The 144,179-nt window shown below is 41.4% G+C and overlaps 6 protein-coding genes and 4 non-coding genes across 14 annotated transcripts in view; 6 read left to right on the top strand and 4 right to left on the bottom strand.

Moving 5' to 3' along the window:
• Nucleotides 1-7,041: 7,041 nt before the first annotated feature.
• On the bottom strand, nucleotides 7,042-17,505 carry LOC126405844 (alpha-2,8-sialyltransferase 8F-like). The gene is made up of 7 exons (XM_050069820.1): nucleotides 16,797-17,505; nucleotides 13,505-13,579; nucleotides 13,300-13,374; nucleotides 12,301-12,445; nucleotides 9,959-10,071; nucleotides 9,750-9,842; nucleotides 7,042-9,669 (listed from the first exon to the last, which is right to left on the bottom strand). The coding sequence occupies exons 1-7, from the start codon at nucleotides 16,895-16,897 to the stop codon at nucleotides 9,192-9,194; spliced, it is 1,080 nt and encodes a 359-aa protein (XP_049925777.1). The 5' UTR covers nucleotides 16,898-17,505; the 3' UTR covers nucleotides 7,042-9,191.
• Nucleotides 10,438-10,509, top strand: trnac-gca (transfer RNA cysteine (anticodon GCA)). The gene has a single exon. It is a non-coding gene; the product is annotated as a tRNA-Cys (tRNA).
• Nucleotides 17,506-29,711: 12,206 nt separating the features above from the next.
• rpl19 (ribosomal protein L19) lies at nucleotides 29,712-33,784 on the bottom strand. The gene is made up of 6 exons (XM_050069597.1): nucleotides 33,757-33,784; nucleotides 33,274-33,380; nucleotides 32,259-32,381; nucleotides 31,869-31,989; nucleotides 30,972-31,082; nucleotides 29,712-29,905 (listed from the first exon to the last, which is right to left on the bottom strand). Exons 1-6 carry the CDS (start codon nucleotides 33,759-33,761, stop codon nucleotides 29,782-29,784), a joined length of 591 nt encoding a protein of 196 aa, XP_049925554.1. The 5' UTR covers nucleotides 33,762-33,784; the 3' UTR covers nucleotides 29,712-29,781.
• Nucleotides 33,785-42,376: 8,592 nt separating this feature from the next.
• On the top strand, nucleotides 42,377-82,031 carry cacnb1 (calcium channel, voltage-dependent, beta 1 subunit). 4 transcript variants are annotated; one of them, XM_050069590.1, is made up of 14 exons: nucleotides 42,377-42,600; nucleotides 48,994-49,080; nucleotides 63,229-63,348; nucleotides 63,541-63,663; nucleotides 64,762-64,898; nucleotides 65,568-65,635; nucleotides 68,441-68,469; nucleotides 71,629-71,709; nucleotides 71,793-71,851; nucleotides 71,942-72,051; nucleotides 75,599-75,750; nucleotides 77,078-77,173; nucleotides 77,284-77,469; nucleotides 79,886-82,031. In XM_050069590.1, exons 1-14 carry the CDS (start codon nucleotides 42,511-42,513, stop codon nucleotides 80,423-80,425), a joined length of 1,878 nt encoding a protein of 625 aa, XP_049925547.1. In that variant the 5' UTR covers nucleotides 42,377-42,510; the 3' UTR covers nucleotides 80,426-82,031. The 4 variants fall into 4 exon arrangements, with proteins under 4 accessions (XP_049925547.1, XP_049925546.1, XP_049925550.1 ...); XM_050069589.1 differs by lacking the exon at nucleotides 68,441-68,469 and adding an exon at nucleotides 67,811-67,971; XM_050069593.1 differs by having other exon boundaries at nucleotides 77,284-80,027.
• trnac-gca (transfer RNA cysteine (anticodon GCA)) lies at nucleotides 48,281-48,352 on the bottom strand. The gene has a single exon. It is a non-coding gene; the product is annotated as a tRNA-Cys (tRNA).
• A 2,935-nt stretch (nucleotides 82,032-84,966) lies between the features above and the next one.
• arl5c (ADP-ribosylation factor-like 5C) lies at nucleotides 84,967-89,030 on the top strand. The gene is made up of 6 exons (XM_050069598.1): nucleotides 84,967-85,126; nucleotides 85,558-85,618; nucleotides 85,713-85,860; nucleotides 86,314-86,397; nucleotides 87,569-87,720; nucleotides 87,872-89,030. Exons 1-6 carry the CDS (start codon nucleotides 85,081-85,083, stop codon nucleotides 87,918-87,920), a joined length of 540 nt encoding a protein of 179 aa, XP_049925555.1. The 5' UTR covers nucleotides 84,967-85,080; the 3' UTR covers nucleotides 87,921-89,030.
• A 1,189-nt stretch (nucleotides 89,031-90,219) lies between these two features.
• Nucleotides 90,220-90,291, bottom strand: trnac-gca (transfer RNA cysteine (anticodon GCA)). The gene has a single exon. It is a non-coding gene; the product is annotated as a tRNA-Cys (tRNA).
• Nucleotides 90,292-103,167: 12,876 nt separating this feature from the next.
• On the top strand, nucleotides 103,168-119,532 carry LOC126405711 (plexin domain-containing protein 1-like). The gene is made up of 14 exons (XM_050069594.1): nucleotides 103,168-103,392; nucleotides 112,410-112,576; nucleotides 112,832-112,975; nucleotides 116,902-116,971; nucleotides 117,092-117,214; nucleotides 117,291-117,409; nucleotides 117,499-117,598; nucleotides 117,688-117,783; nucleotides 117,901-117,982; nucleotides 118,274-118,334; nucleotides 118,417-118,537; nucleotides 118,681-118,716; nucleotides 118,796-118,953; nucleotides 119,050-119,532. Exons 1-14 carry the CDS (start codon nucleotides 103,314-103,316, stop codon nucleotides 119,161-119,163), a joined length of 1,470 nt encoding a protein of 489 aa, XP_049925551.1. The 5' UTR covers nucleotides 103,168-103,313; the 3' UTR covers nucleotides 119,164-119,532.
• On the top strand, nucleotides 116,120-116,191 carry trnac-gca (transfer RNA cysteine (anticodon GCA)). The gene has a single exon. It is a non-coding gene; the product is annotated as a tRNA-Cys (tRNA).
• Nucleotides 119,533-120,645: 1,113 nt separating the features above from the next.
• Nucleotides 120,646-144,179, top strand: part of lasp1 (LIM and SH3 protein 1) — a 36,971-nt gene continuing 13,437 nt past the window's right edge. The window contains exons 1-4 of one of the 2 annotated variants that reach the window (XM_050069595.1): nucleotides 120,646-120,977; nucleotides 129,941-130,035; nucleotides 136,381-136,465; nucleotides 143,098-143,211. In XM_050069595.1, the coding sequence (XP_049925552.1) occupies nucleotides 120,909-120,977; nucleotides 129,941-130,035; nucleotides 136,381-136,465; nucleotides 143,098-143,211 (363 nt within the window). In that variant the 5' untranslated portion in view covers nucleotides 120,646-120,908. The remainder of the gene's footprint in view (nucleotides 120,978-129,940; nucleotides 130,036-136,380; nucleotides 136,466-143,097; nucleotides 143,212-144,179) is intronic. The other variant, XM_050069596.1, reaches the window with a different exon arrangement.

Here is a 144,179-nt window from a genome sequence, read left to right as displayed (position 1 = left end):
CATATGATTATTGTCACATATGTATACTATCAGATATTAATATATACTTTCAACATATTGTATCACAGTAGCCAGAATTATAATCATAATATTATTACTTTCATTACTGCTGTTGTAAGCTATTACCGTCTTTCCTGCATCTCTCTCTGTCTCTGTCTCTCTCTCTGTCTCATTGTGTCATACGGATTACTGTTAATTTATTATGTTGATCTGTTCTATACAACATCTATTGCATGTCTGTCCGTTCTGGAAGAGGGATCCCTCCTCAGTTGCTCTTCCTGAGGTTTCTACCGTTTTTCCCCCTGTTAAAGGGGTTTTTTTGGGGGGAGTTTTTCCTTATCCGCTGTGAGGGTCCTAAGGACAGAGGGATGTCGTATGCTGTAAAGCCCTGTGAGGCAAATTGTGATTTGTGATATTGGGCTTTATAAATAAAATTGATTGAACTGATTGATTGACACCATGTGGAACTGTACGTGGACAACTGTGCACTCAATGGGTATGGACTAGTAATGATAAAAGAAAGGAAAAGAGGAAAAAGAGTACAACCTTAGACTAGACACAATCAAAAGAACAACTAGAGCACTCGGAGAGCGCAGACCTCCGCCAAGCAGCTCGGATTTCCCACCATTTTATTATTTTATCCACTTCGCTTCAACCCATCACCACCAAAATTTTATCATTTGTTCCTTGTCCCATTATCAACCTTTCCTGAAAATTTCATCAAAATCTGTTCAGCTTTTCGAGTTATTTTGCAGACAAACAGACAAATGCCGGCGAAAACATAACCTCCTTGGCGGAGGTAATAATCACTCTCTAAATATAGAGAGGAACAGTATTGGCATTACTGAAAACATTAGCAATCTGTTTTAAGATAAGAACACACAACATTTTTATATAAGTGAAATGATGACAAAGAAGTGATAGCTGAAGGTAATTATTCCAACCAGAAGGAGCTGGAAACATAAAAGCTTTTTTACCAGCTTCTTTAGACACAAAGGGCACCACAAAGAGAAACTGATCAGAGCTTCTTAGTGGATACGTATTAGGGACAAAAAATGTTTTAGGCCATAAGGATAGTTAAAGTTAATGCATTTAAAAATGAATTGAAGCCAGCGAAACTGACGTCTTGTATCAAGAGGGCACCATTTAAGTGTCTAACATTGTGCAATGGTGTGTTAAAAAGAACAACCAGTATAAATCTGCAGAGTCTGGTTCATATAACATCAAGGAGACCAAGATCATTTTTAGAGGCGTTTAGAGGTAAAAAAAAAAAAAAAAAAAAAATGTCGGCACAGTCCATTATTGGTTGTACAAGCTGTGAGGCAAGTTTCCTTGTATGTGTTTTTGCGTGTCTGTCTGTCCCCTCAAGGCCAACTGATTAATTGTCACTGAAGTGTGTGTACCAACTGCCAGGTAAAACAACACATTTGGTGTTTGCAGACAGGAACAACGTACATGTTTGTTTAAATCGAGAACCATTGAGACACGCTCTAATACCGTGTGCAAACAGACGTACTCAAAGCTATCTTCTTATGATCACATTACCCAAGAAGCAGGTCTGAAAAGGAGCCAGTGGTTCTCTCCCTCCTTAGAAGAAAGAGAGCATGTATCCACAGTTATTAGCCTGTCTTTGACCTCTTGTTCTGGCAAATTCTCAACACACAACATTTCTTTCCACCACAGTCCCAAAAATAGAGCTAGAGCTCCACCAGAGAAGAGTGACTCCTAAGGTCATGCAAGACTTAACCTGCTTTTTATCTCAAACACACATTCATGTTATGATTTCTTGACTGAATAGCAGAACTTGTGACTCCAGTAAACAGCGTGCCTGTTGAAGGTGTGATGTGTTTGTGATAGTACAGGTGACGCTGCGGTATGCAAACCTCACATGCTCAATGATTGTATCATATGGGTTTGGCAAATATCCTGAAAGAAGCTCCTCCTTGAGCCGCATTTGTGAAAACAAATGTCTCTATCAGTTGGACCGGATATTTAACAGATTTAAAGTAGAGCTGATCACTGTCTGGAGAATTGCGGCACTGTCCAACTCCCTGGAGGACCCCAGCTATACGGTGAAGCAGGTGAACATACAGGGTACACCAACAGTGACAAGCTGGAGAGCAGTGGCAACTTGCATTCTTATAGCCCCAGCCCTAACTAACTAAAGAAGGCAGCATCTTGTATCCGTCTTTGGTGCTGGCAACCCTAATCAGCTGCAGGAGCGTCTTCAGCAGCAGGCTGTTACCACCATGATGCACCACAGGAAATCCTTGCTTCCTGTGTAAATCAGGCTTTACAACTACATTTGTCTCATGCTGAGAGACAGACTGCAGAGGTATGAGGTGCTGAGGTGGCTCCAGACTCCATTTCATCTCTGTTTGTGTTGTCTCTCTCTTTCCCTCAGGATTACTGTCTCTCCTAGGATTACATCGTAACAATTTGGTGATTTATGTCACAAAATGTAAAACAATAGGACACCCCCTGCAACATCATGGACATAATAGTTGAACATTTTTAATCAACCATACACTTACCTGTATATATGATTCTTACTGTTAACCTTGTATTAATTTTCGGCATTGTGTATATTAGACTAGCACTGATTGACACTGGCACCACAGAAGCTGCTCCCTCCCAGTCACCCACTGGTGATTTACTGAGAGTTTCCCAGTCTGTCTTCTCCCCCGGAGGCCAATCAGCCCTCATTTAATCCTTCCCTTGTGATACTTCCTCTAACGTCTTTACTGTGTTTTGCTGAGGACAAGAAAACAAACTGTAAATGCATAAAGGGCAGCTGGTGATGCTTTGTTGTCAGAGCCAGCTGGACCCACTAGAACAACTTCTTGTCAAAGGAGGGAGCACTTCAGAAAGTGAAGGATGAGCATTTTGTGGAGGTGCCATGATGATACAACTGCACACAGCCTACACAGCTAACAGCGTGGCCTTACATCTCAAAGTATTCTAGGTTATGTGGCTTAGACTTATCTGTTTTACGGGAAAGAAAGGAGTTTGAGCAGCTATCCAGGTCAAAAGATTTACCCTGTGGTACAAATACGTATTTGTGTCACCCTGTTCTCTTTTTGTCTGTTGAGTAATTGAGGGAAAAAAAACATAGAAAGAAATTGTGCTCATTGCACAGAAACAGCTTTTACAATTATTTGTATTAGGGTTTATCCTCCTGAGAAAACCATCTCTCTCCAAAATGTCACCAGGCCTTTTGAAAGACACACTAAAAGCAAACACAGGACAAACCAAGGGCAAAGTTGCCCTGTCTGATTAGGCACTGATAGTTTCAAATAGGTTCCTGAGAGTGTGTTTTGAGCTAAATGATAATAATTATGCAGGGTGTTGGCCTGTTAGGTAGGATTTTTTTCTCTCAACCCACAATTAGCATCAAAGTTTTCAGGTTTACCAGTTTACGGTATGTCCAAACATTACACACCACGCACACCTGATGATGGGCACATATGCTTGAAGTGACAGCCATTTAACCTTTGTGCCTCAAAAGGGTTGTTTTTGGCTTTTTCATTTTCGATCATTTTGCCCTTTCTATTTCAGTCCAGGAATGCAAATGTGTGGTCTTCAGCGTCGGTTGCTTGTTTCACATTGTCTCTCCTTTTTTTTTTTTATCTGCATCTTCATGAGTGGCACTATTGCAAAAACTGCATCACTGTGTCTGTTCTCTCTGCTCGCCAGTGCATTCCCAGGCCTTATGCTCTTTCTAGCTGCCGTTGTTGCAGGTTGGCATCATCTCTCAGCTCTCTTTATCACTCCCCTTCACTCGGCCACTTTCTTTATCATGTTGTCTTCTGTTGAATTGGCGTTAAACTCTTCTCTGCTCTCGCACCTCCTTGCCATGGATTGGCAAACGGTATTCGGGCACACCTTTTAGAATTATTGCAATCAACAGCCCATCAGTCTCTTCGGCATTCCTCAGTGCTGTAATAGCCATCTCTGCACAACTAATATAGTCCCCACAGTCCCTCTTGTTGGTGGCTTTCTGCAGAGACGTTAGCTCTGTGTAGAGGCTCATCAATTGTGGTTCCCCTTTAGTCCGGCAATGCTCCCTCAGTATCTTCAACACTTTTCTCCCATCATCCACTGCTTCTTTCATAATCAGGGAAAGACTTTTGTCATCTAAAACTCTAACAGTTAAGCATAGTCTTCTTCATTTTTATTAGCATCCTCGTCCACTTCATCCTCATCAGGCGCTGGCTCTTTCCATACAGTTGCCTGTAGCCCTCGCAAACACAGTTGCCCCAATAACTTTTCTCCCATAACTCGTAGTTTTGTGTTGTGTTTTTGCTAATCATTGGTGTACAGAGAGCTTCCTTTTTATTTTCGCACATGTGCATTTGTACATCTCTCACAGGCCATGATGTCAGTGTAAGAACACACCTTGACGGCATCCCAGGCAATAAGTTAACAGATTACGTTTTCTATTAACATAATGAGGGAATGTTGTCAATGAATGTGACTGGCAAGTGGCAAAAATGTTGACACTGATCATATCGGCAAAATATTCACTGACAACGTATTTTATTTGTTTTCCAAGTGACTCAGCATCTAATTGAAGTTTTACTGCACATACTGTTCCCCTTGAAAACACTGACATTTATCTGAAGCCCTCATTTAATTTAGTTACTCAAGGGACATTCAATTTTCATATCTAGACCACTTTTGACTTTAAAAATAATGGACATAGCTTCTGTGACATCATCCATTGGTTTGTGAACTCCCGTGTTGAAGCCTCGAGTTTGGCATTTCGGCCGTTGCCATCTTGTTTTTTTGGAGCCAGAACAGGTGAGTTATTAAAAACAAATTCACCCCTGTGCAGTTGTTATGAAGGGGAAAGTAGCTATAGAGACTAAAATAATTTTTTTGTACCAGGCTGTAAATATGTAATGTTGGGCATTTTAATATGGGGGGGCCTGTGGGGATTGACTGGCTTCTGGAGCTAGCCTCAAGTGGCCAGAAACTGCAGTTTTTGGCACTTTGTGTTGGCTTCATTTTTCAGCCGTGAAGACTGCCAATTGATCTAGACTAAGAATTTGAATTTTGTTTCTGTTGATTTAAGGGCCATTTTGTGTAAGAGACTTTTTAGAGTATATGTAGAGTTGTTTGATTATTATCTGGGCTAATTACAACTAGATTTAATTGATGAAAATGAATTGGTGATTTGTGTTTTGTTATCTTGTGCATTTTTGTAGTTCGAGTTACAAGCTATCCAAGGCTATTAAATAGGGCTGGGACACAGTCTTTGACCTATGGGAGCTATGGGGTATCACACATGCCCAGTGTAAGTGGCGTTGCGATGTTGTAGGGTAACAATAGACGGTGCTTGAGATAAAGGGATGGTGTCAGGTAGTGATGACCAAATGAGGCCTCATGAACCACTGTCTTTATTTTCTGAAGCCACCAGATGGTGCTGTCTGTTCAACAAAGGTATGAAAGCGCACTTCATTGCCAGTCGTTCAGCCTTTATCTTTAAACCAAGAGTGCCATCTGGTGGGGTCAGAAAAGAAAGAAAGTGGCTCATGAGGCTTCATTTGGCCATCACTAGTGTCAGGGGCTCCTTGGGCGTGCCGTGGGGTGCACTCGCCCTGACAGAACTTTCTGGCATGGATAGCGACTGATATCTGATGGAGTGTTTTCAAATAGAAAGCATCTAATTATGGTCTTGTAGGAAAAATATTTTCAATAATTGCAGAATTTTAATTCTCACCCATATTCTTATTTTTTGTATAAAATATGTTCAGACCCAAGGCTGGCTGCAGACGCCTCAGTGAAACTTATCCCATGTTAAATGATAATGCACCAGCTATTGAGCCCTTAGACAAGAGCAGACCAGATTTTACTGCCCATGTGTTGTACCACAATGATATGATGACTGTGCCCCAGCCTTCATTTAATAGCCTTGATTCTATCTGGTCTATCTCTCCAACTGGTTTGGATTATTCATTTTCTTAAAGTAACAGGCTAGGATTGTGATTATTCTCCTGTCTGACGCCCAACTCTTAGACTGGATACTTGCGGGTAAATCTCTGCTTCCAGGAGAAGGAGTCTCTCTGATTGGTTTATTCACCACTTGGCTCCACATGTCTGTTCAACAAGCCGACCAGCAGGGGACAGCCATAAATCACCAGCAGTACTTCAGTCAGCTGCTCTCCAGAGCACTGATTGACCCTGGCTCCAGTGATGCCTCTCCATCTCAATAAGCCACCAGTGATTTACTGAGAGTTTCCCAGTCAGTGTCAGTCTCCTTCCCTGGAGGCCCTCATTCAATTCTTCCCCAGTGAGCAAAGTTTCTCAACTAAAGCATTTACTGCGTTTGTGGAAGAGAAGAGGCACACTGAAGTAAGAATGGATAACAGGCAGCTGGTTTGCTGTCAGAGCCAGCTGAAGCCACTAGAGGGCAACTTCCTATCAAAGGACAGAGAACTTCAGAGAGTGAGGAAGGAGTGACTTGAGGAGGTGCCATGAAGGTGCTGAAAGACCCCAACTGCTCAGAGTCTGCATGCTGAGCAGCTTGGCCGTACATCTCCAAAACTATTCTAGATTATGTGGCTCAGACTTGTCTGTTTGAAGGGTAAAAAAATCAGAGATCAGACCTGCTACATAATTAGCATCTTTTAAATCTCTTTCTTAAAACTTTCTCTTTTTTCAGAAAGCATTTATGAATATTATATTGATGGGTTTTATCATTCCTTCTTGGCCATTTCATTCTTCTTTTTTAACTTTACTTTATTCCCCAGTGTTTTGTATTTTTTTATGATTATTCTATTGTTGTTTTATAGTTGTGTCAGTTTTTATCTGCAGTTTTTTTTTATGAAAATCACTTTATAGCCTTGTTAAGAAAAGTGCTACATAAATTAAGTCTATTATTCTTATTTTTATATTTACTTTCATTTTTATTCATTTTGTAAGGAATTCAGGCAGCTTTCCAGGTCACAGTAAGGTATGCTGAACCAAAATTTAAACACAACACTTTTATTTTTTGCTCCCACTTTTCAGAGGTTTAAGATCTAAGACTTTTTATGTACACAATAGAAAGTCAAGTCACTCAAGTTTTGGTTGAAATTTTGTTAAAATTCTTTTCCAAGATAATCTTGGCATATCAAGGTACTGATAAACAGCATGATTACTACACAGATGTGCCTCGGGATATTCACAACAAAGAAATTGAGAGACAAAAGTCTTAGATCTTTAACTTAAACCTGTCAAAATGGGAGCAAAAGCAAAAGTATTGTGTCTAATCTTTGGTTCAGTGTTACTGTCTTCCGTTTTGTCTATTGAGTGGCTGAGAGAGAAACAGAGTAAGGTAAGAAATAATGTGATCCAGCACTTTCCAAGGCTTCTCTGGTTAGTTTGTTCACAGAGTCTGTGAAAGCATCATCCAGAAGTTTGCATATTTGGTCAGCTCAGTCACTGTGTGATGCCACGCAGCAAAACATGCAGGAGGAACGTTGTGAAGTGGAGGGTGCAGTGATATAAAAAATATTTGGTCAAATAATGAAAAGAAATATTACCATGGATTCATGCATTTGTAAATTCACAACACTGGCATATGGCTTACATCTGGTTTAAAAGATGTTCGTTAAATGTAAAGAAAGAAAAAAAATAGAAGAATGCATATAAAAGCTCTTTGCAAAACTATGCTAATAAATCACTGCATCATATGGTGTTACAGCCAAATGTGCAGTTTGTAAGAAGAAATACGGCTTTCTAATGACAAATCTTGGCAGCTTAATGGCTCAAAGACACTCAATCATGCAAGCTGAGACGTCTGGGAAAAAGCTTTGGTTGCTTTGTTAGACAAGCGAATGCAGCTCCAGCCACCGGATCCATACAAATAACCTTTTTGTGATAAATATTTATTCACTGATTCACTTTATCTTCATTTTCCCTCTTGCCTCACACTGTTAAAAAATACAACAACACAAGATTCTAAAACTGGCTCATAAGAGTTCTCAAGTTTGGTCATCTACAGCTTGTACATTATTTTTCTGGATGACAATAATCACTGTTAAGACTTTATAAGTATCAACATGAAAGGCAATACTTGCACAAGTTTTGACGCAAATGCTACTTTTACCCAAATTTTACAATTCTCATCCAAAGTGCACAATTTACAATCATCATATCACCTTACATTGGAGTCAGTCATTGATTTAGCATAAACATCAACTTAAATATTCACTTCCACACTAACATTGTACCAAAATGTGACTGTTGCCACTTTGTGACAGCACATATCCACGTCTGGTCACTGTGGTGACGAGGGGTAGCACATTGTAACACAGGCTCACCATGGCAACCTTTGTGAGCTAGGACCTCCTGGTTTTAATAGTGTTATTATTCCTGTTTCTTTCTGTGGTGTCTCTGTTTAGTCCTTGGCTCTGAGCCTCACTTTTTAGGGTCCTCACAGTCCCCCCAGAGGGCAGCAGCCATGGAGGCTTGTAGTTGAGGCGACTGGGACACCACCCCGGCAGGCACTCTGTGATTAGAGGTTTACCTCGTGTCTGTATCACATCCAGCAGTGTCAGTGACGTGGAGTGAGAACAAGAGTGCAGAAATTATCTTCTTCAGCCAGCACCAGCTTTTTCTAACAATTGTGTGTGAGTACCATACATCTCCTCTTGACAGTTCCCAGGATATTTTTTCCAAAGTGGTTGAATGTGTGATGCGTTTTTAATGAAAATGTCAAAAGATTCTTTACATTCAGTGCGCAGCTGTTTGTCATTAAATGTTAAGATATTCAGCCAGACAATCTTCATGTAAAGGAGGTATTTGATTTTCTTCAAAATACATTCATCTTGATCCAAAAGAAGGCACTATCATGTCAACCCCCGCAAAGGATTCCCATATTAATCAAAATAACTCCTTCCAGACTAAAGCTGGAACATTTTTGGTAATAAATACGATTTTAGATACACTACAAGACTGTTTACACAATGTCTCCAGCCTTATGGTTGTTGCATCTTGATTTCAGTGCAAATGTCCTGGCTGCTAATAGGCCAACTCAAACTTTACTGTAAGTTCAAGCGTCCATCTTGCTTGGACACACTTCTTCCATGTCACCAGCCAAAACAAATCTGTCCATTCATTCAAAAGTGTATGAAAGACTCATGAGTAACTGGGCTACAACGAAGGCACTTTCCTGTCCAGTCAGCTGCCGCTGGGTCTGTGAACTACCTTTCACCTGATGGACAATCTCCCAGGTGAAGCCTGAGCACCCCCTGACTGTGCAGCCTCAACAAGAGGTCAAACTCAGCTGGCATGGCGTGGAATTTTTTTTTTGTTTGTCTGTCATCATAGTAGTGGTTCGTCAGGGCATGGAGTCCATGTGGGTGATTACTGAAAGGCCAGAACCCGTACAGATGCACGTTGGCACAGTGTTCCAGCGCCATACTAGCCATGATAATGCCGGTGCTGAGCCGCACTGCTCGTAGGCCTTGCGAGCGCCAGAAGAGGGCCAGACTCTGGAGGTAGCTGGGGTTGAAGAAGATGGGCCGTGTGGGGCTTTCAAAGTCCTCAATGCTGTAGACAGCACGCAAGCACACAGGAGTGTTGTGGCCATAGGAGAAGGCGGGAAGGAGCAGCAAGGAGTTGCCGTAGCTACGCAGACTCTCCACAAATGGCCGGCGACGCCCCATTAGAGCCCCATACCTGAAAATAAACAGCAGATGTAAAGCAACAACACAAAAGGAACATTTTTAAGATGCAGTGCAAATCATCTTCCTGCTCACTTCTCTAGGAGGATGCTTGGGTTTGCTGTCACAAGGTCAGTCTTGATGCCCACGTGTTTCTCAAAACCGTTTTCCAAAGGAGGTAGGTTGCACCTGAACAAGCAACAGAGAAGGCATAGAGATTTATATACAGAATTACAGCAGAGATGAATTGGATTCTGTTGAATAAGATTATCAGTGCAGCAGCTCACACTGGAAATCGTTCTCACCTGATAACAAACTGAGCTGAATCGATCATCTTTCCACAGCTGCTGTTGGTCAGGATCCCTCCGTTCCCAACAACAGCACACGTGTCCCATGTTTTATTTGAGAACGGATGATCCTGAAATAAACACAAATATAACAAAACAATAACATTTATCCTGATGACAATAAACTGTGTGAAAGAGCCATTTAAGGGGGGAAATCAGAACTTGAGGGAACACACTCTGAAAATGGGATTTTACAACAGCATTTGTTCTTGGATAAAAATGTTTAGTGTTGCCACGGGTTGCACGGTGATCATGAAAATAGGAATTGAGGTTTTAGCCACACTTAATTATGGCCTAAAAATTGTATTTAGCCCAGCTGTTTATGGCAGCCATCCAGGACACAAGTGAAGTAAAGACAACCGCTCTCAATACACCAAAAGGGTATTAAGTAAAGCTCAGTGGTTACACCTCTGTTTGCTAATAACATTTCACCAGTAGGGGGTATAGCTCAGTGGTAGAGCATTTGACTGCAGATCAAGAGGTCCCCAGTTCAAGTCTGGGTGCCCCCTGGAAAAATTTAGATATCTGCAACATTAGATTATAATTACCTGTACATGTCATCAGAAATGCTTGTTGAGTACACAGAGTATTGTGTATATCTCTATACAGTTAAACATAACCTGTTGTGGGAGTACATCTCAGATTGTTTGCAGATTAACAGATCCCCAATTTAAACTAGAATGTTCTATGTGTTTCTTTACTCCTCATAATTACGTTTTTTAAATTTTCATCACAACTAATTGAAATTTAGCAGATTAATGTTCTCTCTGTGTGAAATAACAGAGTTGTGGAGTTGTAAACTTATAAAGTTGATCAAATCTGATTGCCCATTCACATTTAAAGACACTGCCTTTACTTAAAGTGTGTCGCATGGTTCAGGCTGTTCTCATGCACTTTTTGGACGTATACAAACAAAAAGTAATGCACCACAGTTCGTATATATCAATCATGAGCCAGTGATTCATGTATAACCCACATTAAAGGAAAGGCTGTGATCATGTGACCAATGCACTGACGGGAGTAAAGAGGGAAGGTGGTGGATGGGTCAAAGAAAAACAAGATTTTCCAAAACAGGACACCAGGAAACTGGTGTTGGGAGCCGTGTGAAACCAAGTGAACTTTGAGACATATCAAGGTATGTCATCACCATGGTTCTTTTTTCTAAACCTAACCTACGTAGCCTGACTTCACTTGCCTAAAGGTAAAGACACCCAACCATGTTTCTTTTTTGTAAACCTAACCTACATAACTTTGCTTGCCTAAACCTTACCAACGCAAGTTTACATTAAGTATGCAACGTCAGTCGTCAGATGCTAATTCGTATATCATATTGTTGTATGTGCATTTTTTTGTATAATAGGAACCATTGTATGTGGATATGTTGCATGTTTAAATCAAAATGTGTTTTCTGGTCTGGGCTCACAGTGAAAAGTGTGCATATATAGAGATAACATAAGAGTACGGACATCTTCATTCAAAACAATAGCAGGATGGTAAGAATGGCGACCATTTCTATGTAAACCGTTGCCATTGCAGCCATTGTTGGGGACTAACTTCCACTTCGCAAACTGACTTGCTGCAAGCCACAAACTCACCGAGGTGAGGTTTTGCAGTTACGACCAAATGAGCAGTGTATGAAGCATAGAGAGGCGTCTTTTGTGTAGCAAAAGAGGAATTGAAGTTTGCTGGAGTTACGTTGTAGCGGTATGTGTTGTTAACATTTATGACATACAAGAATGTGCTCTCGCTTATGGAAATGAGCTTTTATTTTGTAATGTCACACAGCAAGGTGTTAATAAAGTTTTCCCCTGGTGACTGTTGAGCAGAACTGATGCCCCACTACGCAAATATTTTGGTTTAGCATTTGGTACGCACGCAAGAATCACAGAACAACTAACCTCTACTAACACCTACAGAGAAAAGTAACTTGTTAGAGTACTGTTGCGTTACCCCACCACCATCACCACCACCGTTTTCTGCGTAGCTCATCAAATGACCATGGCAAACACTTCACTGTCCTTTCTATTCGCTCTGTTTCTATGTATGTACAGCTTAGAAGTTGATAGCAGCTCAGGAGAGTCTTCTGTCTGAGTTTGTGAGCACCGTACCAAAAATAAAACCATGCTATGTAAAGAGCCAACATGTGAGTAGACACATGACCTTTGGCAAAACATGCAGGAGCAAAGCAGTGAAATAATCTCCGTGGTGAAACATTTCCGCAACAATCAAGACACCAAACAAGCAGCTGATGTTAATGAATTAATGATGCTGAATGTTAATTCCCTGAACTGGAAGTATACCTTTGCAAAGGTGCTGAAAATCTCCTGGGTCACCTGGAGGCTCCTCCTCTTTTCCCCGTCATACACAATCTTGGTTCCCACTGGAGTGTTGGCCTGAGTAATGATGGCCTTCTCTAAACCATGGCACCTGCTGCTCAGCTGAGATCTGCGAAACCACAAGGGCTTTGTTAAATAACATACAAGCAGTCAGAGTGTTGCTGAACACAAAGCTTTATAATTTAGTAAATTCAGTTAGAGTTCATTGAATAGGCAGTTTGTTTAGGTTATAAATAAAAGGTTTATTCTTCCATCTCAGGATTTTAACTAAAAAAAGATCACCCACATGGACTCCATTAAAAAAACCCAGATGAATAAAAGCGGTCTGGTGTGTTTCAGGTGAAGTCCCTCTATTTTACCATAACTCACATGACCTTAAAATGTGTTATATTTAGACATTTATGCAGGCAACATTTGCGCGTAACTTCCTCTGTTACAGTCCAAATTTCTATTTCCGCTTCTCCTTCCATGTTGTTCCTCTTTTTAACCATATAAAAAGCAAACACATCATAGATAGATTTTGGGAAGTTTCCTAAAGCTGCCATGAGACCCAACAAACATTTTGTGTGGTAATAGCTGAAAGGGTTATCTAGACAGAGCAGAAATCTACCTCCTTGTAAGAAGTGGTCCAGTGATATGGTGTTCTGTCTTTATTTGGATGAGATTTGATTTCTTTTTTGATTATATCAGAAAGCAAATGGACTCGTCTGCAGCAAAGTAGTAATTGTAAATCCATGTGCCCCTCTTGAGCATGGCATAATGTACAGTTAATGTGAACTACCTTTTAAACCATACTCATCCCTGGACTGTGACAATGTACAGACACTTCCTGCAGCTATGGCAACTGGAGGTATAGCATGTTCTGGGATCGTGGTTGTTTGTTTTAGTTGTTTTAAAAGTAAAGAAAATGTAATAAAGTAAAGAAATTAAAAAAAACTTTGAACAGGGTGACGTCTTTTTTACCTGAATTTTTGGTAATTGTCCTCCTGCTTCTTCCAGGTTTGAGAGTAACGCTCTATTACTTTGTCGATGACCTCCCTGTGACACACACACACACACACACACACGCACACACACACAGAGTTAAGCAGGTAATCCCTGTAATGCTGACATGGCTTGATATGATGACGCCATAAACAAAAATAGCAGTGATGGTGTTTGCTCTCACCTGCAGCCTTTACAGGGGTCAGTGGGCTGAGGGGCACTTTTCTTTTGAGGAGGCGGCCTCTGAGGTTCCACATTGCTGCAGAGCAAGCACAACGGGAACAGGACAGGTGAGTAAAATGCTGATGCCAGAGATAGAACTGATATACTGCTGTAGTGTTTGGTTCTGTACACATATTCATTACATGCACCACTGAATGTTTTTGTGCAATCAACTACGAGACAAAACAAGAAGCTCTGTTTACACAGATTTCCAATTTCAATAAACACTAAAGCAAATACGAGTAATCATACAAGTTCACATGGGGCAGAGTCGTGGTAAATCTGTCAGCTTCATACACCATAAATGAACAACCAGTGAGAGACCTTTGCTTCTTAGCTACATTTCAGCAGGAGACTTGAGCCTCTGCATGTCTTTGTTTTGTAATGTCTGTGGTCTGTGGTACGTGCTGCTTGAACAGTTACGTATCCTCTTCTCTTCTGGTTACTGAGTTTAAAAAAGGCTAAGATGAGGACAGGAAATCTGTGATAGAGTCCACTTTAAAGGGATAATCCAGGTTTTTTTTAAGGGGGTTGTTATCCATAGACAGTATATTACATACAGTAGATATCAATCAGCACAGAAAAGCAGACTGGAGTCCGACACCGAAGTTAAGCAATGTACTGCCTGTAGACGGGTCAGCAACGAAATGTATTTTAGCCACCTAAAAAAGTTTACGTTTTATTTGGAAATTTTTTTTACTGCTTTATCTTGTTTTCAGACAGCACCTCCAGCTGGAAAACAAAGCATGTTTATCACTCTCTTCAAAGGCAGCCCTTTGTTTGATAGCTAATGTCTGCAAAAAATGTTGTTGCACATTTCCGATCCATTGTTAGTATCGTTAGCTTGTTTAGGCTACTATATTGTAGGAATACTGATGTCACACTGAACGTCCCGCTGAGCCCTGTTCAAACTTTAAAACTTTACAAGTAATATGAAAATGAATTGTCAAATATTCATATCAAACAGCAGAAGACATGCAGTCTGATTTCAATGCTCTCGATACAGCATTGTATCGCGAAATTGTATCGATACACAGATGCCAAGTATCAATCTTTTATTATATACAGAATTAATTTTTGCAAATATACATTTTAATACAACTTTTGTGACTAGAATAATAAAATCCATTGCTTTTTTTGGTCCACTAGACCAGTGGTTCCCAACCTTTTTCTTCAGGGACCCATGTTTTTACCATTGTAGACTTTGGTGTCTTATCCCTTCTGTATTTCTCCCCCTCACGGACAAACTGAATTGCTAAATTCCTATTCTAAAAACCTTCTGAATTTACCTGTCTTCATTTCCCTTCGATGCCTGCAGCTAAACTTTTCAACACCTGGTTATGTCGCCATGTATATCGGCCTTATGACAAGCTAACTTTACAGCCTGACAAAATATGCTTTAAGGTTGCAGTACCTGAACATAATGGGCATGATGGGTCCCCATTTACCCACAGTTTTAGGTTCTGGGGGGTTGGTTACACATCGTATGTAGCCCCTACTAGGAATCTAATACGATTCTCCTCCATACTCCAAAGGTCCCTCCAACTAAGCTTCCACTACCTTTGCACCCCTTAATATCTACCACGTCCTTACACCCAGATAACAAGAGCTCTGTCCTGACCTTGGTACATTTAAATTCCTCTGTTAAACTAGATACTGGCAGCTGAAGTATCCCTTTTCCATACAATGCAACACTACTTAGGCACCTAGGAGCACCCAACCACTTCCTAATATAGGAGCTAACAGAACCTAAGCTATTCTCTCCACAACGGATACTGGAATTTCATAAATTGATAATGGCCACATTAACCTAGGATATAGCCCAATTTGCAAACACCACAACTTCAACTTTCCTGGAAGTTCTGATTTATCTATTCTATCCAATCCTTCAGCCACATCTTTTCTAAATTTCACCACCTGTTCCTCATCATTCAACTCCACATTGTACCACCTACCTAAGCTCTTTACTGACTTTTCCCTAATTGTTGGGATTTCCTCATCATCTATGTCAAACTTCAGAGAGCATTAAGTCTGCCATCAGTTCAGTTTGTGAGGTGTATGCAGCTTTTCTGACAGGTTTTATGATGTTTACTATGTTGGTCAGTCTGTCTGCTTTGCATCATATTTTGCTGCAGTAAAAATGATTAAAGTCAGATGAACAGACTAAAAACTATCTCATGAGGTAAAACTGATGTTGACAAAGTTTTCCTTGATTGAAATAATTTACAGTTGGAAAAAAGGTTATAAATCACAATATATCGCAATATATTGGATCGCAATCTTAAGCATATCGCAATAATACCGTATTGTGACCTAAGTATTGTGACAATATCGGATCGTGAGTCCTCTGGCGATTCCCACCCCTGACAGCTTCCCCACCAGAATGCACTGCCTGACGAAAATACAAAGCAGTGAAATAACTCTTAATACAGCATACACTTAACTGATATTTACTTTTTTAGTTCACTAAAATACATTTTGTTGCTGACCACCATCCACAGCAGTACACTGCTCAGCTTCCATGTCAGACTCCAGCCTGCTTCTCCAAACTGGGAGTATGCCAATGGACATGTACTGTAAGTAAAACCCTGCCTATGGATAAGTAACCCATACAACCCCACTTCAAAAAATCTGAACTGTCCCTTTAATTTCAGGTGGGAATTGGTGTCATTTCCTCTCATGTGTCAGGTTCAATGACTCTTTAGGTTTCAGTGTGAGGTTTGCAAAAATTTCTCTGCTGCTTTTCATTTTCCTCCGATGGAAACTTCTAACTAAACTTCTAATAATTTTAACACCACTGAAAAACAAATTACCCTGTCAATTATTTAGTATTGAAAAAGATATGTTTCTTAATCTATTTAAGTTTCACTACTATTATCTTCACTCCTATTTTTCTTAGTATTGTGAGATGAATCATGGCTTTGAAACACAGATGGTGCCTCATGACGTGTATTCACACATACCTGGGCAAAAAACTACCGACACATAACCACAAGACTTAAGTGGAAGTCGGCAAAGACTGTCAAAGTGTGAAGAAAAAGGGAGACCTAAAAATGCTTTTATTTTTGCCCGATGTTATCACCTGCTTCACCCTTGTCTTGTATTCTTGTCAAGCCCCAGCATGCCTCTTTATCTTGTGCTCTCACTAACACACTTTCGAGACCCAAAATCCCCAAATCTTCCCGGCTGGATTGTTGTATGTATGTGCGTGTGTGTGTCCTGTACGAGGTTGGGAGAAGTAGCTACACACTTACTTGTTGTCGACCATGTACCAGAGGAGAGTGGTCAGCAGGCTCCCCAGAAAGAAGACAGTGATCACCAAAGAGAAGAGTGACTTCAAGAACTGTGCCCTCATACCTCTCCCCTCCTGCTAACTTAACCCACTGTCCCCCTCACCTTCTGTCTCTCTTGCTTCCTCTCTGTTTCACCTTGCTCAACACTCACCCGTTATCTGCTCTCTGTCACCCTCTGTTTTCAGCTTTTCTCCCCCCTCATCAGCTCGTTCTCCCCAGCTCAACCCCACTCTGTCTCTCTTTCTCTCTCGAAAGTGTTAATCTTTCGCTTCTCTGCTTTCTTATGTTTTCTTTTACCTCACTCCCCCCTCCTCCTCCTCCTCCTCCTCCTTTTGCTCTTCCTGTCTGTCTGTCTGCTTTGACTCAGTGTTTCTCCCCCTCCTTGAGTGAGTGAGAGCACGCCTTCTCAGTAATTTGCCTGGCTTCTTTTTCTGCCTCTTGTTCAGGCAAGTTCTGTGTCTTCTAGGCACCTCGACTTGGGTCTTCCCTCTCTTCCTGTTTGTGTGCAGGTCAGCTGAGACGAAACAGATCTTTTGTTGCTCCACATCCTATTTCAGTCCTTGAAGTCATGTCTTTTTGATCCACCCATCTTCTGCCCTCTTTTTCTCATGTGTCCACACAGGCAGACTTACAATCCTACTTTCCACCGTTGTCCCAAAGCTCCTTCTGTTCTCCGCCCCCACCACAGAGCCCCAGCCTTCCCTCTCTGCTTTCTCCTCCCTCCCCCAGCCATCCTCCGCCCACACCCCTTAAGCCCCTCTCCCCTTTGCACAAAAAGAAGGCAGTAACATGAGTGCCCAGTACTGAATTAGCCCACAGTTTGCCTCATGACTAGTGTGTGTGTGTGTGTGTGTCAGGAAACACGTTCAAAACCAATGTGGGTCAAAGCAGACGAGGGGCAGAGGCTTCCCATCCATTACCCCCCAAACTCCCCCCATTGACTCCTAACACCCCCAGACCTCTTACCTACACACACAAGATTCTTTAATTCCAATGTCAAATGTTGCCAGCTGTATCGACTCATATTCTCTTCCAAAAAAGTGAGCGTCACTCAGTGTGCGAGGTGGGAGGGAGTTGGAGGCTGGGGGGCCAAGGAAGGAAAGTCTCCTCTCAGCTGAGATTGGAACTTGCTTCTAACATCGCAGCAATGCTGGCTGTATCAACAGGGTAACTAGCTATTGCAACAGCTGATGGAAATGAGAGGAGCAGAAAGTCCAAGGGAGTCAGACAACAAGACAAAAAAGCAGAAAGAGGTGGGGAGCTGATGCCCAGAGGAGCCATAACTCATCCGTTGTTTGGCTTTCATGTGGGAGCTCTGCGTTGCCAGCTGTGTAATGGAAGGGAGAATAAAATCAAGGAGGTAAAGCTCAAGTTGGATCATGGGAAATATGTCGAGCATATGGGATGCATTTTACAATAAACACCCACAAACAGATGACCACGCCCAGTTCTCCTGAATACATCCCTCCTGATTTGAGCTCGTAGTGGAAAACTCCACCATGAGCTCCAAGCAATAAAGCAATAATTTGTTGTAACTACATGCTGACTAAGCCGAGCTATGCCACAGCAACACCCACTCCCTCCGCACACACAGAAATCCAAAACAAAAGAGCTCTCGGAAAGTTTTCATTTTGGCAGACGTCATGGTTTTGCCTAAAACCTGATGGGGTTATATGAGGCCGCTCTGCTGTGACCAGACGGAAGGAATGATCAATAAAGAAGGTTGTGCAACTAATAAAATCAGGCTAATAGCAGCAATAGAGACAGAAGGTTGTTAAGGAAAGTAAAAGCTACACTGAACCTGCTTTTTACCTCAAAAACACATTCATGTAATGGTTCCTCGACTGATGAGCAGATCTGGTGACTCCAGCGAGCAGCTGGGCCTGTCATGGTGAATGTGTGATGTGTTTGTGTTGCTTGTCGTAGTATGTAAAACTCATGTCCTAAATGATGGTACCATATGGCTTTTGCAAATTTTCTGATGTTAAAGATGACTTTAAATGTTTGATGTCAAATTCAGTCTTTCAATCTGTCCACATATCTTCTCTAGATCTAAAAGGAACTCTTTAGGAAGTGGAAAGACAAATCGCTTATCCCCGCTTCGCCAGAATTTCCTGGATGTATCCTGATCAGACAAGAGATAACAAACTCACCCCAGAGAGGGAGGCCTCTTGGAGAAACTACATACATGCATGACCTTTAGTGCATCATGAGACACGAGCAGGAATGTAGAGAAATGTGGGAAAAAATGTTTTTTTCTTCAGCATGGAAACTCTGTCATAATAACAAGGCTGTAGGCAAGAAAAAGGGAGCCACTGCCCCAGAATGGGTAGAATAGGTACAGCAACAAACACCTTGCTTCTCTGGCGGTCTGTAAAATCAAATATCCAGACCTCTCATCTGGTTTGCCCTCATTACAGGCCATCCTGCTGCCTCCTGCGCACAACAGTCAGTCATTAGCTTATTACAGACAATGCAATTTCCATCCAAAGACTCCATAAGCTATTTAACCACATTAAAGTCAAAGAAGTGATTTTTCAAGCTGACATTCATAATCTTGTAACACAGGAGATTTCTCAGCGTTGCGCCGCTCTTGTGTGCCTGTAGGAAATCCTCGATCTCTTGGAGCAGGGATGAATCATGCTGGAATTATCATCTCGATGATAGATGGTTGTGTAATTAGGAGATAACTTTTGAGATTACTTTTTTTTGTGATTAATCAGTTATGTAGCAGAGAGGAGAATCAGGGCAAAGTTGAAATTTCTGAACATTCTGCAAAAATCTGCAATGTTGTTAAAAATAATTGGAAAATGATAAGCTAAACAATAAACGGTAAGGTCGACAGTAACCATGTTCCATTGGCCCGGGGTCACAAAAAGTTACCCTGCCGCTGGTAAGCGAATGATGATGGACCTGCACTTGTATAGTGCCTGTCTGATTTGCTAACCATTCAGAGTGCTTTCATTCACACTGGTGGTTGAGGCTGATGAAACAGCCACCGGTAGCAAGCTGGGATGCAGTATCTTTGACATGCAGACTGGAGGAGCCAGGGATCAAGCTCTTCCTCTGAGCCACAGCCGCCCCCTATGCCCACCAACTTTTATCAAGCCTATTTTGAGAATGAGATCATGCCTCATTGAGCTTACCTGTCTAAATAAAGGTTAAATAAATACAAATCCACACACTGAAATCCAACATTACAGTTCCACAAACATCCTGATTCATTTTCTGCTTTTAGTCCAACCATTTATAAAAAACAGCAAACAGTGCTCGTCGCTGGCTAGCCAGGGCTCAAGACGCACCATCTCGTCGTCCCAGTGATGAGAGAAAATGTGTTTGGGGTGAACAGAAATTTTTCCCAAGACAAAAGGGATTTTGTTTGTATGTTTAACTACAGTTTAGCAACTGACAAACTGAACTGAGCTTCTGAATCTTCGTGATGTCATCACTGGGAGGAGAGTTAGTTAACTGTTAGCTGTCAGAAGCCAGTGGGCGGCGTGTTGGCTGATGGAGCCAACAGCTAACCAAGCTAATAGAGCTGACAGCTAACAGAGCTAAACACAGCAGGATTGAGAGTCTCTCTTCAGATGAACATGACCTGCAGTTTATTGTGACAAAACAACAAGTTTACAGTAAATAAACACAATGTTACTCAGCTGAGCAAAGTTTGGAGGTAACGTTAAAAGTTCCCTGAGTTTGGAGTGACACGACACTTTACATCAGTGTTTACATTTTACCAAATTTCCGTGAGAGATTCAAGTAGCTACATAACCAGATACATTTACCCCATTCTTTGCTGAAGTACCCTGGCAAAGTACTTGTACTTTGATAACAAAATGTGCATGTGGCTGTAGCTAAACAATAGGAAACAGCTGTTAACTCAAATATAACCTGTATTATTAAAAAAAAAATTACTATCCTGTGTCTTTTAGTGTGACATTTTCTATAGAACTAACAAAAGTAATTTAATTATTTATTTCCACAACATTTTAATGATGATTACATTATGCCACTAACAACCAGGCTATAAATGATAATGATAATAATAAAGTAAAGAAATGACAAAACTGTGAACTAAGAGACTGTGAGAGAATATACAACATGTTTACAAAGATATTTTCATTATTTTAATGTCTTTTATTGATTGCAGTGCACAGTTAAGAAAGGCTGTGTTAAGTGGAATTGCCTCCTCTATAGGCTACTGTTTTCAGATTTTCCATTTGCCAGTCAAATATGTACTTTGGTAATCAAATTTAGGTGCTCGGTGGCCGACAACAGTCAAAGTGTGTGAGGTGGCATATTCAAATCGCTGGCAGTTGACAAAAGTGTGCATAGTTCTGGGCTAGTGTGTGTGTGTGTGTGTGTGTGCGTGTGTGTGAGCTGCTCTTGACAGGAAGTCTGGTAAGCATGCTTCGGGGTGGCAGGCAATAATGGAGGAGGGGAAGGCAATAAGCTGCAGGGGGAAGTAAAATAGATGCACTTCCTCTTACGAGCCCATGTGACATCATCACAAGACAGATGAACAAAAAGTCATGCCTCTATCTCTGCTCAACATTTCTAAATGATGGGGGTTCCCCTGAAAGTACGGCAAACTTCCTGTCAGGCGTTGTGTTAGTTTTGCAGTAGTTGTTTTTTATATATTTGTAAGGAAGGACACACACAGAATAACAACAGATAAAATGTAAGTGACTCTTCCTGTCATTGTCAACTGTACTTTACTTCTCCTACTCTAACAAGACCCTCAGAACAGGATAAACACTTGTTTCCACACACACTCTGACTCAGACCTGTTGCCTGTAAGTAACACTAAATAACAGTGTTGCATATGACCTGGCAGAAGTACCCGAGTGTTAAGAGCTGTCATTGGCAGACCACACAGACCTTAAGTGAGGCGGACTTTTTGTCCACTGTACTATTAGAAGAATGACTCAGAGCCGGCAAAGTGTTTGTGAAACATGTATTTGCTCCTTCTCTTTAAGCACGAGTGTGGCTGCGTGTAAACGACCAGTGAAAACACATGATGCAAGAGGATCCAAAGTGTATAATGTTTTTGAGCTGGTGAGAGGCTGAGGAATAAAAATAACTCAGTGTCTGGAAATAGATTATCATAAGGTGACAGCTTTGTGCACTTCAAGCCCGGCGTGTTGTTTTCCTAAACAAGAGGGGTCAACCAAAAACACGTTTTGTTAGGAAGGGCCAAAAGTGCAGCGTCACTTTAAAAATACACGTGTAAATTAGTGCCACTGTCCACTGAAATTTATTCAGATCTTTTCCTTATTCACCATCAGATATGCCCCATACCTGTTACACATCTTGTACAGAACGGCTTTGATGGGTGTCCACAGTGCATGCATCAGAGCACGTTGTTCCCAACCTGAGAGTCAAGATAAATCAGGGGTCACCAGATGATTAAAGGGATAAAGACAAAAATCTCTCACAGAATATTGTTGTTGTTTTTTATTTCTTGTAAAAGACTTTCAGCTCTTCAGGCCTTTAAAACTCCTAAAAAGAAGCAAAATAACACATTAACCTGAAGCTGAAATGATTTGCCAATAAATCAGCAAGTTGATGTGCTGAAAACAGTGGCGACCCCGAGGAACGACCAGGGGGGGCCATGACCCCGTTGATACATTTTCTTGAGGTGGTGCACAGTTAGTGGTCCCTTGAAACTAGGCAACCTAAGGCGTCCATTAGTACTAACCATCTCAGCATAGCTTGTCAGGAAGGGGGGTAGACAATGCTGCAGGGAACAACTGGTATGGTCAATTTTAAAGGAGTCCCTTAAACTCTCACCTCAAGATATCTGAATGAAAATGGTTCTTTGGGTACCCACCAGTCTCCCATAAACCTGAGAAGGCTTGTTTCCAGTAAATGAAGAACGAAGAACAAGTACAGATACATAACACATTGAAACAGGATTGTTGTGGAGCTCAAAATGTTAACTGTATTGTTAACTATATTTTTTGGTTTTAAAGTGTCACTCCAAGATTTCCAGTGACCCCACTGGCTGAAAATGAATCATCAACTCTTTTGATAAACAAAAGATGCCAAATATCGTCTGGTTTCAGCTTCTCACACATGAGTATTTGCAGTGTGTCTCTGTTCAGTGGCGTTGTAAAACAAATTACCTTTGTGTTGGACTGCTTTGGGTCATAACATTGGGCTTTTTTTAGTGTTTGCTGACGTTCTTTAGACTGTCTCATGATCTCTATGTGGCTTAACTTTAAATCTTTTTACGTTATATGTGATAGTTTTATGCATTTTCAACAGCATTTTCCTCTCATTAGCTCATCTGATGAGGCTTGACTGAAAAGCCTCTGTTTCCAGGAGCTCTGGGACCTCTTAACCACCTGATGGAATAATTTTGTAGGCTTTCTCCAGCTGTGGGCCCTTAAATTGTCATCACCTTCCACCTCGCTTGCGATGGATGTGACTGGCGAATGGCTTCACGGGGAGGTGTGATGGAAGAGGCAGGCCTGAGGGGGGCAGTAAAGGGGGTCACGTGGTTGAGGAACAGCTGATCCTGGTGCATTCCACGGCTGCTTAGCATTAGTGCCTGGTGCCCTCGTGCCTGTTTGAACTATTACCGACCTGCATGTCTTATAAGCACTCACACAACCAAAACACCAAACTGACAAATGATGTCAGAGCAAAAAACACTGACCACAAACCCGCACAGCTCACTTAGAGGGGCACATGCATAATTTACACATCCTGCCATGGCTGTAATGGACACGAGAGACCCTCCATCCCAACATATTACCAATGAATGCCTTAATAGCCCGAATGAAGTGGATTGCTGTTGATTGTGTGTAATATACTGAAGCAAATAAACACATTTTTATGTTTTTCATCTGTGTGTGTGTGTTTGCATCAGGACATGTCGAGAAACCTCAGAGTATTTTCCGAGCACTCAGGTAGTGAGACGTAATTTCCTGCATATCTGTCACAAAGATTTCTTCGCGGTCGAAAGCGATACAAGGTCTTTGCACATGCCACTATCTATTTAGCAGTTGCACGAACAAGATTTGATCTGTGGGAGAGAGTCACTTGAAAGGTATGTGCACAAACCAGCAACACAAAAATACAATGACCTTAAAACAGGAAGAACTTCTTTTTTTTTTAATGTGAAAAATTGACTGTTCATTTGACTGCAACATCACAACACCACAGGTTCCCAACGTACCTTTTTTTAACACTAATGTACAATAGGGGGCGGCACGGTGGTGTGGTGGTTAGCACTCTCGCCTCACAGCAGTTTGCATGTTCTCCCCGTGTCAGCGTGGGTTCTCTCCGGGCACTCCGGCTTCCTCCCACAGTCCAAAGACATGCAGGTTGGGGACTAGGTTAATTGATAACTCTAAATTGTCCGTAGGTGTGAATGTGAGCGTGAATGGTTGTCTGTCTCTATGTGTCAGCCCTGCGATAGTCTGGTGAACTGTCCAGGGTGTACCCTGCCTCTCGCCCGATGTCAGCTGGGATAGGCTCCAGCCCCCCCGCGACCCTCAAGAGAATGAATGAATGTACAATAGGGAATGGGTGCAGTGACGTCACTATGGACGTCGCCGCCATGTTGATGGCTACGGGCAGCTTCACGAACGTAAACAAACGCAGTAGCTGAGTCGCATCGAGTGGAGAAAGCGAGGAGAAAGATGTTAAAATGCCGTGAGGTAAAAGGTACGTGAGCTCTACCTAGTCATCAGAGAAGGATAACACTTCATTATGTATCAATCCATAAAGGAAGGAAACCAAACATTAACCTTAACCCTTGAGTAATGTGTATATGTGACATATAAATGACATTTATATATACAGAAAAGTATAATATCTGAACACAGTTAAAAGCACGCATGTGTACATGCTACAACCTATGCACTAACAGTTACTAAGCTAGGTAGAGCTCACGTACCTTTGACCGAATGACGGTGTTCACATTGTTTGCCGGCTTAAAAATCTGAAGCTCCTGCACCCATCCATTTGTGAACTGCACATGAGACTCTAATGATTTATAACTTAGGAACTGCTCCGAAGTGTAGGCACTCACACCGCACACAAGGTAGGCGAAGATGTCTGTTGTACAGAACTGCGGCAGTAGCTCCTTGTCACTGCTCCACTCTTTATTTGGAATTTCGTATGGGTCCAAACCATTTATAGCGTTCATTTTCTCCATATACACCGGTCCCTGGCTTCGTGGTTCAATGTATCCCGGTAAATTCCCTTTCCTTTCTGGCATTTTAACATCTTTCTCCTCGCTTTCTCCACTCGATGCGACTCAACTACTGCGTTTGTTTACGTTCACGAAGCTGCCCGTAGCCATCAACATGGCGGCGACGTCCATGGTGACGTCACTGCGCCCATTCCCTATACTCTGGATGTCCCCAGATGATATTTAAAGGAATACTCCACCCACAAAATGACCATTTGTATATCATTTAGTTATGCCGTGTTGATTTACTGATCTACTGGAGACCATGTTTAACAGCAGCAAAACTATATCAAAACATCCATTTACAAACTCTCACACAACTCGTGCATTACAATCCAAGTCACATTTATCTAGCCATATGTTCAGTACTTCCCAAACACGTGCATTTTTGCTAAAACTAAAGTCAGACTCCAACACTGGCTGATAAAACATACCACCACAGCCCCCATGTAAGGTCCACAGTAAAGACAATGACCAACAGGAAGAGTACATTACAAACAGGCAGACACCCCGGTAGTGTTAGTATCAGATAGAGACCACAGTGTGCCCTGATGCTTCAGCGTCAGGTGAGGGGGAGCCCAGTGTGCCTCTAGCACTGACAGCTGTAGTCACACTTTCATTTATTCATTTTCCATAACCGCTTATCCTGTTAGGAGGTCGACTGGAGCCTATCCCAGCTGGCACTGGGTGAGAAGCATTCACACCTACGGCCAATTTAGAGTCACCAGTTAACCTAACCTGCATATCTTTGGACACTTTTGGAGTGTTGGATGAAGCTGCAGTACCTTCCCCACCTCAGGGTTTGAAACCCTCCATCCAGGGTTCAAACCAGCAACCCTGACACTTTATAGTTTGTAATTAAAAACCTCAGTTACTCAATAATCTTTGTTCAGCATCAATTTTGTTGTGTGTTTAAAATGCTAAGTGTCCTCACTATGAGAGATGCTGAAATTCACCTGCTCTGTGCTGCAGGATGTGGGTCCACTCATGGTTAGCTGTGGGGGTGGGGACTCACATGTTTGTGTTATGGTGCAGCTCCATTGCTAAGGTTATTAGTAAAATGCATGTGTTTGGGAAGTACTGAGCACATGGCTGAATAAATGAGACTTGCACAAGTGTTGTGGGAGTTCGTAAAGAGATGTTTTGATATTGTTTCTGCTGTTAAATGTACCCCACAATCAGTCAGTAAGTCAATATGTTAGCTGTTGTCAGTGGAGGCATGAGAGAAACACACAAGTGTTCCTTGTGAATTTCAAGTAACACGACATGACTACCTGATATAGGCTACAAATGGTCATTTTGAAGGTGAAGTATTCCTTTAACCTTTGGATTTCTCATACCAGCTGTAACCACTAGATGGCAACAAACCTTTAAAATTACACATTTAATTTACACTGCGTGTTTTGTGTATCTCAAGATAATTTAAAGATTTCAGGGATTTTGTTTCATCGGTTAAAACCTCTGGGCTTGGAGACATGAGTCACTGCAGGTCATCACTGTGTCCACACAGGACGTTATCAAACAGAAGGGCTTCCGTACCTCAGAAAGCAGGAAATAAAATGAATCATAACTGGCTTGAAATCAGAGGGCTGAGGATAATTCTGTATGGTCTGTTGGAAACAAGCTCAAACATGTGACGAGCAGCATTTAAACTAAATTTAATATCGCAAATGAAAGACAATATGTACTAAATTCAATTTGTGCAGCTTTTGTTTGATCTCCTTATAAGGCCACGGATTAACTACCAGCAACTGTGGTTTTTGTCACTGAATGAAATTCATTTTTTCACTTGTGAATATTTAAAAAACATTTCTCAAATAAGTGTGCACCAAGGTATTTGTACATTGTATTACATTTCAATCCTCTGTTTTAAACAAAGTGCCACAGTAGAGTCCAAACTTTTAAACAAGGCATAATTTTTGTTCTTTTAGTTTGAAATTGCAAATGCAATTTTTATGTTTTTAGTTTGATGACAGTCCTCACTTTTAAATGTTACCAGAGATTAAGCATGACCATTTTGAAAATGGTTGTCTGCAGTTCCAACTCAGGGTCCTCGTACTATACTTTTTCCTGACATCAGCTAACTCAGTGGCTCCCAACCTTTTTTATCAGAGTAAACTGATGACCACTGGCTAAGTTACATATTTTATGGATATTTTACACCATATTCAATGCATAACAATATAAGTACAGAATAATTAAACTGTATTATTACCCAAATAGTGAACGCAAGTTGTGTAAAACTAATGATTTGGATGAATTTTAAGCAGATTATTTCCTGTGAATTTTGCACCAGAGATGAGTTTTCCTGATGTGTTAGGAACTTTTATATGATTCTCTGTCTGTATTATGTGTATTTTTTTTTTTAACATTAACATTATGCTTATTCTAAAATACCTGCCTTTGTTTTTGTTTTTACAAATTCAAGTTTTCCTTTCCCTGACGCTTGGCCATTGTTCTGTCAGCTCTTTGGCTGTTTCAACATGCCTACTTTCCTGATGCAGGATGAGGCTGTTTATCACACAGTGAGGGCTCTGTCAATATAGCTCATGTTCAGGTCTTTACCATTCCCTCATTTTGTGAGTTGAGATGTTTTTTTAAGTTTACATCTCTTTGGCTTTTAATAGCGTTTAATCTGTTTTTATTTTCATCTGATCACCCTGGGTTTTAATAACTTTTATTTCTATTCTTTGATAAATTGATGTTGGTTTGTATTTTACATGTCTTTATGCCTATGTGTATACAACATGTTACCTGTGAAGCACTTTGGTGCAAATGCTCTTTGCTTTTTAAGGTGCTATATAAATGAAATAAACTTGAAACTTGAAACTTGAAAAATGATCTAAACTTTATTCATTTTTTTCACAGAAATGAATGAAATGCTGAGTATAGAGATATGGGCCTACATACAGTATATTTTTAAATGTTTTCTTATACCCCTTAAAATCAGAAAGGCCTTGCGACCTCCCCATGATGCTTTGGGGACCCCTAGTTGGGGTCAGGACCCCCAGAGTGGGAACCAGTGACCCGAGTGGCTGTTGAGATTTCATGCAGAGCAGTGGTGGAAGTCATTATTTCAGAAGTAGAAATACTACAGTGTAAAATACTTTGTTAAAGTCCTGCAGTCAACATTTTTGTGGGGCAGTTATTTTCTCCCCTGGGATCAATAGTCTTACCTTTATCCATAATAATGCATCCTAATTTATATGTTGATTATTATCTGAATCTGAAAACTGACTATAGGCGTTGAATAAATGTGGTGGAGTAAAAAGTACAGTATTTCCCTCTGAGATGTAGTGAAGTACATCATTAGAGTACTTGAGTAAAAGTAGCCTCCTTAGTTAGTTTCCATCACAGATGCAGAGCACTTTTCAGACTTCTTGTCCATGTTGACTTAAAAGATAAATATAAAACTTAATTCTAGACTCTGGGAATAGTAGTCTGACACAAAAATCAGAGCTTGAGTTTTCAGTCACCAGCCACAGATACAAGAAAATAAAAGCAGACTTTGAGTTGTTTTGACAAAGTTACCAAAAATGTTCAGAGTGGTTGAAGTTTAACGTGTAAAAACAACCTGCTTTTCTTTGGACTCCGTGTGCACTTGGCTGAGCTCCCCCTGCAAGAAACACATTCTTTTACATAACTTTGCAGCCAGAGGGGACGGCAGGAAGAGTACACATGCAGCTGGGAATTCCAGAAAACACGTTCCTGAGCTGCTTTTTTTTAAATTTACTATATGTTTTTTTCCACTGGCTGACCCTTTGAATTGTCACAACCTGTCAGCCTCACTGTAACAGCACCGTCACACAGCAGTTGTTTTTGGCCTGCGTGTTTATTTCTGAACAAGATACAAAACTGAGTGTGAGAAAATAGCCTTAGAGCTGCACCACATTCGACTTAAGATTTGATGATGACTAAATCTTAGCTATAAGCTTCAATTTAATCAGTGAAGCTTTGATATTGCTTAATGGATGCCAAATGAACAATGGTCTGCGGATAATTTGGTCACTAACAGGGCTACAACTGTTATTTTACACTAAGAATGTATCAAATGACAATGTGAAAGGGGTCATAGTGATTAATTTAGAGAATTATCACCTGAATCTGCAGCTCCCCTCGGCTTAAAAGAGCTTTGTAGTGAGTTCAGCTGCCTAGCCCATAAATGTTTCATTTTCAGCCACTGCAGGCGGCCGTTACCAGCAAAAAACTCTGAAAGCCAGCTGTACTCTATCTGCTCTATCAGTAACTAGCTGGTGAACATAGTGGAGCATTTAGCAGCTTAAGAGCCTGATAGTTCCCTCAGGAGTCTGTAGAGAGCAAACAGAGGGTGAATATTGGACTTGTATTCAACAGATGAAATGAATGCCTATGATGCTTTTTCTCATCTTTATAAGCTATAAATTAACTACCACTAAATTAAATTATCTTAAAAAGGGTAAAAACTTGAGTTCATTAGACGAATAATGGAAACAGTAATGCACATTTGAACCCTGCTGTAGAGCCAACGGGAGACAAATGAAAAATTCATCAGGCTTAGACAGGTTAGTCTGAAATTCATTCATATTTGGCTTTTAGTTGTCTTGTGATCACCACAGGTGTTAGCCCCACTGATTTTATTCCTGCTGATCAGATATTTACTTCATGAGGAAAAAAGTACAGGAGATCATCAGTGTCTTTATGTACACTTTTATTGTCGGCACTTGACAGGTTGTAATGTCAGGCAGGATTGACAGAGCTGGATTACTTCTTGGTCTCCTCCTCCTTGGACAAGGTCTTGATGATCTCCTCCTTCTTGGCCTGGAGACGCTCCTCTCTGCGCTTGCGGGCCTCCTTTGTCTTGGAGCGACGAGCCTCGGCCTGATCACTGTGGGGCAGGCAGAGCGATATAACAAGTGTCTTTTAATACATTCTTAAACATCACCTGATTACAACGTCTTAAAAAGTAAATTCAGTACTTGTGAATTGGTTTTAATTTATGTGGTAATGACTGTTCGGTTAGCTTTGGTTTTAGTGAACCAGGGAAATGCTAAACTTTAAATATTAATTCTTCTATTTATCGCTGTTTAAAGGTTTTTATAGTGTGCATCCCCAAAATGCTTCAGTTCACTAAGACAAAACTCGGTGCAGAGTAAGAGGGATGACTATTCAAGAATTGCGATTACTGGATATATTTTTCACTTCTAAAGTGTGCCTTCATGTTAAGGCCCTGACACACCAAGCCAACAGCTTGCCGTTGGTCAAAGTTAGGCCGTCAGTGAGCGTCTGCCACCCTCAAGGACCCTTTTTACACAGATTCAGCTTGTAAAATCGGCACTGGCACAGCAGAGCCCATCAGTGAATGAAATCTGACTGGCAGATCGGCGCAGCGCACAAGAAGAGAAACGGAGGTGAGATATGTAAACAAATAGCTAAAGTCGAGAGAGTGAGATCGAAACAAACTTGTTAAATCAGGTAAGATTGTTTTTCTTTAGCCACTGAGCTCAAGCAAAAACATTTTGCTAGGATTTGTGTTCCTGTTGACTGGCACAGAGTAAATATGCTCCGTTCTTTCAACATTGGATTGTGTTGTTGATGTGCTAACTAGCATCAAGATGGTGTTCCTTCCTTTTCCTTGACTTTTACAGACGTATGACATCTGCTGGTATGAAGGGGTATGTCCTCTCAAGCATGCACAGAACACGCGCTTGTTGGCCATGTGTTTGGTGTGTTCATGAGCAATTTTTTGGCCGAGACACGCAACGTGGGGCGACAAAGCAGGGGATTCTCGTCACCACTAGTGCTCCAACGTTGGTTTAGTGTGTCTGAGCCTTTATGGCCCTATTTGCCTCAAAGAATGGCGTCTAATTCCAACACCTTCTCAGGATAAATGCAGCTCAAACAGCCTTAATGTAAAGCTGAACAAGAGAACTGAAGTGCGGTTTGTGACTTACGCCAGGAGCTTCTTGCGAGCCTTGTCTGCCTTCAGTTTGTGAATGTGTTCCATAAGAATGCGCTTATTCTTAAACACATTACCCTTGGCCCTCAGGTAGAGGCTGTGGTACCTAAGGGACAGAAGGGGGGGGGGGGCAAATCATTACCAGAATACATTAAGTGCTTTCAATTCAGAGGTGCCACATCTTTGAAGCGTGCATGTGTGTAATACCAGCATTGTCAACAAACTTCACTGAGTTCAATTTATGATGACACATATCTTCAGAGATCTGGTCACTGTATAATAAGCCATGTATCACAACTTGAAATAAACCAGTATTAAAAACAGTACACCTTTCACAATGTAGGTCTGCCAAATGTAAGACAAAGTGTGTAAGATTTAGGGGAATATATTAGCAGAAATAGAATATGATCATTATGTTTCCTTAGTGTCTAACCACTGGAGGAAAACAATCTTTGTGTTTTCGATACATTAGAATGAGCCCTTTATGTCTACATAGGGAGCAGGTCCTCATCTATGCAATGGCCAGAATGGACAAATCAAACACTGACTCTAGATAGGGCCATTCACGTTTTTGCATTGGCCACCATAATTAGCAGCCCCTGAAACTGCTTTACTGAGTGTTTGCACTCATTTAAGTCACCTGGTTCATTTTCTTAGAAGAGGAGGAGGAGGCCTCTGGGAATTTCACTCCCAGTAAAACCCCCTGAACAAAGTGGGAGAAGTTTCAGCAGGTTGCAATCTGCAATCCTCACTGCTAGATGCCATTAAACTCCACTAAATCTTACACACTGGACCTTTAAGTATATAAAACAATTAATTTCTTTTTTATTAAAATATGGGTATAGCACATCGACAGAAGCACAAACAACTAGTGAAGATATCCTGAACCTACATGTGCCTGTCAATCTTCTTGGCCTCCCTATAGCGACGCAGCAGACGACGCAAAATCCTCATGCGGCGCATCCAGGACAACTTCTCTGGCATACGGGCGTTGGCTGTACCCTTTCTCTTACCTGGAAAACAGATTAATAAGGCATGTCAACTTTACTTCTTCATCCAGACTATGAGATAATGTGCACAATTCAATCACTACACAAGACTGGTTACTCAATATTTGAAAACACTGCACTGTTTATCCTGTTTTTACATTTCAATAGTGAACTGGATCAATTCAAAATCTGTGATAAGTTTACTCATTCAAAAATGTTGTCTGCGCTGTAATGTAGCCATCATTACACAACAATTTTCCTCTAGGACGGAAAACTTGTTGGTTTGAACTTACCGACTCCCATGTGTCTTCCCTTGCGACGTGCCAGCGTGTTCTTGCGGCAACGGGCCCGGGAGTGGACCGTAACAGGTTTGCGAATGATAAGACCATCCTTCACAAGTTTCCGGATCTGCTGGCCTGATGACAGAAGGAAGAAAGTAAGCTACAGGGATGCAACAGATTCATCAGACTGCAAAAGATAGGCACCCATAAACCGACAAAGAGAAATTATCATCAGCAATGTGGACGCAGCTTTTACGACCTAATAACATTGAGAAATTACTAATTCCATGCATCTAATTCAATATCGCAAAGAAAATATTATGTTTATTTGTTGCCCGGCTCTTTGTTTTGTCTTTTGTGGTTTGGCTTTATCTCTATTTTTTTTTCAACCTGGAGTAATTGCTCTTATGTGGTATCTTTTTATTTTATTTTTTCAGTTAGTTTTATTTCATTTTTGTCCTTGTTTTATTGCTCTTATTTTGTTCTTTTTGGTGTTTTATCTGTATTTATTTATATCGATATTTTGCAAGAATATAAAAACATCACTACTGATATTGGCTATCAGCCAAACTGTTATTTTGAATAGCAGTATCGGTCCAGAATTTCCAAAACTGATGCATCCCTAACAGAAACCCTGCGCTACAAACTGGGAATGTGGACTTTAATAGGCATGAGCATTTGCTTACAATGTAGAAATTTTAGACTCCAGCAAATTCACCATTATCAGGGTATATCATCTTGACTCTGCTGCTTCAATTCGCAACAGTATTTTTTAACTCTCTCTCAGAGGACCCCAAGATTGAGCTTGAACAAATAGCCATTAACAGGTTTCTACCTTGACATCTCCTGATTGAATGAGCTCGTATGTAAACTCAACAGTCAACGTGTTTCTCAGCATCACTATTACTGACACGCTGATGCACGTATGCCAAAGATTTAGATATACATCTACTCAGAGTTGCCACATCATTATATCAGTAAATGGTTAAGATATAATGCCGACTGCTACACTTGTTGCACTACTCACGGGAGTTGGCGTTGGCGATCTCGTTGGTCTCGTTAGGGTCCAACCAGACCTTCTTCTTGCCGCAGCGCAGGACGCTGGAGGCCAGCCTCTTCTGGAGCCTGAGCATGCTGCAGGACACACACGACCCAGGTTAAACACCTTACAATTAAAGTAACAACTTATACTGGTGTATCAAACATAGTGCCACATTGCTGACACGTTTCATAGTGTTGTAACAATGCCTCAGTGGCTAAGTGGCCGTTAGCCGCACAGCTAACATTAGCTATACAGCCAGCCGGGTTGACAACATGGCTTCTCCGTGGGCTACATCGTGTTACACAAAGCCACGTAAAAATATGTGTTTCTGATTTGGGAATTAGATTTAATCTTTGTGTAACGGTAGAGTAGACACTCATGTGTCTTACTGACAAAATATGGGTTCAAGAAGTGTGCATTTAAACAGTAAAATGATGACTTTTATTGTACCATCGGCGGTGGTCCTACCTCATGGCTGCTACTTCAATTGGAAAAGGAAGGTTGGAGAGACGGACTGGAAGCTACCATTATAGAGGAGAGTCCATCTCTGAGCACGAAATACCTCGGTGTAAGCCTAGACCAAAACTGACATTATTAATAGCGTGGACATTTCTCTTCGGCGATATTTACGCGTATACAAAGATATAAATTGATACATATGTAGGCAACCCTAAGTATATTTTAAAAGTTTAAATCGCTGCACCCCCATCGTGAAACACTTGGTACTGTCCAGTGGTTTTTGCAATGCATTGTGGGTGCAGTGAGTGCATTCTGCTGTTTGAACTCATGAGGGCGGTGTTGAGAGCAGAAACGCCACTGATGACAGACTCCACTCAAAAACCAAACTAGATTGTGATGTTTTTAGCAATATTAATATTATGTTTAACACCTAGGACGTGAATAAAGACAATGCGGGCAGTGGGGTTGCACTGGGGGCCCTTAGGGTGGGGGCCCTCCGACAACAGAGAGGGCGGAGAACAGGCCCTTGCAAGTGATTGAGAAATTAAATACATATATTTTACCACCGCAGATATACGCCTGCATTAAAAGCACTCACGGAAAATTATAAATAGTGCTTTTTGCTATTAATGCTCTAGAAAGGCAACTATCTCCATCATGGTTTTCTTTTTTTTAAAACAGTCAATCTATAACAAAATTACATTAACTATAAAAACTATAAATAAACTGTTTAAATTCTATTCAATTAAATGAATATTTCCTTCTTTTAATGTAATTTTTTTAAATATGCAATGATGATTAGCCCACTGAGTAATAACCTATATATGCTAATAACATCTTAATATCTTACATTTGTGCACTGTTAATATTATTTAATAATAAAAACACTATATTCAATATTATAATACCCACCAAATAATAACAGTTAACTATTATAGTGTAGTTTATGTGTGTTTGCTTTCTTAAATCATGGTTGAATTTAGCTGCTGTTTCTCTATTATTCTCGAAAATGATTGTGCGAACCACATTCTGCATTACACCAAACTAATGAGTGTGAAATGCCTTCAAGACTGACAAAACATTACCTCACTGTATCTCATGTAATGCCAAATATATTTGTGGTTTGTCTCCTGGCTGTTTGTCATTTAATTTCTGTGTGTATGTTTTTATCTATTCTGAAGTCAAATCGTGACACAGGGTACCTCTATCATAAAATTCAGGAACAAGAAAGAGAGGCAAGAAAGAAGAACATTTTGAGTTCCTGAAATATTGTACAAAACCAAAGTATCTTCATACAACCTAAACCGTAAGTGATGCGCTGTGAAATTCAGCCTATCAAGGGTGTGAAAGACACCCACAATAAATAATGAACAGTACGAAATTAACAGGAACAGGTTTGGAGACAAGTTGATGTCTAAAATATGCAGCGTCAGGAAAGTCAAAAAAATAAAAATAAACTTTTTTTCTCCTTAATGCTGAGAGCATTTTAAGAGACTGGAAAAAGAAGTATTTTTAAGCTTTCGAGTGGCTTCTATTAAAAACAAAAAGGTTGGTGGAGGTGGTTTAGTGAGTGGCTCCTCGTTAAAAATAGCCAACTGGCACATTACCATCTGACATGGCTACTTATTAGGGTTGCCACTGTTGTATCATTGGCTCTCCAGCAGCAGACCGTCACCATGGCAACGCTGCACGCTCACTGTGTGGGTGCATGAGGAGCACTTGTGTGACTTCTTCACCTCAGGTAACCCAGAAATAACTGAAATCATCAGCTCTGGAAAAAGTATGATCCAAAGTACCAGATCACCTCCCACCATGGCTTCGACAGATACTGCTCTGCTCTCTGCACAAGAATGCTCCTTCCAGTAAGTAAAAACTAGAATTACCACTTCACCATTGTATGTCTCCGCCCATCAGTCAAGTTCTGTTTTCAGTTTACATCCATGTCAGTTATAACATGGATGCTTCACACACATCTTCCTCACAGCAGCACAGAAGATCTATATGATCAACACAGTTTCAAGGTGGGCACCTAGGATTGGTGTCACCATTTCAGTATCTGACCAAATGCCTCCCCTTCTGTTCCTGAGATATAACGTTGATTTATGGCCAGAAAAGTGTGTTTGCCGAACATTATGATGTCATAGTGAAGTCGACCTTTGATATTTTGAATATATGATATGACATCACTTTATCATTATATCCTATTAGACATTTGTGTGAAGTTAGTCAGTTTATTCTTGAGTCCAAATGGACGTTTGTGCCAAATTTGAGGAAACTCTCTCAAGGCCTTCATGAGAGACTGTATACACGAGACTGAGACAGATGCAAGGTCACAGTGACCTTTGACCGTTGAGCATTAAGGTCACTACTCTGTTCATTGTTGAGTCCAGGTGAATGTTTGTGCCAAATTTTAAGTAATTCCCACAAGGTGTTTGCAAGATATATCATTCAGGAGACTATGAAGGATGGAAGGACGGAAGAATGGACGGACAGGCAGATAGACAGACAGATGGACGGACAACCTGAAAACATAATGCCTCTGGCCACTACTATCTCCAGCGTGGAGGCATAAAAAATGTGAAAGAAGATGGGCTACACTTTTCTTAAGCAGAGGATGGTTAATGTACTTTTCTAAATATTATCTATTTTTTTTATTAACACTTTGTAACAATCAAATACTCCATTACAAACCAATAAAACTTCTTAAAGTTGACTTTGTTTGTACACACATTAGCAGAGGTAGGACTAAGTCATTGTTTTTCAAGTAACAAGGAAGTCGCAAGTCTTCACACTCAAGTCCCAAGTCCTAAACTTTGAAGTTTGAGTCCTAAACAAGTCATAAAGCGCTCTCATCAAATGTAATGTCATTTTAACAACAGAGTTATAATATATTAAAGTTATAGAAAGCATGAATGCTTTTAAAAACTGTGTTTATTTGTTACAACAGTTTTTTTTGACTCCCATGTTTTGCATACTGCAACTTGTTTTTTGTTGACCACCACAAAAGTATCTTTGGAATCATTTTTTCAACATAGCGTTAGGTCATCATGGTTCTCTCCTGCAACTTGATTGGATGCTGTCAGAATTAAGTGTCGACTTGCTGGGAAGGAATGATGTTAACGTTAGTTGACTCAGGAAATGAAGGGAAATGTAATGACTCATGGTACACTTTTTAAATAACATACTCGTTGATCTTTGGGCTGTGGAGAAAGGTATCAAGTATTTTCAAGTGAAAAGGCTCAAATCCAAGTGAAGTCACAAGTGACTGATGTTAAAGTCCAAGTCAAGTTGAAAGTCTTTTTTCATTTGGTCAAGTCAAGTCCATGGTCATCAAATTTCACACCTCTGCAGATACGTATCGTGTTTTTTAGGCTTATGTTGTTTTTAGATATTATTATCATATTATGTTTTCATGGTACATTAGAACGTTATTTATATTCCTGTATACATAACTATAACACTGTCAATATTTCTGATCATCTAAAGACAGGAGTGTCTTGAATCCTAAACATCTTACTCACTCATTTCTAGACCAGTCAGACACCTTAATGAGGTGTTTACATGCTAAAATATCTCTCAGAGCACTCCAGCTGGCAGGTTTCTTAAAACCAGAATATGTTTTACATGAGCAACACATAACACGAACACACATAGAAACAATATGATGGAAAATGTGTAGAGTCACCTCAGGTACAAGCAGCATCACAGTCTTTGCTGTGCAGGCAGAAAAAAAACAGGTTTATTTTTTTTGCTTATTTGCAATGCAACAGCTAATTAGCACTGTCCGGGTATAGTGCCCAAAACCACTTATTTTAATTTGGAATGAATCTTAAAATTGATTAGTGAATGAATGTACAGAGGTGTGTTGTGCAAGCTGCGCACGTAGAGTCCAATATCTTCAAAGGTTTTCTCTAATTACGGCTGAATCTATTGCATAGGTTAATAATTTAACAGGACTTCACTGTGATACGCTTTCACCTTAACGCACCTACATCAAAAATGTCACATATTTTATTTTTACAGATTGTTTAGTATAAGAACGGTTTACTTATTTGCCAGCAGTAAAGCCTCTCCGATAAGTAGAAGAGTAGCCATAGTTTTTGGGGGGACACAGGGAGCACATCCCCTTAGTATTTGGAACATGTAAATTTGTGCTCCCCAAATAAAAACATTAAAGTTAAACAGAGGACTCTTATTTTGATGAAATTAAAAACATTCCCACCATGAACTGACGCAGAAAAGGCACAACTTGGTGCATGAAAATTCACCAGAAAGTGTCTGACTCTTAAAAAATTGTGATGGAGGAACTCCCAACCCCCCCAAATCATGTGTCCCACCCACTATGGACACAAAACCGACAGCCCTGAGTAGCAGGAGGACATATTAGTGGGGTCAGAGGGACGCCACATTGTGGAACCACATTTGCGGGGTCCTTTAATGCAGGACTCATCAGGGTGTTCTTGATGGCGTACTTGTGCAGCTGTCCTTTACCAAAGTGTTATTCTGCTCACTAAGAAGACAACCCAAAAACAGCACTTACAAACCAAGCAACCCAAATATACAAGTCGTTTGACATTTGAATTTCTTGCTCATAGTCACAGTCCAAGACTTTATTCTATACTTGCCATCACTGTGAGTTGTTGCCTGAGATGACTGTCCATGCACTCGGTTACCTTTAGCAACAGCACAGACGATGGAAGTGAGCAGCTGAGGACAACCTGAAACTCGGTGTCCTCATGCTGCACATTATGTTTTTTTTCTTAGAGGAGGACATGGACCAGCTGCTGCAGCAGAGTCACAGTGACTCCAACTATCATCATTTTTGAAAGTACATCATGCTTCTGTTTCTCTGCTTTTTTTTTTTTTTCTTTTTGAAGAGGACGACCATGAAGGCTTCCTCCTACTGAGGTAACCACCTCACCGGAAGTATGAGCTGCAGCCACAGAGGATGAACTTGTGGGTGTTGAATCCAGTGACATCAGCGCTGATCACTGCGTCACAGAAGGGGTTCACCAAGGACTGTAACGAGTATGGTATTGTGCTGGCTGGGCTGGATGAGTCTTCCCCTTGTTTGTTCAGGTTTACGTCATCTGTGTGACCTCAGTATTTATCTTGTCAATAGCTGTCTTCATCACCAGTGAAACCAGTGTTGGTGCACAATAAGAGATATAAATAGTCATTATTGTCAATGTTTAATAACAATTTAAAGGCATTATCTGTGTTTTTCTTAATTTCTTTTAATTTCTTTCAGTTTTTGTGTCTCTCAACTGATCATGACTGATAACGATACACTTTAGATTAACATTACAAAAGTAATAAAGTACCTGAAAACTTAAAGCAACACTAATAAATATTTTAGGATATTGTACTTTTTATTGTACTATTTTACTTTCATTTATTTTAGAGCCACAGTCACTTCTCAAATTGAGATTTTACATATAAAATACATAATCCGTTTATAAAATATAATCCATTGTTATGAATGAAACTACCAAAAGTATGTGACATGCCTTTTTAATGCCTCTGCATTATGTTTTCAGGTTGTCTGTACGTATGTCTGCTCATCCATCCCATTCTTGTGAACGCCTCAAGGGATTTTCTTCAAATTTGGCACAAACATCCCCTCAGAGTCGGCGATGAACTGATTAGATTTTGATTTTCTTAGGTCAAAGGTCAAGGACACTGTGCCCTTGTCTGTCTCATTCTTGGGAATGCAGTACCTTAAGAGCGCCTTGAGGGAATTTCTTCAAATTTGGCACAAACGTTCATTTGGACTCACATTGAACTGATTTGATTTTGGAGGTCATCAGTCAAAGGTCAAGGCCATTGTGACCTTGCATCCTCCGCATTCTCGTGAACATGATATCTCAAGAGCACCTAGAGGGAATTTCGTCAAATTTGGCAAACATGTCCCCTTGGACTCAAGAGCCCAATCTCCCTCCAAAGTCTCATCCCAATCAGCACAGTTTTGAGCTGGGCCAGAAAAGTGTGTTTGCAGAACATTATGATGTCACAGTGAAGCTGACCTTTGACCTTTTGAATGTCATCACTTTATCATTGTGACCTATTAGACATTTGTATGAAGTTTTGTTGTAATTACACATGAATTATTGAGACCAAAAACATGTTTTGTGAGCACACACTGACCTTGACCTTTGACCTTCAACCACCAAATTCTAATCAGTTTATTCTTGAGTACAAAGGGACATTTGTGCCAAATTTGAGGAAATGGAAATGTATTTTGAAAGAAGACATGTAACAGGCAGAACTTGACACTGTGTCCCAGAACATCAATGACCAACACACCCAGGGTACCTTGCACATCGTTTGTGGCCGTGGAAACAAAAGTCAATATGTGACAAGGTCGGAGTGAGAATGCGTTGAGAGAGCAGAACAGCAGCCAGTAACAGGTGAGTAAATATTTGACATAGCATACAATCATCAGGCAGCCAGAAATATGGTTCCAGTTGTATTCAAATAGGCCACATGAAAGACGTGTCAACAAATTTGAGGGTGATAGTAGGATGAAATTTTAATTTATTTTGTTTATTCTTGTCCAGTCATTTTGTGTCTTTAACCACTAACTTTCTGGGCACTGTCACAAACCACTGTCACATCTGTTTTGACCCAGAGACAAATGTTTAACATATTTTGTTTTTAATCTGCTGCACACGGATCACAGATCCATACTTGCTTTCCATATTTAACTTTAAATGTTATTGTATCAGCATAATCCCAGTGGGCAACATTTCTTTTTACTGTGTTGATCCACCAGTGCATTGTTAGAAAATCCAGGCCCCCTAACGACTCACTCAGGGGCCTCAAACTTTAAATATCAACCATTCCTGGCATGTTTCAGGACCCCAGAAAAGCCTCCTTCAGCCACCCCTGGGTCAACATTATATCAGTTATAGAATATAGTCCCTGGAGTTTCCGTGTTTTTGCTCTTAACTACATCAGCATGAGCCTTTAGATGCCTAACCTCCCCGCTCTATCTGTCCACACTCGCGGCCTCCATCACCGCGGCTGCTCTGTTGTTCTCCCATCAATCGATAAGTGAAGGTGGGGTCTGTTCAGCGGGGCGTGGACCTCGGCTCCCAGCTGGAGTCTGTCGAGCGCACACAGGAGACACAAACGACGTCAAGGCAGACAGAAAAACACCGGTAGTGAGAGGAGTCTGCCTTCAAAATAAAAGCATGTGAGTTAAAGGGCTGCCTCAGTTGGAACCTTTCAGGCTACTATTGCTTTTATTTCTAATATTACAGCTAAGATGACAAACACTTTCACTAATATTATATAATAAGTATTATTGGGTTTTGTTGCCTAATATTTGTTACACCTTATAGTACAGGATAAATAACAAAAAATTGACATAGGGTAATTTAATCTTAACACTCTTTGAAAGTCACATTGGAAATTGATCAAAGCAGAGCTGGAAGGCAATGCTTTTGATTTACCGGTCCATCTACATCCCAGCCTTCACCTATTGTCATGAGCTTTGTGTAATGACAGAAAGAATGAGATTGTGGATACAAGCGGCTGAATTGAGTTTCCTCCAAAGGCTGGCTGGGCTCAGCCTTAGAGATAGGGTGAGGAGCTCAGACATCTGGAGGGAGCTCGGAGTAGAGCCTCTGCTCCTTCATGTTGAAAGGGGTCAGTTGAGGTGGTTCAGGTTTGTGATCAGGATGCCTCCTAAAGGGCCTCCAGTTAGAAGTTTTGCGGATGCGTCCAACTGGTAGGAGGCCCCGGGACAGACCCAGAACATGCTGGAGGGATTATATATCTCATCTGGCCTGGGAACACTGATGGACTCAGGGGGGTTAGGGAGGGCGACCCAGCCCCGGATAAGCAGATGAAAATGGATGGAAATTTCCATTTCCAATAATTTGTTTGCAGCTTTCTGTTGAAATGTGGATTGTGCAAAAGGCAGGGGGGGAAAACAGTCAAATTAGGGGTGGTGCGATACAATGGTATTGACAATAACCGTGATATTTAAAGAGGGAATATTGATATCATAGTAATATCCTGTAAATGATCCAGCACCTCTTACATCACTTCCATTTCATTCTGTTCTTGCTTTCCTGCCACTTGGTTGCCTTTTCACTATCCATTAAGTGTAATTGCTCTTTTGCACAGTTATGGATAAAGTCCACCTTCATACACTCAAATTTTGAGTATAATTCATTTGCCAAAAAAGTAACAAAATGATAAATTTGATTAACAGCATCTTTTAAAATTTTCTACAGATGGCAATAATATCATTATTGTAAACTCTTGTGGCTATGATATCTGATATTGTGCCATATGCATACTTAAACTCTGGAAACATATTCGGAAGGTCAGAGAAACCATTTCATTTTTCATAAACATAAATAGGCTTATGTTTTCCAAATGGTTATTTTAAGACAAACAAGTAAGTAGCCTACATCTTCCGTATAGTGTAATATGAACCACACCCTCTCAGTCACTTCCCTGCTTTTTTTTTTTTTTTAAACCTTTTTAAACCTTTTCAAGGAATTTTATTTTGAAAGCAGTAACCGGATGTGTGGCTGCTTCACGCCGTTGACTTGACTGTAGTGTAAAAGCCTGGTGCGCCAGTGTGTAACGCTATAGGCTGGAGGGAGGCAGCTGTTGCCATTATTTTACCAGCCAGCTCAGATACATCAGCGGCTTCATCCTCTCTGGAACAAAAAAAAAAAGATGAGTCTGTCGACAGCATCATAAACACACGAAACTGAAAATAGATTTTAAAAAGTTAAATCAATGGTACAGAAAAGTAGTATGTCCAGGACGCCTTCGACCTCAACCCAGGAGATCCAAATGGACATGTTCGACCATCATCCACACACACAGGTAAGAAGCGAGGGGCAGAAACGGGGGAAAAGCAGAAATGTCATGACAGAAAAACAAAAAGACTGCGTGAAGTGTCGTGCATTGATAGTAGAGAGGCGTTTTCATCACGTGAAGCTGTTTCACTTCTGAGGATTAACAGGTTGTTCGGCAATTAAGTCGTCTAATGCGCCTTCGGGAGTCTGAAATGTTGGTGAAGCTGCACTGATTCAAGCCTCTATTTCATCTGAGAATAAAGGGAAGCAAAATTAGATTCTATGTTCTTGTGGTTTTGATTTATAATTTCATCCTTGGCATATAGCTGGTTTTAACAAGTCTCCATATGTGGAACCATATGTGAGGATATGATGTAACGCTTGTTTTTATTGCTGGCCCTCATTGGGTCGAGGGCTGGGCGATTTGGCAATTTATATCGATATCGTGAAATCGGTTAAGATATCGTCTTAGATTTCGCATATCTTAATAGTATAAGTGTTTTTTTCCTGTTTTTAAAGGCTGCATTACAGTAAAGTGATGTCATTTTCTGACCTTACCAGACTGTTCTAGCTGTTCTATTATTTGCTTTTACCCGCTTAGTCATTATAGCCACATTAAATAATCATTTATTAAAAATCTGATTGTGTAAATATTTTGTCACAGCACTAATTGTCAACCCTACAATATTGTTGCAATAACAATATTAATGTATGTGGTCAAAAATATGATATTTTATTTTCTCCGTATCACCCAGCCCTAAATTTGGGTCCTATAACGAAAACCACCCTTTGTTTAAGTATTCGTTAATTAACCAAGTAGATGATACACTAAATGTTGAACTTCCCAGCAGGAGGAGAGATTAATTCATGTGAAAAAACATGAGTCACAAAAAGAGGTGAAACTGATGTAAACAGCAATTGTAATTTGGTTTTCAGAGTCTTGCGTCTGACTCCAGACCTGTTTTCAGTCCGCGGAAAATATTCTCCAACACCCTCCTCCACCCTCAGAAATTCAACTTTTTTTTTTCCCTTTCCTTCATTTATAATTTTATCCTTCAACTTTCAGTGGTGTCACTCTTTTTACAGCTACAAATAGGCTGCGGCTGTTAGGAAGTGTCATGATGTTGTGGGCATGTTTAGTCATAACAGTTTAAATGGATTTTTAAAAAAAAACAAAAAAAAACGATGAGAATATCTAGAACAACACACCCACGCTGAGCTCAGTCATTGTCTCTCTGGAGAAGGAGGAAAAAAAAAAAAAAACACCTCACAGACAACCAACGCTTCAAACCATGCCAAGTCCTGCTCTCTCCTCTTTACTCCCACTCCTCCGAGCTCCTTCTCATCTCTCTCTCTCTCTCTCTCTTCCCCCTCAGCTCTCCAGATTCCTTCTGCATCTCTGAATGTCCCACTATCTCCATCCTGCTCTCACCATCTCACCTCGTCCTGCCTGTTTTTAGAAATTAGATATTTATCAGCTGCGAGGCTGTGGTGAGAAACAGATGGACCCCCTCCATGTGCTAGGCAGCAGGGAATGTTGTGTGTGTGTGTGTGTGTGTGTGTGTGTGTGTTTGTTTGTGTGTGTGGCACTCCTGATCAATTAGATATAAAGTTCATGCAGACCTGCAGCGGGTCATGCTGGTATATGTATTTATAACTCTGCTGTGAAGAGACAAGCAGGCATTTCTAATATCCTGAAAGAGACGCTTTGAGTGTTCTACCACAGAAGAAGAAATGAAATGTGGGCCGAGAGCCGATTCCAAATTCAACGCCCGAGGGTCGCTTAGATTAAAGATCATGTCTGCTGACCGCCGTCAGATTGCAGATCAGTGCGATCTCAGCGAGCGGAATAATGTATGGAGAGTGTAATGTGGTCGTGATATCGTGCACCCCGCCACCCTCCACGCTCACACACAACACCCTTTTTAATTACACACTTAATCTGGGAGGATGTTTACCAACAGGAAGCCTCCCCTCCCTACTTCCTCTGGCATTTCCCTGCCCTTTGCTGACAGGAACTCGCCCCATCATGGCTCCGATCGTAGAGACCCCTCACACCTACCTGCACCCACACACATCGCGTTTAATGTAATTGTGAAACTTGTGACAGTGAAGTTTGCCTCACCACAACAGCCTTTTTTTAACAACGTAGCTCCTGTTTTAGTGATTTAGCCATGGCGTCTTATCTGTAACGATAACATTTTATTTGCCGGCTTAATTGCTGAGATATCTGGTGGCACAGCAGCATCTCCAGCAGGGTAAACATCCACAGTGTGATCATGTTATCTAATGAAAACTGAAATGAAACCAGAGGTGGACGTTAAAACAATTACTTTAAAGGTCCATCGTCAACGATCGGGTTTTGCAAAGCTACTTTCTAGTTAAACTTTAACCGAGCATCCTGCACTGTGGATAACATCTTTGTAACTTTATTTATCTTTGTTTTCAATTCCAAATAATTTGGTTTTGAATAAACAGCTGAACCGGGGGTTTGTTTACAACCTGTTTGATTGCTCAGATCTTAGCAGTTAAGATGGTGAGTAAAGACCCCATTTACACCCGGTATTACCATGAGGTTTGCGTCTGGATGTGTTATCAGTAAAAGGAAAAACACATACAGTGTGTCTGCAGCAGAATGGAATATGATCAGAATGCGATCTCATTGGCCTGTCGACGTCTGAAGGAAGTCTGGTTCAGGTGATGATCTCAGCCTGGTGTAAATGTCATCTTACAGTTTGGCTACATTCTTTAAGAAATATTTCACTGCAGGAAAGATGGTCTGCCTATCGATAGAAAGATGCAAATACTTTTGAGGTTGGTGCCATATGACCAGAGAAAGCAGAGAAAAAGAACTGTGGCATTCGGTTTTGCTCAAGAGGTAGAAAATCTGCAACTAATAATAATATGTAATGTAATATGTGCTTGTTTGTTTTGACACTGGAAACAATATGGCAGCCAGCTGGTAACAAATGACCTAGCATTACAGTTAAACAATGAGCTAAAATTTGTTTCTGAAAACATTTTAGGTGAGAAACAGACAACGCAACAACAGAATCTTTAATCTGAGTTTGTGAGAATGAGAGGCATATCTCAGCTAAAGTCAGCTACAGTTAAGTTACGCATACCCACGTTGTTATGATACAAACCTGGATGAAAATCAAAGTTTTCTCTTAAAGGATAAATTCACATTTTCAAGTCTTTCTTAAAGGGATAGTGCACCCAAAAATGAAAATTCAGCCATTATCTACTCACCCATATGCAGAGGGAGGCTCAGGTGAAGTTTTAGAGTCCTCACAACACTTATGGAGATCCGAGGGAGAAGTAGTTAGCAGCACAACTGCACACTCTCCCCTTGGATCACCGCAAGTGTTGTGAGGACTCTAAAACTTCACCTGAGCCTCCCTCAGCATATGGGTGAGTAGATAATGGCTGAATTTTCATTTTTGGGTGCACTATCCCTTTAAAACAATAGCGAGTGCCTATTAACACAGCGAAACATATTCTGCTTGCTGTAATCATTCCTTTTGTTCATCCTGGCCATTAAAACGTCCCTCCCAAATGCACATTCAATGTATAAAGTGAAGGACAAAATCCACAGTCCTCATTTTGTACAAACATATATTCTAAGGTTTAACTGTTTGTGCATTTCAGTGTAAAATTCCCTCTTTATATTTCTAGGGTAACAAAAATAGGGAATCTTATACTAGGCTGTAACTTTCTGAAGATACCCTCTATGTATCTCACACCGAAAACACCCCAAGCAGTGGCGAAGTGCATCTCGCCACAATAATAATATGTGTCTGCGGCCAGGAGGGGCGTTCAGGCACACAAGAGTCACAGGATTCCGTTTACTGATTGGCTGTGGGTAGTCTGCGCTGGCTGCAATTCACCCACTAAAAGTTTCCCAAACTGGCTGAACTTCGCCGCAGAATCAAAAGGCAGCAGATCAGAGCAGCTGCACTTTGCCACTGCTTGGTGTGTTTTCTGCCTCATGCTACTGAAACCGCATTTTAGTTTCACACAATGGTTTATACATTTTTTTTCCGGAGATCGAGGACTTTGGATTTTGTTCTCCATCTCTGACATTGCAAGTGCATTAGGAAGGGAATGATAACATCCATCATATTTGGTTTCAATATACATATGGGCATGTGACAGACTTGTAAATGGTGGATCTACCCTTTCAGAAGAAAAGTCATCCAACAAATTGATATATAACTGAATTCCACTTCTTCCTGCAGTCCAAATCAAAGCTTGAAAAGAACTGTGTAACTAATTTGCATGTTTAAGTCTGACCATAATAAATGCAGAATCAATTAATTCTATCTAGATAGTATATTTGATATACGTGGTCAAACATGTGGGCAAATACTGTGATTTGTTTCTTTCGCACCATCTTAATGTTCAATGTGCAGAGACACAAAAGAGCCTGTGTCTTAGAGTTTGTCTCCACAGTCATCAGTGCGCACACAGCATTTTCTAACTTTTTCACTCGGTGTAGGTGGCAACATTTGCCAGGAGGGATGACATCTATTTTTCACAGTATCAATGGCGTCTAAGCCCCAAGCACGTTTGCCTGTCTACATCTGTTCTCATGCATCATCACCTCAAGTTCAACTTTAACATTAAAAGCCAGTAACCACACTTGCACAAGTTTGCAACACAGTAATTGTTGTTTGGCGTATCACACTTCGTTTGCTGTGTGCGCCATCTTTGGAGAGGAGCGTGTAACAGATTGTTCTTCTTTATCTGTTAACTGGAAGCTTCTCGGCCGCATTGTGTTTTTATGCGCTGGTGATACAGATATTGTTTGTTTTAAAGGCCTCGGCCTGCTCTACATGATGTGTCGGCGATAACAAAGTACTGAGTTGAGGAGGGATCACTGTTGGTGGTTGTTAACCTACGCAGGGAAGTGGACAGGTCTGAAGCAGCTGCTTGGTAATATTCAGTGTTTACATAGGTGTAGAGTGTGTGTGTGTGTGTGTGTGTGGGCAGGTTAGAGGACTGGGGGCTGGTTAGTTTACCTGTGTGTGTGTGTGTGTGTGTGTGTGTGTGTGTGTGTGTGTGTGTGTGCGTGTGTTTGAGTGTGAGAACAGTTGTGGATAAAGACAGACACCAAACAGTTCAGACAGATAGTGCTTACTGAAGCATCCCTGCAAAGAGAATAGAGTTCATGCAAGGGAACTATTTTTTACCTTAAAGACAGCCATTGATTTCTCCCCATGTCAGTGTTAGGGCAGTTTGGTTACAGATAACAGTACCATGTTTCCAGCCAACACCTGAACACAACATCCCAGCTGACTTTCAACAAATCAATCTGGACTTTTAGTTACCTCACAACTACATACATATACAGTTTAGACAAAAGTAGCAGCAGTATCTCGAGCAAGTTTCAAGCTGCAAACTGTCCTGAAATCATGTTGGCTGGATTGACAGAAAAAGTGTCTCAAATGTGCTACTTCTTTATGTTTATATTGATGTGAAGTGAATATATTTTGGTTTTGGGCAGCTGTGTAGACAAACCAAGCAATTTGAATATGTTACCTTGTGTTTAGGAAACTTCATTTAATTGATTTATTGCATTCAATCAATTAATTGGAGAAGTCTGGAAGGAAAGAAACGCTGTCTTTGTATATAACATAAGGAGGTCCTTTTAAGTCTGCTGTTTATAGCCTCCTACATTGAAATATGAGATGTGACAGAAAAGCAGGGGGCATCCGGATTTGAACCGGAGACCTCTTGATCTGCAGTCAAATGCTCTACCACTGAGCTATACCCCCTGTGGATATATGGTTTTAGAGGCATAAATAGACAGGTGTGCACTGGGTCGTAGAAGTGTTAGATAGGTCCTGTAAATGCAGCAACACGTACACATTCTGTATGTTAATCTTCAATGTTTGTTTCTAAGCATTATATTAACCAGCAGCACTGAAAGAGCAACACAGCCAGTCTCCTGATGACCCTCCCAACAAATGCGATTAGTCAGCATTGTGTAACCATGGCGACGTGGGCAGGGTGGGATCGTAATGCAATGTGTGGCCTCTGCCCAACCCGGGTAGGCCATTTGCCAGGGGTCTGCCAATCAGATTACGAGGTCCCAGTTTGCATCAGAACATGAAAAATGACAAGTAATGAAGGCTGTTTGTGGACACACTGCACACATTTACTCCGCTCGACTTCCTCTTCAGTCTGGGGCCTCGTGCTGCGTTATCTCTGGTTCTATCTGACTGCCTGATCATATTCAGAAGCTTTTACAAATGCTAAGCCAAATGTTAACTGCTGCCATGCTCCCCGGAAACAAGGTTTTCTATGAGATATGTCAAGATAAGTTGTTATAGTGCAACGCAATTAAACTTTTTGTGTTTTTCTCTTTCTTTCCAAATCCTCCTTTCCGCTGCCCTCCCAACCTCTCCATTCCTAGGGAAAGTACGGCAAGAGGAAGAGCCGATTTAAGCGCTCGGATGGAAGCACCTCCTCTGACACCACCTCGAACAGCTTTGTCCGACAGGTAACATTTCACACTTAATCCTTCCTCCAGACCGCTAATCCAGGTGCTAGACTGAGTCTCAGCTTCATTTTATTCAATGAAGAAGCATATGAAAGTTTAATGGAGTCGAAGTGAGGTCATCTAATGCTGGGAATTCAGCTGCTCCCTGTCAAGATACCAAATCAGTTTGATCTCATCATTATTTTTGACTTTCTCTCACATCCGACTTCTACAATTCACATACAGGAAGTAGAAAATGTACGCAGTAGGACTGACATTATTTGTGTTTTAACTGATAAGTTGATCAACATAAAAGTAGCCACTGACAGTTTTAATAACTGACGAATCATTTAGGTCCATTATCAACAATCAACACTCACAATTTTCAGCTTGTCAGAATATAAGGAGGTACTTTTTTTCTATGTTTTATATAATTGAAGAAAAAGTACTGTGACTCATTGCATATATATGAGTTTTTACTGTTAATCGGACAAAATAAATAATACAAAGACTTTACCTTTGGCCTTTTGACTCTATGTATTTCTTAGAAATGACACGTAACCCATCAATCATCGGCCAATTATTCCAAAACAATAAAATCACCTCAACTGGATTCAGATCCTCTAAACATTTTTGAGGTTTCTGGAGAATAAGCTCATTTATTCCTTCATAATTTGCATCATTAATAGTGCGGAAATGAAATCTGTGTAATTAATCTGACATCAGTGTTTCCCCAAGGTCGACTGCTATGCCCTGGCAGATTGTCCGGAGGGAGACACTCATTCCACCACCTACCCCCACCCCAAACTTTAAAGTTTCTTTTGATATTTATCAGTTACTTTTCCATGTATTTGTCATTTGGGCTATTTTTCGAAATCCACATGAACCACTCTTCACGTCTGCTTAAATTAGATTCACCGCTCAGCAGTTATTTAAAAAGAAAATCTGTCATTTCTAAAGCTGGTTTCAGTGTTACTCTCGTTATTTCCTTCTTCCAAACCAGTGGTGAAGAACACCAGGAGTAAATGCCAGGAGTTTTCATTCAGACAAAATTATGACTGGTGTGTTAACTGCATGCCAAATTCATCAGAGCAGGACCAAATATTCCCAGGTCTAGCTCAGCTAAAAACACATTAGTGACACTTGCCTCGTTCATGGACTCATGGCGGCGAGCCACTGCTGTTCCTGGCGTTGCACCGCTGCAGTATGAATATAGGAGAAATACTGACCAAGCTCACTTCCAGCAGTAAATATAACTACCATTAAACAATTATGAGGTTTATTATTCAAAGTGAAATGCAGAGGGTCTGAAGAATGCAAAGAGGAGGCTGAAGGAACAAGTATAATCTTTAAAAACTTTCTGATATTACTATAATTTTGAGTAGTTTTACTTGCCCCACTATTAGCTGTTAACTGTTATTACCATGTCAATTTATAGCCTAGTTCATCCGCCACGTCGCAGTTCTTTGCCGCTTCTTCCACTGTGAAACCCATTATTTTCTTGTCTGTATCTTCCCCTCGTTACCTGTGTTTTTGTCACATGCGGCCCCCACACTACACTGTAGCTCACACACTGAAATGGCTTCGATAATATCTCTGCTAACAACAGTAAAACCCGGTGACTACAGCTACACCGATCTATTGTCACAGAGTTGGAGTTGAGAGACATCGGCAGAGATTCCTGCGGGGCTCTGATGCAATTATTAGTCCCCAGGTGTTAGACTCACCCGGCACTACTCCCCTCTGACCCTGACCCCAGGGTCACATGTAGATGTAGATGCACTGATTGGCTCCGTCAGAAGGATCTAGTGAAATTTGTCAGTTGTCCAGCATCATTTTCCAGCCAAGAATGGGTCAAGGAGCCTCAGGAACACTTCCTGTCCTCAGGGCGTTCAGGAGGCGGGGTCAAAGCATCACACACTCGCGACCTGCACCACAGTCCTGTCTGGACATGACATTTCTCAAAGCCACGCTGTGTGACAGCTAAATGAGCCCCCCTTTTCCATCTGACCTCTTCATTTATGAGAGGAAATGATTTGCCCTGTGCTGAATGACATTTACCTGTTCAGTACCGGTGTTGCTTTAGAAAAAAATGAAAAAAAAAAAATCCCATCGCTGTCGGTGAACACAGGGAGCTGAACTCTCCCGTGGTTTCTAAAGGTTAGCTGCATCCTCGCCTACACACATAACCCTTCCCACTGCCTTGTCCTTCATTAACTCTCTGACTCTGCTTGCTGGAGGACCACTTGCACTGGGGCCTGCGGGTTAGGCAGGATTCTTAATCGCTCACACTGTATAAGGAACTCATTACCCGTAGTAAGGATGATTTAACGCTTCCCCAGATAAATGTCCTCCCCTGTCTCATGCTATTGCACAGCATTTCACTCATCAAGGCTAGCAGTGAAAGATGCAGGGATTTTAAACAGTCGAGATGCTGCACATAAGCCCAAAAATTGATTTAGTAACTAATGAATAGATTGTAGATGGTAAGATAAAAAAAAAATAGCTTTAATCACTGAAAAAGAAGCATACAGGCGCCCTATAGGTTTTTGAACATATAGCCTATTTTAGCCTCCCCTTGAACAACTCAAAGTAGAGCCCTGTATAGGCTTTACAGTCTCACACACACCTACGCAAGTGCACACTCACTCACCACACGCACACACACAAATACACGAGAGCCACAATCAGCCAACGGTAGAGCTGGCTGGTACACTCGGCCTGGTTTCCATGGCAACCGGGCCACTGAATCTCCCTCTGTGTGCAGGCACAGTGGGATGGAGAGACGAAGGAGAGAGGATGTTTAGATGGGTTTGTGTTTGTGTGTGCGCGCGTGTGTGGGTGCAGCCTACGTGTTTGTGCAGTGCTGGTTTGTGTGTCGAGTTCAATAAAAACACACCGTCTTCCTTCAGAGACTGTCTGCGGCTGCTGCCGCTGCTGCTGCTGCTGCTGTGTACAATGGGTAACATGTTATTGTGGTGCAAAAATGATTTTTACTTCAAATCTTATATTTGCCCTCCTAGAAATTGAATCTGTGTCTTTTATCATTCACAACTAGAAATCACACACATGCTCACACACAGCATGGCAGCATCATAACATAAAATCAAATCAGAGGGGCTGTCGTGATGAACAAGTAACAGCTGTGTCCCAGTTCAGCGGTTTGATCCTCCTAAAGGACGAGAACAACAAAAGAGGGTCCTTCAGAAGGCCTGAAGACGAGGCAGACATTGCAGTCTAATCTCATAAAGACTAAAACTAGCAGAGAAAGTTTAAATACCTTCTCCCCTCTCCTGATGCCAACATTTATATTACAAGATTCAACATTTCTTTTCAAGGCGTCACCAAAACTATAATGGAAAAGTAGAGAATACCTACATTAGTCATACAGCATTGACATAACTTCCGTTTCTCCGTAAAGCCCTGTAGTCAACAGTATGTCAGTTCTTATAACATGAACAAACAGTTTATGCTCGGCTGCCATTAATTAGGTCTCGGCAGCAGAAGTGCACTTATTGTAACACATTTATCAGTGACTGCCATTTTCTGGTAAATACGACATAGTCACACGGTATTTCAAGAATCGCCTCAATGCTCCATTAAAGAACTGACCAGTGAACTGACCATCTAATCGTAATCTGCAATGTCCCCGTTGCCATTTTTCAGCTTGGCATGCTACCTGCAATTTGCAACAAGAGATGATTTGCTTTTGCCTTATGTTCAGTACATTTGACGAGTAAAAGTATACCATACTTTCAAGTCCTTGCAAATGTAACCACAATTTGCAAGTGGCATTTGTGAAATGAGGTCTGGTTCAAATTCAGCTCACACAGGCGACCCCTGGGTCTGCCCACCTGGTAGAGTGTGCACCCTATGTAGGCTGAGTCCTTCATCCCCCCTCTTTCTCCCGCCTTTCCTGTCTATCTGTGGCTGTCCTATATCATTTTAGGCAAAATCGCCCATAGTTCCCACATGAAACTGTGTCTGTGTCTAGTGCCGGCTGATATTTTCAACACTCAAACTCACATCAAAACAATCTAGACTGATAAACAGCACGACAGGTGAAAAAAATGATGTGCTGTTGTTCGTTTTCAAATGTCATAAATAGTCATGGTAAAAAGATATCAGACATATATCAAATTGTGTAATACACAAGGTGTCAAAAGCATGATTTGCATGAATTAAAAACCTTGTGGGGAAAGAAGAGTTTCAGAAACCAAATAACTCCAGTGCTTGATTTAAGAATTGTAAAACTCTCATGTCTGCAGTGACCAGAGATGTTATCAGTCAAACACTGACTGATTTCCATCACCAGAATACAAAGAAACATAAAGTTTTCCCCATTGCTCCATAACCAAGGTTGTGTCTTGGCTTGGTTGCAATATGTGAAAGGTCTGGAGGGTTCAGATGCTGGAGTGAGAAGAGCAGTCCTCCTCTCGGTCTTGACATGTAAATCCCAGTAGAGCCCCAGTTGCTGCTGTGCCTGGCTGCAGAGGAGCCAACTGGTGGGTCTGCTTGCAGCTCTCCGTTTATTCACCTTCCCTAGTTGACTCTGTTGTCATCACCTACTGATATAAGAGAAGAGGAGGCGGTCAGGTGTGTAGCCATGGAGAAGCCCCTGTCATTGTGTCAGAGGTCGCCCTCTAGTGGACGCACTGGGCCTCCACCACCACCACCCCCTCTAACCACACCTATCTGCCTGTAGACCTCCCTCCTGTAGCCTTTCTAGTTTTCCTAGTCAGTCAGTGTGCAAGTAATACATGTATGTTGTAATTAAATATTAGTAGCTGAACATCTTATCTGATTAAGTGTGTATTTTTGTTTTAATGATCTAGTATTGATTCTTAAAATCCTCATGAGATATTGATCTTTTATGCATTTACACCTTTTCTGAGTAGAAGTGTGCTGAATGTGATGTGTTGACAGGTGTTTGTTATAATTGGTTCATTTAGGGCTGCGTGATGAGTATAATGTCTGCTTTGTGGCAGCAGGGTTTTTAAAGGATGCACTAAAAGGTTATTTTAATTTGAAAACTAACGTCGCTGACAGCAGGCTATATTAGCCACTTTGAACTGCAGCCATCCCATAAACTCTGATGTGAATAGTTACAGTATGTGGACCTGCCACAGTTTGTGGCACTGTCATGACTCGGGGTGATTAGCTGACTGGCTATCTAGATATCACATCTATGAGAGAGGTGGACTGAAAAAACAATCTGCACATGAATCTAAGCTCTCGGTTTGTGTTTGTTGAAGAGATATTATCTCTGCCTATGAGACATGAAGCCATGGAAGTAAACAGTGTGTTGATTCTACTTTCTTCCATCTGTCCCTGTTGGGTAGCCGAGACTAGCTACCCAGCTTTCTGCAGATTTCAATACACAAACAGTGCAGATGAATTAGCAGTAGACTTACAGTTTCTGCCCTGTCTTTGCATTTATTTTTCTTAAATATTAATAACGACGCCCTTGCAATTTTGCAGGTATTATATTTGCTCAACTGTCTTGCACATGTAGGCCTAAAAACTATAGATGTGTCATGCTATATTTGTCTTACTCATGCATTTGCCAAAGAAAATAAGTCGCAGTCATATAGCTGGGAAATGTCTTTACAGTTTAGACTATAATGTGCACTTTACACAATTTTATATTCAAGGGAACAACAGAGTTGCTCACTCCATCCTGAGAGAGTGATCCTCCTCTTTTGCTCTTTCTGAGGTTTCTTCCATTTATTCCACATTCTGCTTTTTTGTGGCGTTTTTTTGCTTAATCGAATTAAAGGTCTAAGGATAGGGTGTCTCACAGATTATGAAGCCCCTTGAGGCTGTGATATTTGGCTGGATAAATAAAATTAACTTGTTGGATATAGAAGAATTCAGAGGGCCGCTACAAAGTCCCTTCTTTATTCCACCTTTGCATGTTAACTCATAGTCAAACAACGGCAGCGTAATGCCACTCCAGTGTTTGATTTTAGATTGCATGCCAGCATCGCGGAAGCAAAAGAGGCGTGACAGGTGTAACATGTAACACAACAGCATCTGCCTCTAGTGTGTGTGACATATACGCATTGGCAGCACTTTCTAAATAATAACAATGGCTTTAACATGGCAATATCAATCATTTACCGCCCCTGTTATATGGCAGTCGATCTCTGAGGGTAAGGAGCTCCTAGACCTCATTGTTTTCCCAATTCGTGGACATTTGCCACTGTCCCTCTTTTTGAGTTAGCTGCTAACTGCTATCAGCTCCTTTTTAAATCTCCCTGTGATGCTTCACATGCGTAACCTGTAGTCAAAACGTCATACCCATCCCATCCATAGTCCTGTCCTGCCGACTGTCCCTTTTATACAGACTACATTTCAGCACTGTTACTACCTCCGCTGCTGGTTTTAAGGCGAGACAACTCTGTCTTTCCATTCCTCAATTGTGCCTTTTATACAGAATACATACATATATATATATATGTTTGTGACAGAAAATAAGGAAAAGCAGAATAGGTCTGCTTTAAGTTTACAGGATCAATTCTGAGAAGAAATTTCTGTAACAGTGTTCTGATGTAACTGAATCATCAAGGAGGATGGACTTTATAAATCTAACTCAGATTGAATCTGAAGATCAATGCCAACATCCAACCTTAATACCTCCTCTGATACCCTTTTTCCGAAGTCAGACAGAGAGAGGGGCTGGGAAGAATGAGATCAGGTCCGAGGCTGAGAGGAATGAAGCAGAGAGAAAGAGAGAGAATGGGGAGGGGGGTTTCCCTGGGCACTGCCCCAGCCCTCTCCCACGTCAGTCAGAGCATTGAATGGCTGACGGCTGCATACCAAGCCTCCTTCTTGGTCTCGGTGTGTTCATGTCCCTGTTTCTGCCCGGCCAGGGCTAAATATATTTCCCCAGTTTGCAAATGTAGCACAAGTCCTGCAACCCGACCCTCAGCCAGTCCAGCTCCCTTCCTCTACACAAGGTTCACGTTCCTCTGGGTTGTGGAGGTGGGGGTGGGCGTGTGTGTGTGTGTGTGTGTGTGAAGGGGTTGGAGGTTAAGAGAGCGCTCTCCTAGTTTCACACATACGGCACTCTTTTCTGGCTCTTTCTCCTATCATACACACCACACACACACATACACACACACACACACACAGGCATACACTTACAGTCACACACATGTACACTTCTGCACTTGTCAAGCTAGCAGACACATACACACACTAGTTACCACTATCTCTCACACACACACACACACACACATACACACATTACTCTGTCTGTGGACTCCGGCGTTGCCCCCTTGGTTTGCCGTGGTGTGGCGAGCGTGGCAAACGAGGTATGGAGAGGACTGAGAGGATTCAAAGGCCCGTCATGGTAAGAAGGATCTGGATAAGCTTTTTGCTGCGTCTGACTGAACTGGAAGCAGTTTATGTGTGAGTTAATCTGTGAGCGTGTGGATCTGGATTGAGTTGTGAAAGTTCAGCAGACACTTTGCTCTGAGATATGACAGGAGAATATAACTTGCCGCCCATGTCCTGATCGTGCTGAACCTCTTGGTCTGCGGCTTTCTTTGCTCTTCTGAGTGTGATTCCATTTTGGGCCGGGCCACAGCTGCTGGAAAGGCGCTGTGTTTTTAATTAGACTTAGATCGCGCCATCGGTTGCCTTGGCTGCTATGTGCACTGCCTGCCTGGCCGAAGCACCATGGCCATTTCTGGGGGCTTCTTTCACTGCTGTCCCCCTGTCCCAAACAGGCCTGGGCTGGATCTTCATTTAGTTTGTTACTGCATTTGGCTTTGCTGTTTTACAAGTTTTACATGCTCTCTGTTGTTAGCTTTCCATTATTTTTGCAATTATTGCATTTAGGGCTCATTAAATTATCATTATTTTCACTGGAATCATGATGATTGGTGCTGCAGATAGCATTTATTTTAATTTTATTGAGAAGTCTCTCAGTTGTTTTGCGACTAACCCTTTGTCTATGAGGTGTTGGATATTTTTAATTATTTTTTAATCACTGGGAAATTCCCAGAGTCAAAGGTGACATCTTTATATTGCTTGATGTGTCTAACAGTTTAAAACTGTTAGATAATGACAGAAAACGGAGAAAAGCACATTTGAGGAGCTGGAATCAGTGAATTTTCTGCATTTTTTTTCCTAAATTGCCTTGAACGATCCATCAGATTGTTGCTTAATCAAGTAATCAGTCTGATTATCTTGCACTATTGTCTTACAAAATTTTGTTGCCTATAATAAACACATAAACCCAAGTCAAACAAAATTAGTCGTTAAAGTTTCTATGAGGTGTCTGATGTCATACACAACAATTGAACACAGTCTGCTGCATTCATTATTACTTCGTATTCAGGCTGCTACTTATCTGCTAATTGCCTCCATTAATCGTTCAGATGATAAAATGTCACAAAAAAGTGTCTGTTAACTTTCCCAGAGCCCAAAGTGACATTTTCAAGTTACTTGTTTTTGTCCAACCAACAGTCAAAACCAAAAAAGATGCAGTGTCTCAAAAGGAGGACGAAGAAAAACAGCAAATACTCACATTTAAGAGCCAGAATTGTCTGACAATTAGGCTTATTTGACTTAAACTATTAAGAAATTGTCCAAATTTCGCCATTTTATTTTCAGTTAATTGACTAATCATTTCAGTTCTTCTGGGTATTGGGGTATTGGTCCTTGGCAGGGTATTAATCCTACTACTTTATGAGTGTGTGAAGTATGTAAAGCATCCAAAGCTGATACTTGAAAACTTGGGCAGATTTGTATTCTTTCATGAGATAACTTTTATTTTGTGATGTACAGTTGCTTGTATTACCACTGCATTAAATTACTTATGCACTGAGGCAATGTGCATAGTTTACTAAATGAAAAATTTGTTTTTGTAGGAAAACATCTTTATATACCTCAAATATGACACAGAGAATTATTGGGAAATGAGTATAAATAAGATGAGTTGTTATGTTGGCAGTCATGTAAAAAATCTCAAATGATACAAAGGCCATGACTTAAAACAGACCCCTGAAAAATGTTCTTATAATAAATTAGAATATTAAGTTAAACGATATCTCCCAGCCCTAATTTTATTACTGAATTATATTTTAAATTAATTTGATTTTTTAATCCCTGAGGAGCAACCTGTTATCAGAGTCCCACATTTGCTCATTTGTGGAAATGGGGATTTCTGGTGAGTTCAGCCCCATGACTCATCTTTATAGTCATCTCCACACTGTCCAGCTGGTTGCCATGACGCTGCTTTGACAGGAAAAGGTAATATGGCCATTTACAGTCACCAGCCATGAGTGTCTGACAGGAAATCTGTACTCTGTGATTCCTCGGTTTGTGCATCTGTCTATTCTGTGAGACGTGGTTCCCTTTTTCTGATTTTTCATTCCAGTTTTCTTTACTAGTACTCGTCTTCACTGAGCTAATCTCACTCTGGATGTGACGTGAATACACAGTGGAGCTTGAAGCACAACTGATAATGCATTCTGGTTGGCTCTCAGCTGTCTGAGATGAAATGTTGTATTCTTCTTCTTCACCGAAATGCTCGCTTTTCCTTCATTTCTTTGTTCTTCACATGATCAGAGCTGATAAGTACAAATATATTCTTATCTGTTTAATTATCAGGGCAGGGGTTCGCAGTATGTGTTAGCTCTCAGATTCTAATCACTTCTTAGTCATACAATGTGACAACAGCTGCTGCGATGTTCCCGTTGTTTATAGCAGTAGCAGATTAAAATCTTTAACCTCTGTGCTGTTATCTGACATAAGAACAGGAGGAGAGAGAGGTGATCATTTCCTGTGTTTTATAAAGACATTAAAGAGGAGGAAATCAGTCCAATTATTATACTGGTTCAGCATTTTCATAAGCATTTTTATGCAGATACATCCCAGAAGCATTTTCTCTTCACTTCATTCAACTCCCCCCTTTTTTTCCCAGTTTCTCTTTTTTCTTGAAGCCATTTACAAATGTGCCGTTGCATCAGAAGAAACAATGTTAACTCATTTCCCTGCTGCAGGGTGATTCTTTTCAACCCTCATTATTCAAAGCACTTGGCTTTTGCCGGCCCTCCCTCCCTCAATTCTTATTCCATTACCCCCCTCCGCTCTGTTGCTCTCTTTTTACCCCCCCCCCTCCATTTATTCAATATCAATGCTAAGGAGGTGTGAATTCATCATGGTGGCAGCCACTGTGCAGAAAAAGGAGAAGAAACACAGTCGGTTCATTTTCGGGATAATTGCTGAGCCTCGCCTCTTTGCACCTTACCTGTGTTCTTAACCTTCTGTGGTTGGTGACAATACAGTACAGTTCAGATTCTACCAACCAGACATAGAAAAGTGTCAGTTTAGTCGTCTTGTTAGTAAAAACATTGACATCTTCATTCTGAAAAAACTCCCTGAAGGCCATATTGTTTTGTTTGATGTAGTCACTTCTATGTCATCCTCCAGGCTAATGACCAGGCCGTGGCTTCACAGCTGTTGCTCACACGACGTGAGAAAATGCTTCATCGATCACCTGTTGAAAAGCTTATATGCAATTTCCCTTCAGGGTATTTATTATTTACTACTGATCCCTATGTCTTCTTTCTATCTCCTTCCTGATGCAGCTTTTACTGGCTGCTCGTAATACGCTGCAGAGATGGTTACTATGACACTGCTGGGGTCTCTAGTCTGGCACTGCCAATAGGAAAGCAGCTCCGCCATCAGGTGACCTGTAGCTATTTTGAACAGGAGCTGTATGTGAAGTGAAGCAAGCAGCTAAATTAGAGACACAACCCGATGACATGAGAGAAGAAGAAGGAGCAGTAGAAGAAGAAGAAGAGTGTCAGTTATGAAAAGGTGGAGGACATGTGTTCAGTCTCTTGCTCAGTCTATCAACAAATTTTGAAAGAGTTTCAGGGTGCAGAGAGGTTATTGATCAGCTGCTATTTTGCCCCCCACCCCCATCCCCCTCGTCCACATGCACCTGTTTTCATATTAAATATTGACTTATGTGTCAGTGTTCATGAATCCATCAATCCTTCTCTGTCTCTCCTTTCCCTGATAGTCTTTTTTTCCCCCTCTGGTTGTATGTGACGTGCATCAACTGGATGAGTGACTCACAGACACAAGCATTTGTCCACACACTTACACACACTCATATACACAAACACACAAAGAGTAATCCCTCCCACTCTCTCTCTCGCTCTACATTTTGCTGCATCACCGACCTGTTGTAGTGAGCCGGTCGGTCCCAGGTTGTTTTCAGACGTCATTTGGGCATTTTTTTTTTCTGTCTAAAAACATTCCCGTGGGTTCCCCATCAAGGTTTGTTAACCTTCACTTAGTCGGTGCTCCATGCTGGGATGCACTTGTATGGTTTAGAAGATGACTCACAGCTGGTAAGTGGGGGCGGCTCTTATTGTCCTCATTAGATTCTGCATGCCACTCACAGGATCATTCCTCCTACCTGAGTGGGATGCGGGCACACCGCCGCAAGCGTTTGGGTTTGAGTAATAGAAACAGGAAGTGCGGATGGTTTGTGAATGCCCGAGGATGCTCGGAGTAGGTAGCCATCGCCTTGGCAACAGGGAGTGTCTACATTTATTGTGCTGTTAGCAAGTCACAGAGTGCCTCGGTGCGACAGGTGGCTGAGCTAGAATCAACATTTGTGTTTGTTGTTTCATTTGAAATCATATGGCGACACATGGATGTTAATCAGACGTGTAGAGGAGCATTAATAACACATAAATGCACGTGCAAACTCACTGACACGCCACACAGATGATTCACTCTGCCACATATGACCAGTTATTCTCTCCGAATATATTTAGACCTCGGTTTGAAATGGTCCTCTTGGGGAATGCCACCAAGGATTCTTCCATTGATTTCTGTCCTTTCTTTTCAAAGAACATCATTTTGGCATTTAACTTTTATTGGATAGTTGGCTGTTAAAACAGAGACAGGAAAAGAAGGGGGGAAGAGAGGGGTATGACCTGCAACACAGGTCCCCCACCAAAATCGAGCCAGGGATGTTGCCGTTATATGGTATGCGTCTTAACCACAAGGCTACAAGGACATCTCAGGTTTCTTTTCATATTTAAAATAAGCAACATTAGCATGCAGAACAATTCAAACGACAGTAAGCTGGCAGCCAAGAGTTCAGAGTAGGACTGCATATCAAATCTCACTACTTGGAAGAGTTGTCTGCGAATTTAGTATCGCATCAAATCCTTGGTAGGTTTACTAATCCTTTCATCGGTTATTTCCTGAGCTAAATCTATCTTTAAATTATAGTTAAAGGAGCCGTGAACATCATTCAGAGCATGATTCAGAGGTTGCCTGCACACGGCTCTCAACATGGAGGCACCTGAGTTTGCAGCTCAGCTAAGGATGCTCACAGCATGAACAGTGCTAAAAACAGTAACAGTGCCAACAGAGCTAACGATGCTAACCTGGAGGGGGAAAAAGAAAGTGGATGTTATGCTTTTGCAGCGATGCCGTAGCTGTAATTGCCTTATGAAAGCAGCACAGAACAGCGGCGATTAGCAAGCCAGAGCAACACACAGGGACTCACATGCATTAACATGGCCGCACCACAAAATGTTCTACAACGACAAAGAACAAAGAAGCTCAGATAAAAGCACAGAGAGAGAGAGAGCGTGACTTCATTCTCAGCTCAGGACGCAGTTACTCCACTGTATCTTTACATAGCAAATAGCTGTTTGCTGCCGTATTATTGCTCTGAATGAAATATGCAGCTCCTTTAAAGTGGAACACCATCTAAATTAAAATTTCCAATATGTTATTTCCTTGGCCGAGAAAAGTTCAATCAGTACTTGTGAACATGAGCTACTCTCCCTCAAAGCCAGAAACCAGACAAGTCAGTCTCAAACTTGTGATGTCATAGGGTATACAGTCTGGAGCTGCTCCATAGACAATGAATGGGGGCCCAATTTTGTGGACCCATAAAATGTGGGCTTTAATGAGCTTTATTTTATTTTTGCCTTTTTCAGTACTTGAAAATGTCCTCATATGTGCAGAGTATCTCCATGGCTGCTCTCAGTGTCATCTATAACATCATTCCCAATTCATTGTATATGGAGCAGCACCAGATGTTAGCTTTATTTGAGCTTTAGCACTCTAGCTTTTAGATTTGGGAGAGAGTTGTTCATGTTTACTAGTATTTTTGGACTGTTTTAGACCATAGGGATAATATAAATGAATTTTGAAAATGGGCGTGTTTTCCTTTGAATGTTTTTATTTACCACTGATGCAGGTTTGGTGTCAGCACCTGAACTCAGGTATGATGTTGGCACCGATATTGAAAAAATTCAAACAATACGCAGCCGTAGTCCAGAGATATTTGTTGTACTCACTGAGATCACTCCTTGTGTTGTCTGACTACACATGTAAAGGGAATTTTTCATCATCATTACATATGGTGTATGTCATCTTTGCGCATTCTCACCTCTATTTTAAAAGCCCACACCTAGTGACTCACTTCTTCTGCTTGGCACATTCAGCTGTCCGCATTCTTGTCAGCACCTCCTACAAAGCGCCAGGCAGCCTGTCAGCTGAAAATAAAATACAAAAAAAAAACAGCAAGAAGAGAATAAGTGGGATTGTTATATAAGTTGAACACTCAAACACTTCAGAAGTTCAGGCTGCCTCCCTCCCTCACTGCACTGCTCTGCTGAACGGTACAGTGGGCCGGCACCGCAGGCTCACAGGAGGCTCGAGTTTTTATTATGGTATGGGTGTCTGGATGAGGGTCAGCAGGAGAGGGTCAAGTTACTGTGCATGAGTGGTGGATGTGTTGGAAACTATAGCCACTTCATGAGAAATTTATATCCCTCCCTAATATTATAAACAGTCCTCAGGCCATTTTTTTCTCTCTGCCTCTTTCTGTCTCTACTTGACACACCCACACACTGAATCTGTTGTACCTGTGCAAAAAGACTTAACACCTCGGCCTCACTGAGGCTGCAGTCGGGAAGTGTCAGCCCGTTGTTATGCATCCTCTCCACCTCAAATTACACAGAGTCAGCTTTCATGCCATACGAAGGCTGAGGCCCCTTTTGTGTTTCATTGGTCTGCTTCTGCTCCTGTTTTTGCTCCCTAAAGCTTGATCCATGAACATATTGTGTTTTTCCTCTCTTCACCTGTATGAAAAAACATTATGCATTTCAGGGCTCTGCAGACTCCTACACCAGCAGGCCGTCAGACTCAGACGTGTCCCTGGAGGAGGACCCTGAGGCACTGAGGAAGGAGGCAGACAGACAGGCCCTCGCCACACTCGAGAAAGCAAAGGTGAGAGATCAACCGTTGTATCTCCATCTGTTATGTACAGCACCAGTTTGATAGTCAGCATTGTTGCGTAATCTTGTTTTGACACCGGTAAACCTACTCATCAGTGTCAAGGGGACACTGAACTCGGTGTTAAGTGGTTTTATTAAGCCGCCATCTGTATACTAATGTGTGTCTTTCCCATCTCTGCTCAAGACCAAACCGGTGGCATTTGCTGTGCGGACAAATGTCGGTTACAACCCCGGCCCCAGTGATGACGTTCCTGTGCAGGGCATGGCCATATCCTTCGAAGCCAAAGACTTCTTGCACATTAAAGAGGTACGAGTTTCTCAGACACTCCATTAAGCCTTTGACCATACACACTTAGAATAGAGGTAGAGAGATGTGCAGAGTACTTTCTGTATTTTAAAGCACAACATTCTACCAATTTAGCCTGAACTAAAGGTAAATAACTTGATGTGAATCACAAATTGACTGAAGCTGCTGGATGTTGTAGGAAAGAAAGACAAACAATGGTTACTTGGAGATTCAAACTATTGGCAGGGTGTTGGCCAAGTATTCTAATAGAACGGTTTGCATTATATCCTACGAATTATTAGCATTACGTCCGTAAAGTTACAGAGGTTAGGCTTAGGCAGGTAAAGTTGCTGTGGTTAGGTTTAGGAAGAGACACATGGCGAGGACGTACCTTAAAATGACCAAGTTCACATGGTTCCAAACACTCGTCTCCAGGGGAAAGTTCGTTTTTGTGAACCCACCCACCACACCAACCAGCCTTCTTACGAGACCGTGCGGGACTGCTCCCTTGTTTATTCCTGTCAGCGCATTGGTCATGTGATCGCGGTCTTTCAAAATACGTGGGATATGTAAGAATTTGGTTGCTTTACTTTTTTGGGTGCATTACATACGAACAGTTTGTGAGAACAGCCTGTAGTGGGATCATATTTTATTGCACTGTCTCCTCTCCTGCGTGAACCCAACCCGGGCCATGAGTGGGAGTTAGCACGAACAAGAGCTGCAGTGCAAGGAGAACTGAATGATCCAAATGTGGTAGAATACGGAGTAAATTAATAAAAGTGGTGCTCTTACTTTCTGAACACACACATATATATATATATGTATATATACACATATATATATATACATATATATATATATATATATGTTGGTCACTTAGAATACATAATGTTACTTTTGGTGCTCCTCGGGGTCACAATGCGGTAATGTTTAGCAACAAACTTTTGTACTATAATAAGATAGAGATATATATATGATACAATCTGTGTGTAAATCTGGTGTGTGAATAGCATCAGGAACTGTTGTCTGAAACCTAAAGGACATAAAAAGCTTTCTTTGCACACCAAGAACTGGAAAATGCTGGTATATCATTGGTTACTGACGCCTGTCTGTGTGCAGAAATACAACAACGACTGGTGGATCGGACGTCTGGTGAAGGAGGGCTGTGAGGTGGGCTTCATCCCCAGCCCGGTCAAACTGGAGAACACCCGTCTGCTGCAGGAGCAGAGGATGAGACAGAACCGACTCAGCTCTAGGTAAGCGTGAAAATCCCTCAGCAGCCACATTATCAGCTTCACAAACGAGAGCCCTGCTTTGTAAAACAGGTCAGACCTGAGTCACACTTCACCCACCAGGCAATGTAAAACTTCCTTAAATAGACAAAAGCACTGCAGTGACTCACTGCGTTCTTCAACAGCGCAACTACAGTATGTATATATAGGTCTCTGTGCTCCTGGCTTTATTTGTTTGTTTTTTTATATCCATGAATGTATTGGTTTATTCCACTCACTTAAAATTATTTGTAAAAATAAATACCACAATAATCAGGGTGATCGTATGTTTAAATACAATTTGCAGTGCACACACTATTAATATTTCATGTTTTCTTGTTTTGTTTTGTTTTTTCTTAATTACTCAGATGAATTCTGCACATAATCAGCAGCTCATTCACACGTCTTCTTTCCCAAATTTTCTCTCCATTTTTTATCACCAGAACGTCACTACAGCACCTTGTTAACTGTCAGCTGTGATGATCAGTGTCCTTTTGCAGGAGGAAACCTAACAAATGCTCACTTATGGCATAAAATATAACTAACTTTAAACAACAACGATGAAGATGAGCAATGTGTAATCAGTATTGTAAAGCTGCCATATTGTCTTTGATTCACCGCACCATAATTTGTGCCTGTTTTTCCCCATTACAGTAAATCTGGAGGAAGCTCCAGTCTGGACGTTGCCACGGGAACCCGCAGGCCCACCCCACCGGGCACAGGTAAGGTCAAGGGGGTCTCCGCATCCACTGGCAAAACAGTGTCTTTGTGCGTGTTTGCGTGGGAGTATGTGCAGTCCTTACAGAGCGCGAGAGAGAGAGCGAGCGAGCGAGATGAGACAGGCGCCTGATATTTAGATGAAGATTTTAATTGGCTAGTTAGTCAGGCATGATGATGAATCACGGCGCGTCTCAGTGTGTTGCTGTGTGAAGTGAGAGAGGTCTTAGGAGGTCTGTCATTAGCACACAGGACGGGACTGAAATAGAGCTGAGAATGGACCGCACTCATTAAACTTGATGAGTATGTCTGGCTTGTGTGTGCGTGCATCGCCAGGACGACGCAGAGCTGCTGCTCGCCATCCAGAGAGACAGCAGGAGAGATGGAAGTGCAAACATGGGGAAAATACTCTGGTTGACTTAAAGGGATTTCATTAATCAAACAGAGCCACTGAACTGAACTCAATATGTGTATAATTGAAACCACATTCGTCTAATACATCTCGTACATCCTCAGTGGCCGATCTGACCGACAGCAAAAGTTTGACACTTTGGGTAATACGCTTACTCACCTCCTGGCAAGAGGGTTAGATGAGAAGATTGATACCACTCTCATATCTCGGTTAGCTTCCATTACCTTAGCACAAATACTGAAACGGGGAAACACCTAGCTCTGTCCAGAAGTAACAAAATCCATCTCAGCATCCTTTAAGCGGACTAATGAACACGTCACATCTCATTGTTAGATCCAAAATTAAAGCCTATGTATGCTTTTAGACATGTGCGATGACACAGAGGAGATATAACGTGTTAATTAGTGTGCTTCAGAGGTGCTGGTAGGCAGATTTTGTTACCTTTGACAGAGCCAGCTGTTCCCTGCTGTTTTCCAGCCTTTGTGGTAACAGTGTGAAGGACATTTTGATCACAAAGACATGTTTGATTCTGTGTCTCGTAAGAAGGTTTAATTTGTGCATTGACATGTCTTCGACCTGTGAAGCTTCAGTGTCCTTCGCTGTTAGCATGTTGAGAGGCTCCTGCCTGTCTGCAGGATACAGTCCTTGATGATGCTCCTGAGTAACTCTTGCGATGATGCGAGGATCTGAATGACATGGGACAGACACTGTGTCAGGCTGAAATGTTCTGTACTTTATGTTTTTGGGTTGTCTCTGTCCCTGCACACATGATGTGCCAAAGTCAGATATCAGATTTGTGTCGTAATTAGACACATATTCCACATGAGAACAGGAGTGGCTCATCAGAACATTCTCATTTCGTTGTCAAATATCGCCCCTTGGCCAGTGAAATCCACATGAGACACGAAAGAAAAGATCTAGAAAGTCGAAGAGTCAATGCACGAAACAGACGTAAATTGACACGGCATCCCAGAACATCAACAACAGACGCACCTGGGATACCTAGTGCATCATATGTAATGGCCAAGCGGCAGTATGTGACGAGTTGGGGTGAGAATATATTCATCAAAATGAAGATTGACAAGACTAAAAGTTTTCCCACATTAACCAACTTCTGGCTGCAGCCTCATATTTAATAGACAGGTTTTATGGTGATATCAATCTTCTCATCTCTTAACTCGAGGCAAGACAGCAAAAAAATTCCTTTAAAACAACACACCTTGCCTGGCTGCCAACCTTGCCCCCTCTCCGACCCCCACACCAACCACACCTTCATCACCAGCAGTCACCCCAACACACTTAATTCCAACCCCCAGCTTCCCTCTCAGCTCGATTCCTTCTTCCCTTTCCGCTGCATTCCTCTGCAGATCCTCTTCTACACATCTACACTTCAAGTTCTGTTGCTTTCTCGTCACACTGAATCCACTCTCTGTCCATGTTACCGTGCCCCACATCTGTGCCTTGCTTCATGATAATCTGGTGTGTTCTTTTGGAAACTCTTGTTAATGTTATTTCCAGTTTAAATCATACTATGTCACCTTTTCTGGTCTCAGTATATTCCATCTCTTGCAATTTCCTCCATGCCTCTCTCTGGATGCATCTCATATTCTTACTTCTATTTACTCTTCCCCCTTTTTGCTTGTACTCCTCTTTTATTTCCTCTTCTCTCATCCTCTTTTACTTTGCCTTTTCTGTCTCTTCTTTCTTGTCTCTTCTCCTCTTTGTCCCTCTCTCTGCACCACCCGCCTGCCTTCCCCCCCCTCATCAGCCCACGTGGACGTGTCCACTGTGGTCTTTGACGTTGACCCTCTCGACCTGGATGCTGAGGAGCCCCCTGAGTCCCAGGGTGACCCTCGCTCCCCCAAGGCCATGTCAGGCAGCGTAACATCCCCTCAGGCCAACGCACACCGACTGCCCTTCTTTAAGAAGGTAACATTAGGGGCCCAGGACACCTCGCTTACCTCACCAGCCTCCCTCCTGCATCTGTCCCTTACTCATCCACAATGTGGTCAGGTCTAATCTCTCCTCCCCCCTCCCACTAACTGCTCACAACTGATCTGTTCCTGCCACTGCTGTAGCTCCTGACTCTAACACCATTGGGCCCCCCAGGCTGCGGTCACAACGGTTTCGCTGAGATATGTTTGGATGTTTGTTTCTGTGCCTGTGTCAGCTGGGAGAGGCGTTGAACTAACTGATACACCCTGAAATGGCTGTTGCTGCATATCAGTCTGAATCTATTTTAAAATGAAGCCACAGCGGAGGCAGTCACTGTAAACTCTGTTTTAATCAATAAACAGCTCCTCTCCCCACTAATCCTAACCTGTCAATAACTAAGTGTTCTCTTGTGTTTTGTGCTTTTTTTTGTCTCTTCTGGCTTTTGTGTGGAATGATACTGTAGGCGGCCCAGCTAAACAGAAACAGAAGTCGGTGAGTGTGGCTCGTTCTCACGACTAACCTCTAACACTTCAACTCTTTACTCCTCATCCTCTGTTTGTCTCACATTTTCCTCCTTGTGGTGGTGAGAAATCAGTCCGCAGAATATTCTTCAGCCAAGGACACATTAAAGCAAAAAAAAATATTCACAGGATCATTTGCAAATCACGGTGGCGCCTCTGTCGTTTCCCTAGAGCTTGTATCACAGCTGTCAGTGTGCAGATGCAGGTGCAGATCCATCCCAGACCCTGTTAGTCAGAGTGTAACAGTAACACGTCCTGACGCGCTTTCATTTCCATTTATGATGCTTGATTTGAGTGGCAGAAGCCCACAATCAGCTGTTTTTATGCTTTTCAGCACAAATTTGAATCACACGTTACGGCTGCAGAGCAAAGACACGCTATGATAGGGGTGAGCGGTGTGCACATTCACATTAAGATTTCAGACATTATCACAGCTTTACATCAATATTAAAATTGAAAATATTTTCATAAGTTTTTAGGCCAACTTCATGTTAATCTGTTTGAGGCAAATGTTTTTCAGTATTTCCTAACATAACGAGTATTTAAAATCTTATTCAGGGCATTTAACTTATATTTTATTCAATGCAAGCAGGACTCATATTTGTTATGTTGGAAATTTTTACAGCATTATTTAGATACTGATGTGTTTACAATGATGTCAAGATACTGGAATTTCTAACTTCAAAACAATACCCAGAAAAACATTGATATTCAATACCATTTTTTTAGCACGGGGAAAGACATTTAGGGCATAAAATTAATTAAAAATGTCATTAAATGATGAATAGAAAAAGGTTATAACATGACAACAGTGACTTTTCTTTGATTGGTTAGACGCAGAGAACAGCAGAGTGACCGTTATAAACATTAACAAATAGAAAAGCACTCAGAGAGTGCAGACCTTCGCCAAGAAGGTGATATTCCCTCCCCCTCTGCATCAGATTTTGCAGCCTGCATCACAATTAGGTTATTTGCATCACTATCATTATTAGGTTATATATGCCTTCACCATGGAGACACTGTTGTGTATTTATACTGTTTTTATTTTGTACTAACAAAGAATATAATATGTTTTTTGTATTTTTCACTTTCTCTTTTTTCCAACACAGAACATTAGAATTACAACAATATTTAGCAAGTACAACAAGACGTGCTTTCCGGCCACCAGATTTTCACCGTCTCATTAGAAATTGGAATTGCTGCTGAGGCTGTCAGATGATAGACTTTATTTATTATTTTTTTCCACTTTGCTTCAACCGATCACCACCAAAATTTTATCATCTGTTCCTTGTCCCATTATCCACCTTTCCTGAAAATTTCATCAAAATCCATCCATAACTTTTTAAGTTAGTTTGCAGACAAACAAACAGACAAACAAACAGACCAACGCCGGCGAAAACATAACCTCCTTGGCGGAGGTAATAAGATACTGCGAGTATTATGAGTACCAAAACCGTTTTAAATGATTTAAAATATTAAAAAATCATATATATATATAAATAAATCTATATTTTTGACAATATTTATCAACAATATTGATTCAAAATCACATGTCAAAAGTTCATTTCATGTTCATTTCATTGAGTCAAATGTTGTTTTTCATGTTTACCTGGAAGAAGATTCTATAATGTAAAAGAAAAGGTACATTTTCAAGTGTCTTTTTTAAGGAAATACAACTTCCATTTGTTGTAAACATGGTAACTGTGAGCCATAATACCAAAACATTAGTATTTTAGAAGATTGTAAAGAGGGACAGTAAATCATAGTATTGAACCATCATCCAGATCTGTATTATGTACGCCATCCACTTTGTTACTCACTGCACAAAACTGTGCACTGTGCTCATGTTATTCAAAACCAATGAGCACTATTGTTATGTTCAGTGCTCCAGCTCAGCCCCTTTAGAGACAAGAGCCATTAGGAAACTTTTAAAATATGTATTTTTAGCTTCTGTGAATACAAATGAGGTGAAATGAGCTTCCGTTGTTCTGCTTTATGTAATGTAATGTAGTGGAGCGAGGCTCTCCAGCACTATCTCCTGCCTGAAGAGCTGTATGGCGCACACGGAGGAGGGGGCATGCTTGGAATACAGATCTAAAAAAAAAAAAAAAAAAAACCATCAAATAAAAAAAAAAAAAAAAAAAACCATCAAATTCCAGTGTTCAGAAAGTATATAGGATGTGTGACTGTTTTCACCCCATTCTCATTGAAAAGCCGACTGTTTCTAAAGAAGATGGATGCTTATGGAGTCCTTATAGATGAATCATTCCTTTCGTGATTCATAATGTACAAATAAGCCTCAAGTTCATGCGCCGCAATATAGATCGTGTTTGTGTGTGGGTGTTCTATATAAGGCTCTGCCATCGTTATAGGTTTCTCCTTTTCTTGTGTGTAAATGGCTTCAGGAATGTCGCAGACTGCAGTATCTACACTCTCTTTATTCAGTTTTTACTAATGTAAAAATTCCAAAATATATGTTTATTTGATTATTGAAAAAAGCTTGAAATATAAAGAAAATAATGGAAACAAAAAGGTGAAAATCTGATTTAAAATATTTAAAAGTGGAGGGCAAACACTCATAACACAGAAAACAAGATGTCCTAAATGGATATATTTGGGGTTAAGGCTTTTTTTTTAGAGTAACAAAAGTTGACGCACAGATATAAGAAAAAAAAAGTGCATTTTTACAACAAAAATCACAATTCAGCAACTATTGGCAGTAATAACTCGACAAGTGCTGATGCACAACAAAAAGAGAAAAGTGTGAAGAATGACGCCTGTGTTAGAGCAGCAGCTCAGTCACGAGAGCTCTCCTGACACCCGAGCGTCTGGTTTAATTATGGACACTTTAATTATGTGAGACTGCAGACGAAGAAATAGAAGCGAGTGCTTTCAGTGAGAAATTGATCGCTGCCTCCGAACATTCATAGGCAGTCAATAAACCGAATGGACTCTGGCGTCTGAAACTCGCCATCCATCAGTGTGACCGCTCTCAGAGGAGAAGACAGGGCTTTTGTGTTGAGTTAATGTTGATTTATGTCTGTGGGAGCTATGTGTTTTGAGTGTACGTTCACATGCAACATGACAACCTCACTCACCCCAACCTTGGTGCTGTTTTCCCCTGGCTCAGATGGAGCATGTCCCCCCCTATGATGTGGTTCCCTCCATGAGACCCATCATCCTAGTCGGGCCGTCACTCAAAGGATACGAGGTAAGGAGGAAAACTAGTAACTTGGCTTGTTTCAAAACTTCACTTTAACAGTTTATGTCTCACACCTGATGTTTCGCCTTTAGGTGACAGACATGATGCAGAAAGCTCTCTTCGACTTTTTGAAACACAAGTTTGAGGGCAGGTAAGAATGAGATCATGATCATGTACTGTAGGCTCTGCTGTAACTGGTCTGTAACCCGGTGACGACTGGTGTACTGGATATCTGTTTCAGGATATCCATCACACGGGTGACAGCGGACATCTCCCTTGCCAAACGTTCAGTCCTCAACAACCCCAGCAAACACACCATCATTGAGCGCTCCAGTACCCGCTCCAGCCTGGGTAAGACACCATAAAGCCTCTTCAGATCTGCATAAACTACAACCAGAAACAACTGCTATCAACTCTGCAGTTAAGACAATAAGTAGATTCTTATTTTGTTATTTCACAGATGATGAAGTAACGTATAAAACAATAATGCAGTCAAATGGAAAACATTTCTGTTCATCACATCATGTTGCCAAACATCCATTTAAATACAATTCACTATCTGTGTTTCATATCTTTATTGCTTTGTTTTTTCTCAGATAGATAGATGGATGGATGGATGGATGGCTAGATAGATGGATAGATGGATAGATGGATGGATGGATGGATGGATGGATAGATAGATAGATAGATAGATAGATAGATAGATAGATAGATCTATTCAACTGTGACGTCAAACTTGGTAGCATCTTGGATAAACCAAATCTACTGACACTGAAGTTAAGTAATGCACCGCTGTGGACAGGGGTCATAGCAAAACGTATTTTAGCCACCTAAATAAAAAGTCACCCCTAAAAAATCAATATCAGTTTAAGTGTATGCTGTATTTGTAATATTTTCACTGCTTTACCATACACACTAACGTATCGAGGCAGCAGTAGACCAGCAATTCCTGTGCTCTGCAAAGTAAAATTACCAGGGTTCTCACGGTCATGAAAAACCTGGATAAGTCATGGTATTTCACAATCACTGGATTTTGTTGTGTATAATAAAGTTGTTAAAATAGTCTTCCGTGGATAATCCCAAATAAATTTGATATAGGGATCGACCAATGTGTTTTTTTTTCAGAACTGATGCCGATACCGATTATTTTGAAACCGAGATACCGATAGCCGATATTTACAACTGATATATGTCTGCTGTAAAAATCATAGTTGACACAGAATTTAAAAAAAATAAACACTGACAAAGCACTACATTCAAATGCAAGCATATATTTATTCTGAGAACTTTTCCAATGAAACAATACAGGGAGCTGTCAGCAGCACTGAAAAAAACTTTGACAAGTAAACAAATGAATGGTAATAAAATAAAATAAAATAAAAGAGAGCTCAATTAAAAGCCAGGCTAAAAAGGTAGGTCTTGAGTTTGCTTTTAAGCGCCTAGAGTGGTACGTGCAGGCAGTGAGAAGCACGCCAGGGGCAAAACAGCACAGCTAAGGAAAACAAAACTTTATATTGGCATATCGGCGGAAAAAAATCACTGACACCGATAACCCTAAAAATTCATAATATCGGCCCCGATAATTGGCCAGGCCGATTATCTGTCGACCCCTAATTTAATATGTGTTGATGTGCGACATCAGTTTCGTTTACCATCATGTACATTTCGTCTCTGTCCTCATGTACGCCAGCTAGCTGAAATTATGTCTGAATCTGATAGTCTTAAAATTGCCAGGCAAGTGGGGCAAGAAAAATTCTTTATCATGGGTTCTTGAAAAGTCGTGGAAAAGTTTGGATATTCTGCCCATGAAAATGTTTGGGAACCCTGAATTACTGTTTTTGTCAATGGAGACTGGTGGCTTTACGTTAATGGCTTTCCCCATCGGAAACTGTCTGAGAGCAAGGTAAAGTGGTGAAAACTAAATATGGAGAACACGTACACAGACTGATACTGATTTTTTTTTCAGTGGGTTGCTAAAAACTACCTGATTGAACCGGTGTTTATTCAGCACTGTTTTAATTTACGTATGGGACGTGGGAGGTTTCTGTGCTGTTAGAGGTAGTTTGGTTTGCAGTTTGAAATTCCAAACGCATAGAAAAACATCTAAAAAAAAAATTTTTCATGATGCTGCAGGAGTGACATAATGAAAAAAAGCTCATAAATATTATAAATAATGAATACAATTTGGACTGTCTCAGTTAAAATCCTTGCAATAACATATGGTTAAGTGTTAGGGCTGCCAGGATTTTTAGATACAGGATTGCAGATTATAATATCTGTATTTTCTTTTACAAGTATACATACTGTAGTCTCACATTAAGGACAATTAAAGACAGACCATGCAGGTACCGTTGTACATCATGTTCTTTCCCTTATATACCTGCTCTGACTGTCTGAGTCTGATCTGGCCTCCTCTCTCTTTCTTCATCCTGTCTTCTCTGCCCTTCACCCACCCATCCTCCCTTCTCTCCCGCCTCCCATCTTCTTCTTCTTCCACTCTATTTTGATTCAGACGTACTGGGTACGTATGCTCTCCTCGCAACAAAACAATGAAGCCTCTCTCAATTCTCCGCCCTCCCCTTTCCTTCTAACTATATTCATCATCTGCTCTTACATCGTTTGTCTGCCTGTCTGCTTGCCTGTCAGTTTCTCTGTTCCTCATACTTCTGTGTGACAGCCTGTAGTCTCAAACAAAAAAGAAAAGAATCGCAAAGCCAAAGCGGGAAGAGATCTGTGGGAGGGCGGCAGGGCGGCAGGGTGGCTGGTGTCTGCTCTAAACTGTGAGCGGGAGTGAGCAAAATTGGAAGACGATACTTTCCATATTGCTCTCACCCTTTTTGGTGACCTACGTATAATTCTATCCATATACAGTATGTGTGCAGTCATACCCAAGGATAGCCTGTATTGAAGCTGGATCTCGCCTCATGCACTCTGCCAAATCATGGCGGGGGAGCAAGTTTCTCTCAGCAGTCAAATCCAAATTTGCAAAAGTCCAAGTCTTTGTTGAGGTTAATGGAAACCTTGTCTGCTATTTCTTTATGTGAGCTGGAGTTCACGTTCCTTATCACTCTGCGGAGGTCGTGTTTATTTGCCTCCAGCTTTAATTCTCGATCCCCCAGCCCTCTGGAGGCTGCTGAAATGTGCGCAGGCCCCGTCTCTCTGCAGATTGCCTTGCCCCTGTTATCTCTCTCTGCCGCTGGGTTGGCATCGCGCACACCTCAGAGGCACTGAGGTTTGACCAGACAGGCGAGGAACATTCTGGTTTCCGGTTTTAATCTCTCTCCTTACACGTCAACAAGCTGATAAAAAACAAAAAACAGGGGGAGCTGTGTGCTCAAAATGCTTAATAACAAGCTCTTATAGGCTGTTGTTGAGGAACAATGAAAACAAAACACCCAAGCAGTCCAGACGTGAGTAGTTCACCTGATAGAATAATTACTGCTGTGCCCATTAGAGCTAACAACAACTAATGTTCCGCTTAATTTGTTTGATGAGGGTGTTTTTTTTTCTGTTTTTTTACATGGTGAGAAATTGTGTCCTTATTATTAGTGATTACAAGTGCCACAGGCATCTCATTCTTAAGTGCCTCCTTCCTTTGACTTTAAAAAAGATCTGATTCACGTAAGGAAATTGTGAATGTTCGGAGGCGGCAACAGAATGAGGATGCTGCACGGCTCCATTTAGCTGTGCATAAATGGAACCTTAACTGTGATCCAATCTAATTCATACGCTTTGAACTGTTTTTTTTCCCTAAAACCTCAACATGCATGATTAAGTACAAACGTGTACTTATGGCTGATAAACAGCGCTGCATCTCCTCCAAGAGAACAGTAGCTTACACAATAGTTTTTGCTGTCTCGCTGTATTTACGTGTCTTATCTGTGTCCTGGGCCTTCAGCGGAGGTGCAGAGTGAGATTGAGCGTATCTTTGAGCTGGCCCGCACCCTCCAGCTGGTCGCTCTGGATGCAGACACCATCAACCACCCCTCTCAGCTGGCTAAGACCTCCCTGGCTCCCATCATTGTCTATATCAAAATAGCTTCACCCAAGGTACGGCAGCAGATGACCTGAGAGTTATACTCCCTGAGGGGAAAATGTATTATTTTTCAACCTGGACCCTTTTTTCCCATGTTTTTGTGTCCAAGTGAGTAATGGAGACAACTGTTTCTGAAATTGGTCCTGTATTGAGAGAGCCGCAGCAGCAATACAGGCTGCAATGTAATCGCTACAGGCAGTTGTGCACCGTCAGTTTACGTCTGCCAGGCTTAGATTGTTATTATAAGTGTTTGACCGCATTAAGGAAAAAGACCCAACAGAGAAGTGAAACGTTTTATCGTACCTTTCGTTTGTCAGTTTGTGTGACACAAAAACAAGGAAAAAAATGTCCAGGTTAAAACATATCAAACTTTCCCTTTAAGAATTTCATTTTGATTCTATTTATGGTTGGTATTTTGTTAGAGATAGCCTTTCAGTGTACTTATATTCTGTAATGTTCTTCTTGTTTTCACTGAGTATGTTTACATGCACGCTAATATTCCTCTATTTCTCTGAACTGGTCGTGCAAACAGCATATTCCATTTGGATTTTCTGAATTCGGCCCTTTTCCGCGTGTAGCATTTTCTGATTAAGACATGTTGCTGGTATTATTTGGGTTTTAATAGCATTCTTTGGACATTCAGCAAATTCAGAATATGCATCTCAGTTGGGCTTTTTACTGCATTTTACGACACATGGCCTCTTGCACAGTCAGCTCTGTGCGTTATCATGAAGACGTTGTACACAAACTAACTCGCCAACATTTTGCCAGGCTGCAGATACATGCCCTAAAACAAAAGCCCACATTTCTGGTTGAAAAAAAAACACACCTGCTTTTAAGTATTATTTAAAAAAAAAAAAAGACTCAATCAATGGGTTTTTGGATATGCACAAATTTTACAACACCAACCTTTTCAAGGAGGTGGTTGAAAGAATGAAAGAGGGAGGCTGTGTTTGCACCGTCCAACAAGTCTGTCACCAGTAGCAAACTTTGAGGAAATCCTGTTTTGATGCAAAATGACAAGCAGCTCCAGCTGTTCCACTGTTCCATATTTTGACATGATAAATTGCATGTTAGGACTTTTAAATCAGAGTATGCACAGCTGCATGCAAACGGGACTATTAGTGGGATATTCATTTTCATTAGACGTGTAAACAGCTTAGTAGGAATATTGTCTTTTTCACAATAAGGGCAAAAACAGGAATATTTTGTGCATGTAAACGTAGTGATTGTTAGTTGCAGAGTCCGCCATTCCCACCCTGGATTCAAACTGCGTTTTTATGCATATCTGCGATGTGAGTTTGAGTGAATTGTAGTTTCAGTGCTGTTGTCTCCCTGCAGGTCCTCCAGAGGCTCATCAAGTCTAGGGGGAAGTCCCAGGCTAAACACCTAAATGTGCAGATGGTGGCAGCAGACAAGTTGGCCCAGTGTCCACCTGTGAGTTTTGCTAACAGTAACAGAACTAACAGTTTTTAGAAGTGTTAAAACAAGAAAAAAAACTTGTTGGTTTTACTTGGCTCTGTAATTGTCATTTTATTCACATGCAGGAATTGTTTGACATCATCCTGGACGAGAACCAGCTGGAGGACGCCTGCGAGCACCTGGCCGACTACCTGGAGGCGTACTGGAAGGCGACACATCCCCCGAGCAGCAACCCTCCGAACCCTCTGCTGAACCGTACCATGGCCACGGCAGCCCTGGCCGCCTCCCCTGAGCCCGTCTCCAACCTGCAGGTACAGGTGCTCACCTCCCTGCGCAGAAATATGGATCTGTGGCCTGACATGGACGGTGCTGTAGCCAGCGAGGGGAAAGAGGAAGAACATGCTCTCTGAAGTCGAGCAGAGAGAGTGGGGGGGGGGGCGACTCTGGCAACTCAACCTCGACCCAGCAGCCTGCTCTCTTTACCCTGAAGGAAAAGCGCATTAAAACCGTGTTCATGCTGTATATAGAAACACAACACAGAAACACATTCACACACCTGACACAAAGATGAGCCTAATTCACACACACATGAACTGTTAGCTGTCAGAACACCCACAAGACAGATTACGTAGTCCGTATGTTAGCAGGTCAGCGTTCACGTCCCTGCACTGATGAAACTGTGAGAGCAGCTCAACTCAAACCACACTGGACTTAAGGAGTAACCCATGAGACACCTCTGCTGTGGGGCCCCCTCCATTTCGCTGTAATCACGAGTAAAATGATATCTGCTGCTCCCCCCCTCACCCTGCCCTCTTTAGCTCCGTGGCCTCCTTTCTCCAGCACTTTTTCTTCTCTGGGAGGCTGAATCCAGTTTTCTGTCCTCCTCCGTGTTGCCATGGTACCGCCCCTGAAAACAGCAAGTCATGTCCGCCTCTTCAAACAGAAATGCTTAGTTTGGTGGAGGCTGTTGCTAACAATCTGTCCAGTTTAATCTTTTTATAGACTTTTTTTTAACAGCAAAGTACTAATCAGCTGTGTCTCTATTCCTTAGTCACTACTGGCTGCACATTGATTATGATGAGTCGCATACTGTCAAAGATATTTACATTTTTGACAGTATGGCACCCAAGCAGCAGTCTTGAACCAAATGGCTGGAAACATGTTTTATATCTCCTGCTGCCATTTTTATTGAGGCTGTCATGATAGAGACAACAAGACGAACACAAGACCCAGTTGCCCTTCAGATCTGTTGGTCTTTCTTATTAAGTATAATTGCTTCAGTATGAACATCATGTGCTGCAGAGTTGAATTGATTACGTAATCATTTGATAGTTATAATAATATTTCTGCTATTCTCTGCCATGAGGTCAAATAGCCAGAAGGTGGCACTGTTGTAATGTGAGATACTCAGTCTGCTTGTGTGTTTGCAGGGAGGTATCATGATTTCAAAAACCATCCATTAGTAAAACTAATCAGATCTAGTAACTGATTTGTAACTAATTACTGTATGTGCTTGTGTTTTCGAGTGTAAGTCGGTGTGTGTGCACATTGTGAAAACGTGGAATGTGTGTGTGTTATGTGAGGGATAACTTACAGCGAGCAGGTCATTTTTGGGCAATTAACCCTGACAGGGTGATGCAGGGTCTTTATTCATCATTGAATCACCCAGTCTCAGTAATAATGACCTGCTCGCTACACATTATCCCACTTATTACATGGCTACTTACTAATGAAAACAATAATGTGAAACAAAATATTGATTTAAAATGTATAATGTGTGATTTTCTGCTGCTAGGCGTCTCTCAATCAACACAGTAACAAAATACAGAGCAATGCCATCAGTGCAGTCTCCTGGTTAGAATTCCTTTGGTGTTCATTGTTTAGTAGGTTTTTACAGGGAGGACTCTTCTTCTCCAAAACAAAACACCTGGTGATTTAAGCCTGTAAAGACACGTAGAAAATCTGTCTTTCTCCAGTGCTGTTGAGCACAGCAGGGCCTGGAGCCAAGCTGCAGCTAACATTTGTTCAGCTTGTTTCTCTAATAACTTAAGATCCACTCCTCTGATCACTAAAATCCTTCATCCAGTTTAAACATATAGTTAAAAACAGCCAAGATCTAAAACGTGTATCATAAAAATGTGGCTTTAAACTAGATTAAAAGTAAATCCAGGACAGCTTCTGGCAGACAACTGCAGCCCTGACATATGTGCGTCACTGACAGGCGATGGCAACTAAATGACATGGACTGTGTCCTTGAGTAAATGTACAAATTTCTGTGGGTGAACATTATTGGTAACATTTGGGATAATGTAAGTGCGCAACTCAACTATATTCAACTCAAATATATAACAATAGTCTGGTCGTTTTCAGACATTTTAATCTGGAAAAATTGCATTTTATTGCTTCATCCAGAGTCTGTGACCGTGAATAGAATTGTGTCTATAGCAGCGGCCTGTTATTCAGAGCAGCAGTCCATAGAACACCTAATTGATCAGAATCAAGTATTCAGCAAAGCCGTGTAATAATAATAGACTGATGTCTGTCATGAGCACTAATGCTTCTATAACAACAGGTCCTTCAGCTGGAACAATGAGTCTGATGTTGTGTGTATGTGTTGTATGCCCTGCCTCGTGCTAACCCCGCCGACTAACCACTGACAGTTTGGTTTTGCTCTGCTGTTTGTGTCTCTGCATGGTTGCTGTGTGGCATGGCTGTGGCTGGCTGCAGGGGCCGTACCTGGTGCACGGTGAGCAGAAGCGGGAAGGGCCTCTGACAGAGTGCGGCGGGAGCGGCACCCTGCACGACTATCAGACAGACCTGGGAGGAAAACCTCAGCAGCAGCAGCAGCAGCAAACGTACCTGCGCTCCTCTCGTGGCCAGCTACGGGGAGGGAGCGGCCGGGGTCTGTCACGGCAAGACACCTTCGATTCTGAGACGCAGGGCAGCCGGGACTCTGCCTACACCGAGGCCGGCGACTCCTGCATGGACATTGAGACTGACCCCTATGAAGAGCCCGAGCCCTACCGAGGTGGTGGAGGCAGCCGCCTCCACCTGGCGCAGCATCATGGCAGACAGGCATCCTGGGAAGATGAAGGCGCCGAGCCGGACCAGGAAAACCTGAACCACCCTCCGATGCCGAGCCAGACACAGCCACATGGACGTGCCAAGCTGAGGGAGCGTTACTGCCAGGACCCTGTGGACACCGGGGCCAACATGAGCCGCAACAAGAACCAGGACGACTGGGGGAGGGACGTCTACATCCGCTGAACACGCATCACACCACAGAGGCAAGGAAGCTACAGGACAGACTGAGAGATGGGGGGAGGGAGGCGGGGAGGGTTCAGGTTTTGGGTTCAGACGGAACTGAAGTGTGTGTTTGGGGCCACGCCAGTCGGGCTAACAAATTAATCTGTTTACATCCCAGTACAATGTAAAGAAAAACATCAACTGCCAGATGCCATCTTCATCAACTTCTTCTTGCAGTTCAATTTATTTACGTTTAGAAAAAATATTGGTCTGTTCTTTTGTTTCCTTTGTTAATACTGCATGATTATCATGGATTTCTATACTGACAGCACGAGGACAGTAATTGTTACGATTGTGAATCTCTGATTGTGATCTGTACGACTCAATCTCTCCTTCAGTTGGTTAGTGTGAAGGCCGGTAGAGCTGTAGTCCGTCATGTCTGTCCTCTGCAGTCTTAAACAGGGTCTAATGTCACCGTCCCCATGTACAGTGTCAGGGTTTCTCTTTACCTTAATCTCACTCAGCGCTTTTGGATTTCAGGGTTCGACTGTAATCCAGAAGTTAAGAGTCTCTCACCTCCACGTTCTTATCACCCAGACCTTAAAAAAAAAAAGCTGGTGGAGAAGTTGCCATATTTTAACACAACAATTTATCGATGTTGCTACGTTCATGTCAGCTTGATAACAACAAAGAGTACACTCCAAAGACGTTTACTTCTTCCCTGACCTGGTTCAGCCACTGTACCCGACTGTACACGTCTGACCCAGTCCTCCTGTTTTCCCTCGTGGGCGCTGCGGGGCGCCGACAGTATTCATTTGTTCTCTGGTTTTTCTAACGTGGTGCAGATTCAAAGAAGCACTGCAGTTGTGTGAATGAAGTGTCCTGCCTTAGTCACTCGCACCCTAAAACACCCTTATTTCAAGAAAACTCCAATCACAAGTGCCGGAATGTCTCGCCAAGCCATGTCCACCACTGCCACGGTGGGATGTCTTAACTCTTGTTAACACTCGTTTTCATACCATATCTGTGTCTCTTTGTGTGTCTTCGTGGCTACTCTGCACTGTAGCCCATGCTGTCTCTCCTGCACATGTCGTTTTTTTCTTTGCACCAGCTTCGTCGTCTGTTTTTCAGGGCTAATGGTTATATAAAAAAAAAAAAGTACTTGTGTGTGCGGTTAATCACTCCCAACTTCCACCCAAACAGCTAGCTTGTCTGATATTAAATACCACTCTCTTCTTACTCTTGATTTCTGACTGAATTAGTGTTGTTTTTTCCTGTGGACATTTGCAATTTTTTTATTTTATTTTAAATCTTCAGTTCTTGTGAGGTAGTGAGAGGAGTATCAAGTGGGGTGGGGGGTGGGGGGGGGGGGGTAGGATCAGTACTCAGTTATCTATAATGGAGAATCCATGAATGTCTTCGGTGGGCTGCTTTGGCCCCCGCCTGTCTTCAGTTGAATAAATAAATATTACATAATGATCAGTAAATAATGTTATTGTTGCGTTATCGCAATTGTTAAAAATATGAAATAACATGTATCATTGGTGCCTGATTGTAGCTACATTTTGCTTTTTCTGCCTTTCATTTTTAATCTGTGGATAAATTCGTATTTTAATTAAAAATTTAATCAGAAAATGTCATGGTGTCGCTTCATGAGATGTGAAGACAGATTTGAAAGATGCAGAACCTGTATGTGTACTCTTTGGTATTTATCAGAGGTGTTGCCTTTAATGTCTCCCAGGACATAAAACGTTATTTTAGTTCAGGGAAAAAAAACATGTAAAACAAAGGAGCAAGCCTCTCTTTACCTTCATTATTTCATTAACGTCATTACTACAACAAAAGATGATCACATAATCATATTGTGTCTAATATAAAACCTAATATCACCCCGCCTGTAGAAACTGTCCGGTCAACATGCTTTGATGGGTGTAAACCTACCAAACCTAGACAACAGCCAAATTGTTGGCTTCCGCTCAACAGATCTTGGCACAGGAAAACAAAATGTACCGGGACTTTCGTCACTTTATTGTTACCTCATTTGCGTAGACAGGAACTGTGAACTTCTCAACACTCTTTTCTAACTGCAGCACAGTTGATCAAACCTGCTAGGCGTTCCCGTCATGGAGGAAACACAGTGAGAAAAAGACTGAAGTTAAAAGGCAGCTGTATCCAGGATGTGGTTTTTTTATTTATCGTACACAGTGTTTCTATCATCTCATCATCTACAGTTGAGGAAATGTCACAAACGACATTGTGGTTTCCATTTGAAACCTAAACGTGAACTTTGCATGGTGTACAGAGAGTGCTGCAATATGCCACAGAAGCTTTAACAGCTTAGTGGTGGAAGAAGTATGCATGTAATTTACTGTATCTTAAATAAGAATATCATTACCACAGTTTACTTTTAGCGTGTGACAAGTTAAAGCCCTGCATTCAAATTCACTTCACGTAAAGTACTAATTCAACAGAATGACCTATGTTAGAGTGATTTAAATTTAAAACTATTACATGATTGGACTATTACTACAGGTGCATTTACATGAGAGAAGGATATTACTGTTTTTGGCTAGTCAGGGTAGGTTATACGCTGTATCAGGGTGTCTGTGTCCTAAAAAAATTAGGCCTTAAAGGTCATTAAATCATCTCAAATTTGCCACAACTCTTCATCTAATCAATTAATCCATCTTTAAATTACTTTTTTGTCAACTCCTCTGCATGAAAGTTCATATTCTGATGTTACAGATCTTTAAACCTACCACTGAACCTCACACTGTCTCTTTACGTCATACTTGTGCTGACCTGTTGTATGTAGATTAACCCAGCTCACTCTAATAACCATATTCCTACATAAAACCTACCTACCACTGCACGGGGCTACATATACGTATACTACTTACCTTTATATTTAGCTGCAATGCTTGAATAAAAATAAGATGATTTGTGTAAAAATCAGTCTTAAATTACCCTAAAAGATCTTTTAAAGCATTAAATTTAAGGTTCTTATACCTAGACATCTTGTTTAAATACTGTTTGGCAGTTTAGTCCACAAACAAATCATTATATTTTGTTATATATTTAATAATATAATCCTAAACCTGTACAGTAGATAGTGGCTGTGTGTGTGTGTGTGTTGAATACATGTAACTTGGTAAAATGTGCAATATTCCCACTGAAATGTAGTGGAGCAGAAGTATAGCAGCATGAAATGGAAATGCTCACGTAAACTCAAGTACAAGTACATTAAAACTGTAGGCAAGGACAGTACTTTCCACTTTCAGATTATGCTTATCTGTTAATTTTTTTGTTAAGTAATGGAAAACTTTACTAGGCAAAAAGTTATGACAGCAATATGGTGAAACTCTGGACATAATTGCAAACAAATAAGATATTTAAAGTAATGAACACAGATGTTTTGTTGTGACAGAAAGCTGAGAGAATACAGTTGGTAAAAAGGAGATACAGATGTTTTATTATTATTGTTGGTAGAACACAGTAGTTTTGAGGAAATTATTACATTTAAAGTAAAATGAAAATGTCAGTAACACAGATAAACTTATAACACTTTGGCTGGGAAAGGAAACCTAACCAGAAAAACACTGCTGTGGTTAAGTACTTGGAAAATACCTGGACAGACTTCAGCGGACATTTTCGGGGATTCCTTTTATGTCCACTTTTGCTTTCTGTTGCAGGAACAACGTTATCTCTCTTTCCAAATATGGACTGGACATGTGAGTCATTAGCTGCGTCATCAGTCCACTCCTTCCGTCGGTGTGAGCAAGAGGAACGCTTGTGTTGTGTGTTGCCTTCAGGTGCTCATGAATGAATCCGACTTCTGAGATGCGAGGGCTCAAGTAGAATTTGGAGTTGGATATGTTTAATTGGAGTTTGGAAAACCGGAAGCACGGATCGGATACGGGACTGGATGTTAGAGAAAACAGCATATTAAAAAGAAATAATCAGCAGCAACACATTATAAAACAAATCAGTGATGTTTTTCATTTTTTTTTGTATTTCTCAGCTGATCATAATAGACACTTACAACCCATTTTATTCCTTTTCTGATTTAAATAAACCAAAATATTCAAAAAATATTAATAACTTCATTTTTATTGTTTATGTTTGTGTATTTCAAGATCAATCAACTTTCAAGACTACTTTTAAATGTCATACATTAAAGCAAATACTTTTCTATTTCTATTTAGTTAAACCATAAACAACTGCTATATAGTGGATGATTTCCGTATATGTCCCACACAAACTCTAGGCCTACATTTAATCCCATTTGCTACTAACCATAAAGCCTACTCTTAGTTTCAAGGAGGATTTCTTGCAGGACTGGTGTGTTAGCTGGGCTACATTAGCTCTGGCTAGGTGTAACATGTACACCTTCCGAGATGTTTACCTTTCCTAAGGGGGGTCCCTCACGTGCATGATTCACACGTTTCCCACAGCACCTCAACGCATCACCACTACGCCGTTTCCCCGTGACTCACTCGACCGAAAAAAAATACCACAGACTTTGAGTCGAAGAAGCGCCGCCCACTAACGCTTTGTAGAAGTGGAAAGCGATATTAGATAAAGACATTCGAGTCTGTCTGCCAGTCAGCTGTTAACCGACCGAGTAGAGGATTTGTATTCATCACTCACCCCTCGCACACACACACTTGTTGGACATGGGGTTCCTTCTGACCAAGATGATGGCTGTGTTCGGTGACAGAGGTAAGACTAAGTTAATTTCAGGTTCATAATTTATGTTGTATGTCAGCATTTTAAGCATATACGGGTATATAGATCCTTAAATCATATGTTGTCAATAGATTAAATGAAATTAGAATACTAATTTCTATAAGAAATAGTCTCAACATGTAGTTTCCTTTCATCACTTCAAACACACACACTTCTTTTTACAGTATTCTGACTTACAGTGAAACTCAGACACAGTATGAAGCCTGCTATTGTTGGTATGAAGTGATGTAATAACTCCACTATGGATGAGACACATGCTACTCTGTTCAGTACATCACCTGGCCTTTATCTTATCTGTGTGTCCATTTGTCCTACACAAATTATGCAACCCAAGGTTAGAGAGTAACAAATCCAATTTGCACTGTTAGTTTTAAAAGTCCTGTTTTTATTTACTTCTTCCACAGAGCACAAAGTCATCATTGTGGGTTTGGACAATGCTGGAAAGACAACTATCCTCTATCAGTTGTAAGTGATTTATTATCTGAGCCTATAACAGTGTTATATAAGTATAAAATCTCCTTGATATATTTATTTAAAATGTTTTTCCTCGCACAAACAGTCTGACAAAGGAAGCCGTCCACACATCACCAACCATCGGCAGCAACGTCGAGCAGATCACCATACGTAAAACACACTTCTTGATTTGGGATATTGGAGGACAGGAGAGCCTTCGAGCCAGCTGGTACTCGTACTACGGCAACACGGAGGTACATGGATCCCTTTCTGTGCAGCACATACAAGACACAGGATACTGAAACACATTTCATATTTTAAAAATGAATCATAAAGGGCAGAAACATTTTGTTGATGCTTTTATCTAAAGTTTTGATTTTAGCTGAAGTTTCCTAGTCTTTTGTTTGTTGTTTAAAAAGTTATATAACTGATGGTTAACACTATAGTGTGAGATTAGATGTCCAAGAGTTAAGACTGAAAACATTTACAGGCTCGTGCTGACTGAGCTATAGCACATGAACCCAAATTATCTCCTTGTTATCCTCTCCTGCTCCCTGTATTGATAAAGGGACTTATCACTGTTATATAATCGTTTATTATACATTACATATGTCTGTAGGAAGCATCTTGTCCCCACTACCTGATAACACTGATAATGTCAAACATGTGTTGACTGTGTTGCTAACGACTGATTGTGGCTCTTTCAGATTGTCATTGTGGTCGTGGACAGCACCGACCGTGAGCGCCTCACTCTCACCAAAGACGAGCTGCACCGAATGCTCGCACATGAGGTACGAATACAGCTGTGTCGACAAATGTGTCAGTGTTAGAATCATTACCTGCCAGATGTTTTATCACAAATCACTTTAGACAAATGGTTTAGAAATCCTCTGTACAAGTCCTGCATTTAATATTTCACTTCAGTAAAAGTATCGGCATTAAAATCTACTTAAAATACCAAAAGTAAAATTACTCATTATGTAGAGTGGCCCATTTAAAAATAACATGTCATTGGGTTATAGTGACTGATGCATTAATGTGTTCATCACTTTAATGTAGCTTATCTTAAGTACTTTATACTGCTGGATAGCTTTTGAATTTTCCCCCAAAGATCACTAAAGTCTTGTCTACATCATATTGTAGGACAGTGATTGTCAGTTTGCACCCTGAAGGCCAGATGTGACCCACGATTGATTCACACTGGGAGTTTTTTTTAAAGTTTGAGTCTAGATAAGGTGCCACAGCACATAAAAAAGCATCAAAATAGAGCTTGTTTATCTGAATAAAAAGTGATGTCCAGACGAGACCCCGAATGTCCTCAAATCCTAGAAACACTCTGCGTATATATATATATATATTTTGTTAACTGGCCCCTGACTTCCTGTCATTTTACAAATGTGACCCCTGGGCAATATTTGTTGATTATATTTTGTGTTATTAATCTCAATTCACAAAATAACCAAAGTTAATAAAGAAATGTGGTGGAGTAGAAGTATTAAGTAGCAGGAAGTTACAATAAAATACTCAAGTAAACTACAAGTACCTCAGAATCATACCACAGTACAGTACATGAATGTACTTCATTACTTTTCACCACTGCAGCAGGACTGTTTTTCACTAGTTGATGTGAAACCCTTTTGTTATTCAGTGAAACTGCCCAAGTCAGCTATTCATGTCTTGACGTCTGAGACACACTCCTGCTTTCAGTGTGACTAGTTGCGCCACAGGTTACAAACCCATGACACTACATGACACTACATGATGAGGAAGTTTCAGCTCAGACTGTGTGAGTCAGCGTGTTGACATGTGTCCAAATGTTCCGCTGAGGTTGCTTTTCTTTGTTCCTCATAGTTGACCCGGGGACATTTCTGGGGTTTTCTAGGAGAAATATTTCAGCTATATAAATAGTAATCGATACTAAAAGCAGCCTTGGTAACCCATCCTCTCTTATTCTTGTTTCAGGACCTACAGAATGCCTCCATTCTTATTTTGGCCAACAAACAAGACGTGAAGGGCTCCATGACGGCGGCAGAGATCTCCCAGTGCCTCACACTCAACTCCATCTCATCACACTCGTGGCATGTTCAAGCCTGCTGCGCCCTGACAGGAGAGGGGTGAGTCTAAACACACTTCACACTCTCTCTTTCTGTCTGGCGTTATCATGTGTATGAGTCAACAGAAAAACGCCTTCATAACTGTACTTTACTGTAACAACCACTTCTTGTTACTCAAAATGCTTCTGTCTTTGTCTCCGCCCTCTCTCAGTCTACCTGCCAGTCTGGACTGGATGAAGTCACGAGTTGTTGCGAACTAGAACACGCACCTGTGGATCAAACTTCCTCAAACTGAGCCAACCTCAAAGACACTGAGTCAGGATTACTTTCAGTGTTTTGGGGCAATGTCCTGTGAACATGGCGTCTGTGATAGAGCCTGCCTTGCCACACCTACAGTATGAGCTGTAGGCTGTGTGGGGCCTCAGGGTGGGATGAGCAACAGAGAAACCTGGGTCATCTAGGAGACACTGCTCCAAATATCAGTAAATTCAGACTCAATATGTTGATGTTTGTACTGTGCAGACACAGCTTGGTTATATTTTAATAATCTGGTTAACTGTTTTTCTCAGTTGTGGTTACGTAGATGTTCACAATGAGGGACTGTTGTGTGCATTTACTGTAAATTTCCCTGTAAAGAGGTGCCTCATGTGCATGTTAGACATCTGACCTGACCTGTAATATCACATTCCACTCAGGTCTCACTGGGATTCTTTCATTTCACCTGAGATAAATAAATGACAGTATCAAGTTGCACCAAAGAGGTCACAACCCACACTTCAAAGCCAGATCACAGATGATAACTGATAACACTAAAGCATATATTTTATGGGTAAAGTCTTGGTTTCCTCATATTTAAATGTCACTAGGCTGATCTGGTGCCCTTTCATTCCTCCTGTGCCAACACATTAAGCTTTGAACTGACAACCGCAATCTCATTTTGACCTTTGATTGGTAATTTATGACATTCTTAATTCATCTGAACGACTTCTGCCGCAGAATTTAGTGCCTCGCTAGTTACAAAACAGCTTTCCAATCACAACCTTACTTCTAGACGCTGTCTAGTATTATGTTTCTATCATGGTGGACTTTACCACAGCTGAGAAGAAACTATAAAGCACATACTTCAGAAACTCTGCCATGCTGGGACACAAGTCTGCACCTGATGTATAAAATTATATTTTATGCCATTGAACAACAGGACGCCTTTGTAAGACCTAAACATGTTTAGTAATTTATTTTAGGGAAAAGAAAAGCTCTTGAACTGTTTACCTGAATAATAAAAAGAGCTAGCTGCTAATGACTATGAGTCATATTTCAAAAGTGTGTATTATATTGTGTATTTTTTTTAAAATAAATATTATTATTACAAATACGCAGTGGGTGTGTTGTCTGTCCTGCAGCTGTGATATCCTTTGTTTCAACAAGCCATACACAGCCTAGAGCTGAAGGGTGGGTTATACCTGCTGTAGCCTCACAGTAATGACACAAATATGTGAGTATTGAGCCAACACTCTTATTCACAGCTGCAATATGAGTGTATTGAAATCAGAAACACTTTATTGATCCCTAAGGGAAAACTGTGATACGGCATTTTTAAGAAAGTAGAAATATAAAGCATGAAAGTAAGAAGCATGAAAAATATATATGTGATAAATAAAACTAGTATGTAAAGTTCTAGAAATACTATATATATAAATATAGTTTACAGAGTGCCATGCAACAAAATAAACACTTCTCTTCAAATGAAGACAACACCTGCTTCTTTCACGCCGCCCGTGCATGTAGCCTACCTGTAAATTGATTGGCATAAATCTTTCATTCATAAAACATTCATAATGAAACATGACGATCTGAAAGTGATTGAGCCACATTTTATTTCAGACAAGTTGGAACATATAAAGAGGTGATGAGTTTGGACAAAAGACGACAAAAATGCATGAATAACTTAGTGGCGTAATGTCCACAAGTGACACAAAAAAAATGTTGGATGTATGTACCATATGTGCTTTATATGTTAAATATGCACTCAAAAATAGTATAAAAATTAGGATGCTGAAAAGAATATTGCGTGGTTGAATTATTGCACCAATTATTGTGCAGTTAAGACAGTGTTGCACAGATGTATATATATTGTTAATAGTCTTGTGTGTACAGTAATTCAATTTAGTGCCTTACTTTACATATATATATATATATATATGTATACTGTATACACATATTTTATATTTTTTAATCTTTAATTTTCTTTTATTCCAGTAACATTGTCACCCTCCTTTTTCTGTCTGTGCTTGAGCTGCTGTGACATGTGAATTTCCCAAGTGTGGGATTAATAAAGTTTTATCTTATCTTATCTTATCTTATGAAAATATAATAAATAAATATAGTATGAGATCATATCTGCAGTTTCTCTTTCAGTTTGTCACTGATTTGATGGAGCCAAATTACAGTGAGCCCACTGAAAACCTCATCGCAGCAATTAACGTGATTTTGTGCCTCTGAAAACGCACGCTACCTTCACAAGAGGATAGATTTCAAGAAAACAGTCACTGAAAAGTTTCCAGGGGGCATCCGGATTTGAACCGGAGACCTCTTGATCTGCAGTCAAATGCTCTACCACTGAGCTATACCCCCTTCCGTTAACCCGGGACTCATATTTTTGTTTTCATCATAATAAAAATATTATTTTTGCCATTTATATAAGTATATTTAATTTGCTTTTAGCCGAATGCGATTAGATTTTGTCGATATCCGTGGTATTTGACTGCTTTCTAACAGGCGTGGCGTCATTATGGCCACTAGAGGGAGAAATGAGCCCAGATTTGTGGCCAACATGCACAGAGCTGGTAACATTCAGTCAGCTGACGGCTCAAAAGTCCTCCACATTAAACGACAAATGGCTCCTTTGTAATTGTTACGACGACACACAGGGTTCTATGAACATGCCATAATGAGGAGGCGGGTGAAGTCCTCTGTTACAGATTAACTCATTGTCGACGACCATATCCGGTTTTATGGTGTGACACAGCTGTGGTAAGGCTTAGGTACATACAAGGACGTGGTTAGGGTTAGACCAAGATAAGATTATGGCACTGACACTCACAGGGGCGCCGCCAGGAATTTTGGGCCCCATGGAAAAAAATCACATTGGGCCCCCCTGCGCAGCTGTTGTAACCACATCTCTAGGATCTAACTGACCCATTAAAAGCTTTACATAACTCTGACTTTGAAGGCTTGCAACTGTCTTGCCAGTACAATATTTACTGCTAGTGAGTTGTACATGCAACAGTCTGCATACAGTATGCAATTCACTATTTGATGCAAGATTACAAGCCACCATAAAAATGTGCTAAAGGCCATCTTTTACAGTCTAAATGTAAATTTTATTGTAAAATCCCAAAATGGAAAATTCTCTTAACATTAATGAAAGACTTTAAAAAAAAATAAATATATATTAACTTTTCAATCAAAATAAATTAAGATCATCATCTCAAAATAATGAAAACAGCAGATTTTTGAACTTAGCTGCACATATGCCAACAAGAAAATAAAGTTGAAATGGAAATTCAATCTAAATGAAAACATCTAACTGGATTATTTTAATATTGTAACTTTAATACAGGCTACTTAATGTTTCCAACTGTCCAGCATCCAGTACAGACAGTTGTCAGCTGTTTTTGTTTCAAAATAATCATTATGTGGAAAAATAATTTGTTTGAATTTCTGTCATTAAAAAATATTTCCTTTTCTTTTATGTAATGGTAAAAAGGAGCAAGAGAGAGAGAGAAATTCCCACAGACTCCCTGCAGTGATGCTAACTGGCATGTGTTGCTCACCTTCTTCACTGGGACGGGGAGGGGTAAAGTTATGGGGAGACAGGGCTGCTGCTTCTGACTCATCTGTTGTTGAGTCTGGTAAAAGGGGCAGTGACAACTGATTTAATATGAATATCTTGCTGCACATTTACCTGCACTGATTAAATGTAGGTTAAAAAGGAGTGAAGTGTAGGCTAACGCTAGTCTGTAGCTAGCTTATTTCACTATGGACATTAAGCTAACAGGTTAATCTCTACCACTCACAGACTATAGGCTACCCACCTTTCTTGGAGAAAAACTGGCTCACATGTTGACACCCTTTCTTTTGCCTCTCCTCTCTCTCCTTTCTCTCTTTCATTTTTTGATTGTCTTTTAGTAGCCTACTAGTGCAGCAGTAGGTCGCTAGTCCAGAGACCCATCAGGGGAGACAGGAACTGGAGGAGGGGCTGATTGGCAGCAGGTGAGACTGCAGGCTTCACTCTCCTCAGGGTCTTTGTGTGCATTCCCTGTGGCTCTGCTAAGCTGGACTTTTTGGGGTTTTAGCATTGTTTTATAATCATGTTAGCATTTTAATTGTTAGGGTACTGTAGGGGTGCATGCACCATGAGGTATTTGTATTTTAATGATTGTAATACTGGGTCTGCCATAACTTGTTTATAGGAAAAAAGACTGAAAAGTTGACTCTTATACAAAGGTATGTAAAACATGCAGCATTTAAACATTGTAATGTGCCCTACAAACTAAATCAACAGTGCTTTGTTTGTTTCTAGGCATAGCACTGTCTGCCGTTTATTTTAGTTCAGTATTACATGTTTTAGCTTTATTGATTTTATTGTTTTTATTGTGTAGTATAGGATTTTATCTTTTATGTCTGTATGTTGTGTCTGTTGTGCTGTCTTTTATTTGCTTTTTTGTCTTTAATTGTGAAGCACTTTGTGACACCTGCTCTACACACAGAAGACACAGAACGTCAGGAGAGCCCCAAACTGTAATTTCAATATCATAAAACTACATCTGATCTGAATGATGCTATATTTGGAATTCCTTTTATCAGGAAGATAAATGTTTGACCTTCTGGAAGGGGGCTGCAGGCCATCGAAAACGAAATCAATTTCTAATCAACTTTATGACATTTACAACTGCAAAATCAATGGATTACTATACGAATCTGTTAATACTTCACTAACATGTTTTATAATTGCAGATGACTGATGAGCTTTTGCTGATGGCTTATTGGGACTTGAAACTCAAGACTCTTCGTAGTGATATACTAATAGTCTAAACTGTAGACAGTAGACACTGATGACTTGTAAGAAAGTGAGAGACAAACAAGCATTTTCAAACCAATTCAAGCCAAATGTACTGATAGAGAGCCAAATCCCAAAAAAAAAAAAAAAAAAAGTAATCTCAGGACACTTTCACACAGAGCAGGGCGGATGTCTCTGCATGGGGAAGTGAAATAAGTTTCTCTGTTAGAAAATGTTGGGGGATGGAATTGTCCTCCCAGCCTTTAATCAACTCCTGGAAGTCTGTTCAGTCCAACAGGGCCTGCAGAAAAGCACAAAGAGTTTGCACTTTACACATTACTTTTAGATATATTCAATTACACACATATATAGCATCCCTGTTTCCACTTAAAAAATTCTAAAGGTTTAATAACTTCTAACATGCATTCAAAAATAACTGGGAATTCATGGTGTAGACACTAAGACACAAACAAATATCCCACAGTGTTATGCACCAGCCTGATCCACAGGACCATGAGCTCAAACCAGTTGGCAGAAGAAAAGCTCTTTCTAGTGGATGGAGTTCAGCATCTTGGCAAGTCCGATTTCTGTTGATGGCTGGGTGCTCTTTCACACAACATTTGGAAATACCTGTTAGAGGAAGAAGATGATGTAAACTGAATGTGCAGGCCCCAATATAAATAGGTGAGCATTCACACCAAATCAGGTGTTAGCCATCTCTCCTAATGAGCCACTCCCCAGATCCCAGGCAACCAAGCAAAAAGTAGGTTAGAGGCCAAGGAGCCGTCACAAACAGACAGGTGGCTTTAATTTATCAGCCCAGGTATGCTATTATTACACAGTTATGATTGTCTGTCTTTTTATGTGTGCATCTCTGCTCTCTGGTCCCTGGTCAGCTGAGGTCTTCACATGGCAAACGGGCAGGATTCAGCAGAGGCTGTAGATGGAGGCTTGGCTAAGCTCTCTGACAGAATATGGAGGGGGAGGCCGCAGCTGCATGTTGCTGGCCAAGGCTTAGTTGTAGGTTTTGCCAAGCTGTCTGTCAGAATCTGCAGGTATAGGCGGCTGCTGCAGGATTGTGACAGTGGCTGTAGATGCAGGCTGCAGAGGCTGTAGATGGAGGAGCTGAGCTTTCTGCCATAATCTGCAGGTGGGGCGGTGGCTGCAGGTTGATGGCAGAGGTTTTAGTTGTATGTTTGACCAAGCTTTTGCCATGATTTGCAGGTGGAGGCTGCAGTGCTGCAGGTTCCTCCTGACATAGGCTGAAGATGGAGGAGCTGAGCTGTCTGCCACAATCTGCCCGTGTGGAAATACCTGTTAGAAGAAGAAGATGATGTAAACTGAATGTAACATAAAGGTGGCAAACAGACACAAAAAAAGAAAAAAGACACAAAGTGACCTCATAGAGACACAAAATCACCCCAGAGAGACACAGAATGACCTCAGAGAGACAGAAAATGACCTCAGAGAGACAATAAATCACCCCAGAGAGACACAGAATGACCTCAGAGAGACAGAGAATGACCTCAGAGAGACAATAAATAACCTCAGAGACACAAAATTACATCAGACAGACTCAAAATTACCTCAAAGAGACACAAAAAGACAAAAATGACATAAATTGACTTCAAAGAGACAGAAAAGACCTAAAAAAAAGCCAAAATAACCTAAAAAAGCCAAAAACTGAACTTAAAGAGTAGCTCAGAGTGACACAAAATGACTTAAAAAGACACAAAATTTCCACAGAGAGACACTAAATGACCTCAGAAAGACAAAATATTACCTGAAAGAGACATAAAATGGCTAAAACAACATAAAATAACCCTTAAAAGACACAACATTACTTTAAACCTACACAAAATTACATCAGAGAGACAAAAAATGATCTTAAAGAGATAAAAATGACCTCATAGAGACGTCATGACGTCAAAGAGACACAAAATGACGTAAATTGACTCCAAGGAGCCACAAAATGACATCAAAAAAGGCAAAACAGCAAAAAATATCCCATCATGACCTCAGAGAGACACAAAATGTGCTTTAAGGGACACACAACCACCACAAAAATGATGCAAAATGACCTCAGAGAGACACAAAGGAACCAAAACACCACAAATGACTTCTGAGGCACAAAATTATTAAAATGGCACAAATATACCTCAGAGACACACAACATGACTTCAAAGAGACACAAAACCACTGCAGACTCAAAACTACCTCAAAGAGACAAAAAATAACTACAGTGACACAAACTGGCCTCAAAAAAGACACAATGGTGAAAGAAAATGACAAAATGTCCTTTAAAGGGCACACAACAGCCAAAAAAGATGCAAAACAACACAAAACGACCTCAAAGACACACAACATGACCTCAAAGAGACACAAAATGTCCTTTAAAGGACACACAACGGCCAAAAAAGATGCAAAACAATACAAAACGTCCTCAAAGACACACAAGATGACCTCAAAGAGACATAAATGACCTCAAGGGACACACAACGGCCAACAGAGACATAAAACAACCAAAAACAACACAAAACATCCTCAAAGACACACAAGATGACCTCAGAGCCTTGCAAGATGACCTTGCTTTTAATTTTCAAATTGTAATTCTGATTATTATTGTAATTATTATTAACTTTTTATTTGTGTGTGTTTTGTTTTCCTCTTTTCTCTGCATTCACGTGGACAGTTTTTGTTTTTTTTGGTTTTCGATCAGCAGCCTTACTGAGAATCGGTTTACTCAGCTGGCTTTTGGTTCGTCTTGATGTGGATATCACCATGTGAATTAATTAAGGTGTATTCATTAAACGCTTTCTTCAGCTCGACGCTGTCATCGTCTTAAACTCATAGGCTATCACACTGGTTATGTGGTGTATGGACACTGTTAGAAAACATGGTAAAACATGGGATAAATGCAACTGAGTGAAAAGATCAATGTTGCAAAAATCATTATATGGAAATAAAATTATTAGTTTTGGGTTCGGCTGGGCGCTCCCGCCCTCTTTCAGCACTGTTCAATAAAGGCGCACTGCGCTTTTACGCACGACTAGTGACACTGTGGAGGAGATCAGAGAGCCATGAGGACCGTCAGTGTGTGAGCATTTTGCTGCCACCACCGCAACAAGATGATCCTGCTGCCTGGTCTGTTGTTGTCTCTCCCTGAGGAGAAGCGGGCCGGTGCCTGGAGGAGGATGGTGGCTTTACTCTTAATGGAGACCTCCGCCACTTCGACCAACACGGTTGACATCGCAACAGAGGAGAGACTGTACCAGCTGAGCCACCACCTGACTCTGGTCCAGAGTCTGACCCAGAGAGGAATCTTGAAGCGTGGGCATCAGAGGTCTTACTGGGTTTCTGAGATAACTGAGTGAAACCAACTTTCAGTGCCAACATATTACTGGCGTTTGTTGCGAACTCCGATCAGCCGCGCTGTGATGCAGGGCCGTAATACTTATTTCACATTGTTAATAACCAGTATGTCCATATCAGCAGACACTTGTCTGAGAGTCTGAGGCTGAAACAGTGCACAGATCTCTCCTGCTGCAACATCAGCGATGGTGTTTAGCACTTTTGCTCCAAAGCAGTTAGGCTTCTTCACCAGGACGTCCTGAGTGTAACCTTGTCTAACTTTCTCCAGGATACACAGGACCATGTTGGCTCTGGTGACCTGAACGAGCAAAGTGGACAGAGCAGCGAAGACATGGTCCACAGCAGCTTTTGGGACTCCAACAGCTAGTGATGGCCAAATGAGGCCTCATGAACCACTGTCTTTATTTTCTGTAGCCACCAGATGGCGCTGTCTGTTCAACAAAGGTTTGAAAGCGCACTTCATTGCCAGTCGTTCATCCTTTATCTTTAAACCAAGAGCGCCATCTGATGGGGTCAGAAAATAAAGAAAGTGGTTCATGAGGCTTCATTTGGCCATCACTACCAACAGCCGTTTTGCTGAGCTGCTGGGAGGCCATGTTGAAGGAGGTGTTTTTAGGAAGCAACCAGAAGCCCTGCAGGACATTTGGAACCACCTCCATCACCACCTCCTGTGGGCCAAGCAGTTTAAGGCTGGGCACCTCCTGGTGCTGCTCTGTCACGCTCCTGGCATACTTCTGAGCCTGGCTGATGATCTTGGGATGTCTGTAGGCAGGGGCACCGCCAGGAATTTTGGGCCCCATGAAAAAAAATCACACTGGGCCCCCCTGCGCAGCTGTTGTAACCACATCTCTAGGATCTAGGAGCTTTACATAACTCTGACTTTGAAGGCTTGCAACTGTCTTGCCAGTACAATATTTACTGCTAGTGAGTTGTACATGCAACAGTCTGCATACAGTATGCAATTCACTATTTGATGCAAGATTACAAGCCACCATAAAAATGTGCTAAAGGCCATCTTTTACAGTCTAAATGTAAATTTTATTGTAAAATCCCAAAATGGAAAATTCTCTTAACATTAATGAAAGACTTTAAAAAAACTTAAATATATATTAACTTTTCAATCAAAATAAATTAAGATCATCATCTCAAAATAATGAAAACAGCAGATTTTTGAACTTAGCTGCACATATGCCNGTAAATTTTATTGTAAAATCCCAAAATGGAAAATTCTCTTAACATTAATGAAAGACTTTAAAAAAAAAACTTAAATATATATTAACTTTTCTATCAAAATAAATTAAGATCATCATCTCAAAATAATGAAAACAGCAGATTTTTGAACTTAGCTGCACATATGCCAACAAGAAAATAAAGTTGAAATGGAAATTCAATCTAAATGAAAGAAAATAAAGTTGAAATGGAAATTCAATCTAAATGAAAGAATCTAACTGGATTATTTTAATATTGTAACTTTAATACAGGCTACTTAATGTTTCCAGCTGTCCAGTATCCAGTACAGACAGCCGGCTGTTTTTGTTTCATAATAATCATTATGTGGAAGAATAATTTGTTTGAATTTCTGTCATTAAAAAATATTTCCTTTTCTTTTATGTAATGGTAAAAAGGAGCAAGAGAGAGAGAGAAATTCCCACAGACTCCCTGCAGTGATGCTAACTGGCATGTGTTGCTCACCTTCTATACTGGGACGGGGAGGGGTAAAGTTATGGGGAGACAGGGCTGCTGCTTCTGACTCATCTGTTGTTGAGTCTGGTAAAAGGGGCAGTGACAACTGATTTAATATGAATATCTTGCTGCACATTTACCTGCACTGATTAAATGTAGGTTAAAAAGGAGTGAAGTGTAGGCTAACGCTAGTCTGTAGCTAGCTTATTTCACTATGGACATTAAGCTAACAGGTTAATCTCTACCACTCACAGACTATAGGCTACCCACCTTTCTTGGAGAAAAACTGGCTCACATATTGACACCCTTTCTTTTGCCTCTCCTCTCTCCTTTCTCTCTTTCATTTTTTGAAAACCGGATTTTCTTTCAGTACTTTCCTAGGTAGCATGATGATGACTGTCGCGTTGTAGCGCAACTGCTAACTACTACTAGGTAGCATCACCATCAGTGCAGGACCAAACCATTTCATGCAGATACAGGGGGGTGGTCAGTCAATATGGATGTTTACTTTTTGATCAGTAGGGATATTTAACTTTTACTGCCAAAAACAAGTAAAAACAAAGAGATCATTAATTTTATTACTATATTTGAAAAAAAAAAATCTTATTGATGATGGTTTAATAATTTTGTATTCATTTTTTTGAGGCCCCTGTTAGTCAGGGGCCCTTGGAATTGTCCTAATTTTTCCCCCTATATGGCACCACTGGACACTCAACTTGCTTTGCCCAGGGGCCACTTTGCAAAATGACAGGGACCTCTGTGAGGGGGCTCCAGGGGAAACTCCTGTGGCACCTTTTTTTTTTTTTTTTAAATAAGCTATATTTTTATGCTTTTTCATGCACTCTGGTGCTTTATTTGTATTCAAAGTGAAAAATAAAGAAAGGGGGAATTAATTTGTTTTCATTGTGAATTAGAAAATGGTCAACAGGCCACCCAGCACCCTATCGCAGGCCAGATGTGGCCTACAGGCTGTAAGTTGAGTATTACTGGCCTATGGTAAAATCAGTATTTAGGTTAAGGGCTTTGTTGTAATGGTTACAAATATGAACAAGTGGACCAAAACGTGCATGATCCAAACCAGTCTGTAGGTACTTACAAGCTGTTTTGACACAAAATACCAAAATAACTAAACATTCAAACTACCCTAACTAAATTTTTGCAACTGGAAACAAGTGTTTTGTGTTTATTTTAATCTTCATCATTTAATATCAAAGTTAAATTAACATGTTCTTACCTTCTTTTCATATTTTATGTAGGCCAAATTGTGTAGAGTAAAAGAAGACTGCTTGATTTGTCTTGATTTGCCATTTTCTTTATTGTTTTATAGTTCATAGAGTCAAACATGTCTCTTTTCACTGACGATAGACTATAAGAAATCACAGTCAACATATATTGGTCAAGTATGAGCACACATAAAAAGGAGGATACAAATATTAAGCTGAAGAAATTGAACTTATAGCTATTAAAGAAAGGCAACAGCTGGGCGACACGTAATGTCAGTTTCTGTTATTCACCAAAAAAAAAACTGTTAAAAGACAAATACAATTCACGAAACATTATGGGTAAGTGAGGGACACCCTGATAAACTACTAAGATTGAGAATAGGGGCCCAGACACTCAGCAGGTAGTATTTCAAATGTGTTTAATAACATGTTAACTAGATTTAAGAAAAAGAAATGTCATGTATTATACAGTAGCAACTACTGAATGGTCCCAAGACATTTATTCCACCAGTCCAAACATTGGTTAAATCCGTAGGATACAGTAAATAGAGACATATGGCGAGTGGAAATTACAGTACAGTTTAAATGGATCGAGAGTAGAGTAACTAAAAGTCCCCAGCTGTTCAGGGTAACTGCTCCCGAAAGCTCTTTTCAATATAGTCATCTTAGTGACAACTTACGTTGCATGCAAGTCACATACTGCAGTATAAAGCAGTGAATAGAGAATAAATGTGAAGGTCTGAGAGCCAGATAACGCAGCAGTATGATGAAGTCAGTCCTGCTGATTCCAGGCAGGTTAATCAGGTTAACATGTTCCAGCTGAGATGTCCCCTCTGGACGTTTACACTATATGGTCTGGCTTTCTCTGGCTTTTTGGACATTCAAATCATTCTGTGTAGCCTTTTCAAGAATTTCAGATAAAGTATGTGTATGTTATCACAAGGTCTCCTCCTTTATGTATCAATGTCTGTCTAAATTCCCTGGGGAGGTGTTTTATTTCTATTTGAGTTTGACAGTGGAGCTGATCCAGACTGCACAAACATGTCTGATGAATTCCTGTCAAGAATTAAGGCCTATATTATCTGAGACACATTAAACCCCCAAGAGATGTTTTACTAATTTAAAGCAATAGGAATACAAAATATTATTGAGATATTGTGGATTTATGCCTTATAACAGAAATTAAAGAATGCACATGTTGCTGAAATAATCGCACTCTTGTAAATAAAAGGCCTCTCTACAGTAATGTGTCCACAGGTTCCGCATTGGCCAAAGGCAGAGTAGGGCTTTAGCTATCCTGGGAAATGGTAATTCGCCTCTTCCGTGGAGTCCACCATGTTGTTCTACAGTAGCCCAAAATGGACAAACCAAACACTGGCTCTAGATAGGGCTATTTGTGTTTTTGTATCGACCGCAGTTGTTCTCCAGCCAACATTTGTATGTGGGGCCCATGTGGGTAGTAAATGAGCTGGAATATGGGCCCTATATGGACTGTCCGCAGGTTCCATATTGGCTCCATGACATTAACCTACCCATGTGGGCCCCAGATAAGATGCCAATTTCAGACCCATACCCACTTTGTACCCAGGTAGCCCCAGCATGACCCATGTGGGGCCCATCTGGGTAACCCCCATGTGGGCAATTGGCTTGGGGCCAATATGGAACGTGGATATTTCCAAATAGGGCCCATTTTCAGCCCATTCACTACCCACATGGGCCCCACATACAAATGTTGGTGTTGTTGTTTGCTAGCACACAGTAAATATCATTTGTTCTTTCAGCATCGGACTATGATGTTAATGTGCTAACTGGCCAAAGAGCATCTTGAATCTGTCATTCTTACAGTGTCCCTTTGAAGACCACAGACTACCACCACCTGCTGGTGTGGAGAGTTATTTCCTCCCACGCAGGCACAGAACGTGGCTGTAATCTTTGCGATGTGTTCATGTGCAACTTCTGACATGAGGTTATGCAACAGTTGCCCTTCGTTGCCACTAGTTCTTTGATGTCGGTTTGGTGTGTCTGGGCCTGGGTCTGCCTTTGTTGGTTGGATTGAAGTTAGGTTTGGGCAAGAAGAGTGAGATTGGTCAGGGTTAGGGTAACAATGTCAGGGTAAGCCAATCAGAGGCAGAGTAAGGCAGAGTAGGGCGGGCCATTCTTTTGTTATCCTAAGAAATGTTATTCTACAGTGGCCCAAAATGGACAAACCAAACACTGGCTTTAGGGCCATTTGTGTTTTTGTAAGGTAAGGTAAGGTAAAGTAAAACTTGAATGTCCCCAGGGGGGAATTTGGGATACAGACAGTAGTCATAAGTAAAACAAAACAGACAGTACAATACATAACACACAGAATCCAGAATCACACATTGTCAGGGATAAATCATGGGCAATAAGTGGTCACCACTGGTTAAGATAAGCAATAGCAGATGGGACAAAGGGCAGAGCTGTAACGCTTAGTGCTACATTAAGGGAGGCAAAATCTCTGCCCTGATGGAAGCATGTGAAACTCAACATGGAGGAGATGTCTGTGAGACAATAGACTGAGCGAGGTGACCCTCTTTTCATACAGATGCTGGAGATTATTAAAAGTAACACCAGTGATCTTACAGCACAACTTGACCACTTTTTCTAACTTGTTCTTGTTTTTGAGGCTCAGATTACCAAATCAGCAGACAATGTTTAAAGAAAGAACAGACTCAATAAAAGCAGAATAGAACAATTTCATGATTGTCTTACCTACATCGAAACTCCTCAGCTTCCTTGAAAAGAACAGGTGGTGGTTTGCCTATTGGTTTGTCAGTGTTCACGTCAAAATTCAATTTATCATCCAAGACAGTGCCCAAATACTTACACTGCTGCACTGCTGCCACCAGCCTCCCCTTGATTACACAAGGAGCAGGAAGGCAGGGCCTCCTCTGAAAATCAATAAACATCTCACTGGTCTTAGACATTAATGTGAAGGAAAGACTGGTCACACCAATTAATAAATTCATTCAGTACCGGGCCATGATCATATTCTGATCCATGAAGAAGACTTAGAATACTCTGTATCGACCACAGTTGTTCTCCAACACACATAGCACACGGGAGAAGTTTCAGTTCTGCAACCTCACCACTAGATGTCACTAAACCTTACCCACTAAACCTTTAATTTGCAGTTCCCTTTTGTGCACACAACGCAATTTGTATTCACATTATTTCTAACTAATCTGCCTTCTCCCCCCAGATATTGGCTTTTGTAAGGATTCACCTCATCCGCGCACTTCATGAAACAAGGGATCCTTGCATTATGTCCAGTAACTATAATATCTTAATTTTCACGGAAATATAAAAGATGTGAAAAATAATTAGTTTCTTTAAAGTCAGCATGAACTCTTCACAAAATCCACACCTGCTGCTGTGCACATTGTGTTATTCTGTGTTTATGGTCTGCATTATGGGATGGGTTACTGATTGCCTTTCCAGCTGTGAATCCAATAAACGACATCAGCTGACATTTTCTCTGCCAAGGATCCCATGTTTGCTCTTAGAGCAGATAGAAATGATGAAAGCGAGGGCTGAGAGAGGTGACGGAGTCAGCCACAGTGCTTGTAAAGCTCACTCAGTTTAACATGCCATTTAAAAAAATACAGCTTTTTCATAAGCGTTGGAAATTAAACTGCAACAAAGAGACTTTCTTGTTCCATGTTGGCCACAGAGGGATGTTGTTGTTAGAATAGAGACACATTGTTTTGAGGAGTCATAAACAGACTTGATATGGAATGTGTTATATCATAACTAGCGCAGATTTTACCCTGGCATTGTTGGCATCCTGATCATTATGTCTTATCTCAGATGTCAGATTTCTCACTGTCCTCTCAGCAGATTTGGACAGACGGAGGCGCCACACACGCTGCTGACAGTGAAACTCCATTGAATGGATGGATGTTTGAATCCCAAACAAAGGAATACATTGTATAATTTTATTTTAAAAAAAGACAGATTATAATTAAATATCCAGGCCTTTAAGTGTGCAGATGATTCTCCTCTCTGCTCCAAAGCCTCATCAGCTGATCCTTGTGTCTTTGTAATCACCATGGCAACGGATGAACAGCACTGAGGAGGAGAGAGAGGGTGTAGTTAGAAACAGGGGTGGTGTGCGAAGAGAGTGAGAGAGAGACATTCAGGGGGAGGAAGAGAGTGACGGGTGGAAGTGAGATTCAGAGAAAAGTTGTTTTTCCAAAGAGAAGAAGAGGAAGAAGAAGAAGAGGAAGAAGAAGAAAGGAGCTGAGACACAGCTTTTATTTTTATTTTTAATTCGTCTTTGTCTGGCCAACATGTGTTTCAGTTTGGTGATGCTTTTCCTCTGTCTCGCCCAAACAGAGCTGGCAAGAGTTTGGGCTCAACAGCAAACAGGTGAGCTGAGTGTGTTTTCCTTCCATCATCATTGCAATAATCTCTCCACCTGTCTGGTCTTTAAATATGCTTCAGTTTGCAGGTGTTGCAAGTCTGTCTTGCAGCTTCTCCACCTTTTATCTTTTGCTCAATTAATGCTTGCGCAATTACACTCTGCATGCACATTGTTTTCTTAATTGGATTTCCATTTGATCCGAGTAATTTATACATTTTTATATTGATGCTACTGTTGGTATTTCACTTCACTTTAAACTGCACAGCTGCAGCACGAGTCTTTATGGAGCAGCAAATGGGCATGCCATGCCCTTTTTATTTTACACACAAAAGTGAATGACCTAGTTTGCAATAAAGTGTACAATTAAAATACCGTCTTCCACAAGCATGTGACTGAGTCTAAACAACAACCCACAAGCAGCCTGTCTCAGGTTTAAAATTAGATGGTAGACTTTGTTTTTCTTCTTGCCTCCCTGCTAGACTCCCACAGGGAATGTTAGAAAGCTTTTGGAGGCAGTTGGAGAGTGGACATCAGTTAATATTTCTTTTTTTGATATAGTGTAGGGCAAGTATGGGGAAGTGGAGTGATGTGCAGGAAGCGTGTTTGGAATATGGATTTATTTCTGAGGAATTTGACTGGTCACTCTCTCCTGCGCTTTCTCTACATTTCACTTAATCATCCAGTACTCCTCTTCTGCAGAGTGAAACATGTTGCAGATGAAACAGCATTAGGAGGTGCTGAGATACGTGGTTGCAAAATAAGGGGTCAGCTGTCGGTGCTGACCTAACATATCCTCCTGTTCTTTGCCTAATTCGCTCTTATCTGCCTTGTCACTCAACATTATATATTGCTGAGTTCTTAAATAATGACTTTGTTCCTGAGGGAGCCATCTACACCATCTAAACCAGACTGTAAAAACACCCGAGCCCTGAGCCGAAAATGAATTGTGTACCCCTCAATGACCTCAGTGTTTGGCCTCTCGTCTCTTGTCCTGCTGAGAAGTTTGCTTAACAAATAGCCTGAAGCTGATCCAGACATGTTGGAGCAAAACTGGAAAAATGAGAAACAAAGTGAAAGGGATTGTTTTGTAAGATCAGATCAGAGATAGCATGTTATTGTCTGTGACTTATTTTGTAAAAGTCATGTCCAATTTGACTTGTGATAAGCAAAACATGCTCATGTTTTAGGAAAAAAAAAAGTGGCAAGAGCAAAATCAGCTATCTGCCAGCAGCTGAGCAGCTCGCTCTTTGAATCATGTCGTACTTTGGAGCAGTGTTTATATGGGAAAAGATTTTGGGCTGTCTCTTTTTCTTTTACTTAGCTTATCGGACAACTTAAAAGCAAAAACTAACATTTTCAGCTTTCCCATGCAGAGATTTGGTTTCACTGTACCAGAGGAAAAGTGAAGCAATCAGTGCACTCATGTTCTCTAAAATAGACTTGACCAAAATTGGAATGTCTTCATAATTTTATTGTGAAATGTAACTTTGTTGCACCCCCTCAGGGATGTCATAAATTATATTAGCCATTTTTAAGATTCCTGGGTGTTACTTAGTTAAGGTGATTGTTGCTGTGTGTCAGCAGCGCATTTACTGGCCAAAATACATACTAAGACATCTATCACATTATCAGCTCCAATTATTTGATAATGGAGGTGGTGGAGATCAGTTAAATATGCACTTTCAATCAAATATAAAACACTTGAAGAGCCAAGTGATTCAATTATCTGGATGAAATTTATTCCCTGAAATTAATCTAAATTGCTCGTCTGCAGTTCAACCACAAGCCTTGAAATGAACTATGCATGTTTATCGTGGGTGATGTTGAGGAGTGCATGCCAACTCCTCCAGCCTCTGCTCAGGAAGGGTGTGTTCTCTCAGACCGCTCGGAGCTGACCGCTCACAGAAAAAGGCAGCTAAATGTCGTGGTTTGGTAGCTCCTAAAAGAGCGGGCAGAGGTCAGTTTTCTGTCCACAACGTCTGCTCTTTCATTGCCTACATTTGACAAAAAGCAGTTCCTGTTTTACCTCACCGGGTCTTACTACATATACTTGTCATCCTTAGTGCTGTGCTTATTGTCTCAAATTGTTTAAAACCTTTACACCCTGAAACATGTTGAGCTGTGCAAACCTCATCGGTGTTCGTGACCAGGGGCAGCTTTAGCCAATGATGGTTTTCTCACTTTCTGACTCACCAACACTGTTTTTCTACACTGGCACAATGAGGTATGGGTTAGCTGTTGCACCGCCCTGCTAGTTTCCTAAAAGAAGAGCAGACCTACAAAACAAATCCAGGTCCGTCTTGATTCACCACTTAGGTATTCTGTTGCAATCATCTCCCATTGGATTTCTGTTATATGCACACAGGAATTTATGGAAAGATAGGACAAGTCTTATGGACATGTTAGCACTAACTTTAGATATATCTGAAAACCTCAAACTTCTAAATATCAAATCACATCTTACTTTAATTCTAAAGATGATATGCGGGGGAAAATACACTTCTATTTCTATATAATTTTCATGTTATCCCAGTAGTATGTTGTGCGCAATGTCATCACTGACTTTAAGACATCTAAAAGATTTAAAATGTTAAATTCTTACAATAAAGATACCAATGCTGTTCGTGTTTATACTGTAGGTATATCCACTGTGAAAATGATAAAGAGTTCAAATATTACAAAGAATATCAGAATAGCAGTGGCAATCCTAGACTCTAAGGGGGGAGGCAGGCAAAAAAGCCCATCAAGAACCTGATGGTTGCGCTGACAGTTGTAGGTTGTATCCACTTAGGCAGCGGTGCACTGTGTGGTGCCTTTATGGGAGGTTTAAGGGGGCTTAAAGCAAGTGGAAATCTCTGAAGCAGAAAAATTAAGCTCCTGAAATGGCTACTTGAGGCTGACTCCAGAAGCAAATCAACCTCATAGACCCCCATGTTAAAGTGCCTAAGTTTACAGCAGAATAAATATCTTTACAGCCTGGTATAAAGAAAACAGGTTTTGTCTCTGTAGTTAATTTCAACATTGATGGCAACTGTGCAGCGGCTGAATTTTTATTTGACTCATCAGTTTAAATTTGTTTAAATGTGGTCACTTGTGGCTCCAAAAATCCAAGATGGCGCTGGCCAAAATGACAAACTCGAGGCTTCAAAACGAGAGCCACAAACCAATGGATAACGTTATGGTGGCTATGTTGATTATTTTTATACAGGGTATGGTTTATAGTTGTCATTGCAAATTGTGCCAATATGAGTAGCCATCAAGGGCTGTTTTTCCCGGATTTTTCTTGGAGGGGGGCAAACATTTACCTGATTTGCCTCTCCTGATGGTGTTCCCCCTGGGTAGAGTTTTAACTCCTTTATCAATAGTCAGATGTACGTTTGAAAAGGTGAGTTTGGTATCATTTTATTATACTTAGTGGACTATTTTTCTGTGACTGCTGTAGGATGCACAGCACATAGGATGTTACGTGATTCATGAGTATTAGCAATGCAGTGAATAATTCATAAGGAAATAGTTGAGTCCAGAGTGAGTTTTTGTCAGTTTCTCCTGGACAGCAGAGACAATATGACTCCCATCTTACTGTTTTGGTCATCTGCCAGCAATTTCAATACTACTGGCTGTCAGAGTGGATATTAGAAGCCACGGCTTCATATTCAGCGTTTGCACCCCTCCCAGCTTTTATAAACCAGGATATGTTTATCTGCTGCTCTGAAGGACTCAACAACTCTCCTCTTACCTCATAGATGCCATAACAGGGCGGATCCAGCGCTCAACAATCACACATCTAGGTTTAACATATGAGCCGCCACGAACGCATTGACGCACCACTTAATTGAATCAAAGGGTGGGGAGAAACACTCATGAACGAATACAATAAGCTCCCTATGAGGTCAAGACATTTGGGTTGTCACTTCAGCGACTTGTTAAATGACGTATTGTAGTTTTGACTGCTGTGGAAGACATCAGTGTTATAACTGTGTGAATGCAGGGTAATGTTTAAAGCAGGCAGCACCAGCCAATGTCCCACACAGTCTGAACTCTGGGGGTTTGGCACAGGACATAGCTGAGGGACCAACAGGCCTGTGTTCCCCTCCCACACTCAGGACAGAAATGCAGGCATCAAACCAACGTCAGCTAGCATTTCGCTGGCATAAGAGGAGCTGCACTGGGTGCTGGCACCCATAAGAATTTGTTTAGAAGCTAAAAATGTCAGATTTCATATTCCTAAATGTGTTTTCTTGCTGATTATCCACTTTTTTGTGAAGACAAATGCCTTGAATTGAGCCAAAGCTCCCTCCTTTAACTACTTTCTGCTTAACAAACAGGAAAGATAAAGTTCCAGTCTGTTAATTTTCTCATTAACATAGGCTAGTAAAAGTGGGGGAGGGGTATGTCTGCACGCGAGGGGGTTTGCTGTTGTCTCCCAAGGCTTCGAAATACGGATGAAATGGCTTAATATAAAGCAGCTGCCTAATTCAGTGTAGGTCAGTCGGGTCCAACACCTGAGAAAATAAGCATGGTGTCTTCTCATGGCCATTTTTAGAACAACACAGTTGACAAGACACCGTGTACTATAATGTGGGTTTGGCTGTAGTTCACTTTTACAGTCATACCATGTTTTCACACCCCTGAGAGTTACACCCTGATCCCTCAGTAAGTCAAACTTATGAGGTTTGCAAAACCTCAGCTTCCCGCTTTATCACAAACACTTTACTGAATGTGCACTCACATACTTTAACTGTCTTTACCCCCACCCCATCTGTACTCTGGAGTGTTATTCTCAGTGTTAAACAGTGTTAAAGGTGTTAAACAAAAATCTGTGTTGGCAGATATTTGTATCTCAGCCCGAGCACGAGCAAATTGTTTCAAAATTAAAATAGCCTGGTGTATATTTCAAGACCCATGGTGTTAATGCACTGCATGGGAGTTAGGATGTCATTACAATTTATATGAATCTGGTGTGTAGGAGAGCTGGACCACATGAACAGGTGGCTCAGTGGAGGAACATGGCACTGATCATGTCAAAGTGTTTTTCCATGTTAAAAATGCTTCTTTGGCTTCCCTTTTTCAAGCACAGGTGTCAAATTAAACGTGGGTAGCAGGAAGTAGGGCTAAATTCCACTTTCTGCGCACAGTTGGGAGACGTTTTCATCAAAGGTTTCCTACCAGAAAGGGATCTCTTGGTAAAGGCAAGGAAAAAAGTTGTGGTTTGGGTTAAAATTAATAGACTTAAGTCAAAAAAAAAGCCCTACAATGAAAGCTTCTCCCATGTGCTTTCATCTTTTGGGATTTCTGTCATAAAGCTTTTCATTTCAAATCAAACCACATTTTTTCCACTCAAAACCAAGAAACCCCTTATTTCTTTACTGTCAGAAAACCCTGCAGGCAGACTTCTCCCAACTGCAGATGGTAAAAAAAATAGCTTTAGTTGTCTTTTTAATTAAGTTAAAATGTCAATATTTAAGCAACCCGTGTGTCTAAACTTTCACATAATCCCAGGTCTTTGTTAGTGCTTCATGCCATTTTCAAGGCAGGACATGCTCCTGCAGCTGAGGGGGGCGGGTCGGTGCTGCTAATGCTAACTAGCCGTTAGCTTAGCTCTAAGCTAGCATTAGCATGATTTGAGGAGCAAGCGAACACATTCATACACAATTAACAGTAACAATTGACATACTAAAATCTGTGGTTTACAGGTGTTTGAGCTTGGGCTTCCTAACCGGACCAGTAGCAGGCCTGGTAGAGTCGCCCTGCTCAGTTTTACTCTGCTCAGTTACCAACAGTCCCGACATGAAAACACCGGAGCAGCAGAGACAAACTCTTCGCGGCAGCCAAGCTGACCACGGCCTAACAATCACGGTGTTTCAGACGGGAAACTGAACACGACGGAGTGATTGTCCTGGCTTTTTTGTTTCGTAAATGTTCCCAGCACCGCTTCAAACACCTCCCGTAGTTTACTGAAAGCCAGAAACGAAAAACAGCGAACGTTAGGTACGGGAGACCGCACTGATTTAGGGTTAGATGAAACACTCCGTGAAGGAAGAGAGCGGTCTCTGGGTTTATATAGTCTGCCAGTGACGTCACACCCGTTTACCGTAATGTACCTAAAAAAAAACCCGCATATTACCGTAACATTTCAAAAAGACATAGATAGATGCCATGCAAAACGACTTTAATAAATGATATGGCATGTGCGTCTGTCAACAAGTCCTGGTGTCTATATTTTTAAACATCCTTGTTATAATATCTGGAAAAATTCACCCTCTAAATTCAGTGGTTGGAATGTAAATAAGTAGGCTATGTTTTAATTAGGTACAATTTCCATTTTATGCTATACTATTACTACAATGACTACTACTACTAGTCCACAGCATTTTGGAAGCTAATGTTGTGCTTTTTACTCCACTATATCTATTTCATAACATAAGTCATTTGTCCATCCATCCATTGTCATCCACCTATCTGGGGTTAGGTCACAGGACAGCAGGCTGAGCAAGATACTCCAGACATCCCTCTCCTCATCAGCGCTTTCCTGCTCCTCCTGGGGAATCTCAAGGTGTTCCCAGGTATATAATCCCCCCAGTGTGTTTGGGGTCTGCCCTGGAAAAACTTCTAACAGGAGGCATCCTGATCATATGCCTGAACTACCTCAACTGGCCCCTTTCAACACAAAAGAGCAGTGACTCTACTTTTAACTCCCTCCAGATGTTTGAGCTCCTTACCCTATCTCTAAGGCTGAGCAAAGCCACCCGAAAAATAAATCTGATTTTGGCCACTTGTGTTCACGACCTCATTCTTTCGGTCACTAACCAAAGCTCATGATCATAAGTGAGTGTCGGGACATAGATGGACCGATAAATCGAAAGCTTTAACTTCAGGCTCAGCTCCCTCTTCACCATGACAGTCTGGGGCAATGCTATGCTACGATGTGGGCCAACTGTCACCTCATACTCCATGTTACCCTCACACATGAACAACACCCTGAGATATTTGGACTCCTTCAGCTGGGGCAGTAACTCTCTCCAAACCCAGAAGGGGCAATCCACTGTTTTCCGGCAGAGAACCATGACCTCAGACTTGGAGGTGCTGACTCTCATCCTGACTGCTTTACACTTGGCTGCAAACTGTCCCAGTGCCTGCTGGAGGCCATGCTGTGATTACACAACAGAACCACATCACTAGCAAAGAGCAGAGATGCCATTCTGAGCTCCACAAACCGGACACTCTCCTCCCCCACCTGCACCTTGAAATCCTGTCCACGAATATCACAAACATAATCGGTGAGAAGGGACAACCCTGGTGGAGGTCAACACCCACTGACAACATGTTTGAATTGGTGCCAAGTGTGCGGACACAGCTCTCACTGTGGTTTCACTAAGACCGAATGGCTCATAGCAACAACCCTGGTACCCTGTATTCCCACAGTCACCCCCACAGGACTCTCAAGAGGACGTAGTTGCAAGTCCACAAAACACATGTAGACTGAATGGGCAAACTCCCATGACCCTCCAGCAGCCCTGCAAGGTTGAAGAGCTGGTCCACTGTCCCACAGCCAGGACGAAGTCCACGATGCTTCTCCTGACTCAGAGGTTCGACAGTTGGTTGGAGCCTCCTTTCCAGCACCCTGGAATAAAGTTTCCTGGATCTTTTTCTGGAGTAAAAGATCTGAGCACTTCTTCCACCGATGTCAAAATGCAGGCTATGATATGATGCTACCTTGGCAACCTGGAAATAGATATCAAATGAGCTGCCAGAAATGTTGGAGTCATGTTTAAGTGAGGTCTGAATGTTGTTCAGTATTGATTATGAATTTGAAAAATCTCCAAACTAAGGTTATCTCAATTTATTCATGCCTTTCTTTTTAACCTTTAAAACAATAAATAGTCTTTGCTGCGAACATGACATACATTTGTCTCTAATTATGAAGTCAAACTGGCTTGTGGAAATAGAGGAAGTATGGAACATTTTCAACACAAACAAAACTGTTTTTAAAACTTGCTCTAAAAGCAAACATTGCATTTGTAACACAGAGGGGAGAAGAGCTGTTTTGTGGAAGCCAAGTATGCTTCCTGAATAATATATTAAGAATGTATTCTTTGATCATTTTATTTAACACAAGACAACACTGCAAGTTTGTTTTAAAAAGTGCTACACCTATAAGAACAAGGGAAACACTTAATAGTTAAACATTTAATAGATGAATTATCCATCAACCAGCTATTTTAAACAGACTCAGTGACCAGTGAGTGAAATATTTCTGCAGACTAAACACAAAAATATCCTGGAAAAAACCTTTCTAAGCCTGCCTCGTCTCTGCTTTGTACAGAGATGACTCTGGGAGCTCGGTCGATACATTTTGGCTCCAAAGTTGTATCAGTGACTGAGGTTATTCAAGGACCAAGATGTCCATAGGTCTACATCCAAGTCTCAGTGTACCAGCTGAAATGCATTTTCCACGCTCCATAGAAAATCACAGTGTGATGCTAAAATAAACTCCTAACATCAACTAGGAATATGTGGCTTTCAGGATATGTGGCTTTGAACAAGGACAAGCCATCAATTAAAACACCCCAGAACTGTAAAACAAAGCCTACCTCCCCGAGTCTGCTTACTAAACATGGTTTACATTGTTTGTAGGATTTGACAGTTCCTTCCGAGCATCACAAAATTGTATTTGTATTGTTTTGTCTTCATTCAACAATGGTTTTAACTGACAAGGCTAAGACTCGCAATATCAAAAGCAAATCGGAATTTGTCGTTTGGCTGAGTGGTTGATTACTGAGCCACAACTGTAAACATCTTTCTTAAGAGTCCAAACAAAACTGGCATCTGATATGTTTCCCAACAATGTGTGGTACTGCTGCCAGGGTTAAAAATAAAAATAAAAAACAAGTTTGGTGTATTTTCTCTTCTTTTCAGTGGATTTAGCATTTAAAATGCTTCAGCTGGCACCGAAGTGCTGGTATCATCCCATCCCATAATAACCAGCACGACATACTAACCTGATATTCATTATTTTGGACAGACAATTGGTACAGTGTGACCACACAGCAGCATGAAGAGCCAACCGGAGGAGACAGTCATCCTCACAGAGCTCAGAGGTTATCCTTAGGCCGCGCTAGGTTCAGCAGGGCGGTCCTGGGTGGAGGACTCGCCATCAACACCCTGCCAGACAACATGACACGCGTAGTGGTGAGAGAGCTGCACCGCAGTCTTTCTTATGACTCTAATGGCTTGTGGCATTTATTATGCTTTTGGCTTGTGTCATGTTGTATTTGTTTTAGTTGGAGTTAAACACTGCCCTCTTTTGGAAATAGAGTTTACTCCTTTCCACTCACTTGGAGAAGTACATGACAGCATGTGATTTAACCGTGTACAGAGTGAACTCTTGATGCCTGTGTCACACCATTACAACCTCTGATCCCCTGTGTGTTTCTCTTCTGGAAGGAGGATTCTGGGAAGTATTACACATGGCGTAGCATTGGCCCAGAGGACCCGCGCACACAGGAACTATGGGTTGACATGAGTGACGTCCGGCATGGCCAAGTTAGAGTCCATGGCATTCTGTCAAATGCATACAAACAGGCTGTGGTGAGTCTCACACGCAATAAATACATGTGCGCTCTGACTTTCTTTGGAGGTTACTTGTAAAAAAAATCAGTTTAAATTATACCAGGCCACCAAGAAGAAATGGGTGACAGTTGTTATAGAGGGTGTGGCTTAGCGGTAGAGCATCTGACCACAGATTTAATCTGGGTGTCACCTAATTGTGACATCAAGTTCAATGTGTTATATGAACATACCTGTGTTTAAATATTTGAAGTGGTCAAAATTCAAGTAAACTCCACAAATCCTCATAAATGTAGAACTCCTATGTCCTTGTCAAGATGGAGTGCTTAAAGGGACAGTTCACCCTAAAATCAAAAATACATATTTTTCCTCTTAGTTGTGCTATTTACCAATCCAGACTGTTTTGGTGTGAGTTGCCGAGTGTTGGAGATATTGGCCTTGGAGATGTCTGCCTTCTCTTGATTATAAGGGCCCTGACACACCAAGTAGATGGTCGTCTGTCTGTTAATAATGGCTTCATCGGTGAGCATCTGTCACCCTAGTTCTACCGCACTTTTGGCACTAGTCGGCTTTTTTTCTACCGATTTAACATGTTGAATCAGTCTCAGACCCGGCAGAGCCTGTTTGTGAGTAAAATCCCTCTGATTGGCAGTTCAGCTCAGCACACAGGAAGCAAAAAGGAAGTGAAGAAAGCAAACAAACTATTAAAGTCAAAAGAGATCAAACAAACCTGTTATATAAGATTATATACGACATGTTTAATAATTATTTAAGATATTGTTTTCTAGAGTTATTTCCTCTCATGCAGGCGCAAAATGCACATGCTCCTTGGCAGTTGGCTGTAGTCTTTGCGGAGTGTTCAAATGCAACTTTGTGGCCGAGACTCGAATGACGTGAGGTGATGCAACAGTCGGCCTTCGTCGCCACTAGTTCTTTGATGTTGGTTAGCTGTGTCTGGGCCATAATGGAACTGGATGGCACTCAGCTTGAGCATGAGCCTGTCATCCATAAACAGATGTATGCTTCCTTCTGTACAGTGATACAGTTGGTGGGTGTTGTTCAGTAGAAAGAAAATAGTTCCCACATGAAACTCTCACAACAAGGTCTGCAGATTGTATGAGTAACCAGGTCATGATTTCTGGAAAGAGACATTGCTGTTGAGTTTTTCAAATGTATTGTTTTTGGCGCTTTGATCACCAGAATCCAAGTGCCATCTAATTTTATAGAGAAGGCAAACATCTCTAGCCGATATCTCAAACACTCTGCAGCTCACACCAAAACACTCTAGACTGATTATGTATTTCTGACGGTAGAGACGAATTTAGGTCGTCTCCATCTCCTTTAAATTTTCTGAATTTAAAGGAGATAATTTGATCTGAAACATGAGTTAACATTTCATCCATATGGTCATTACAAGGCCATGAATATGCAGTCAGATGTATCCTCCACAGGAGGTATATCTCAGTGGTAGAGCATGTGAGTACAGATCAAGAGGTCCTCATGTTCAACTCTGGGTGCCCCCTACCTGTGAAAACAGCATGTACCAAATTACCTGCAATGATGGTAAATTATTCAAGGTTTTAATGAAGTTAAGCTGGGAATACTCTTTGCTCTGGTCTGGTTCGATAGCAAATCTCCTCTTTCTTCTGTTCTTTTTGAGATAAACTGCAACACATTAAATCACATATTAAATCTGAAACATAAGTTTACATATAAATGTGCCCTTTGTGCTGTTTTCTTTGAGATATTTCTACGTTTTTAGTCATATGGTTTCTTAAAAAGGCATCAATAAGAGGCAGGGTGTAGCCTGCCTTTCAGGGTTCAGTGATAAGGCATTTGATTGCAGTCATGTTCAAATCTTGGAGCCCCCTACCTGTGAAAACGTAGCACATACCTCAAAAAGCTTTAAAATCTGGTGTTCTATTATGCTGTAAAATTATTATATGTACTTTCTAAAGCCATTCATTTAATATGGCAACAAACATTTTTGTAGATCTCTATCAAATCTAATTTAAAGTTTTAATGAAGCTGGGGTAACCTCTAGCTCACCTGGTAGAATACTGTATGTGCCCCATACACACTGTCCTTTGCAGCGGCCTCTGTTTGGTTACGACTCCCAGCCCTTTGCTTCGTGTCAACCCCCTTTCTCTCCCACTGTACCTGTCTATCTGCAGCTGTCCTATCATTAAAACTTAATCTTAAAAAAGAAGTTCTAATGGAGCTAATCAATCTTTTCTATATCCTTGGTAAAGTGGAGTGCAAAGGTACAACACTGCAGCAAATATAAGTACACGGGCAGCTACTGATTCTGCATTTGTCAAAGGAGAAATTTTGCCCTTACATTTTATGTGAGAGCAAGCCAGGACACAGTTCAGTCTGAAACATAAGGTAACGCTGCTCGGGGAGCTAAGGGACTGGGAAATGTTGGTACATGCCAAGAGCTACAGGCCACGGCCTGCCAGAGGCTGTCAACGCCGTCCCAGATTTGACCTCTATTGTCCAACACCTGGCACCTGTGTAATACATACAGCTCACTTTAATATGGAAAGATGTGGCGGATCAGGCACGGGGAAGGAAAACTCCTGTACACTAAGAAAAAGCTGATGGACAAAACTTCAGATTCTCCAAGTGCAAACAGAGTACTTTGGCTTTATAGAAACATCTAATCCGGGTTACAGAGTTGAAGAATCAACATCAGATTATAAATGGACGAAGCTAAGAAGAAAAATGTGCTTGCAGTTTGGGAAATCAGAAGACAGGTGTTTTTAGTATATTTGGATACAGCTAAAGCTGCCGTCAAGGGTTATCGCTTTTATTATTGGCTACAGCCGGGTCAGTTTTCCGTTTTGCTCTACTGATCTTGAGACTGATAACATGGATTATGAGGGTGAATCATGATGTTGTGGATCTTAGTTATTTAGCAGAATATCAGTTTTGATAACTTAACACCCAGTAACCTCAATAACCCACTCCTACACAGCCAAGTTGTGTCTATGTTTTAACCACAGTAGATCATTGCAAGATAGTTACATCAGACTGCATGCCGAGAACACTGTTAATCACAGATAGGCTGCCTGTGAAGGGCAAGGCGGAGCCTGCTAGTGTGCACAAGCACTTATCCTTGTATAAACAATATGTGATGATAAAATTAGGGTATGTAGGCAAGGGGGTATAGCTCAGTGGTAGAGCATTTGACTGCAGATCAAGAGGTCCCCGGTTCAAATCCGGGTGCCCCCTCATTTTCAATTAAAATTGCACAGGATGTTAAAACACAGTGGTGGGTGTTAGATAGGCAGTTCCAACTGATGCTAATGGACTGAGTTATGTACCGAAGCATTTCAGAGCAGGGTGATTTAGCAACACGTGGTCATTACACAGTGGACAGTGCCTGCCCTGACATGGCTATAGCGTTGTGAACAGTAGAGTTAATAGCACTGCATTGATTCCTGTGAGTACCTCGTGTGTGGGAAGGCAATTTGAATTGAGTGGGAGAATGATAGACTCCACTACTACCAATGAAAATGACAAGCGGTAAAGACAGAATGGAAAACTGCAGACTATAAAAAGTGTCAAAAAAGGGTTTTAGCACCACAAGCTGAGTGCCATCTAGTCCAAATATATTCATAAGAAGGCAGACTTTTCTATAGCCGATATCACTAACATTAATCGACTCACACCAAAACCATTTAGATGGATACATATCATTACAGCTAAGAGGAAAAAGGTGTCTTTTTGATTTGGGGGTGAACTGTCCCTTTAAGGATTACAACTTTAAATGCCACTAAATAAGTGGTTTAGGTACAATGTGAGTAAGAGTGGTGTGAAATGTTTCAAAATTACCTTTCAGCAGGTGAAATAAAATGCTTATGATGCTTAGAAAAACAGCTCAACACATGAACTCCACCTCTAATTCTCTTTCTGTCTGTTTCCATCCACTGTCTCTGCAGAGGGTTGCTCTGACGTTTGACTTTCCATTCTACGGACATTACCTGAGGCAGATTACCATAGCAACAGGAGGTACTTTTTGATTTTATAACAGATGTTCAAGTGACCTTTCCTGCATATGTTCAGAGCTGAGAAGTGTTTTTGCAAGTCATACTCAAGTCTTACATATTTTTCCCATCTGCCCATTTTCAGGGTTTATCTTCACAGGGGACATTACTCACCGTATGCTGACCGCAACACAGTACATCGCCCCTCTAATGGCTAATTTTGACCCCAGCCACTCCAAAGAATCCACTGTGCAGTACTTGGATAATGGTGAGACAGCGCCTGATATTTAAACACCATTGGCTGACTACTTGTCTGACTCCTGTTTGACATTCACTGTCTTCAGGTGAGGTGTTTGTGGTCCAGTGGGAGCGGGTCAGACTGTCAGGAAAAGAGTCAGAGGGAGCCTTCACATTTCAGGCCGCGCTTTACAAAACAGGAGCCATCACGTTCATCTACCGAGATGTGAGACACACGTGTGCTCTGTGCTCCATACTTTATCTCTTTCTCGTTGCTGCATGCACAAGTCATTCCTCTTTTTGTCTTTTTATCAGATACCTCTGTCACTAGATGTGATTGGTTCAGCTGAGCACCCAGTGAAGGCCGGTTTGTCTGATGCCTTCATGGTCACGCCAACTTCTCCTGAATCACCAGGTCAGCAATATTGTTTATGCCTGTCCACTTATGAATAATGCAGTAAGAAAACCTACTTGGCAATAAACCTGAGTGTATTCCTGATTCAGATGCCCAACGGCAGGCAATTTATGAGTACCATCGGGTTGAGATAGACACTACAAAGATCACCAGCTACTCTGCTGTCGAGTTCACTCCACTGCCCAGTAAGATCCTTATCCATCATCGTTAAATGTTTAGTTTCAACGATTCAGTATGTATCACTGCATCAGCACTCAAACAATACAACCTGTTATCTTGCTCATCTCTTTCTCTCTGTTAAGCCTGCCTGCAGCATGACAGCTGTGAGCTCTGCCTCTCATCCAACCAAACCTCTGGTTGTAGCTGGTGCCATGTACTCCAGAGGTGAGTGGGATGTTATCTCTCTATTTAATAGCAATGTAGGCAAGTTGGTAGATGCATTTTCCTGAGAGAAAGGGCACCCAGAGTTGAACTAGGGACCTCTTAATCTGCAGTTAAATGCTCTGCCACTGAGCCTGATGTCTCCAACACTCAGCAACACACACCAAAACAATCTAGACTGATAAATAGCACTACAGGTAAGAGGAAAAACATGTATTTTCGAATTTGGTATGAACTTTAACTGTGATATAGTGCAGGTGTAACCCTTATAAATATGTATCTTGTGTGTTTTAGGTGTTCAGATGGCATGGATAGACACAGACAAGAATGGTTGGACTACGCCTGTTCAGAAGAGGTATTGCTGGACATTAAGAATAAGTATCTGCTTTAATTGTCCTTTTTGAGACTCGTGCATTTATTTCATTGTGTATGGGCAGAGCAAAAATGCAACCTGTGAGGATTACTCCAGGGGTGACAGCTCCACTGCTTCGTCTATCACATCAGAGATGGAGGACGTGACCTCATTGACTCCTCTGCAAAAAAGCTGTGAAAGTGACGGTGAGGCCGGGCTATTTTTAGTGTCAGTACAATATACGGAACTGTAAAATGTACGCAGTATTTCACAACACTTTTGTCACTTAGTAAAAATAGATTCTGCCGTGAAATAAGTGTGGAAATGACTGCTTTCTGTCTTCTTTCAGATGAGACCAAACGTCATATATTTAACACTGGCAATGGTGAGTTGATAACTGTGAGAGACATTTATAGGTAAGTTGTATCAAGGGATATAATTATGGGGCTTCATCTTCAATACAGATGTGAGGACAGATTCGTCAACCAAGAATGCCGGGTTCGCTAACACAGGAGTGATAGCCGGTATAGCAGCTGCACTGGTGCTACTTTTGGCTCTGATACTGGTAGCTCTGTACATCAACTACCATCCTACTGCTGCATCACCACTTTACCTCATCCAGGTGAGCGGCAACTGTGTCCTACACCTGTTCTGACAAGAGCCAGACATGCTTTAATTAGATTACATGTCAACATAAAACCTTTTCTTTTGTTTTCAGAGACGCAAGAGCTACTGGCCGTCCTTGAAGTTTCAGAAGAAACAACCTGGTTACACAGAAGTGGAAGGAGAGGGCCATGAAAAAGACAGCATTGTTGAAGCTGGGCCATGTTGAAATGACAGATGGAAACATGGATAAACATTTGCATTGAACTGATTTCTACAAAAACATCCACATATATACATTTGTCCAAAGCCAGTTCAACTTTTACATCCAATTTTTATGACTCCATCGCCAAAAGTTGACATTGTTGCAACAGTTTGTGTAGATAATAGCTGAGTGTTACATGATATTGAACAATTCCGTTAGAAATGTGTATCTCTGCTGCGATAAAATGTGTTTTTATTCCACCCTTCCTTAAAAACTTTATGTAATTTGACTGTAGTCAATTGTGCAATGCATGCCACAAGGTTAACAGCCTTTGACATAATAGATAAACTATGCTGTTTTACATGAAAAGAATAAATTTCTGGGTGTGCTTCAGTTTCAGTTGCTGTTGCTTTCACTTGCAAAGCTGATTCTTTTAAGAAACACCTTTTGTTTTGCAAGAACACGTTGCACAGTTAAAGATAAGTACCCCAGCTTGCAAGTCTTATCTTTTTATATCATATTTAGCATTACTTGATGCTGTAGCCTCCGTCAGGGCCATAATCACCTGACAATTTCGAAACTCTACAGCTAAACTGACCATTCTGGAGCATTTTGGAACAAAAATCTTAGCTCAGGGGTTCTCAAAGTTTTGATGACTGAGTACCATTTTAGGGAGCCACCATATGAGAGAGGGTCGCACGGGAAAAATGCACACATTATGACTTTTTATGGCATTTTTTAATGACATACTAACACTTTACCAGAACTAACAATCAACAGTGATATAGCCTGCATAACACTAGCATTACATTTCCATTTCTTAATACATTTGAAGTAGTAATGAAATAAGGACAGTACAGTGTTTGACACCACTGTAATATTAGAGCAGAAAATAATGATTCTGATAGTTGCCTGTTGTAGCACAGCTTTTTATTTCTTTATATTTGGTATCGATACTTGAGGGGGGCGGCATTTTGAACATATCTGAATATTGGGGGTGGTGTCTCCCCTAATATATACTGTAATTACTTCCTAGCTGTACATGAAAGGGGTGGAAATCCCAAAAGAATATGTTATGGGGCCTATTTATGGGGCTATAGAAGCGACAGTACAGCTCTTTCGTCAGCAGGTGTCATCCTAAGCAAATGTATCACATGGTCATCAAGTAGGACATGCCGTGAACGTGGCAGATGTGTAAAAATGTGATTTGAGATCATTGGATTGGTAAAGCCCCAAAAAACCTGCAACAATGAAGATGATCGCATGAGTTTGCTATGCGAGCACAGATGGGAGGAGGACAGACATGTTGGACATGCACAAGGGTCGACATGGATCTGTCCACAGTTGCATAAGACTGGGACTGTGTTGCAGCACACAAGTGCTCGAGTCTCGTTTGAATATGCCCAATGTATAGATGTTGTAGTTCCTCTAAATTAGTGATCAAATCTTGCTTCCAAGTAAAATAATTGAACCTCCCACACTGCCTCTTCCCTTTCTGCTCGGACACGCGCAGTCGAGGGAGGGAGAGAGGGGGGGAAGCGGGAGCGCGCTTTCCGTGTCTGGTTAGTGGACTGACAGCCAGCTGTGCGGCTACAACGACAACAACAACCTCCTGGATTTGCTACAAACAACTAGATTAGTGTCGGTGTCTTTCTGATCATAAACGTACACTACAGCTCGTTTGTGAAGTGAGGACTCGACGGCACAAAGCTACAAGCAGTTTCATCGGCGGTTTCCGTGCTAACTAGCTAGAAGAGCATTCCTCCAACATGAATCCGTTGTGTAGCAGATGTAATCTAGTCGTTTACCCCACGGAAAAAGTGAATTGTCTGGACAAGGTAAGAACACGAGAAAAACGTCTTACTTCCTAGTATTCTCTTAAAAGCACTCTCTATTCGCCTTCCCCCCTGTTGTACCCTGACTGCACTGATTTCTGCCTTCTCAAAATGACACCTTTCACATATTTTTGTGAATGAATTGAACACCCCAACAGGACAGGTATGTCGCTAGCGAGGCTTGCTAACGGCTAGCTTAACGTCTGGAAGGCGGTGGCACCAGAGCGCGGACCAGAAACGACATTACACCTCACCGTGTGGCTATAATTACTTTAAGAAACCAGAATTTACATATTTTTTTCCATCAAGACAATGACTTAAGGCTACGGTATTGATTCAGCCTAAACCAGCGCCTCACTGTTCCTGGTTCGGGCCTGGCTGGCACCACTGCCTTGAAGAAAACTGATTGATAACGTTAGCTAAGGTCTCAAAGCTTCTCGAAAGACGTTTTCTGTGGCTGGGGGATTCACCATTGAAATACGAAACGATGTGAGACCTCTGTGTGAACAATATAGTCCCCTAACCAAGCTTTTCGTGGGCAGCGTGGACTGATCTGGACATGTCTGTGTCCAATTCACCGGCTAATCCAAGTCAGGGATCATCAGTGGAGCCGCCTCGATTAGTTTTCAGTCAAAAGCAGTAGCCTAATCTGAGCCAAGGTGCTAATCTCATCAATTGTACCCACAGTGACTCTGCCCAGGTCACAAATTCACATGTGTGCAGCAATTTAAGGCAACACTGGTGCAGCACATCTTGCTCCTGTCACCTCTTCATCTACAAGGAGGTAACGGTGATCATGTGTTGCATTTGTTGCATGCTGCTGCACAGATAAACTAACTTTGCAACAAGAAGATACAAGCAACACCCATTTTACGAGGTGGGTGGGGTCTGCAATGTTTGGCACATGAATAGCAATGTTTATGTATTTTAACAAAGCAGAGCTCGAGGCAAGTGGATAATCTGTCTAATGGACGTCTGAATGGCTATTGAAAATCAATCCCTGTTGAGACATGCTTATCTGTCGGGGTTGATAGAGCTAGAGAAGGTGGGGAAAGAGCACACAAGGCACATTATCTCAAGTAACATCAGCTCTTGATTGGATGCATTATTGCTCCCTGCATGGATGTGTTCCTGAATGCACCATGACTAATGTTTTCCTAAAGTGCTCCGGACTGGAATTGATTCATCCCAGAACCCCCTCTTCATGCACAACCCTCCAAAAAATCCGAGTCATGTTAGCATGTTAGACTGCTGGTATTGATGAGAACCAAATTGCCAAAAGTGCAGCCTGAATGTGTTTGGTATCTGGCCTGAAGCAGAGTGCATTCCAGCAGACAGACACTCCCATAAAACGTGCTCTGTCAGAGGCCTGCTGTGCCGTCTCCCTGCTCTGAACTGAGCTCAGGAGAGTAGCCTGCCGTCTGTCTTTGCTGCCATTCCGCATCAGCGCTCGCCCCTTCAGACACGCCAAAACAACCTCTCCTTTCCCTTCTCCATGGCAAGCACACACACAATGCCCTTCTCGTTTGTTTAAAGCAACCGAAGCCACATTGGCTGGGGAATTTTCCGTGTGCTAGGCTAGCTCAGGTGAAGGAAGGCAGAGGAGTCAAGGGTGCTGCCAGTCCTTCCATTGGTATTCTCAGCCACCGATGAATACCTTTACCTGACAGTCCTCTTCAATAGTATCCCTCTGTGGTGTGGAGAGGCTGAGCCACAGAGGCTTGTTTGTCTGTCAGCTGCATTCCAGTATGGCAGGGCTGGGCCCTGCAGAGGGAGGGCAGCCGAGCACATGTAAAGACAGGAAGTGAATTTTGGTTGAGGCTCTTGTCGGTGACGGTTTTGCCTTGTTATTTCTCTTCAGTACTTAAAATACTTGTTGATCGAAAGTAGTTCCTAATTTGACTCAAGTATCAGGCTCATATCTATCATGTTAGCTTTTTTAGCCGTTGAAGCTGTTGAGCTTAAGCCAAAAAACTGCAACAAGGAAGTGGCACAGTAGCTGTGTTTACCATTGCCTAATATGCAAACCTTGGCAGTAAAACTGGTCATATTTAGGTTACTGTGCAATGTCTGGAGGTGTGAAATGATTTATGTGTGTGTCACTTTAAGATTACTCGCCATTTCCAGCACTCAGGAAGTGTGTATTTTCAAGATAAATTGAGCGATTTGTGGAGAGTGGTTAAAGCTAATCTCTCACTGAAACACTTGACTCTGCTGGAGTGTCTGTGTACTCACTATCTCCACGAGCTGTCTGTATATTGTATGTCTAAATCACAGAGCCTGTTCCTACCTGCAGGTGAAGAGATACAGCCCTCCTACATCTCTTCACGAGATTTATTAATATTTAACTGAGACATTATGCCGTAGAATATGAAGTGGTGTAACAGGTTCCTGGGTAGTAAATCTGCTACCATTTCAGTGAATGTAGTGTTTTAAAGCCTATAAATAATCTGAGAAGCTGACTTGTTCCAACAGCTCATCCTTTAATAACTAAGTATGAAGCACAAACATCGATACTGGCTCTTGAATATGTTAGCAATGTCAAGACATCTTGATAAGTGTTTATACACGATATTGGCAAGATTTCTTCGGAGGCTAGACCTGCTTGCTTGTTTCAGAAACAGCTTTTATGCAACAAATGATCTCCCACATGGCACCAAGTATCATAGATAAGACACAGCTTCTCTCAAAACAAAACAGACCATCAGTGGAGGATGAATCAAAAGAGATATGGATGGACAAAAGAGAGCTGAGAGATTATTTCCCTCACATCGGCATGTCGCTGAAGGCTTTTACAATGCAGACAGAAAGAAATACACTGTCTTGCTTTTGTTCCCTGATGTTACACTCACAGAATAATCAATTGCAGGAAGGAATTTGATCACACGTTTTATATAAACTTAAGTTTATTAAGTTTATTTTTTAAGTTTATTTACTTTTGTTTTCACTCTTGCTTACCAATTACACACAGGTCTGAAAGACACACACATGCACAAACAGGACCTATACATGCACAAAGTGGAGAGATGTCAGAGTATGTCTTTAGTTGAGTAGGTAGTAGAAAAAAAGTGGCTGCACTACTTGGTTCACATGATCTCAAAAATTCAGACACAGCTGGCATTAACGAAAGTGTGTGTAGTAATCAGATTTCATACACCATTTGCTTCACTCGACGCTGATGTATCTGACACATACTGTTGTACTGTACTGTAGTTTTCACAGCTACAACTGCCTGGGGTCCATTTTTATTTAGCTAACAAATCGGCTGCTGTGTTATTTGGCTTCAGTGTGGGCTCTCTGGTTTAGATGTGAGCCTCAATTGTACTGCTGCGTCTCAATCCCAGGAAATTGTTGGAAAGGGGGGGGGTCAAAGGTCAGAAGAGTACAGTATGCAAGTTATGCAGCTCTGCACAGTCTTTATGGCATGAAGGAGCTTACATCATGGTCGAGCAGCAGCCTCCAGGGCTGAAAAATAAAGCCAGCGGAGAAGTGCCTAAAACTGCAGTTCCTCGAATGACCACTGGAGGCTGGCTCCAAAAGGGAATCAATCCCCATAGCCCTCCATGTTGAAATGCCCAACTTCAAAGCAGAAATAAACTTGTTCACAGCCTGGTACAAAAAAAACGGTTTGGATCTCTATAGCAGATTTTAACATTTGTGACAACTGTACAGGGGGTGAATTTTTTTATAACTAGCCTGTTTACATTTTATTAAGGCTTAAAGTTAGGCATAACTAAGGGTGCAGCCACTTTGCATGGTAGGAGCATTAGAGGCCATTGAGGGTGGGGGCCCATTCATTCATATGAAAGGCAGCTCAGTGGCACATTAAGCCAAAAAACCTCAACTGTTGCATATAAAATTACCCTGATAAGTGGCACTGCTTCGGCACTGTGTGACCCATATAGCAGGTGCACAAGAGACTTCCACCGGCCAGGCCATCCTCTTCTGGTTAAGCGCTCCACTAACTTGAATGTGAAGAAAAAGGTCCAATCGTGTGGTCCTTCTAGACTTTCCAAATGTTATTGGGCCGAAAGGATCAGATTCTGATTGTGAAACAAGTCATTTCTCAGGGGTTGTGACCAGTGGTGTAGTGGAGGGTATATCTCTTTCTCTGGCCGTCTACAATATACCCACCTTTCAGCCAAAAAGCCATGAGGATATATAGGAGAGTACTTACTCCATGGTAACCCTAACCCAATTATTAAAGCTAACAGTCTTGTGCAAGGGCTCTGATTTTAAATAAGGAGTATTTGTTCTCAGATCTTCCAGTGTGAACACATTTCCTATGACTCCACTTTTAGAGGAATTTGTCTACCGCCTCGCCTATATTTAGACAGATTATTCTGAGAGCTGATTCATGTTACCCAAATGCCACAAGAGGTAAGGAATCTGTCCAGCCACCACCAGTCACCTCCCTTTGCTGAGTCACAGCCACAAACACACATGACACTCAAAAAAATCACCTGAGATGTTGACTCCGCTGTGAGTGGCCAGGTACTTCTGCTTTGTGTGTTTATCAGAAAAAGGAACCAGTGCACATGTTCTGTTTCTCCATTTGTACCAGCACAGAAAAATGTGGACTCTCTTTGTTGCGGTGGCGTAAAATAAAAATCATAGAAAGGAAGGCAAAGAGACAGTTCTATCTAATATAAGCCATACAACAGGGTTTTGTAAAGTGAATTTATACAGATGATCTCTGACAAGGCAGAAGTGTTTTGGCATTTCACCCTCAATGTGCTCATCTCTCATCGTTTGCGCTGAGTTTTTTGTGTTTTTATTAATGTCTCGTGGCTGGGGCGGCAGAATGTGTATGTTACTGAGTGCACATCATAGTCTGGAGTGGTTTGGAAAGTGTGTTAAGTGCGTACTCTACTTTAGCATAGTATGTCTGTTCAAGTCACTGTCTGCCTGCTGGCCAGTACCAAAGCCCTTCACTTGGATCAAAACTGATCCAGCCCGGCATCAGGTAGGCTAATAATTATCCAGCCTGCTTTGATGAGATAGTTTCTTTTATTAGCAGCAGCCAGATGTGGGCACTTTGTCTTCGGGCATGTTCCATCTTTCGCAAGAATAATCTTTCGCATATACACAGATTAAGATGCTGTAATGCCCCATCATGTGTGTGTGTATGGTGGTGTTTCTGATTAATTTAGCCACTTATGGTTTAAAATAAGAGTCTGAGTCAAAGAGCCATCACAGCATCTTTCAAACTGCAGGGCTAATCAGCAGCATAAAACAAAGTGGTTTAAACTGAAGTTAATTGTTACTGATTTATGAAACGTTTTATCAGGGTCCCTGGGGTCCCTGTCCTTCAGTGTTATAAGGCACTAAAATCGTCTGATGCTTAATTTGGTGACTACCAAAAGACTGGATTGCAAAAATCCCCTTAGCACAGTCTATAGATTGCATAGATGATTTGTTTTTATATAAAAATGATATGATAATTGTCACAGATTTTCATCGCATCAGTATAGAAAATAACATCAGTCAAGTCCCTATATGCGCCCGCTCTATAAGCCACTTGGTACTTAAACAATACTACCAACTAGTGTTTCTATTAAAATTCTAATAATGGTTTGGTATATGTGTTGCTGTGGTTAGTGGGTTGTATGAAGCGAGAAATGTGCCCTATTTAGATTACACACCAATACTGATGTAGGAAGTGGTTGACACAAGAGGCCTGCAGCATTTTGGTCTAGTCACTTAATCGACTCCTATCAGTCTGTAGTTTCCCTCTGTGTGTGATGTGTGTGCATACACGGTGTCTGAAGTTGTTGTTGGCCTCCCACATCGCTGCAGGGCTTTTGTCCAGGCCAACTTGTATTTGGTTCTCACCAAGAAGGAGCTGCGAGGCTGACTGAGCATTTTTGCTCTTGACTGGAGTCTTGAATCCCATTTGACACACATGCATCATGCACTGAGACATATAACCTACATACAGTACTACACACACTTACACATACATGTAGACACACACATACACATGCGCCCTTGAGCTGCACTAATGCAGGGAGACAGTGCTTTTTTTTAATTTTTTTATTGGTGTTTTATTTCTAGGGCTCCGTCTCTGCAGTGTCCTCATTTTCCAGCTGACTGCCAGATCCTGCCTCAGCACCCAAGAGCCAGGTTTTCCTGGGGCCGGACAAGGCTAAGTGCTGGATGGCCTCTCAAACATACATTTGGGATGTTTCTCAACCCCGCATCTGTTTTTCCCTTCCTTCCTGTTTGGCACCCGTCTGTCTTAATCATAGACTTAACATAAGTCCCAGATGTAATATATAATCCTACCAGATTCTGTATATTCCGATCGCGTCTGGGTTCAGATGAGATAGGTGGTGGTTCACATGTGGCATTAGAATGCGTCTCAAATTTTTTTCTCGACTGACCACTTTTGATTATATTATGCCACCCTACGCACATTTGATTTTATCCCTGAGAAGCTGCAACCACCACTCAGCAGAAAAAATATAAAAGTGTGTGCTCAGCCGTACAGCTAGAGCCTGCAGCAGTTTAATGCATACTGACTAAAAGTTAAAGTTCACCAGGTTGTCCTTTAACGTGTCAGCGATGTATTCACATTTCAGTATTCACACTATGCTGCAAATGTGGATACATACTGCCCTAGTGACCTCCATGTGTGGCCTGAGTGCATTTGTGCACCTGTGTTAGGGCTGTCTTCTTGTTGTCGCTTCATCTAAGAGGCAGTTAAGTTTGAGCCAGACCTCAGTTCACCTGAGGGTTGGAAGGGTTGTCTTGGTAGAATGTGTGTTAGCAGGTTGGGTTGGGCTTAGGAATAGTTTGCTAAACAATTGAGTTCAGCAGACTTGTGCTCTGGAATAAACCCAAGGTCAATATTTATTTAGGGAAATTACAGGAGTGTCAAAGTCCATTCTCAGCTGATAGGCTCACCTTTCCCCTAACAGCATTTGCACTCACACCTCTCTATTAGCATTGTACTTTGTCAGCTTATCCATGCTTTATCACTATCATAGATTTGGGGAAATGAGAACGGGATAACATTCTCTGTTGAGAATATCATACTGGGCTGCTGCACTACACGTAGATGAACTAGACGGTATGCATGCAAAGATGGCAGCCTCCACAGCTGCAAATCAGCTGAAGCTAGAGGAAATGGAATCTGCCTGCACTGTGCTGTTGTTTGTAAAGGGATTTGCTGTTGCAGTACAAGCCAGAACAATGGAGAGGGAGAGCAGTGGAAAGAGTAACATGATGTGTCCATCTGCAACTCCCTTAGGCCCCGATTGGGTTGTAGAGGGATAAGGAGTTTGCACTGGAAGGCTTGGCCCAGTGTGTTTGGCTGTGGATCACAGCCCCGCCGAGCAGAGCCCAGGCTCGGTTTCCACTGTGAGCCGCCTCTTTTGTATGCCTCAGAACAATATTGCTGGCCTACAGCTACAAACACCCATGTCATGACACACATGTACACTTTGCCTGTTGTCATTGCACGCCACCTTGGGTGGTCCGTTACGTCGCAACAGAACAGACAAGACTGTTCTTAAAACCGGCCTGAAGCCATATTCCTGCTCAACAATGGGAGGAAGTGAAATGGCCATTGTGCTGCGTGTTTGGTCATGTTTCCATACATAGCGCAGCCGTGATTGTGTCTACTGTCCATCTGCAGCATTCACAGCCAGCAAACGTCAACATCCTGGTGATTTATTGCCAGCTGTTTATCAGTGCTGTTACACATGCTTATTATCAAACTGTATCACTGCAGGCAGGGGTGTGATGGATTTTTCTGTCAGCAAGGCCTGCGTGTTATCCTGAGAAGACCTTGTGGAATCAAACATGCATTGTCCATGTGTGTGTGAGTGAAACGTTTAGAAAGTGATGATGTTATTCTTTGATGTGCAGTCTTATCCTCTGTTTTGAATCGTCTTTGCTGCGCTGTTTGTTTGGAAGATTAGTGTTTTGTGTGTGGGCAATTGGTGTAGAAAGTGATCAAGAGTGGGTAAAAGAATGGAGAGGGATGACAGAGTGCCCTGAGGCCATGTTAATAAGGACTCCCTCTTTCTTTCTCTCTCTCTCTCTCTCTCTGTCTTTTCACTCCTTTCTCCCTTCCCTTGACGATAGTGGGAGCAGCCAGATCATTGCTTCACTCTCTGGCATTTTCTCTCTGGCTTGCCCACCCCTCCCTTCCTCTTGCTCTCTCCAGCCCCTTCCTTTCATGTTTCCTCCCTCCTTCCAGTTTTCTCCAATCCTCCCTCCCTCGATCCCTCTTTGAACCCTCAGGCCGCAGATCAGCTCATTGCCAGGAGAGAAAAGGAAAGGAGGCGAGAGGGCGGGCGGGTGGGAGGAAGGGAGAAAGGGTGGTGAGGGAGATAGAGGCACGGCCTCTTATGAAGATGGATAGAGGAGGTACAGAAACATGCAGGCCTGCAGAGATGAGCAGACGGACAGAAAGGGAGTCCAAAAGGTGGATGTCAGCCAAAGTGCAGTGTTCGCAACCTCTGTTGTATATGTAGAAAACAAAAAGTAATCATTTTGCACGTCTGAGCTCGGAGTATCTCTAAAGGTGTGAAAATTCAGACACATACTTAATAGCCACAAAGTTTACAGCTCCTTCCTTACCTCTCACACCAGTGCAGCCAGCCCTATCTACTTATAAATAGAATTGCTAGCAAAAGGGGATGTTGGTTTCTTCGTATCAGTTAAGTATCAGCACACACAAACAACTGTGATTCCACATTGCTTCACTTTATTTCACACAGTTGCCATTCTTTCAGTCTGTATCCAGCTCCCGTCCCTGTGAGACCTCCAGGGAATAGAAAGTAGTTCTGGCTTTACTCATTCAATTAGCTTTCCTGTGCTAGCTGGTGTATGGGCGTTTTTGGGGTTTTTTTTGTGCACGTGGTGTTTTTGGATCTTGTGTAAAGCGGAACAACTGTCTCAAATCTCTCTCTCCTCAACATTTTGTGTCTTCTCTGTCTCTTTGTTTCTGACAGTACTGGCATAAAGGATGCTTCAGCTGCGAGGTCTGCAAAATGACTCTAAACATGAAGAATTACAAAGGCTTTGAGAAGAAACCATACTGCAATGCGTAAGTTGTCCCTAACTCATCATATTGTGTATGTCATTGAAAGCGTTTCATGTTTCTGTACCCAACTGGTTCAGCCCGCATCCTAAAGACTCTGACAGCAGTGTTTAATCTGTCCACAGACGGAAATAGGACCCTCCAAATGTGTGTGTGTGTGTGTGTGTGTAATCATGTTGTAACCCAACTAAGGCCCCCTCTATCCCTCTGCTGTTTATCAGTGACTATTCCAGCTCCCCCCTCAGAGAAAAGGCCCATAGTGGTGTGGGAAAGTGCCTCCCTCCTCCCCCTCCTCGGCAGGGAGGGGGGGGGGGGTAATCAACAAAGGAAATTCCTCAAGTTCCTCTACAGTGACACAGGCGGACACACTGAAAACTAGCATGTCCACTCACGCTTCAGCACATACTCACACACTAAAGGCTCATCGGGAATCCATGGAATCCCCCTCTGCCATTACTTATAATGATTTTCTCCCTTTCTGTGTGTGTGTGTGTGTGTGTGTGTGTGTGTGTGTGTGTGTGAGACAGACAGACAGACAGACAGACAGACAGACAGACAGAGAGAGTTGGAGGGTGAGTGCATGTTCTGCGAGGGAATGCAGAAAGAAGGCGTTGCTTCATGTTCTGACAAGCTCTTTTGCATTTTTTCCTGAACTGCCATTTTATTGCCAGCAAAGTAAATCAAGACGTCATGCTGGCATTGTCATTCTCAACCCCAGTGGAAACTCTATAGTAGCATGGTGGCTTGTGGTCAGCTGTTTTCTATAGGCTTTGGCTTCTTTTATGATTAGTACCAGGAACAAGTAATTTGTTCAAAGCCTGGAGTAAAATATCACTGACACTTTTTTTCCCCTCTTGTACATGGGGTGGGGGGACTCAAATTTGGCTGCTAGAGTGTTGTCATAGGTGTACTAGCCACAAACAGCCATTAATTAATGTGTCTGGGGTTTTTTTTTTCTTTTAGAAATTACAGGTCTTTGCTGCTTGCTAACAACAAGTACTGACAGGGTGTGACTGACTTAAAAAACTCAGAGGAGCTCTTTCCAAGTTTTCTTCAAATCACTCTTTATTTCCCCGGCTCTATATATTCATAAAATTGGGTCACACCACTCAAGATAATTGCACACTTTTCTCTCAAGCAGAAATATTCCCCACTCTGCGAAAGGTCACATTTTAACCTGAGAACATGAAACTGAAAAAAAACAAAATTCTCTCTAGATCTGAGCCCTACATAGTATGCAAATAATTTCCAGGTTCACCAAATGTGTTGATCTGATTCTGGAGTGCAGCGAGGTCACAGGTGATTGTTTGCATCTGTCTTCATGTGTAAGCTTGAAAATCATGCAGTGGGCACTTTTCTTATTGGATTATTAATTTTTTCATATCATGAAAGTCACAGATGTTTGTAATAACATTAACGAGGGCTCTGTTCTGCTCAAGTGCGCCAGCATACCATGAGGGTGCGACAGTGAGCCAGCATAAACACCACCAGGACCCTGAAACTAAAGCAGCTAAATGGATTTGAGCCCTTATTACTTTTATTATTTACACCTGTGCTTTCTCTACTTTGACATGTCAAATTGTCTCCTGTGAAAAAGGCCTGTTTGTGCTTTATTACCAGCCATGACAACGTTGCAACGATTGGAATTGTTTTCAGTTTGTGAGTCTGTGCGTGTGTTTCAACTTGGCAAAATGTGGTGGCACGTACTGTAGCGACAACCATCACAGCTCTTGTGAATATTTTGCCAAGTGTCTGTCAGTCTGTGGAAAGATTTTCTCACTGCGATTGCGTCGCAACCGTGCAAGTTGCAGGCACGAAACTTTACAGGTGTGTAGCTTAGATCAAAATTAAGGCAGAGTTCAAGATGGGTTTGGTCCGAGTAGGGGTGTAGGAAGCAGGGAAGGGGCCACTGGCACCCACACTTAACGCCCCTGGTTCATGAAACTTTAGTGGTGTGTAGTTGGGGTGCAGTGAAGGTCGAGTTCGAAGACTGGTACGCTCCAAGTATGGGGGCTCAAACATGTAGGGCTAAGTCATCTAGATGCACACTGCTCTTTTACAGGTCAGCCCATTGCTAATGGCGCTGTGTCCGTGCTGCAGGAAAAACCATAGTAAACAAAATATTAATCATAGCAAAGTTCTTCAAAATGTGTCTTGAGGGGGACATTCAAATATTATTATTAGTAGTAAACATCTTGGTCCTTAAATCTCACTGTGACCCTGTCCATACTTTGAATCTTTTACTTTCAATTTAAGGTGTTAACCAGCCACAGCAGGTGTCGTCCTTCTATCACCTTTTATTTTCACAGACTAAAGTGGCTTCCTTTCTCTTTCCTGCCTCTGATGTTCCCTCTGCTCCCCGCGCCAGCAGGAGCAAGGCCCTTCAGAGCCTGTTTATTATGCCTCTTTTTGTTTGTTTAAAACAAGCCTTGTTCGAGTAAACATCATCAGCAGAGAGGAGCCTCCCGCTTCAGGAAAGGAATTCAGGCTATGCTCTCTGTCATTATTCTGTGGGATAACTACTTTATCATTACTCCTCTATATTTGTCCTCAGTAATTGATATAGGCGTTGTTTGTTTTCTCTGTATTCCCACCCACCTTTTCCCTGAGAGTCCCATCCCTGATTAGATGCTGGAGTCACAGGGGGGGATTGTGGGAGATTTAGGAGGACAGATAAGTGGACAGAAAAATTCTTCATTTCCCCAGGAGACTGTGGGAGCCATTGGTTGGAAGCTGCCTTAATGACTGATGGTCCAGAAATTAATTTGAACATCAATGTGGTGTTATTAAAAGTTGTCAGACATGTCTTGATTTAGTGTTATCATTTACAGTGCCAGTCAGTTTTCTTCCATTTAGCGCTATCTTTAATCATTTTGTTGATAAATAACCGGTGAAGATTATAACCACTTTCACAATGTGGCGTGACACTGCTTCCTGGGTTGTGCTGCCTCATGTATTAGTCTGGGAACGGGCTCTCGTTCAAAGATATATGAGCTTTGTTGTATAATGGATTCTCCCATACTGTATAGTAGACATCTCTGCCTGTTGTGTTCTTCCTCTTTTCGTCAATGCTGCCTCCACTAACTACAGCTCCTCTCCTGTGATGTGTGTGTTTCGATGAGACTTCTGTCCAGATTTTACATGCAGATGAAATGTTCCTGCTGAATGATGCATTGCAACCTTTCCAGGTCTCACAGGGTCAAGCCGGCCACAACATCTCCTGGTTCCACTATGCAAACAGGCCTCTCCTCCTGCACAGTAGGCGGTTTGTGTGTGTGTGCGTGTGTGTGTGATTACACATGCGTGGCCCCTTCACTCCCTCTTTAGCGTTCACAGGGCTAACTGAGTCTGTGCATGTGTCACCCACTCCCGTCTGCGACTTATTACCTTGTTATACAACCTGACAGATAGATGAGTGTTCTTGTGACTCACTCATAGCCTCAAAACAGGCACGAGGACGCAAACACACACACAGACAGGCATCGCAAGATCCCACTGAGTCACCAAGCTTGTATCTTCAACCATGTTATGTGTTTGTGTAGCAATTTCCTGACCCTTAAGTGCAAGGACAGTTTCTAAAGACACATTGAAGATGACAGCAACGCTGTTAACACAGACACTGGTTGTGAGGGTGTGTGGCTCTAACGCACACACCCCTCTGCTTCAGACGAGCAGGGGTTTTCAGACACAGTGATGCTCTGTGAAAGGAAGCGTGTTTTCCACCACAAACCAGACACGCCCAACTCCAGAGAATACATGAGCGTATATTATTAGTTACGGAGCTTTGATCAAAGTACAGAACCCCCTAAAATAAAAGGAACACACTGCTGGTAAAATAGACTAAAGGGGCAACATTTATGGCAGATATGCTTTCGTCTTATGCAACTATATTCTTCAAAAACTGCCAGTCAGCATCGATTAGCCTTACAGATATGAAGGCTGGGTTCTTGAGACGGAAATGACAGTACTGATGAATGGAAATTAAGAGCATTAAGATAAAGCCCTGTTCAGACCTGATAAAAATTTGTAGTTTCACGTAGTGTAGGTTTGAGAGGAAGGTGGCGAACCCGGAGAAAAAAATACACTAACATGGGAAGAACATGCGAAGTCCTCACAGACAGGCCCCAGCTGGTCAGTGGGTTTTAACCCTCTAGCTGTGAGCCCAACCTAAAGTTGACATATAAATCCTAAATCAGCATTTGTCTTTTCATTCTGTTTAAACTTGGTGTTTCAGCACAGCTGCAGATAAAGATTAGGCTGCACTAATATTATTAGTGTCATACTTTTTGTAGAATTAGATTCCAGTGCTGGCTGCGTAGGATTGTTCCTGTCTCTGAAATAATCCTAACATTTCCGAAAACTCCTGAGCATTGTAAAGTCCAGAAGCCAAAATTATTGGAAAAACATGGATGTAATAATTGCCAAAATTCACAACACATTTTTATTAAAACATTTATTATTCTGCCCATATCCACATTTGTTGGTGCCCCTTACAAAACACTTTCACTGGGGTTATAAAACTGCTCTCCTGCTTGCCGCACTCAAAGGGAGGATGAATTACATTTATTCATTAGATAAAGTTAATCTAATATCTAATCTCTAAAGACTCATTAAATGCAAAAAATCACCTATCAAATTGAGAATTTTGGCTTTTTTTATGAGTGATGATGGCATAAAATGTGACGACAGACATCAAAAGCTTTGTATGTTAAAAAAAAAAGTGACATCCGGTAGAACTCTAGTAGCCACTTTGCCTCTTCATTTCAGATGTCATAGAGAATTATGGAGGTTTGGACTTAATATATGACTAACAAATGAAAAAGACAGTGGTGTGTCTTTGTAGGAGGCACCTTTTTGCCTCTGTGATTAGATACCTCACTACAATGAAAGAGTAGCTTCATTTGCATTGTTTGATCAGCTTGTTCGCAGCCTGCCCGGCCTCGGCTACTAACGTAGCAAACCACTACATCTGAATGTTGCCGATAGCTGCCATTTCAGGAAAATGAGCGCTGGCAGCTGTAAAGGCCTGAGCGTGCACAGACCTGCGTTGTAGGGATGAAAGCAGGGATCAAGTGCTTGGGTTCGTTGTATATCACAGAGCTTGAAACGCCAACTTTAATCAACCTCTCCAACTACATCCACGTTCCGCTTCCTACTCTGAAATTATTTTGGGGGATTTCTTTAATGTGGCTCCTGTATCTTTTTTTAACAGTGTTTTATGTAAAGTGCGCCAACCACAATCCTTTTGTTCAAGTTTTTACATCCCATAATCACACCAGGCCGAATGCTAATTCAGTTTGTTTACCATGTCGTCAAGGAAACGGTAAACATATAGTCCAAATGGGTTACCCAGAGGCACAGATAGTGGTTGAAGATTTTTGAGGTCACCCGGCACCCTGAGGCAGCCTGGGAACTGCAGTCCATATGAGCTGTTAGATAAGCTGTGAGGACTCTTCCCCTCCTACTGGATTTCAGCCATGTGGTTTTGCTGCCTTAAGGATCACACTGAACTGGCAGGCACCATTATTTGTGGACCGTAAGCCTCCAGTGTATAAAAACACTGACTTACGCCTCGCACGCACAAACCATTGACAGGCAATCAATAAATAAGCGTGCGATGAATGGCTTTTGGAAGGATGCTTGGTGTGCTGCATGTGTGCATGTCTGTGTGTCCTGCCTACTTGTGTGTATTTATGTTTGTTTCAGGCCGAGCATTTTCTCCTGAGCAGCAGGAGATCGGGTGGTTATGGGTCTGCGACTGTCAAGAAAATTCCCAGAATCCATTCAAAAAAGAGACTCGCCTTCATGCTCCGCTGAAAGGGGCTGCCCATGACATCATTCACACTCACCCACTGTCTCTTTGACCCTGTTGCTGTGTCTGCAGAGTGCTGTTGCTTCCTGTTATCCCCCATAGGGCTATGCCTGTGTGTGTGTGAGTGTATGTGCACAAATGTGTGCCTGTGTTTTGTAAGCATGGAAAGCTTTTTCCACACCTGCTATGGCTCGCCTCCAAAACTCTGCAACCTTGAGGCTCTCGTCCCCCCCCACACACAGCCCCAGCCTGCACTTCCTCTTTTTCAGACTACCTTGGCTCCCACTGACAGAGCATTGTGTGTTGTACTGACATGCTTTTTGTCTACAGGGGCTCCTAACTCAACCTCAGGACCACCTTGAATAACAAATGCCCCCACTGTGGGGCCACAGACTGCACACTGCTTGAGTTATGCTGGTTTTTCCTCTTAGAGTCTAGGCATGAGCGCCACAGTGGGAGTCTGAGTAAAAGCTGGCATCTGCCTGTGTGTATTTACTGTGTACTGACTTTCTTTGCTGTTTTGTGTGTTTATTTTACAGACACTACCCCAAAACATCATTCACCGCTGTGGCTGACACTCCAGAGAACCTCCGCCTCAAAAAGCAGAGCAAAATGCAGAGCACGGTAACTCTTTCTTTCTGCTAGTAGCTACCAAACTCCAGCTTTCAACAGAAAAACACACACAGATTGCACACATTTTGGCATTGTTCCATAGGGTAAGCAATAGAGAGGCATGCTTAATTTGGAAAGCCTGACTTGAGTTAACCGTAAAAATTGATCTGGGCTTGTCTGTTGGCTCACAAAGCCACCTTTCAAATAAAACAATCAGTGTAATTCAAGTTTGTACATACAAGATAACTGCGTGCTCACAGCTTGAGGACAGACCTGAGAAGGCAAGCATGCAATTGACTGCCAGTGGACAAGTAAGAGACTTGAAGAGAAGGCTGATGATCATGTAAGAGTATGATTAATACGATGTCATGGAGACATGACAAAAGTTATTGTCACTGTTCAGCTGTAAGATGAGAGTTGGTTTAACCAGTGGGCGGAGCTTAGTCTTAAAGTCAGCCGTTTCCAACATGGCGGCCAGGTCACGAACGTTCTCATTTTACAGCTAAACAGTACACTTAAATATATTTCTAAAATAGGCAATGCAGTAACAGAATCTTGATTCCTATTTGATCAGCGCTGCCTAATTTGACAGTTAGACTGCAGTTTTCGAGTGCTGACAGACATGATTGACAGCTGCATTAGAGACTCTTCAGCTCTGATTGGTTGTTGTTGCTGCCGTGCTGCAGTCTGATTCTAGTGATGCATTAGAGGCAGTAGGAAGAGGAGTAGGGACATGATTTTTTACTCAAACTATCTGTCTCATGTACTTCTGTCAGAATATAGTGACAGTTGTACCAAAAATGAGACTGTTATTTTCAGAAAAGTTACCAACTGTGGCTTTAAATTATATTAAAAAGTTGTTGTTGTTTTTATATAGATTGGAAATATGAAATAGGATCTTGCTTAACTCTGCTTTGCAACACTTCCCATTTCCTTTTATTGCCAGTTGGAAAGAAGGGCCCTTGTTACGTAAGGAAGCATTGCAGCATAAATGTTTTTAACTGTAGTGGAAAGCCCATTTATCTTTTTAGTTTGATTAAACTGGCCTTTCACTTGAGTTTTGTAATTCTGCCTGAGCTCGCGTTTTAGCTCAGCCTGAAAACTTGCCTGATTAGAACCAGGTTAGTCTGGAAATAGTGCGTTTTCACTTTCTGGCTATGCTTGACCACATTGAACCTTGACCACATTTGAACCTATTTGTGGAAGCTGAACTTCCTGAAAATCACAGATGTAGGTCCTTGACGCTTTGAAATCTGTGTAGATGAAGGTCATCCGAAGTCTTCCATGAGACTGATTGGTTAAATGTAAGGTGGGATTTGCTTTTTGATACACCCAGACTCAAATAAGACACACATTCTATAATAATCCTGCTTAACCAATACTCTAACAGCCCTCTTGTTTCACGCCGCAGCTCTCGGCAGTGTTAATGTGTCTGGCTGTCATTTCTGTGCTTCTTTATGATGGTTGCAAACTGGATAATAGCCTTGTAAATTGTGTGCTGTCATACCATACCATGTTTGCTGTGGCCCAGAACAGATGAACTACTCTTTTCGTTGCATCTTTGTTGCAGTCCTTTTTTTTGCAGGGCCACCCCAGCGTACTGACCACATATCCTCCCAAATTATCTCTGCACCTGTTTGTCTTCAAATAGCCCCCAGATTTAGGTCCCCAGTCTGATTTGTAACCACAGAAAACACTACTATGACTCTGTCTCCAGAAGCTAAAATAACGAAGACCCAAATAGAATCTAATATATAAAAAAAACCTCATCAGACCAAAATATCCATCTGAACTGGGTCATGTGTTACTGCCTTGATAAAGATGGCTCTGATAGAGAGTCAGAGAGATTTGCACTCACCAACCGACTTTTAACAATGTTTTCCCAGGTTAGCTGTCTTATGTTAAAGAAAGCATAACTAATCACACATGGAGAGGCTATAAAATGTTATTATATATGGTAGCAAACAAGTGGTAGACAATTGTCAACCCTGGAGCCTGTCATGTGAGGTTTCACTTCTCTTATTCATGCACTGATGTCTGGAGCATGTTCCTTAGTATTTCAGGAACTTGTCTATCAAAGTGATCACTAAAGTAACTACAGACAAACTTCTTGGAAGCTGCATTACACCTTTTAAGGAAAAATTACAGAAACATTCACAGCTCAGAGAAAAGCCTCTTTAAATTCACTCATTTAATCACAAAAAATAACGATAGATGCTGGAGGGAGTGGTATATTAATCTGGGTGACTTTTAACTCCTCAGAAAGAAACTAGGGAAGGATCCGTAGGGAACAGTTGAAGGAGAGGCTTGTTTTCTTAACATGTAGCAGAGGAGAGTGTTTTCTAGAGGGGCTTATCAAAGAAAGTACTTCCCTTGTCTTATCCGAGTGTCAGTGTCAAACACTACGGATGAAACTGGGATTGTGTGTGAGAAGGGGTTTTTGTGGAGTATTGGGGTGGGGTCAGTGGTCATGTGGGGAGGGGGATAACTGAGGGATCGAGAGACAGATGGTGTTTTTCTACATGGATTGTGTATCCAAACAACCCCCACAAACAATCAACCATACACTAAGAGAGACAGTCATTATACTAATGGTTTATCATAGTCACTTGCCTAAGAATGAGATTATTAAAATACAAAAGATGTCTGTGTTTGATGGTGAAGGATTTGTGGAGGCATGACTAAAGACTGATGTTCTTTCTCGGTAGTCATAGTGGACAGGAAACTACGTTTTCAGTAGAGATACCCAAAGCTTTTAACAGAGGAAGATTGGTCTAAAATGGTTTATGATTAAAAACTTCCCCTTAAAAAGAGAACACAGTTTACAGTAAACAGAGTCCTCTCCTGAGAAGAATTGCTCAAATCTGCTTTTGGGTACAGAAACTGAAGAAAAATGTGCTGATTTTGCTGCAAGTTAACCAAACACCCTTAAAGAAAATGTTGTTTTTAAAGAGCTCCTTGTTAAACTACAGAAAATTTGAGTTTCTTGGGATATTTTAAAAAGTATTTTTTTACCCATTTCAAAACTGAAGTTGGTGTAATGTTGGACTCTTGCACCAAAAAGTACAACATAAGAAAAGCAATGTCAGTTGACCAAAAGCAGAAAGCAAGTGCAGTTTGAAAATCTTTTATTCAACAACAAGGCTCCAGTTAGTCTATTAAATCATAAATTCAAAGTTAACATAAGAAAAATCAGCAAACTTTCTGATGCTGCCGTTACATAGATTAGAGGCAATACTAATGGAACGTCTCTAAAGTTCGGAGGTGCTCTTCTCCTCATCACTTCAGCAAGCATGAGCTAACACAGCAGCAGCTGCTTACATCTAACACCTCACCTCACAACTCACAGCGACACTGAAATGGCTTTAATCTTGTCATTAAACCCGTTAATAACCATTGGGTGACGTTAGCTTTGTGATGCTAACAGTTAGCCTTGTCACTGTATGTGTGCGGGTGTGCGTGAGTGACTTCTAGCTCCGAACCAGAAGTGGCGTTTTCCAATGATAACAGTACTGAACATTACACTAATCCTCTTTCTTAGAGCAACCGGGAAATAAAACGTTGAACACACCACCTGTTACACCTCAAACCTCTGCCATCTCTGACAGCCATTGCAAGGCATTGGTTTTTTACCTTTTAACCAAGCATGTTAGCAATTAGCTTGCCTTGCTACATTAACATATTGGTAGATTTAATGTTGCCTGAGTTAGCTTACAGTACACATCTACTCCTTCTAAAAGATGAGTTATGATTTCTTGGGACTCATAAACAGATGTTAACACACTTGGCAAACATTTTACATAGTTCATTATTAATTTAATCCATGTAAAGTAAAGCAACATGATGTTTCCCAGCTAATGCGCCACTCATCTGCCTTGACGACACAGTTTACACATTTTTATAACGGCTGATTGATTTAAATCAGAGTTCTACTGAGTGAAACATTACGCTGAATTCGGCAGCAAACCTCATTAACGTCAGTGATCTGAAAGAAGTATGGCAAATCAATAACACATAGTCAGACTAGATGACGAAACACAATTTAAGGTGTGCTGCTGAGTTTATTTTATAATGGGCAGAGTTGAGAATGCAGTCAGACAAGAAAAGACAAAAATAATCTTTTAATGACGAAGAGTGAAAGACCTGCCATTCTCTTGCGCAAATTCTGATTTAAACCTTCTCCGCGCTTTCAGTTTTATTATATTGTATGTCATTCCAAGCATGTGAAAACGCAGTGAATGCATTAGAGTAGGGCGTGCAGGAAAATACGGCACAAGTCGTGTCACGTGTTGATTCAGTAAGGCACAGGGCATTAGAGTTTTACAATACAGGACGATCCCGTATTTATATAGTACAGATGGCAACCTATTCCTCTCTGTAGGTAGGCAATGGAAACTGTGCCACTGGATACAGAAACTGTGTCCAACTAACTCCTCATCAACACTGCTGCTGGGTTGCTACGGGAACCCTATTGCTATGGTAGCAGGGTAGAGGTTTGTCACACCTCATTACAAGACTTTGTGGGGGGAAACAGAAAGAAACAAGACGGAGAGAAGGAGAAATAAAGAAAGTGAAGAGAGCGAATTGGGGAGGAGGAGGAGAGCAATGAGGCGCACATGAGCGAGGAAAAAAAAAGAAGAGACAGGAAGGCACCAACACAAGAGAAAGAGGGAGGAGTGCAGGGTGAAAGAGGAAGAGATAAAAGTAAATCCCCAGAGGAAGGAAAGCTGGAGGAATGCAAATAGAAGCGGAGAAAAGGATCATAATGAGAAAGAGCTGCAGCTCTACGAGACGACTCCGTCGACTGCTGTTGAGGCAGTAAAATATGAATGAATGAAAAAGGAGCACAGTGAGAAGGCAGTGTGGGTGGGGAAAGAAAGCAGAGGCATGATTGGAGGAGAAGAAGCTGTTGCACAGATCTCAAAAAGACAAAGGAGATAGACTGAGAAATAAAAATAGGGGGAGGATCATACATTGACTGATGGGAGCGGAGCGAGAATTGAAGGACAAAGATGGGCCGAGGCTACATTAATCTTCTTCGTGACTTATCTTTGTGCGCAGGCTTGAGAGCCGTGTATAATTTCCCGTGGAATAAGGATCAGCCGCACTTTTCACCCAATTTCTCAGTGGACGTCACGCTAGGGGTGACGGACGTATCACACACACACATTATCTGTGAATCACAGCCATGTCATGTCATCATGAGGCGCTGGGAGATGAGAGGAGGGTAGGTCAGCACTCTGTTCAGCAGTGTCAGACAATATGTGGATGTGGGGAGGCGGCGGGGCTTTGTTAGTTGGTAATGCATGCAGTGCATTATTGCACGCTACACAGTGGAGGAAGTTGGTGCAGTCACCATGGAGGCAGGACCAACGGTTTGGTTGGTGCGGGGAGGTTGAATCAAGTGATTCGTCATTGTTTCAAATGTCATGACAAGAGCCGAGGAGATCAGGTGGAGAGGAGCCAGCCACGTGTAGTTGTTTCTTTCAAAATAAAAGAAGTACCTGACTTTCCTGTTTCAGGTTTGTAAACTGGCGTATGTGGTTGTGGCTTTGAATACTTGAGAGCAGCCACAGGGCAGCAGCGAGGGAGAAATCCATGCATTGTAATTTTTGATTCTTGTCTGACGCTGCATGGGCTGGACATTTCCTCCTCTGCCCTCAGGGTCAGGATAGGGTGGGTAGGTTGGAAAAACACAGACTCGCACACGCAGACACTGTTTGTCACACACTACCTCTCATTATGACCATATATGGTTGTTACCACGTCCTGTATGTAAGGCCTTCACTCCCCAGCAAACAGGAAGTGAACGTCACCACAAAAGTTGGGCCAGCCTTACTTTGCTTGCACTCATAATGCACGCACACACATACACACACACTGCTAATGCTTACTTCAGTCATAGTTTATGCGTAAGACAATTTTGGTTATTATCTGCTAAGTAGGTATTGGGAATTAAAAGGCCACTACTTAGTTTGTTATATTGTCTTCAAACTTCAGTTTATAGTGAAAAATTCAACTAATACAACTATATGAAAAGGTGATAAAATGTTTATAGTAGCACGTGCATAATTTAATTAAAAAATGTCAATCCTCGGTTCAGAAAATACTTTAAAAAGGAGAGATTTTCACTCAAGGTGACATTTCAGCGTTTTCATCTAACAGAGTCAAGCTGTAATAAAGTCAACAATAAAACCATTTTCCCTCCCTGCTGTAAAAGTATTTTTAAGGCCAAATAAAAGCCTTTATCACACCAAATTAAAGTGCAAGACCGATCCCAAGTACAAGCCAAGTACACGGACTTATAAAGTGGACTTTTTACGACAGATACTATAGATGAAGAGCACTACACGACAATAAATAATACATTCATTTGAAAGAAGCAGAAAAATACCAAGACACATCAGTTGTCTTTTGTGATTTTTTTTTTCTTTATTAATCTGTATATTTTGAAAGAATCTAGGTCACAGCATGTATAAGTAATCATATGCGCAGTATTTGTCGGATTTCCTTGTTGACTCACACAACCACATTGAAACTGGCCGCGCGTTCTCATTTCAGCCAAAATGTGGGCACGTATTGTTTGCCTGGCATGTTTCTAACCCCTAGTTTTGTTTCTAACATGCTTCATGTTTGTTCCGCAGGTTTCATACAAGGAGGAATTTGAGAAGAATAGAGGGAAAGGTTTCACTGTGGTCGCAGAGACGCCGGAGCTGGAGAGATTTAAGAAAACGCAGAACCAAATCAGCAATGTAAGTGTAAGCAACACAGTTACCAAATACTATCATGTTTCAGTCCACCTGTTCATTCATTGCTTTAAAGTCAGAGATTTCTTTCTAAACACATTATATCTGTCGGGAAATGCTTGTTTTCACCGTTTTTGTGTCCAGGATCTTTATTGGGCCGGCCTAAAGTCATGGCTCGCTGACACACTGGAGTCTTCCTTCATATAACCCCGCCCCTGCTACGTTAAAAGACAATGTTAGAGCACATCAGTGTCGTCTCGTTCATCCCCTTTGAGTGGAGTGTTTGGTACATTCATCAATTTCTCTATGCTCTTTCAGTCTAATAAATACTTCAACAACTGTGTCATAAAAACACAAGCTAAATAGCCGTCATGTACGTACCTTTCAGTTAACTGCTATCAATAGTTGGTTGCTGCACAGCACCTTACATGCCCCTTGTGTCTCAGAGTGGAGAATACAGCTCTTTTTTTTTTCTTTTTTTTTTTTTTTTACAATTTTAAAATCAAATTTTAGAAACTTGGCATTTTTTTTTCAGTCATTCAAATTTGGCTGGATGGTTAATGACACTTTTTTCTGTGGTGTTACAAACACGTAACACATATTTATTTTTCTGTTACCCGTGACTTTAAATCATAACAGAAGAGCTCTTGATTTTCAGTATGTTGACTAAACATTTAGAGCTCTTCTGGTGTTGTGCTCCCCCCTGAAACCCTGGTGTGAAGCCAGTCTGGTGTGAGTTGATTAGTTTCCCTATATCAATATAATCTCTCTGCCAATATTGAACGGACAGTTTGCTCTGTGGAGGATAATTGGTCTATATGAAGCACAACAGAAAGGGCAGTTTCTTTCCTTGACAATTGCTGATATCACAGTTTCAGGTAGGCCATGCTTATCTGATGCTTAGTTAAAGACTTTGCATAATACTTATGTTGGCGTTGTTTGAAAGACTTAATAAATTTCGCCACCAGAGCTTTTAATCC

The sequence above is a fragment of the Epinephelus moara genome, chromosome 18, assembly GCF_006386435.1.
Source record: "Epinephelus moara isolate mb chromosome 18, YSFRI_EMoa_1.0, whole genome shotgun sequence".
Taxonomy (NCBI): Eukaryota; Metazoa; Chordata; class Actinopteri; order Perciformes; family Serranidae; genus Epinephelus; species Epinephelus moara.
Note: the sequence above shows the minus strand (reverse complement) of the source record. Positions and strands in the feature narration are given on the sequence as shown.

Coding starts and splice junctions, on each gene's coding strand:
- arl5c (XM_050069598.1), top strand. CDS start 85,081: ATGGGGTTCCTTCTGACCAAGATGATGGCTGTGTTCGGTGACAGAG. Junction 85,619..85,712: donor ACAACTATCCTCTATCAGTT/GTAAGTGATTTA, acceptor TCGCACAAACAG/TCTGACAAAGGAAGCCGTCC. Junction 85,861..86,313: donor CGTACTACGGCAACACGGAG/GTACATGGATCC, acceptor TGGCTCTTTCAG/ATTGTCATTGTGGTCGTGGA.
- cacnb1 (XM_050069589.1), top strand. CDS start 42,511: ATGGTACAGAAAAGTAGTATGTCCAGGACGCCTTCGACCTCAACCCAG. Junction 65,636..67,810: donor GCCCACCCCACCGGGCACAG/GTAAGGTCAAGG, acceptor CCCCCTCATCAG/CCCACGTGGACGTGTCCACT. Junction 75,751..77,077: donor TCAAAATAGCTTCACCCAAG/GTACGGCAGCAG, acceptor GTCTCCCTGCAG/GTCCTCCAGAGGCTCATCAA.
- LOC126405844 (XM_050069820.1), bottom strand. CDS start 16,897: ATGAGGGCACAGTTCTTGAAGTCACTCTTCTCTTTGGTGATCACTGTC. Junction 13,580..16,796: donor TGGTACATGGTCGACAACAA/GTAAGTGTGTAG, acceptor CTTGCTCTGCAG/CAATGTGGAACCTCAGAGGC. Junction 9,670..9,749: donor CCAAGCATCCTCCTAGAGAA/GTGAGCAGGAAG, acceptor GTTTATTTTCAG/GTATGGGGCTCTAATGGGGC.
- rpl19 (XM_050069597.1), bottom strand. Junction 31,990..32,258: donor GGGAAGACACATGGGAGTCG/GTAAGTTCAAAC, acceptor TCTGTTTTCCAG/GTAAGAGAAAGGGTACAGCC. Junction 29,906..30,971: donor GCTCGCAAGAAGCTCCTGGC/GTAAGTCACAAA, acceptor CCTGCCCCACAG/TGATCAGGCCGAGGCTCGTC.
- LOC126405711 (XM_050069594.1), top strand. CDS start 103,314: ATGTGTTTCAGTTTGGTGATGCTTTTCCTCTGTCTCGCCCAAACAGAG. Junction 117,599..117,687: donor AACTTCTCCTGAATCACCAG/GTCAGCAATATT, acceptor TTCCTGATTCAG/ATGCCCAACGGCAGGCAATT. Junction 118,954..119,049: donor CACCACTTTACCTCATCCAG/GTGAGCGGCAAC, acceptor TTTTGTTTTCAG/AGACGCAAGAGCTACTGGCC.